At 40.9% G+C, this 144,179-nt stretch overlaps 1 protein-coding gene across 5 annotated transcripts; it reads left to right on the top strand.

Annotated features, from left to right (window-relative positions):
• The first annotated feature begins 52,018 nt into the window (after positions 1-52,018).
• SLC1A3 (solute carrier family 1 member 3) lies at positions 52,019-110,433 on the top strand. Of its 5 annotated transcripts, XM_070736393.1 has the most exons (9): positions 52,019-52,199; positions 77,799-77,936; positions 88,732-88,936; positions 91,101-91,143; positions 95,676-95,971; positions 98,096-98,329; positions 103,476-103,670; positions 105,102-105,236; positions 110,229-110,433. In XM_070736393.1, the coding sequence occupies exons 1-9, from the start codon at positions 52,019-52,021 to the stop codon at positions 110,431-110,433; spliced, it is 1,632 nt and encodes a 543-aa protein (XP_070592494.1). The 5 variants fall into 5 exon arrangements, with proteins under 5 accessions (XP_070592494.1, XP_070592498.1, XP_070592496.1 ...); XM_070736397.1 differs by lacking the exon at positions 77,799-77,936 and having other exon boundaries at positions 52,019-52,145; positions 88,870-88,936; XM_070736395.1 differs by lacking the exon at positions 77,799-77,936.
• Positions 110,434-144,179: the final 33,746 nt, after the last annotated feature.

Genomic DNA, 144,179 nt, shown 5'->3' with positions numbered 1-144,179 from the left:
TCTAACCGATTTACAGAATCAGCATATTGCCCCCAACAATCTAGGTCCTCATTAACCCTTCCCCCGACTTCTGTTTTTGCTGGTGGAGGGCTGCAGGATGCCACCGCAACCAAAAATGGAGTCTGGGAGGGTTGTGTGTAGCCATCCGGAGCTCCATTTACGCTGGCAAAGGCATTATGGGCCAGATACCTGTATAAGCTCCCTGCAGGCTAAATCTGGCCCGTGGGCCTTAAATTTGACATCCCTGGTCTAGAAAGTTGAAGATTTTCTGGAGCAGTTTCAATTGGGTGAAAGAGGATACGCAAGGTTTGTGGAAAGTTCCACCTGGAGAATGGAAATTTTGATCATGCAAACCAGTTTCTTGTCATTTTCTATTCCTTATGATAACTTGGTTTATCATTCTGTAAATATGGCTTTCTTTTGGGATCTTTCATATTATTAAGGTGACCAATTTTTTTACAATGAAAAGGAGGACAAAAAAAAATTAAGAAAAAAGTACAAGGTAAATAAATGAAACATTTATGTCATTATGAATAAATAAAATTAATAATTAAAACTAAAACTTTAGCAACAAAAGCGATAAAACTTTACTAAACCTATATTTAAATTATTTTATGCTTGTGTTGAAAATAGGATTGTAAAAAATTGAATTAATGAATTAATAAAAATGACAATTGTACTTACCTGAGTATAATATTCACAGAGAAAGAAATAATTTCATATTTCCATTAGAAGTAAACATGAAGTATAATATAGAGGCAATGGTGGGAGACAAGTGTGAGACATGTGGAGTTCTCCTGTGCCCTATGCATGCATTTTAGAATAGCGTCTTTCCGAACTGTACCGTCACATGATGTGTAACAGTTCAATGCGGTATCTCTGAATATAGAGATTAACAGATTAATTTTAAAATATCGAAAAGAAGGCCAGGTAGGAGGATACTTTTCAAGGAAGGACAGAACCTATAAAAGAAGGACTTTCCCCCCTAAAGGAGTCTTTGGAGAGGGGCGGCATACAAATCTAATAAATTATTATTATTATTATTATTATTATTATTATTATTATTGTTGTTGTTGTTGTTATTATTATTATTATTATTATTATTATTATTATTATTATTATTTGGGAATGTCCGGTAGCGCAGAACTAGTGCAAGAGGACACCAATAGGATGTTAAACATGCTTTGGACAATTACAAAGGAAATGGCGGTACTGGTCAAAAGGAACAAGATGGGACAATTTAGAGAAACAAAAGAAGCAGTGATAGAAATTGCTCAGGCGGTAATAGTCCTAGGTTAGAAGGATGCGACAAAATTGACAATACAAAATTGGCATCAGTACATGGTGGATCATATTCAGTTTGAGATCATGGATGAGAAGATGAATTCGGCCAATGAAACTGAGTTGCGTGAACTGATGGGACAATGGGACAAAGTAAGAGGATATGTGGTCAGTACAATTTGAGACCCAGCTATAAAGAATAAATTAGAATTACTTTATAATATGTAAAAAGATACATTGCTCTTGAGTTAAAGTAGTACAGTGGTACGTCTACTTAAGAATGCCTCGACTTACGAACTTTTCTAGATAAGAACCGGGTGTTCAAGATTTTTTTTGCCTCTACTTAAGAACCATTTTCTACTTAAGAACCCGAGCCCAGAAAAAAATCCCAGGAAATTTGAGAGCGGCACAAATCCCAGTTTCCTGCCATTCTCCCTTTAATCCTGGCCATCTCGGGCTTTTCTGGGCTGCCAGAGGAGCCTTTTGGTGGCACTTAAGGAGGCTTTGACAGTCCAGAGAGAATGAAGCATTTTCCTTTCTCTGGGCGCTTGGACAGGGAATAAAGCTCTGCCAGGGCCCAGAGAAAAGAAACATTCCCTTCTCTCTGGGCAGCTGAGGAGTCACCACAGCAAAGGAAAGGCGCCGGCAACAAAGTGAGCGAGCAAGAGGAAAGGGGAGCCCTTCAGCATGGGAAGGAAGAGGCAGCAGGTAGCAGCAGCAGCAGCCAGTGTATGGGAGGCAGTGTATGGGAGGCGTATGATCCTCCTCGCCGCCTCAGAGTCCCTCTTTTTTTTTTTAAGCCTTAAAGTTTTGGATTTTTTTGATTCCCCTCACCTCACCTTCTTCCTTCAGCAGCCGACTGTCCTCCTCCTCTTCTTCCTCCTCCTCCCACCCAAATTCCAAACTTTTATTTCTTTCCTAATGGGTTTGCATGCATTGTTTGCTTTTACATTAATTCCTTGCTTCTACTTAAGAATGTTTCTACTTAAGAACTTGGTCACGGAACGAATTAAGTTGCTGATCGGTTTCCGGTCACAATTCAAAGTGTTTGTAATGACCTTTAAAGCCCTACATGGCATTGGGCCAGAATACATCCTGAACCGCCTTCTACCGCACGAATCCCAGCGGCCGATATGGTCCCACAGAGTTGGCCTTCTCCAGGTCCCGTCAACCAAACAATGTCGTTTGGCAGGCCCCAGGGGAAGAGCCTTCTCTGTGGTGGCCCCGGCCCTCTGGAACCAACTTCCCCCAGAGATTAGAATGGCCCCCACCCTCCTTGTCTTTCACAAATTACTTAAGACCCACCTTTGTCGCCAGGCATGGGGGAGTTAAGTTATCCTTTCCCCCTAGGCTATTACAAGTTATGCATGGTATGTTTGTGTGTATGTTTGGTTTTTTATAATAAGGGTTTTTTAGTTGTTTTTATTAATTGGATTGTTCATGTTGTTTTACCACTGTTGTTGGTCTGCGGAGAGGGGCAGCATACAAATCCAATAAATAATAATAATAATAAGTTCTTAAGTAGAAGTACCACGGTTTATAGAAAATAGGCCCCATTTTGGTGGAAGGTTATGAATGCTGTCTGGTGGTGGGCCCATTGAACACTGAGCACTTTGTTTTATGTTGTGTGAATATTTTCTTCTTATAAAAATCAATTAAAAATAATAAAGGAGGACATTTGCTCACCTTAATATCATGCATTTTTACAATGGTGTTTTGCTTTTTTCAAAGGGATTTGTTTTATTTCTCTTCTCCCCATCACACTTCATCCCCTTGCCCAAACAGCCCTTTCTGCGAGTGGTCTTCTCCACTAGGTAGGAATTGGAACCGAATGTTTCCCTTCCACAATGAGCAGCCCAACCGATTCAGCTGAACCTCTTTGATCTTCAAATGGGTGTGGTTATAATCTGTGTTCTCCAAAACGTTTTTCTCATCTGTCTTATTTTCCCCTTCTCTTTTCCTTCCAGCAAACGAAGAGTCAAAAACAGTAAGAAAAAGTAATGTGGGCATTTTTTCCCCATTTAATTCTTCCTGTTTCTTAAATATATTTTTTTAAAAAAACAAAAATCCTTTATTTCTGGGTTATAGAGGCTATTTTTATCATTTGCTCCATTCCCAGCGATGGTAAAAAAAAACCCCACTGCATTTGATCCTAAATTCTCAGCCAAGGCTTTTTTTTTTTTTTTGGGTGTTTCCTTTCCTACCCACCTACTATTTTGTATGTTACAATTTCATGCTCTATTTGTACCTAAATTAGATTTTCATTCTTTCTTTTTTAGGTATTTATTATAAGCTGTATTTATATGACAGAATAGCACAAGAAAGTGCTTGTGTCAAATGCATATAAAGAAATACAAATACTCATTTTAATTATTAGTAATACTCTTCGGTCTCTATTATGCTTAATAGGTTAAACTGTTAAAAATTTCTAGTGCTTGAGCTACAGAAAGAGACGGGTATGAAAATGTAGTACACACACACAAACACACATACACAAAACTGGTTAAATACTTGCCAGGATGGTGAATTGCCAAGTTGAATTTGGGGGACAAAATGAGAGAGAGGGAGAGAGAGAGAGAGAGGGTGGGAGGGGAATGCAGTGTTTTTACTCAAAAGACATGATTAAATTTTTAATGAAGCAAAATCTGTTTGTTTATTGTATAGCAATTCTGTGCTACCAATTAAGACTTAGGAGTGTTTTAACAAATCTTATAGACTCTGAAGGAAACTGCTGACCTCTTCTGGCTACTGAGAGTTGCAAAAGCTTTGAGTAAAATGCCTGTTGCAAGCATTTCTATAAAATGTGGCAAATGTATACAACCGGTAATGGGCTGCTGCCCCCCCCGGGGGGGGGGACAACGACACAGTGGTGGTAGTAAGTTTATGCACTATTTATTGAACACTTAATAGTTTTTTTAAATTGTCCTTCTGTTGTATCCTGTAATGGCTACCTTGTATCTCTGTAAATAGTTTGTTCCTTGTTAAAGCGCTGTCTGAGCCAGAATCAGGAAGTCGCTCCTGATTGGCTCAGACGCGGCTGCTCTTGCTTTGGCGGGAACCACAAATGTATAAAAGGAGCGGTTTCTCCCAGGTAGAGCAGACGGTACTAGCTGAAAGTCACTTACCTATTCTGAGCTGAATAAAGGTACCGTTCTCACCTAACCCTGTCTCTGGGTTTACTTCACCTTCCTTCTCTAGTACCTTAGTATGATTCTTAATTACTTTTCAAATAGAAAATAATTAAATAGTATGTTTTTACCTATATACACTTAGAGACGTTTACTTTAAGGACATTGTAGCAGATGATTTTATGGGCTATGTTTAGATCATGTTTAAGGTGACGTAATTCTAAACCTAGGATTGTAAATCCAGTTACATAGGATATACTGTTGCTGTATATACTTGTTTTACTATATTTTACTATATATTGGCGGGAGTGTGTGTGTGTGCATGGCTCAGCAGTTAAAGACACTGAGTTCGTCAGCTGCAAAGCTAATAGTTTGGGTGTTTAACAGATTAACAGTGTTGGAAGGGACCTTGCAGGTCAAGCAGAAGATCCTACATCTGCCTTTACCTAGGATCCAACTCACAACCTCCTGATTATGAGACAAGAGCTCCACCTCTAGGCCACAGCAGCTGCATAGGTTCCAGACCTGAGCACCATGCAACTTGATGAGCTCCTGTTACTTGCCGTATTTCCTAGTATAAGATGCACTTTTTTGCTCCCTAAAAGAGGCTGATAATTCAGGTGTGTCTTATACTCTGAATGCAGGGGTTTTTTGAAGCTTTTTTCCCCAGCTCTAACTAGGTGCTAATGATCTTCCCAGCTCTTATCTTGCACATTCTTTCATTATTACTGTCTGCAAAGAATGTTTTCCAAGCTCTAAGCCTTTGCAGGGTTTTTTTCATTACTCTAACTTGCTCCAAGTAAGTTTCTTTCCAGTCCTAACCAGGTACTAACAATGTTCCCAGCTCTTACTACTTGCAAGCTCTCATTGTTACGCTCTGCTAAGAATGTATTCCAAGCCCTTTCTTTGCAGGGTTTTTTCATTGCTCTAACTTGCTCCAATTTTTTCTTTCAAGCCCTAACCAGGTGCTAATGTTGTTCCCAGCTCTAAATTGCTTATAAGCTCTTTCACTGTTACTCTCTGTGAATATTGTTTTCCAAACCCTGTCTTTGTAGGGTTTTTTTTAATTGTTCTACTTGCTCCAAATGTTTCTTTCCAGCCCTAACCAGGTTCTAACAATGTACCCAGCTCTTACTGGCTTGCAAGCTCTTTCATTGTTACTCTCTTCAAATAAGGTTTTTTAAAAGCCCTAACCAGGGGAGAAAATAGTGTGCTGAAACTGACCAGACTAAAGATGCTAACCAGATGAATATCGGGTAAGCAGATTCTTTTCCCTATTTTCCTCCCCAAAAACTAAGGTGCATCTTATACTCCAACATATATGGTATATATTCAACAGGCTACCCAATCTTACTAATAATAATAAAAAAGAATGGTATTTTGTTTTTCTTAACTCAGTCTGGAAATCTTGCTTATTTTCTTCCACCTGCAAAAGCATGAATAACAAAAGGGGAGCCCTGCTGATTTGAAGCAGCTGCTCTTTGAGAGGCAAAAAGTATGGAACGAAAAGAAACATTTCTCATAAAAAAATATCACATCGGCTCTTGGGGTGGTTTTGGATGGAGGTGACCTAGTTGCCTGCTTCATTAATGGCTGTTGTTTTTCAGACTCTGCACCCTGTTGTGTGTCTGTTCGCCAAAATATGTAAAGTCTCTTTTGTTTTGCCAAGTGTACTTCACTTGTTCACAGTTCAAAGACATTGCGCAGCAAGACACAGTATTTGGTAAGTAATTATAATGGCGTACTATTTCGTATTCCCAGGTCAGAGAAAAATCTACTGAAAATACATCTTTGAAATATGGAGTGTTTGCTTTAGTAGAGTTGACCCCTCCCCCTTCCCTCCGAGTCTCAGCATGGTCAGAATTGTAGGCTCACATCCTTGCCAGGGAGATGAAATTGCAGAATTTTCCCTGAAAGTTTTCTAAAAAACAGAAAATAATAAGCCACCCGCTGCTGAACTTTATCAGAAATAACGAAACCTTTCGTGTTTGCACTGAAAAATATGAAGCATGCTGGGAGTTCAGACATATCAATGGGTCCATCACTGAACCATTAGGCCAACATTTCTCAACCTCAGTAACTTAAAGATATGCGGACTTCAACTCCTAAAATTCCCCAGCCAGCAAGCTACCTAGGGAATTCTGGGAGTTGAAGTCCATCCATCTTCAAGTTATCAAGGTTAGAAATACAGTGATACCTCGTCTTACGAACTTAATTGGTTCTGGGACGAGATTTGTAAGGTGAAAAGTTTGTAAGATGAAACAATGTTTCCCATAGGAATCAATGGAAAAGCGATTAATGCGTGCAAGCCCAAAGCTCACCCCTTTTGCCAGCCGAAGTGCCCGTTTTTGCGCTGCTGGGATTCTCCTGAGGCTCCCCTCCATGGGAAACCCCACCTCCGGACTTCCGTGTTTTTGTGATGCTGCAGGGGAATCCCAGCAGGGGAATCCCAGCAGCGCAAAAACGGGTGCTTCACTGGCAACAGAAGTCCAGAGGTGGGGTTTCCCAGCGAGGGGAGCCTCAGCGAAATTGCAGCATCGCAAAAACATGGAAGTCCTCGAAACCCCACCTCCAGACATCTGTGTTTTTGTGATGCTGCGATTTCGCTGAGGCTCCCCTCGTTGAGAAATCCCACCTCCGGACTTCCGTTGCCAGCAAAGTGCCCATTTTTTCCCTACAGCATTGCAAAAACAAGGAAGTCCAGAGGTGGTGTTTCCCATGGAGGGGAGCCTCAGGGGAATCACAGCAGTGCAAAAATGGGCGCTTCGCTGGCAACAGAAGTCTGGAGGGGGGGCATCCCAGTGGCGGCGGCTTGGGTTTGTAAGGTGAAAATAGTTTGGAAGAAGAGGCAAAAAAATCTTAAACCCCGGGTTTGTATCTCAAAAAGTTTGTATGACGAGGGGTTTGTAAGATGAGGTATCACTGTACTGGCCTTGGCATGGCATAGTTCTGGCTCTTTTATAAGAGCATTGAATAACAGGACTGCTTCACAATAGTTTCCCAAGTACTTCCTGTCAGAATTAGCAATCCTAGGTGATATTTCATCGTGTTACCATATAAGGTAAAAAGCAGAATGTAAGCTGAGTCATAGGGTAGTGAACTGCATCCTGATTGGGCCAGAGCATTATAAGATGCAAATCAACTTCACCATGATTGTCTTTCTGTTGTCTGCTGTTTTTTGCTGCTATTGTGGTGGTTGTTAGTTGGCTGTCTGGAGCAGTTTGAGCGTAACTTAGATATTGAGTAGAGTAGTAATAGTGATATGAAGAAACCTGGATTGATTTAGTATCTACTAGAAACCTAGATTGGTTTAGTATCTACTTGTAAGTAAGCTGAATAAAGCTAATGTAAAGTTCTTGTATATAGAAGATTGAAGCAGAAGATATTTTACACTGAAGAGTAAAAATATTGTTTTCTACAAACGTGTCTTCATCATTCATCTGATTCCTTAATTGCCACATTATATTCTGGTATCTTATCTAGTCCTCCTGCGCAGCTCTGCAAATATCCGGACACATCCAGGGTAAATGCCTGGACAAAATGAGAACTGAAATATAGTTTCCATTTCCCGAATTTTGCCCATAAAATCCTTGGGTCTTAAAATTATATTTAAACTTAATATCTTCTACCTAAAGGTGGCACTAATGTGCTGCAAAACCAATCCTGTTTACCACGCTGCTGGACAAAAATAAAATTATTATTAGGCTGAAGAGCCCTTAAAAAAAAATAATAACCACCTGCTATAATTATAATTCTGGCCGCTTTCTTAAGGAAGAGAGCCTTTGACGCCTGGGCAATAAAAGAAGTGAATGATGTGTTTCCTACATAAAGAGAAAGTGAGATGCTTGGTCACTAGGATTGAGTTTTGAAAATGGAAGCCAGCCAAATTTGCCTGAAGATCCATAGCAAAATAAAATTCCTGGTAGGATGCTGCCAACATGCATACGTGTGAATAAGCACAGATTAGTACTTCATGCACCAAAGATGAGAACTATTGAAAACTAAGTGATGAGGCACAGAATGAGCTGAACTGCAATTGGAACTGTACATTTTTAATACTTAAAGATGAGGTACAGTTTTATTAACTGGCTCTGGAGAATGGGATTTAGAAAAGCAAGACATTTGGTTCTTTAACTACACGAGAAGCAGAGGTGGATTCCTACCGTTAGTATAGAACCATTAGTATAGAACTGTTAGTAACTTGGCGGCCTGGGTTGCTGAAACTGGCAGTGACCCAGGCCTGCCATGCCCCTAAGCCAGTTCTTTCAATGGCGCCGTAGATGCCGCCATCTTGTTTTTTGCTTCTGTACGTGCACAGAAGCTTTTCTTGGTACTGTGCATGTGCGCGGACGTGGGCAGAACGTCCCTGAGCAAATCAATAGTAGCAGAATCCAGAACCCACTTCTGACGATAAGGCTTTAACTTGGAGGTACCTTTACACACAAAACTCAGAAGGAGAAAGCAAACCTCATTTCTTTTTTTAAGACATTAAACATTATTCTTACAATTCTTAGACATTATTATTATCTTCGAAGAGGGGCGGCATACAAATCTAAAAAATTATTATTAATTGTTATTATAAGATGCACCTTAGTTTGGGGGGAGGAAAATGGGGGGGAAATTTGCTTACCAGATATTCATTTCTCTAGCATCCTTAGTCTGGTCAGCTTCAGCACATTATTTTATCCCCTGGTTAGGGCTTTAAAAAACCTTATTTGGACAGAGCAACAATGAAAGAGATTGCAAGCCAGTAAGAGCTAGGAACATTGCTAGAATCTGGTTAGGACTGGAAAGAAACATTTGGAGCAAGTAGAGCAAAGGGGGGGAAAGCCTGCAAAGACAGGCTTTGCAAGCGGGTAAGAGCTGGGAACATTGTTAGCATCTGGTAACTTCATGAACATTTTAAAATTGGGGACTAAAAGAGAAACACAATTGAAATATATGTATATATTTATACACACACACACACATATTACACTGCTCAAAAAATGAAGGGAACACTTAAACAACACAATATAACTCCAAGTAAATCAAACTTCTGTGAAACCAAACTGTCCACTTAGGAAGCAACACCGATTGACAATCATTTTCACATGCTGTTGCACACATTCAACTTTATACAGAACAAAGTATTCAATGAGAATATTTCATTCATTCAGATCTAGGATATCTTCTTTGAGTGTTCCCTTTATTATTTTTTTGAGCAGTATATGTAATTTTAAAACCATTTCTAAACCAAGATTTAGAAATGGATTTAGGAAACTAATACCAAAAAGCCAGTAGGCAGTAAGATATAAAAAGTCTCATGCTGCAACATACAGGACTGATTATATACACTGCTAAAAAACACCCAGAATATAACTTCACGTAAATCAAACTTCTGTGAAATCAAACTGTCCACTTAGGAAACAAAACTGATTGACAGTCAATTTCACATGCTGTTCTCCAAATGGAATAGTTGTGCAAATGAAATATTCAATGAGAATATTTCATTCATTCAGATCTAGGATGTGTTATTTGAGTGTTCCCTTTATTTTTTTGAGCAGTATTATTCTTTTGAGGTTCATGCCTAAATCCAAGGATCGGTTCCCACTATTGGAGTTCCCATGTTATTCCAGGATGCTATGTCAATCTTTCATTTACTTTACCTGGTTTAAAACTCTCCTCTCTGCCTTTTTCCTGAATCCCAGATATTATTTTCTCTTCTTCTACCTCTAACTTTATTCCTTTTATGTTAGACCTGGCATTTGGATTCTTCCTGTACACACAATCCATGCTGAAGTGCTTTCCACATGCATGTTTTTTGATCATTCTGTTTTTGCTGAGCACGGATGACAAGCAAACCACACAAACAAACCCACCGTGTATTGATGTCACCAAAGATGTTGAAGCCAATGAAAATAAATATTGGCCCCCAGAAATAAAGCCAATCTCAAGGAAACTGCATACAAATACTATTTTTAAAGGCAAGCATTGATATTTTCTAGCTATCGTAGAGCAGAAATAAGGAACAATCCTGAAAAGAAAACAGATCTTGTACAGTTTTTATTTGTACATTCCAATGTTTCCTAGTTTTGTAACAAAATATGGCAACTTGCACAATTGGCAGATTTTCAGAGAAATCCTGATCCCAGAGGAAAAACTGAAGTTATTATTTATTTTTTTGCTTATCAGATTATCTTAATAAGTAGCAATTTACTTGACACTTCATTACCTTCAAACACTGAAGGTAAAATTACACAGTAAATCTCCTTTAATCCTTCTAATTAATCATTTATGTATTCACTGTGGGATTATTGTAAAGATGCAATAATATTAGTGGATAATACTTTGAAGAGATAATATCTAGGCAAAGATACTATTGTGCATACTTCTAAATTGTGTCCCTGATATCTTAAACATGTTGCTATTCATCTGTTTCTTGTTCGGTCCTATTTCTAGATGCCACTCGTTCTTATTTTTTCCATCTTTTGTAATTTTATTTATTTATCATTCATTCATTCATTTCTCCGAGTCTACGGAGAGGGGCGGCATACAAGTCTAATAAATTATTATTATTATTATTATTATTATTATTATTATTATTATTATTATTATTATTTCTCTAGCTGCTTCTCCTCAATTCTGCTGTCCCCTGAGATTGCGATGTCGATGATCCATACTTTCTTTTTCTCCACACCAGACATTCTGATTGTGGAGAAAAAGAAAGTATGGATCATTGACATCGCAATCCCAGGGAACAGCAGAATTGAGGAGAAGCAGCTAGAGAAATTAGTGAAATACGAAGATCTAAAAATCGAGCTGCAACGACTCTGGCATAAGCCAGTGAAAGTGGTCCCAGTGGTACTTGGCACGCTGGGCGCAGCGCCAAAGGATCTCAGCAGACATTTGAAAACCATCGGGATTGACAAAATCTCCATCTGTCAATTGCAAAAGGCCCCTTTACTGGGATCGGCAAACATAATTTGCCGCTACATCACGCAGTCCTAGGTGTTTGGGAAGCGCCCGACTGGTGATGAAATACGAAATCCAGCATAGTGATCTCATTTGCTGTGTTGTATTGACATAATAATAATAATAATAATAATAATAATAATAATAATAATTTATTAGATTTGTATGCCGCCCCTCTCCGAGGACTCGGAGCAGCTCACAACAAATGAAGCATCATATACAAATCCAATGTTAAAACAGTCTTTAAGAAAAACCCTATTAAAAACAGTCATACAATCCAAATACACCGTCCATAAAGTCAAAGGCAGCTAAGGATATATCAGTTCCTCCATGCCTGGCAACATAGATGAGTTTTCAAAAGTTTGCGAAAGGCAAGGAGGGTGGGGGCAGTTCTAATCTCAGGGGGGAGCTGGTTCCAGAGGGTCGGGGCCGCCACAGGGAAGGCTCTTCCCCTGGGACCCACCAAACGACATTGTTTAGTCGATGGGACCCGGAGAAGGACAACTCTGTGGGACCTAATCGGTCGCTGGGATTCGTGCGGCAGAAGGCGGTCCCGGAGATATTCTGGTCCAATGCCATGAAGGGCTTTATAGGTCATAACCAACACTTTGAATTGTGACCAAAAACTGATCGGCAGCCAGTGCAATACCAAATATATTCTCCAGCCCACCCAAAAATGTTTAAAATTATAATAATGCACATTTTTGTGGACTAGGTATGCGGAGAACAAGAAAGATAATCTCAAGACAGTGTATGTCCTGATCTGGATGGTCCCCAAAAGTGATCTCTTGTTCTCCACTGTAAGAACAAACTGAAGTCATTTTCCATTCAACAATAATTGAGGAGGCTTGGCTCATTTGAAGTTTAATCCATGAGAATCATCCAGCCCCATTGTGCCGGCATTGTTGTTTGTCCTCACAGTGACCTCACATGGTTCCAATTCTCCATCTCAGTATCAATGCAACTCTGTCCCAAGGGGATGGAAACTCCCTAACCTATCTTCGGGAAGCCAGCAAGATTAAATAAAAGATGCAAGATTTATTTACAGGGCATGTGGGATTCTGCAGGTTTATGTTTCTGCATCGCATGGGTTCAAAAATGGTCTTGCCAAACATCAGGTTCTACGACAGCAGTTAGAATGATGTAATTTAAACCATCCGTTTCAGAAAACGATGGCATTGGTCTGAAGCAGGAGGCAGGAGATTGGAGGAGAAACCTTTCCAGGCTAAATCATGCATCGGCTTAAATCAGAACATGCAACTTGGCAGGACCACCTTAAGTGATCAAGGAAATGGAGCACCTCCCTTATGAAACCAGGTTGCAACACCTTGGTCTCTTCAGCCTTGAAAGACGGCGTTTAAGGGGTGACTTGATCGAAGTGTAATAAAATCATGCATGGGATAGAAAAGGTGGATAGAGAAAAATTCTTTTCTCTATCGCACAATACTAGGACGAGGGGGCACTCCCTAAAGCTCATAGATAAGAAAGTGAGGACAAATAAAGGGAAATATTTCTTCACCCAGAGGGTCGTTGGTTTATGGAATTCACTTCCAGAAGAGGTTGTGACAGCTGTCAGCCTTGATAGCTTCAAGGCAGGATTAGAAAGATTCATGGATGCCAAGTGTATCGGTGTTATTGAAACGGATGTCCATGTGCTGTCTCTATGTTGGTTGAGGCAGGCAGGATTCCCTTGAGTACCATTTGTTGGGGGTCAAGAGAAAGGGAGGGTCTTGCCTTCTCTTTCTGCTCAAGATCCCCATGGACAATTGGTGAGCCACTGTGTGACACAGAATGCTGGACTCGATGGGCTTTGGCCTGATTCAGCATGGCTCTTGTTATATTCTTAAGTGCTGGAACAAGACTAATACAGGCCCCCACTGCTTTTTTCCCCCTCTCCTCTTCCTCCACGTTATCGGCGTCAGCTTTTCCTTGCAAGCTGGGCCTCCTATCCCTCAGGTAACTCCAGCACCAGCAGCAGCCATTTGGCCTCAGAAGGATGAAAGGCTGAGCCAACCTTGAGCCGTTCAGGATCAAACTGCTGTCAGTCGGCAGAGTTAGCCTGCAATACTGCATTTTAACCACAGCGCCACGACAGTTCATAGTCATTTGATAACTGTAGTTCTCAACATATGATCACAAATGGGACCAGAATTTCCATGGCTTAGCAAAGCGATTGCTCAGTCATACCTAAGTTTACAACTTTATTGTCATCATTGTTAAGTGAATCACTGCAGTTGTTAAGTATGTATGGGTTGTATGGTTTTAAATTGTTGGGGGTTTAGATATGTTTTATTTTAATATTAGATTTGTCTCACTGTTATATTGTTTTTGTATTACTGTTGTGAGTCGACCCGAGTCTTCGGAGAGGGGCGGCATACAAATCTAATTAATAATAATAATAATAATAATAATAATAATAATAATAATAATAATATCACAAGGTTGGGCATGCTGCATTAGGCATAAGGGCAAGGGCCAGTTGTAAGTCACCTTTTCAGTGCTGGGGTAAACTTCACTCACTAAGCAGATCTTCCGGCCAGATGGACTTGTTAGCCTACCAAACTTTTTGCCAGGACTGCCAGCATTCCTGATAAAGGAATCTTTTGAGTTCACGCCAGAAAGTTTGTGGGGTTTGGGCAGCTGTATATGTACAGAGCAGTGATGGGCTACCAAAATTTTTACTACCACACTGTGGCCGTGGCTTATGCATTTTGTTTCAATGTGGGGTGGAGCTCTATTTTCACTACCCCACTACGTTCCTCCCCGTCCGGGCAGTAGCCCACCCCAATTATCTAGAAACATAGAAACATAGAAGTCTGACGGCAGAAAAAGACCTCATGGTCCATCTAGTCTGCCCTTATACTATTTTCTGTATTTTATCTTAGGATGGATATATGTTTATCCCAGGCATGTTTAAATTCAGTTACTGTGGATTTATCTACCACGTCTACTGGAAGTTTGTTCCAAGGATCTACTACTCTTTCAGTCAAATAATATTTTCTCATGTTACTTTTGATCTTTCCCCCAACTAACTTCAGATTGTGTCCCCTTGTTCTTGTGTTCACTTTCCTATTAAAAACACTTCCCTCCTGAACCTTATTTAACCCTTTAACATATTTAAATGTTTCGATCATGTCCCCCCTTTTCCTTCTGTCCTCCAGACTATACAGATTGAGTTCATTAAGTCTTTCCTGATACGTTTTATGCTTAAGACCTTCCACCATCTACTATGTAAAGTGTATGTACACACACGCACGCACAGCTCTTCTAAAACTATACACATTCAACCTCATTTACTGCTATAGGAAAAACATACCCAGAGCCCAGAAGGGAAAAAAAGAAAAAAAATGAAAATTTTGCTACTGGCACTGTGTACCTGACCAAAAGTTTGCTTCCGGTACTGCATACCTGACCGTACCCCTAGGAGCCCATCAGTAATGCAGAGTGAGGTTGAGACTGTTTAATGTTTTTAAAAAGTGATTTTATATAGGTTTATTTCTTTAATAAAGAAATTACACTTTGGAATCTCTTTTCACTCAAATAGCAATAGCATTTAGACTTATAAACCGCTTTTACAACCCTCTCTAAGCGGTTTACAGAATTAGCATATTGTCCCCAACAATCTGGGTCCTCATTTTACCCATCCAGTAGGATGGAAGGCTGAGTCAACCTTGAGTCGGTGGTAAGATTTGAACTGCTGAACTACAGCTCCGTAGCAGTTAGCTGAAATAGCCTACAGTGTTGCACCCTAACCATTACTTTAATAAAGCAATTACTTTATTAATTATCCTATTAATTTTATGATGATGGAAGGTGGAAGGTCTTAAGCATAAAACATATCAGGAAAGACTTAATGAACTCAATCTGTATAGTCTGGAGGACAGAAGGAAAAGGGGGGACATGATCGAAACATTTAAATATGTTAAAGGGTTAAATAAGGTTCAGGAGGGAAGTGCTTTTAATAGGAAAGTGAACACAAGAACAAGGGGACACAATCTGAAGTTAGTTGGGGGAAAGATCAAAAGCAACATGAGAAAATATTATTTTACTGAAAGAGTAGTAGATCCTTGGAACAAACTTCCAGCAGACATGGTAGATAAATCCACAGTAACTGAATTTAAACATGCCTGGGATAAACATATATCCATCCTAAGATAAAATACAGAAAATAGTATAAGGGCAGACTAGATGGACCATGAGGTCTTTTTCTGCCGTCAATCTTCTATGTTTCTATGAGTAAACAAAGCATATGTTCAAACCTTCTGTGGAAGAATATTTGACTTAAAACTGTTTTAATTTTAATGAAACATGTCAACTTGGGAGGTTTAAAATGTTCACGGCCATTTGCGGTCATTTTCACAAATTCGGAAACTTATCACCAAAACTAAATAAATAAAAAGAAAAACGCTAAAGACCTAAATTCAAAGACAAGCTCTTTACTTCCTGTCTTTTTTGATTTTTTTTCCCTAACATGCAAATCGACTTACAAAAAGGATTAACTACCAGAATTGAGGAACTGGACTTCAAACATTGAGCCCTATTCTCTATTCACAGCCAAGCAAGACTAGGTGTCCGGAATCCTAATGCTGTTTTGGGGAGTTTGAGTTCATCTGATCTGCATACTAAGCACAAATGGTGAATTGTTTTAAAACTTTACTTCAATGGTGACAGTAAGAATAGAGCGCTTTATTGCTAATTGAACTTTAAACAGCTAGAATGGAATCTGAGAGCAAGGGGAGCTCTTGCGATTTTTGAAATATAGTTTCGGCAAAATAATTTTCTTTCAGTGGATTTGTGCAACTGTATTTATCAATGAAGTCAGAAAATTATGAAATTCTTCTACAGTAAGCTGGCAGCCTTAACCTGTTTTATTTGAGAATCTGTGGGTTAAACCATTGTTCTGTCATGCTTTTTACAATGGAATCCACTTAAATAGGGAGGGAAAACAATGTATGTGTCAATTTGGATTTGTTACTAAGCAGATGATTAGAACTGAATCACTTAAGCTTTTTTTTTAAAAAAAAGTTTTCTACTATTCTAAACACACCCCAAATTTCATCTTTTTGTGGTATTAACAGCCATTACTATTAATAATATTTATTTATTTATTTATTTATTTTATTGGATTTGTATGCCGCCCCTCTCCGTAGACTCGGGGCGGCTAACAACAGTAATAAAAACAGCATATAACAATCCAATATTAAAACAGTCAAAACCCTTATTATAAAACCAAACATACATACAGACATACCATGCATAAAATTGTAAAGGCCTAGGGGGAAAGAGTATCTCAGTTCCCCGATGCCTGGCGGCAGAGGTGGGTTTTAAGAAGCTTACGAAAGGCAAGGAGGGTGGGGGCAGTTCTAATCTCTGGGGGGAGTTGCTTCCAGAGGGCTGGGGCCACCACAGAGAAGGCTCTTCCCCTGGATCCCACCAAGCGACATTGTTTAGTTGACAGGACCCGGAGAAGACCCACTCTGTGGGACCTAACTGTATATTACAAATACTATGTCTCCTTAGCATATAAGGAAGAAAATGATGTAACCTAAAATCTAAAATAGTTTTGTTCTTAAATCAAACTATTAGTCAACAGTTTTCTGCAAATGCTCAGTGTAAGTCTGACTATTAAATACAACATGATTTATTTCTGCATATCATTGCAGATGTGCCATTGTCGGTCATTAAATAATATCAAACTTCAGCGCAATACAAATAGTTTCTTTTCATTTATCTGGTGGTAGATATTTACAAGATTCCTTTTGAACTTCCTTTTGAGTCACTGTCATAAGGAAGAGATACGATCAAAAATTCTCCGGCATATTAATATTCAGACTCACAGTTGTGAATTGTGCTGGCGCGAAATATTAGAGTGTAAAAGATTATAGACTGCAAAACAGAAGAGACGCATCCAATGATCAGGTAGCACACAGTAACCACTCATTCACTCTTATTATCAACCTTCAGAAATCTGACACTGTCATGTGCTAAAGCCCTGGCACTGCCACTGAATGGCACACAGTAGTGCTATTGTTGTTATCACAGCCTGGAATCCATCACATTACAGCCACAGCTCTTCTGCGTTTAAAGCTCATTGTGTGCAAACACGAATAGATATAAATATGCAGGACGGAAATGCCCAGATTCATCTAGGTGGATAAAACAGCCCATTTAACAGTTCCTGTAAACACTCAAACGCTCTGACCATGAGTTTTAAGAGTGTAGCTGAGGATAACATAGAAACATAGAAGACTGGTGGCAGAAAAAGACCTCATGGTCCATCTAGTCTGCCCTTATACTATTTTCTGTATTTTATCTTAGGATGGATATATGTTTATCCCAGGCATGTTTAAATTCAGTTACTGTGGATTTACCAACCACGTCTGCTGGAAGTTTGTTCCAAGGATCTACTACTCTTTCAGTAAAATAATATTTTCTCATGTTGCCTTTGATCTTTCCCCCAACTAACTTCAGATTGTGTCCCCTTGTTCTTGTGTTCACTTTCCTATTAAAAACACTTCCCTCCTGAACCTTATTTAACCCTTTAACATATTTGAATGTTTTGATCATGTGCCCCCTTTATCTTCTGTCCTCCAGACTATACCGATTGAGTTCATTAAGTCTTTCCTGATACGTTTTATGCTTAAGACCTTCCATCATTCTTGTAGCCCGTCTTTGGACCCGTTCAATTTTGTCAATATCTTTTTGTAGGTGAGGTCTCCAGAACTGAACACAGTATTCCAAATGTGGTCTCACCAGCACTCTATATAGTGGGATCATAATCTCCCTCTTCCTTCTTGTTATACCTCTAGCTATGCAGCCAAGCATCCTACTTGCTTTCCCTACCCTATATATCCTACCCTTTCCCTATAACTTTGGTCCACTTTTGTTCAGACAATTGCCAAATGACAATAATAGTAATAGTATTAGTAGTAGTAGTAGTAATAATAATAATAATAATAATAATAATAATAATAATAATAGCAATATCCATTGTATTTGGTTAACATCCAACATTCTTGCAACCTGAAAAGGCTTCTCAAAAGTATTCTTTTATCTGTCTTTTTTGGATGGAGTGGCATAGTTCTTTAAATAAATAAATAAATCTTTCGCTCTTTTGTCATTAGTGTCTTTTAGCAAACGGGAGACTTCAATCACAAAAGTAATTTGTTTACAATTGCTATGGCAACAATGGGACCATGGTAACTATTAATATTCTCTCACTCTTACACACAGAAACCCACCACCCAAGGCAACCCTCCCTGTGCCTTTTCTTATAGCTTGTTCCAAGGAAAATGAAATATTCAGATTTCCACTGCCAGAAAGGTGGACCTGGTTTTTATCTAATTTTTCTGCTTAGAGTAAAATTCTCATTTTATAAATCTATTTGTATAACTTTTCAAACATTTGAATGATGTCTACGTATATACATTATGTGACAAATTCACAAGTTTGTTTCTCTTCTGAAATTTCATCATGCTGGCTTCGGCACTTGTACACCAACTCCAAGTAGCCTAGCTGTTTTGGCTTCTTGTTGAAAGGCATCATTCTGCAGCCAAAAGTAGAAGAGACTTTGGACTGCCCAGAAAGGAAGACAGGTTAAAGCACAGGATCCAACTGCTAAGACAAATACTCTCTCCCCCACAAAAGCCAAGGTAAACCTGTCCTTGGAAAAGAGGGAAGATGAACCAGACAGGAGACTGAGTTACTGTAGGACAGTGATGCCCTAGCTCAGCTCCAATACATAATACACATTGAAGAGAATAGATATGTAATAATATAAATAAAGAAAAGAATAGAAGAAAAGATATAAAAGTATAGGTGAACATATTTAAAAGGAAGAAAAGATAAATGAGATAAGGAGAGACAATTGGACAGGGGACGGAAGGCACACTGGTGCACTTATGCACGCCTTTTACTGACCTCTAAGGAACCTGGAGAGGTCAATCGTGGATAGTCTAAGGGACAACTCGGTTGCTGAAGTCATATTTTTTACAATCAAGTTTGTGTGCTGACCAGCTGATTTTTGGCTCACACATAAGCTTGGGGAGGGCATTTTTTGCTTCCAGGGAGCCTCTGGGGGGATAGGGGAGGGCTTTTTTACCCTTAAATCAAAATCAGTTATTCCTGAAGATAGATAGATAGATAGATAGATAGATAGATAGATAGATAGATAGATAGATAGATAGATAGATAGATAGATAGATAGATAGATAGATAGATAGATAGACAGACAGATGAAATAAATATTTAATGGCCAAGTGTGACTGGACACACAAGGAATTTGTCTTTGGTACAACTAGACACAAGAACAGTTTTTTCCAGAACGCCATCACTCTACTAAACAAATAATTCCCTCAACACTGTCAGACTTTTACTACATCTGCACTTCTATTCCTACTAGTTTTCCTCATCATTCCTATCATCTTTTTCCTCCCACTTAGGACTGTATGACTGTAACTTGTTGCTTGTATCCTAAGATTTTTATTAATATTGATTGTTTCTTCATTGCTTATTTGACCCCTATGACAATCATTAAGTGTTGTACCACATGATTCTTGACAAATGTATCTTTTTCTTTTATGTACGCTGAGAGCATATGCACCAAGACAAATTCCTTGTGTGTCCAATCACACTTGGCCAATAAAATTCTATTCTATTCTATACATGCTCAGTGTACACAAAAGAAAAGATACATTTGTCAAGAATCATGAGGTACAATAGTTAATGATTGTCCTAGGGGTCAAATAAGCAAATGAAGAAACAATCAATATTAATAAAAAATCTTAAGGATACAAGCAACAAGTTACAGTCATACAATCACAAGTGGGAGGAGATGGGTGATAGGAATGATGAGAAAAATAAGCAGACTTAATAAATAGTTTGACAGTGTTTTGGGAATTATTTGTTTAGTAGAGTGATGGTGTTTGAGAAAAACTGTTCTTGTGTCTAGTTGTCTTGGTATGTGGTGCTCTATAGCGATGTTTTGAGGATAGGAGTCGAAACAGTTTATGATGATAGGAATGAGAGAAAACTAGTAGTAATAGTAGTGCAGACTTAGTAAATAGTTTGACAGTGTTGAGTGAATTATTTGTTTAGAAATATTCATTTCACCATTTTTTAGTAATGCCGGAATGGGTATCACCTATTGAAGCTATTACACACCCGAACCTTAAAGAAAAAAGTAAGATGTTGAAATATAGGGATTTGTTAGACAATCAATTTAAATTAAGAACAAAACAAGAACTATATGATTTAGGTATTGACTTAGATTGGTGGCAATATATGCAGATTAGTTCCAGATATCAAACAGATGTAAAGACTTATATTTTTTTAAAAAGAAAATAATGTATTGAGTAAATTATTATTTCAAAATCATTCAAAAACAATTGGAAATGTGTATAAATACTTAATAAATTACAGAACGATAGGTTGGATATTGAAAGACAATATGACCAGTTGGTGCAAAAATTTAGGCAAAGAGATAGATTTAGATACATGGGAAAAAATATGGATGTATAATTGGAAAATAACAAAATCAATTTCCTTTAAAGAAAACCAAATTAAGATGTTCTACAGATGGCACCTTCCACCATATAGAATTTCTAAAATGTCTCCGTCTGTTGGAAATGTAAAAAAGAAATTGGTACATATTACCATGCGTGGTGGACATGTTCTGAGACAAAAATATTTTGGAACAAAGTAGAGAATTGGATAAATGAAATAACAAAGGAGAAGATAAAAAAATCTCCCGAACTCTTTTTATTGGGTATTTCAAATACAAAGTATAAAAAAGAAACTTATTATTTAATAATACATATATTGGCTGCGGCCCGAATTGTATTTGCACAGAAATGGAAAGAAAAAACAATACCAAAAGATACTGAAGTATTTAAAAAAATTATAGAATGTGCAGAACTAGATATGATGACTAAACATTTAAATAATGAAACTGAAACAGAATATTATAAAATATGGGACAAAGTATAGGATTGGTGGAATTTTAAAAATGGTATTAATAATTAATTATAATATGTAGAATGAAATGGTAAATAGTATTACTAATAAACTTTTTTTTCTCTTTTTCTTCTCTTTTTGTATAAGCATCGAATATTTTAAAATATAAAGAAATTTAATTAATAATTTTAATATTAAAAATATAGAGTTGAATTTAACAAGAATGTAACTTACATGTGTGGTATTTCTGTTTAGATCTGATTACAGTTAGGATTTTTTATATTTCTGTATTAGATAGACTTCTACGACAAGCGGAGCAATGGTAGCTCCTTAAATGTTTAGTGTTGTATGTCTTTGTTTGTCTTTTTAAAAATTCAATAAAAATATTTTTAAAAAATATATATTCATTTCTGATTAAGGTATTTTAACCTGTTGACTACTATAATAGCTTTCATAGGTTTAATAAACACAACCGCAACTAAAAATATGCAGGGCCTCCTTTATGGATGCTACTGAGTTTCTGCAGCTTTCCAGTAAATGAACTGAGTAATTTCCAGCTCAGCTGTGGCTCAGGAGGGGATGTGAGAAACACAGCCCTTTAGTATTTAACAATGAATCCACAAAAGTAGGTTATTTCCCATTAGTGAGAATTCCCCTCTCAGCCATCCTCCCATTTTTTCACTCTCTCACATCCATCTTCTTTAGCTTCTCTCACACCCCACAGTTCGGTGGTGTCTTGCCAACTATTTCCTAGCATTTTTTTTTGAATGAACAAGTAGTTGTTTTTCTTATTTTAAAAGTAAACACAGCAATGCCATAATGAGGCGGAGGGGTTGCAAGCTGCATTTTACACTTTCGGTGAGACGGCAAGGGTGAGGACATTTGCAGGTGGAGTGAAAAAAAGTACTTCTGAAAGTTCAGCAGTCCACAAAGGTGGAAGTAGGGAGGAAGTGCTGCAAAGCACACGTTAATGACTACTTCACCTTCAACTGCAACAACACATGAGTATGTAATAGATTCAAACTAAATTTAAACCGCTCCAAACTAGACTGCAAAAAATATGACTTTAGCAATAGAGTGATCAATGCCTGGAATGCACTACCTCACTCTGTTGCTTCTTCCCCAAACCCCCAAATCTTTAACCTTAGATTGTTGACCTCTCACCATTTCTAGGAGGTCTGTAAGGGGCGTGCATAAGCGCACCATTGCGCCTACCATCCCTGTCCTACTGTCCTATTGTCCTTTTATCATTACTTTATATGTTATGTTTACATAAACTACTATTCTATACTCAGGGGTGGGATGTAGGCAGGACGGGGTGGAAATTATTATTATTATTATTATTATTATTATTATTATTATTATTATTATTACCATATTATTATTTATTAGATTTGTATGCCGCCCCTCTCTGCAGACTCATCTCACAGCAATAATAAAAACAATGTACAATAACAAATCTAATATTTAAAAATATGTAAAAAACCCTTATTTAAAAACAAGACATACACACAAACATACCATACATAAATTATATAGGTCTGGGGGAGATATCTCAATTCCCCCATGCCTTGTGGGTTTTAAGGAGTTTACGAAAGGCAAGGAGGGTGGGGGCAATAATAATCTCTAGGGGGAGCTGGTTCCAGAGGGTCGGGGCCGCCACAGAGAAGGCTCTTCCCCTGGGTCCCGCCAGACGACGTTGTTTAGTCAACAGGACCCAGAGAAGGTCAACTCTGTGGGACCTAACTGGTCGCTGGGATTCGTGCAACAGAAGGTGGTCCCGGAGTTATTCTGGTTCAATGCCATGAAGGGCTTTATAGGTCATAACCAACACTTTGAATTGTGACCGGAAACTGATTGGCAACCAATGCATGAAAATGCATGTGCAGCTCCAGCTGATCGGCGGCTGTCACTTCCTGGATTACTGGTCTCGGATCGGCTCTCCTTTTCTTCCCTGCTGCTGCTGCTGTGTCTCCTTGCTTTTTTCCTCTTTCCTCCTTCCTGGCCTCGGACGAGCTTCCCTCTCTCCTTCCTGGCTCCTCTCCAGCCTCACGCGGCCACCTCCACCTGAGCTGCAAGCAGAAGGCGTGGGCGGAAGCGAGGCTGGCAGCATTTATGCTTCTGGCAGCACCCGTTCGCCTAGCTACCCAACCTGAGGCAGGGGGGAACACAGGAAGGAAAGCGCAGGAAACACGAAGCAAATTGTCACCCCAGCAAGCGACACTGGTAACCACTTGAACGATGATGATTTGTGGTAACATTTTCTGTTTATACTCTTCCCAAAGTTGATTCACTAGCTTCTGAAAAGACAGGATGGACCCAACCTCAGGCAGAGAAGGAACATCATGCAGAAATGGTAATGAGAGTAATTCCAGAGAAGTCGCATATTATGTGATGCATATATTCACACAATATCAAAAGCCAGTTGTTCAGGTTTTTCAAAGATTTTCTCTTTGAGTCATAAAGTGTATAATGGCTGACATAGGATTCAGGACTTACAAAGTGACAATACTTACGTCAGGCATCTTTGCAACAACATGTCTAGACTTAATGGCTCCATCTCCAAATTCCTAAATTCAGGATTCCTAGATTTCTATCATGTGTATGGTTCTCTAAGCCAGTTGTAAATTATGTTAGCCACAAATCCAGCTGAATTATAAAATGGTATACTGTAATGTAAAATGTGAGAATATTTTTCTTTGGAGATTGGCAGATTGTGATATATTGTGAATGTTTTTAATAATAGTAATAGTGGTAGTAGTAGTGGTGGTGGTGGTGGTAGTGGTAGTAGTAGTAGCAATAATAATAATAATAATAATAATAATAATAATAATAATAATAATAGCAGCAGCAACAAAACAACAACAACAACAACAACAATAATAATAATATGCTGGCAGCAACCCATATCAATCATCAGCACTGGTCATTGATATTAGTGATACATTTTAAAATGTTCAGTTGACTGAGTTTCATGTTTAATGGATAAAATACATGTAGATCATCATCATCAAAAGGCAAGAGGTTATGAAAAATGCAACGTTTATTTGAGGAATATCTTGGCAAGTTATAAGAAAGGCAGCTCCATTCATTGCTTACTTTATTGAAAAAATTATGTGTCTAAAATACCTGTATTGTAATAAAATATTAATCAGTATTCAAGTGGGGGAGTAATAGATATATAGCTAGCAGGAGCCAGCAGATAGGTGACATGAGGCTGGCTTCAGGCTTTAGTTAACGCGTCCTTGTATGAGGGGTCCTTCCTGCAACCTTTAAAGGAGGTGGTGAGACCCTTTCTCAAGAAGCCTTCCCTGGATCCAGCAGAATTAAACAACATCCATCCAGACTCTAATCTTCCCTTTGTGGGAAAGGTTTAACTCCTACGGTCATTGGATGAAGTGGTTTGTTTGTTTGTTTGTTTTTTGTTTATTCGTTCATGTATTCGTTCATTCGTTCATGTATTCGTTCATTCGTTCATGTATTCGTTCATTCGTTCATGTATTCATTCATTCGTTCATGTATTCGTTCATTTGTTCATTTGTTCATTTGTTCATTTGTTCATTCGTTCATTCGTTCATTCGTTCATTCGTTCATTCGTTCATTCGTTCATTCGTTCATTGTTTGCAAGCTCTGAACATTTGCAAAGGCTTTGGTTCATGCATAAAGGGTTATTTCTGGGAAGTGACATATGTGTGAGAAACAAGCACATGCATGCAAAACATGTGCTTCCATCGTGATGCAAACCGGTGAGGAAGGTAAGTAGAACTTATTCTATCTGGGTGGGTCAACAATCAGAAATAAAGGCCACACACACTTTTCAAACATTGATCATGGCAAAAGTATTATTTGTTAACATAAATTCAGGCAAAAACTGGTTAACTCTAAAACATTTCATGCTGGAAGCATTCCCTGCTTAAATGAGCAGAGATAAGAAAGCCTGGGCTGAGAACCAAAGAGTCATCAATCTCAGTCTTTGATGTGTTTCTGGCAGTTTGACCAATTCAGTGAAACTGTGTAGAACATGAAACTGGCATGGATCAAAAGTCTCTGGAAGCAGAAATTCTCTCATCTTTGATTCACCAACTGCCATGATTACAAACGTTGTTCACCACACCCACTTCCCCTCAGAACGTCCCTTATATAGTGACAAGGTATGGCCAAGTTTCCTATAGATCTACTAACACCAAGAATCCCTTCTTTTCAGATACTCATGTCTAGACCTAGTTCTCCTAACCTTTACGTCTAACAGGGAGTCTGCCTCTTTTAATTCCCCATCATCCTCTGAATACTCAATCCCATAACTGGAGGTGCTACAGTCTCTGGTGATTCCTCAGTCAGTCCCTAACTCCCCTTCACTTGGACTCAGATGGCAAGAAAACTGCCCGCAATGCCAGTACTCATCTGCCTCTTGATCCTCAAGCTGAGCCGGATGTGGACCACTCACAACAGAACCACCCATGATTTCCTGTAAATAAATCTCCTCTATAAAATAGTCGTAAATCCTTGTCCACTACTCGTTGCTCAAGGTGCATTTCCATTCTTAGGAACATTTACATATTCATCTGTCCACCTAATCACATACCACAGGGTTTTTCAGTTTGGCAACAGACTTCTGGGAGTTGAAGTCCAAACATCTTCAAGTTGCCAAGTTTGAAAAATATTGACAAAGACAATTCTTTACGGTCCAATATAAATACCATCAGAGCAAGAACTTGAAATACATTTAATAAAGGGAGCCACACACCCCTCTCTGCTCCCACCCTTAGCTTACTTCATTTTGAAATAAACAAAGTAAGCACACTACCATCTGCAAAGTAGGGGTCCATAAGTTGACCTATTGAGATTCCTAAGAGGTCAGTAAGGGGCGAGTACAAGTGCACTAGAGTGCCTTCCGTCCCCTGTCCTATTGCTCTCCTATATCTCCTATTCCTTTCTTTTATTCCTATATCTCTTCTTCTATTCTTTCATTGATATGTTCTATTACTATACCTTCTTTTCTATTCTTTCATAGATATATTTTACTATGAGTATCTCCTCTATAACCTTCATCGTGTATTTTACTATGTGTGTGTATATATATATATTTGTTTTTGTAGATTTTCACGGGTATATGTATGTAGATTGTTCTGAGTTCGGGTTTTGCCCCGTGTAATATTTTGAGTGTCTATGCGACGTTTCGGTGAAATCACATTCACCATCATCAGGCTGAAGTTATAAGCTTCGTGCTGCTGTAAATATAGAATATATACATATATGTCAAATGTTTTTTTTAGCTGGAATTTTTAAAATTAAGGGAGACTAGGATGGTCCCATTTTGGCCTTGTTCTGGCCTCATCAGCTAGCCACACCCTTCCTTACTGGGATTCGATCCGGTGGACTCTGCCTTGTAAGGAAGGGTGTGGCTAGCTGATGAGGCCAGAACAAGGCCGAAATGGGACCATCCTAGTCTCCCTTAATTTTAAAAATTCCAGCTAAAAAAAACATTTGACACATACAGAATATAGTTGTTGGCTATAAATAAATTAACTGCCTTGAAATGGTCCTGGGTTGGGCCTAGAGGCAAAAAGGAGCTGTGACGTTCCTTCAATATACCAGGGTGATCCGACATAAACACACACACACACACACACACACACACACACACACACACACATATATATATACCCACTAAAACTCTCATTGTGTATTGGACAAAATAAACAAAATAAAAAAAGAATGTTCAGTCCAGACACCAACTTTATTTGATTGTATTGGGTAAGTATGTATGGCATACATACACATGCAAATTCAAATATGTCAAATGTGCTCATTATTCATCCTGTCTGCATATTAATGCAGAATATACACAGCATGCATAGCAGAAAAGCCTACAGATGATGTGAAGTGCCCATAAGCAATGACCTATTTACACAGCTGTCCTTCTGCTGAATGAGAATAGGGTTGTTTTACTAAAAGATAAATCATAGTGGAATTTCTCATGCTGTTTTAAAACACCATTGTGCATCCTGCCCAGAGGGATCTCGGTGGGAACAAATTCATGAAGATTCTCAAAGGGGTGGGGGGGAGCCCTTTCATTGTCTCATGGAAAATGTGCTAGGACAGTGATGGCGAATCTTTTTTCCCCTCGTGTGCCAAATGAGTGTGCGTGCGCGCTAATGCGCATGCACGGGTGCCCATACCCATAAGTCAATGCCTGGGGAGGGCGAAAACAGCTTCCCCCCCTCCTTTTTTTGCTGACCTTTATTATGTTGATGTTCAGTCAGGCTGAGTGTGTATGATTGTGTAGCACATAAGTTTTTATAACAATGTATTTTTAAATTAGTTTTTTAAATTTTTTAACATTAGATTTGTATTTATATTGTATTGCTGTTATTTTGTGAGCTGCCCCGAATCTTCGGAGAGGGGTGGCATACAAATCTAATAAAAAGCACTGCAAGTTATTTTCTGCAGTTCAATTCCCCCTGGCTCAGTGTTGACTCAGCCTTCCACCCTTCCAAGGTGGGTAAAAAGAGGACCCAGGCTGTTGGGGGCAATAGGCTGACTCTGTAAACTGGTTAGAGAGGGCTGTAAAAGCATGGGGAAGCAGTATATAATTCTAAGTGCGATCGCTATTGCTACAATTTGGAACCCATACCGCATCTCAGACATTAACACCCTCGAAAATGTCCAGAGATACTTCACCAGAAGAGCCCTGCATTCCTCCTCCTGTAACAGAATACAGTGATCCCTCGAGTTTCGCGATCTCGATCTTCGCGAAACGCTATATCGCGATTTTAAAAAATATATTAATTTAAAAAACCCCACTTCCGCGTTTGGCTTCGGGAGTCAGCTGGGAAGCGGCGCAGCTGTTTTAAAAGGTCGCAGCCGGCCTGGGGGGCTTCCCAGCACCCCCCCGAACTGCCAACCTGGGTTCGGGGGGGTGCTGGGAAGCCCCCCAGGCCGGCTGCGACCTTTTAAAACAGCCGTGCCGCTTCCCAGCTGAGTCCTGAAGCCAAACGCCAAAGGCGAACTTCCGCGTTTGGCTTCAGGACTCAGCTGGGAAGCGGCGCGGCTGTTTTAAAAGGTCGCAGCCGGCCTGGGGGGCTTCCCAGCACCCCCCCGAACCCCCAACCTGGGTCTTCCTGGCCGCCCACGCAAAGGGGAAACCCCGGCTCCTCGCTGATGCCCGCCGTTCGCCCGCCCGCCAGCAAGAGGGGGAAGACCCAGGGAAGGTTCCTTTGGCCGCCCAGCAGCTGATCTGCTCGGTAGCGCAGCAGCAGCGAGGAGCCGAATCAGGGTTTCCCCTTTGCGTGGGCGGCGGGGAACGCAAACTCCACCATCTACGCATGCGCGGCCATAGAAAAAAAGGGTGCGCATGCGCATATGGTGTTTTTACTTCCACAACCCTACATTGCGAAAAATCGATTATCGCGAGGGGTCTTGGAACGGAACCCTCGCGATAATAGAGGGATCACTGTACTGTACAAAACTAGACTTACAATCCTGGGCCTATAAAGCTTAGAACTAAGACACCTTAAACATGATCTAAGTATTGCCCACAAGATTATATGCTGCAACATCCTGCCTGTCAACGACTACTTCATCTTCAACCACAACAACACAAGAGCACATAACAGATTCAAGCTCAATATTAATACGACTTTAGTAATAGAGGTGTTGAAGCATGGAACTCATTACCGGACTCTGTAGTATCATCACCTAACCCCCAACATTTTACCCTTAGACTGTCCACGGTTGACCTCTCCAGATTCCTAAGAGGTCAGAAAGGGGCGTGCATAAGTGCACTAGAGTGCCTTCTGACCCCTGTCCTATTGTCTCTCCTATATCCCATATATCTTCTCTTCTATCACTATATGTTCCTTCTATTCTCTCATTGATTTATTTTAACCTATACTCTCTCTTCTATTATTTCTCTAACTCTATTTCCTCAAAGGTGCCCTCCATTACCTTCTCTGTGTATTATTGTGTATTGGACTAACTAACTAACTAACTAACTAACTAACTAACTAACTAACTAAATAAATAAATAAATAAATAAATAAATAAATAAATAAATAAATAAATAAATATTAATTGTTATTATTATTCTCCCACCACCCGGAGGCCCTCTGGGGGCTGGAAATGGTCTGATTCCCAACTTCTGGTGGGCCCAGTAGGCTTGTGTTTCACCCTCCTCAGACTCCAAAGGCTTACCTGGAGCCGAGGGACAGTAAAAACACCCTCCCCCATCCCTCCCAGAGGCTCTCTGAAGCCAAAAATCATCTGGCACATTGGAGCTATGCTAGGGCAACAGCTCGCGTGCCAGCTGATATGGCTCCACCTGCCCCCTGTGGCACCCATGCCATAGGTTCACCATCACTGTGCTATGATGAGCAAATAGCTTTAAGAACTGCAGCACTTTGAAAAAGTTATTAGGTGTAACAACATCCATTTTGGGCAGGTTGGATTGCTCCTACTGCCGCTAGGGTGCGCCACGCGCATAGCTTCAGGTGTCATCTGTGCACATGTATCCCAGCATGTTTGTGCTTCTGCGCATGCGTAGGAAGCAAAATCTCACAAGGAGACGCACACATGTATGAGATTTTAGGGGGGGGGGTTTTGCTTCTGCGCATGTGCTTGAGGGATGCACACACCCAAAAACATTTAAATATGTTAAAGGGTTAAATAAGGTTCAGGAGGGAAGTGTTTTTAATAGGAAAGTGAATACAAGAACAAGGGGACACAATCTGAAGTTAGTTGGGGGAAAGATCAAAAGCAACGTGAGAAAATATTATTTTACTGAAAGAGTAGTAGATCCTTGGAACAAACTTCCAGCAGACGTGGTTGGTAAATCCACAGTAACTGAATTTAAACATGCCTGGGATAAACATATATCCATTGTAAGATAAAATACAGGAAATAGTATAAGGGCAGACTAGATGGACCATGAGGTCTTTTTCTGCCGTCAGTCTCTTATGTTTCTATGTTTCTAAATTTGCGTGCACAGCTCAACTTTTGATAATGGTGTGTAATCCTTTACCGTCCCGGTAGCAACCCACTACGGATTTAGGGGTAACAAATGCTTTGCTGGAATGTTTATCTTGAACCTTTCAAGGAAAGAGCATAGAAAACAGCTCAGAAAACTGAGTTATTTTGCTTCGTCTGTTTTTAAAAAATGGTTCGGAAATATGCTAAAAAATATATCAGAGTTTCTTCAGAAAGAATTCTCAACAGGATGAAGAAGGACTGGGGATAATTAATAATAATAATTTATTAGACTTGTATGCCGCCCTTCTCTGAAGACTCGGGGCGGCTCACAGGATAAATACAAAACAATATGTATACAAATCTAATTTGTTGAAACTATCAGCTAAGTCTCACTACATTAAAAAGCAGTCAATTAACTCAGTCACATGCACACGTAACATTTAATGGTCAGAGGGTGGGTGGGGGGCTATGATGACATGAGAGCAGTCTTCCAGTACTTGAGAGATTGTTACAAAGAAGAGGATATTGACCTGTTCTCTTTTTAAAAAAAAATTTAAATTTATTTTTATTAATTTTTATAATACCAATATAACAATGAAACATGCACACAACATATAAACAATGTGCTCACTGCTCAAAGTGCCCGCCACCAGACAACATTCATACCCCTCCACCAAAATGGGGGCATATTTTCTATATACCATTTTAACTCAAGAGCAATATATCTATTTACATATTATAAAGTAACTCGGTCTTCTACAGCGCTTGGGATCAATGGTACAAATTGGTCAAATGATTCAAATAAAGTAAAGGAAACGAAATAAACCAATCCAAAAACACAAAGAACTCACCCCAAATAGGAGAAATATTATATTTCAGACAAGAGATATAGCAAAAAAGATTTTTTTTCCTTGATTGATAATTATCTGATAAATTGTGAAATGTAAAAATAATTAAGATATTCAAATACATACAACAAATTTTGAAAGGTTGCAGTTTTAACAGTCAACAGTACAGTTGACAACTCGTTGTGTATGTGTGTGTAATGTATTGTTTTTGTTGTTTGTTTTTTCTTTACTGTATTAAACTAATAAATATTTTTTTTAAAAAGAAAGGAAAGTACTGTAACTCTAATTTATTCTTTATACAGTACCTTGGTCTTGAATTCTACTGACCACATATCCTCTTACCTTGCCCCATCGTCCCATCAGTTCCCGCAGATTAGTTTCATTGGCTGAATTTATCCTCTTATCCATAATCTCAAATTGAATATGATCCACCATGCACCAGTACCAGTTTTGTATTGGATATTGACCTATTCTTCAAAGCACAAGAGAACAAGAAGTATTGGATGGAAACTTATCGAAGTCATCCCAAAGATGCTTTTTCCATAGTCCAAAGGATTTTCTGGTTTTTTATTTCTTTGAAGACGTTTAGCTTCTCATCCACAAAGCTACTTCAATTCTGAAGCAGCTTCTTGACTGCTTCTTGACTATGGAAAAAACTTATTTTGATAACCGTGACTTGGATGACTGAGAATCTCCATTGACATTAAGCTTATCGAAGAGATATTCAACCTAGAGTTAAGGAGAAATTCTTTATGAGTGAGAACAATTCATCAGTGGAATGGCTTACCTTCAGAAGGCTGTGGACACTCCATCACTAGAGGTTTTTAAGAGGAGGTCGGACAGTCATTTGTCTAGAATGGCATAAGGCAGCGGTAGGCAAAGTTGGCTCTTCTATGACTTATGGACTTCAACTCCCAGAATTCCTGACAGCATCATGCTAGCTCAGGAATCCTGGGAGTTGAAGTCCACATGTCTTAGAAGAGCCAATGTTGCTTACCCCTGGTATAAGGCAAGTGTGTCAAGGGCTGGATTAGCATTGCAGTTCTCCTCTTTGGGCCAGTAGCGGGGAGATGATTCCTGACCACTATCTTCCAATCTGTCACTTCCCTCAAGTGCTTGACCCATTGCACAACTTTTCTGCCAGTGTCAAGGCCAAGACAAATGTCCCTTGGAAATGGAAGTAGGCGCATGAGTGATATGCAATCCAATACAATTGTACAAAGTCTTTCCTTAAGTAGCAGGACTTCTGAAGCCAACAGACAAAATAAATAGAACATAAATTCGATACTGGTCTATATGAAGGGAATTAATGAGCCTGTGGCTGTTATCTTCCCTATACGAGGCATGGGGCCAGGTGGAACAAAAGAGAGAAAGAGAAAGAGAGAGATGGATTGGGATAGAGTGGGTGGTGTAGAACCCTTGTTCACAATCAGCCGGCTGACTCACTCAAGAACTGGTCTAGTGGGGAGGAAATGCTTGGATCTCCCCCTAGCAACTGCTCATTCCTCCCCTATAGAATCCCACCGCAAAGTTAATGAAAACTGAACTGCTGTTGAAAAGAAAGAAAGAGAAACCCATGTGAGAAGAATGGCTGCTTTCAACGAAGGATTTCCCAGTGTACGGAGTGGAGTGAGCCCGGAATACAGTTGAATGGGATGCACTCCCAGAACATTTGACAATAGATTACAAGTTTTCAGCAAACACTGGGTGGTAGGCAGAACTCGACAGAGATGCTGGTATTTTCTGGAGGCAGGTTTTATTTAAAAAAAAACCTATTAATGAGCTTACTACCTCTCTTTTCCCATTACACTGCCTATTAGAGTCTATCTTAGGGCGTCTCTCTCATTATTCATAGAGACAGAGGTGTAGTACATTAAATTAAACTAAGAATAATTTAGTGCTTCACTCCTTAAAGCTGGATATTACCACATCAAGAAGATCTGACCTCCGTTCTCTTGATTAAGAATCTTCATTCCGATGTAAATTATCTAGAGTAACAGCATCTTCTTCTCCTCCTCCTCCTCCTCCATCATCATCATCATCATCATCTCCATCATCAACATCATCATCATTTTACCAATTATCTATTCACTGCAGGATGAGGGCTTTTCGATATGTTTCCAATCAATACAGTCCTAAGCTTTCTTTTGCCAATTGCTGATGTCATCAATCCATCATTGGAACCCACACCGAATTTCGGACATCAACACCTTAGAAAAGGTCCAACGATACTTCACCAGAAGAGCCCTTCACTCCACCACTCGAAACAGAATACCCTATGAAAATAGACTTACAATCCTGGCTCTAGAAAGCGTAGAACTACGATGCCTTAAACATGATCTAAGTATTGCCCACAAGATCATATGCTGCAACATCCTGCCTGTCAACAACTACTTCAGCTTCAACCGCAATAACACAAGAGCACGCAACAGGTTCAAACTTAATATCAACCGCTCCAAACTTGACTGTAAAAATATGACTTTAGCAATCCAGTTGTTGAAGCATGGAACTCAGTACCAGACTCCGTGTTGTCAACCCCCAACCCCCAACCTTTTTCCCTTAGACTATCCACGGTTGACTTCTCCAGATTCCTTAGAGGTCAGTAAGGGGCGAACAAAAATGCACTATTGTGCCTTCCGTCCCCTGTCCAATTGTCTCTCCTATATTTTATATATCTTTTCTCCCATCCATATATCCTTCCTCTACTCTTCATTGATGTATTCTATTCTCATATTTCTTTTTCTATCCCTTCCCTGATATTTACTACTACACATTTTTATTCTCCTTAACTTTCAATTTGTATTGGACAAAATAAATAAATAAAATAAATAAATAAATAAATCATCATCATCATCACAACAACAACAGAGTTGGAAGGGACCTTAGAGATCTTCTAGTCCAACCCTCCTGCTTAGGCAGGAAACCCTACACTTTTTCAGACAAAAAACTTCCAGTGTTGGAGCATTCACAACTTCTGGAGGCAAGCTGTTCCACAGATTACTCATTCTGTCAGGAATTTTCTCCTTAGTTATAAGTTGCTTCTCTCCTTGATTAGTTTCCACCCATTGCTTCTTGTTCTACCCTCAGGACCTTTGGAGAATAGCCTGACTCCTTTGTTGTCTCAACCCCTGAGATATTGGAACACTGCTATTTTGAATATTGGAACACTACTATTTTGTTTTAGGTGTCTTTCGTAAATTACTCAAGACCCACCTATACCGCCAGGCATGGGGGAGTTGAGACACCTTTCCCCCAGGCTCTTTATATTTTATGTTTGGTATGTATGTGTTGTTTGGTTTTTAAATATGATAGGGTTTTATATGCTTCTTTTTTAATATTAGATCCGTTTCACTATAATATTGTTTTTATTATTGTTGTGAGCCGCCCCGAGTCTTCGGAGGGGGCGGCATACAAATCTAATAAATTATTATTATTATTATTATTATTATTATTATTATTATTCAATTCAATTCAATTCAATTCAATTTATTGGATTTATATGCCGCCCCTCTCCGAAAACTCGGGGCGGCGAACAACAGTCATGAACAATATACATGAACAATATACAGTAAAAAATCCAATACTAAAAACTAACTTAAAACCCCTAAATGTATAAAACCAATGTGGATACTTTTTATAAAGTGGCATCCATTCTATGACTACCTTAGTCCTACCATCAGTTCTTCTTGACCAGCCCATTTCCAGTTCAATTGTTTTCCTCTCTTGATGACATTGTATGCTTTTGTTTGTTCTTTCATTCACATGTTTGTCTTTCTATCTTGTCTTGTAATGCCGAGCATGCATCTGCCCATGGTTCTTTGTACCACTTGTAGGTTTTGTATTGATTATGAGGTTAGTGCCCACTTTTCACAGTTGGCCAAGCTATGTGTAGTGCCCTACCGTGCTTCCCCAAAATAAGACCTGTCATATTTTTCGGAACCATAAACCACTTGGTCTTATTGTCATGCACTCAAAAACCCGATTGGGCTTCTTCTTAGGGAATGTCTTATTTGGGGGAAAAACAGGGCACTACATCTAATTCTCCTCCAGATAATATTTTTTTTCTTTTTGATGAATTTATTAACCATAGCTGGCTCTTTCTTAAGTTTATTTTTAAGCCAAATGACCTCTCTTTCAAACCAGCAGTTCTCTCTCTCCAAAATGTGGGCTTTGCTATCTTCAAATGAGTAGCCTTTTGAAGACAGAGAGGACCACTGGTTTGAGAGAAGGGTCCTTTCAATAGTTCCATGAAGGCTCCACACCCATTTTCCCTACTCGGGTGACACTGATGATAATAATAATAATAATTAATAATAATTTATTAGATTTGTATGCCGCCCCTCTCCGAAGACTCGGGGCGGCTCACAACAAGCGATAAAACAATATTGTACAGGCACAAATCTAATATTAAGAAAAAACTAAAAACCCTATCAATTTAAAAAACCAAACAGCACATACATACCAAACATAAATTATAATAAGCCTGGGGGAAAGGTGTCTCAAATCCCCCATGCCTGGCGGTATAGATGGGTCTTAAGTAGTTTACAGAAGACAAGGAGGGTGGGAGCAGTTCTAATCTCCGGGGGGAGTTGATTCCAGAGGGCCGGGGCCACCACAGAGAAGGCTCTTCCCCTGGGGCCCGCCAGACGACATTGTTTAGTCGACGGGACCCGGAGAAGGCCAACTCTGTGGGACCTTATCGGCCGATGGGATTCATGCGGTAGTAGCCGGTTCCGGAGGTATTCTGGCCCAATGCCATGTAGGGCTTTAAAGGTCATGACCAACACTTTGAATTGTGACCGGAAACTGATCGGCAGCCAATGCCGGAGTGTTGTAGAAACGTGGGCGAATCTGGGAAGCCCCACGATGGCTCTCGCGGCTGCGTTCTGCACGATCTGAAGTTTCCGAACACTTTTCAGAGGTAGCCCCATGTAGAGAGCATTGCAGTAATCGAACCTCGAGGTGATAAGGGCATGAGTGACTGTGAGCAATGACTCCCTGTCCAAATAGGGCCGCAACTGGTGCACCAGGCGAACCTGGGCAAACGCCCTCCTCGCCACAGCCGAAAGATGATGTTCCAATGTCAGCTGTGGGTCGAGGAGGACGCCCAAGTTGCGCACCCTCTCTGAGGGGGTCAATAATTCCCCCCCCAGGGTAATGGACGGACAGATGGAATTGTCCTTGGGAGGCAACACCCACAGCCACTCCGTCTTGTCTGGATTGAGTTTGAGTTTGTTGACACCCATCCAGTCCCCAACAGCCTCCAGGCACCGGCACATCACTTCCACTGCTTCGCTGACTGGACATGGGGTGGAGATGTACAACTGGGTATCATCCGCATATTGATGATACCTCACCCCATGCCCTTGGATGATCTCACCCAGCGGTTTCATGTAGATATTAAATAGCAGGGGGGAGAGGACCGACCCCTGAGGTACCCCACAAGGGAGAAACCTAGAGGTCGACCTCTGACCCCCCACTAACACCGACTGCGACCGACTGGAGAGGTAGGAGGAGAACCACTGGAAAACAGTGCCTCCCACTCCCAACCCCTCCAGTCGGCGCAGAAGGATACCATGGTCGATGGTATGGAAAGCTGCTGAAAGGTCAAGAAGCACCCGCCAGAGATCATCCATCAACGCGACCAAAGCAGTTTCCGTGCTGTAACCGGGCCTGAAACCCGACTGTTGAGGCCCTAGATAATCGGCTTCTTCCAAGGACCGCTGGAGTTGGAGCGCCACCACCTTCTCAACAACCTTCCCCATAAAGGGAAGGTTGGAGACTGGACGGTAGTTATTAAGCACGGCTGGGTCCAGGGAAGGCTTCTTGAGGAGGGGGTGCACAAGTGCCTCCTTATAAGGAGCCAGGAAGGACCCCCTCTCCAAGGAGGCGGTGACAATCTCCTGGACCCAGCTCCGTGTCACCTCTCGACTGGCCGAAACCAACCAAGAGGGACACGGATCCAGTAAGCAGGTGGCAGAACTCACAGCTCCAATGGCCTTGTCCACTTCATCAGGTGTCACCAAGTCAAACTCCTCCCAGACAGATGGACAAAGACGTTTAGCCCCAGTCACCTCAACTGACTCATTGTCAGCCGATACTGCTATGCAATTGGAGTCGAGTTCCGCTCGGATCCGAGCGACTTTATCAGCGAAAAACGAGTTAAATTCCTCAGCACTGCCCTGCAAGGGTTCCTCAACTCCCCCCTGATTTAGAAGGGAGCGGGTCACCCTAAACAGGGCAGCCGGGCGGGATTCCGCTGATGCAATCAAGGCGGAATGGTACGCGCATCTTGCCGCCTTGAGCGCCACTTTGTAAGTCTTAATAAAAGCTCTTACAAGTGTTCGGTTGGATTCGGACTTACTCTTCCTCCATCGCTTCTCTAGACGTCTCTTCTGGCGTTTCAACTCCCGGAGCTCCTCGTTGAACCATGGAGCTCTACGGGGTCTAGTGCCACAGAGAGGTCGCAGTGGCGCAATTCGGTCAAGAGCCTCCACTGCAGCCTTGTTCCAGGCCTCAGCAAGAGACTCTGCCGAGCTGTGGACGAGCGAATCTGGTAAAACCCCAAGCGCCTTCTGAAAGCCCTCAGGGTCCATCAGGCGTCTGGGGCGGAACCTCCTAATCGGTTCCGCCTCTCTGCGGGGGAGGATTGGAGCCAGGAAGTTGAGCCGCAGTAGAAAATGGTCTGACCATGACAAAGGCAATGCTTCTAAGCCCCTTAGTCTCAGACCACTATTCAATTGCTCGTGAGTCGGACCCTGAACTACTTGAGTCAGGTCCATGGCTGTCATGGTGGCCATGAACTCCTGTGCTAATCCTGAGGAACCGCCGAGCGACGGCAGATTGAAGTCCCCCAGGACAATGAGTCCGGGGAACTCCACTGCCAGCCCGGCCACCTCTTTGAGCAGCACAGGCAGGGCTGTTGACACGCAGCTGGGAGGCAGGTACGTGAGTAACAAGCCCACCTGAACCCCTAAGTCCAACTTCACAAGGAGTGACTCACAACCCGCGATCTCAGGAGCAACGAGTCTACGCAGATGGAGGCTCTCCCTGGCTACAATAGCCACTCCTTCCCCCCTTCCCTGGGCTCGAGGCTGGTGCCATATCTGAAACCCGGCTGGACATATTTCCGAGAGAGGCACCCCTCCCTCTGGGCCCAGCCAGGTTTCAGTAACACATGCCAGATCGGCCTCCTCATCCAGGATCAGATCCCGGATGAGGAGAGCTTTATTCACGACCGATCTGGCATTGAGTAGCAGCAGCTTGAGCCCAGGGCCCGCATTACACTCGTCACCAGGGCTCCGGTTTGAGCTCACGGGACCGGAACAAGGGATCGCTATTAAGCAGCGATCTCTTTTTCCTCCAGTACGGCTAGCCCCGTGACTCCCGCCATATCTACCTCTCCCCAGCAGGACCGGGATATTCTGGCCCTCTGTCACCCCAGAGAAAGATACCCCCATCTCTCCTGTCTCTCTACCGCCAGGTAGGCTAAATTCTGCATTCATACTGACCCTATTGTTCCCATACATACCGTCCCACTCACCCCACCCGTTCATATTATAAAAATTGCAATTACCATTTACCTCATCCATACCCCACCCATCCTGCAAGTTAGTCCCACCATTCATTCGATTCATTTCATATATACCTTCCATCTGATCCCAAATATCCATCACTAAAATTACCCCCCAATAAATTAGTTAAAAAATGTATAAAAATTAAAAATAGTTAATTAATTAAAAGGTTAACCAGTCAGTTATAAAATTAATCTGAGACAATTATATAAATAAAATCAATGATTATGATACAACATAATCTTCCAAGTGGCCTCAACTCCTCTGTAAAAAAATGCAAATAACTAGCTGTCTGCAAGGAGTATAAATCCTTCCATTCCCCACCATCCAGCCAGAGCTGAAGAAGCTTTTTGGATGGGAAGGGAAATGACTTCAAAGAAAAACGAGAAAGTCCATTTGTCTCTTGAAAAAGCACCTTTGGGACAACCATGACCTGGATGACTGAGAATCTCCATAGACAGATGGTTGAAAGTCTCTCGTTGTATATAGAAACATAGAAGACTGACGGCAGAAAAAGACCTCATGGTCCATCTAGTCTGCCCTTATACTATTTCCCGTATTTTATCTTACAATGGATATATGTTTATCCCAGGCATGTTTAAATTCAGTTACTGTGGATTTACCAACCACGTCTGCTGGAAGTTTGTTCCAAGGATCTACTACTCTTTCAGTAAAATAATATTTTCTCACGTTGCTTTTGATATTTCCCCCAACTAACTTCAGATTGTGTCCCCTTGTTCTTGTGTTCACTTTCCTATTAAAAACACTTCCCTCCTGAACCTTATTTAACCCTTTAACATATTTAAATGTTTCAATCATGTCCCCCCTTTTCCTATAACTATCTAGTTCTCAATATACCTAACACAAATGGCTGCAATTAAGAGCTACTCACATGAATCAAATCGAATGCATTTAATTTATTTATTAGTTAAATTTGATTTAGATAAAAAGTTAATTTAAATGAAATACCTTTATTAATCTTTGACCAGCATAGTTAAACAAAATAGGTAGAAAAGTAGGGCTACCTAGCAATGAGGAAAGCAGTATTTTATTTTTATTTTATGTAACTGCCCTTAAGAATCTTTGTGAAATCTCATCTTGAAAACTCTTGAATATTTTCTATAGTCTCCTAGTAACTCAGCCATGAAAACGTTTTCCACACATCTTTCTCCTCTCCCCCTCCTTCTTATCAAGCCATCAGATTTAGGACAGAAAATTAATTCTCACCATTATGCGATCATTCCATACCAATGTGCCTCATTCATATTTGCCAAGAACCAATCTAATATACTGTTGAATTTTGCATAAGATCCCCGTCAAAAATGGAATGGTTTAAAACCATCCTTAGCATTCTAAACTTGAAGTTGCATTTTCCCTCGCTAAAAATTTACATAGTTTTTCAGAGCCTGTTTCTTTCCCACAATAGACAATACAGTATCCGAATCGCCTGCCAAGGATATGTCCAAAGGCTAATCAGTGGCTACAACAGTCATTACTACAAGAACAATTTTGAATTATGAACCTTCTTCAATTGCAACTACAGAGAATTTTATGTTTCTTAACGGCTGTGATTAAGCATTATACAATTATAAATATGATTGTTTTATAAATCATGCTACCATTAACTCCTCAATTGAACATTATTACTTGTGTTTAGTTTTGGTTCTGGGTCCTATTCTTTTTAATATGTTTGTGAGTGACATAGGGGAAGGTTTGGTAGGGAAGGTTTGCCTATTTGCCGATGACTCTAAAGTGTGCAATAGGTTTGATATTCCTGGAGGCGTCTGTAATATGATAAATGATTTAGCTTTACTAGATAAATGGTCAAAGCAATGGAAACTGCAGTTTAATGTTTCCAAATGTAAAATAATGCACTTGGGGGAAAGGAATCCTCAATCTGAGTATTGTATTGGCAGTTCTGTGTTAGCAAAAACTTCAGAAGAGAAGGATTTAGGGGTAGTGGTTTCTGACAGTCTTAAAATGGGTGAACAGTGCAGTCAGGTGGTAGGGAAAGCAAGTAGGATGCTTGGCTGCATAGCTAGAGGTACAACAAGCAGGAAGAGGGAGATTATGATCCCGCTATATAGAGTGCTGGTGAGACCACATTTGGAATACTGTGTTCAGTTCTGGAGACCTCACCTACAAAAAGATATTGACAAAATTGAACGGGTCCAAAGATGGGCTACAAGAATGGTGGAAGGTCTTAAGCATAAAACGTATCAGGAAAGACTTCATGAACTCAATCTGTATAGTCTGGAGGACAGAAGGAAAAGGGGGGGCATGATTGAAACATTTAAATATGTTAAAGGGTTAAATAAGGTCCAGGAGGGAAGTGTTTTTAATAGGAAAGTGAACACAAGAACAAGGGGACACAATCTGAAGTTAGTTGGGGGAAAGATCAAAAGTAACGTGAGAAAATATTATTTTACTGAAAGAGTAGTAGATCTTTGGAACAAACTTCCAGCAATGGTTGGTAAATCCACAGTAACTGAATTTAAACATGCCTGGGATAAACATATATCCATCCTAAGATAAAATACAGGAAATAGTATAAGGGCAGACTAGATGGATCATGAGGTCTTCTTCTGCCGTCAGTCTTCTATGTTTCTATGTTATTTGTCTCCTTTGCATTTGCAACACTGTATATTTGCTGATGGGTGGCATGGTGGCTCAGTGGTTAAGACACCGGCTTGTTAGCTGGAAAGCCAGCAGCCCAGGTTCAAGGCCAAAGGGCAGGGACATGAGATGAGTGAGCTTTTGTTCTCATCCTAACTCCGGCCAACCTAGCTGTTCGAAAGCAGGCAAATGTGAGTAGATAAACAGGTATTACTATGGCGGGAAGGTAACAGCACTCTATGATGTCATGCTGATCACATGGTCATTGGACAGCACCAGCTCAGTAGTCTTGAAATTTCCCCCTATAGTCGACAAGGACTAGTGGAGTACAATCTGCAGGCACTTCCTTTTATATTTGCTTATGAAAAAACCAACAGAATTAGTTTAAATTTCTTAAACCAAATTCACAGCTGGAAAAATAAAAATAATCAATGGAAATGTTTAACCCTTTCATCTAGAACCTGGTAGATTCTCTGCTAATTTCAGACTGTTGACGACGTTATCTGGATTTGAAAATATGTAAATATACTGCTCAAAAAAATAAAGGGAACTCAAAGAACACATGCTAGATCTGAGTGAATGAAATATTCTCATTGAATACTTTGTTCTGTACAAAGTTGAAAGTGCACAACAGCATGTGAAATGGATTGTCAACCAGTGTTGCTTCCTAAGTGGATAGTTTGATTTCACAGAAGTTTGATTTACTTGGAGTTATATTGTGTTGTTTAAGTGTTCCCTTTATTTATTTATTTATTTTTGAGCAGTGTATTTAAAATCTGCAGGATTTGTTTTGATATGAACATAGGTAGTCCTTGACTTATGACCACAATTGAGCCCCAAATTCCTTCTGATGAACAAGACACTTGTTAAGTGGGTTTCATGATCATCCCATTTTACAACCTTTCTTGCCACAATTGTTAAGTGAACCGCTACTATTGTTAAGAAACAAAGAAACATAGAAGAGTAACCCGGTTCTTAAGTGAATCTGGCTTCCCCATTGACTCCGCTTGTCAGAAGGCTGCAAAAATAATGATCACACGACTCCAGGACACTGCAATTGTCATAAATATGAACCAGTTGCTAAGCATCTTAAGACCATGTGGATGCTCTAAGTGTGAAAAACAGCCATAAGTTACTTTTTCCAGTCCCTTTGTAATTTCATACAGTTATACATATTGTAAATTGAGGACTATCTGTATATATCTGTAAATATATACATAGTTGTGGAAGAATTATATTCCTTATCGTGGAAGGTTAAATGGTTTTGAGCTAGTTGAACATTTTTTGTGCCTTCAAGTTAATTTTAAATAAATAATTTAAATAAAATTAGAGTGGTACCTCTACTTAAGAACTTAATTCTTTCCATGACCAGGTTCTTAAGTTAAAAAGTTTGAAAGGATGAAGCAATTTTTCTCATAGGAATCAATATAAAAGCAAATAATGTGTGCAAACCTATTAGGAAAGAAATAAAAGCTCAGAATTTGGGTGGGAAGAGGAGGGGGAAGAAGAGGACGACAGTCGCTGCCCAGAGCGAAGGGAGCAGTCACTAAATCAACTAAATAAGTTGAGGACTAACTGTAATTTTGTCCTTGCTGTTTACACAGCATATGTCATGCAGAATAGATGCAAAAATATACAGTGCTTGTTTGTGATGATGTTAGAAGTGGTTTTGACAGGTTTGTGAATGTATGATATATGTACTTTTTGACTTAGAAAATGCCACGTTTTGGCTGAGAATCCCAATTATTTCCAGTTGCTAGGAACAATACCATTATGAAGAATCTGGACCTGAAAATCAAGGTACAGTATATCCCTTCAGTTCAGGGGTGGGTTCACTAACCAAACTAGTAGTGACCTGCTAGTGATGTCACAATGACATCACAGACCCCTTTTGGTTGGTATTGGTCCATGGGTGCTGCCATCTTTTTTTAAAAAAAACTTTTTTGAATTTATTAAATTTATTTTTTCTTCTTTTTTTAAAAATAAGTTTTTATTCACAAATAGAAAAACAATTCAAAAAGAATAGTGAACGACTATTGCAAACATATAATTAAGAGGAAGAAAAGAAAGGGTAGGGAGAAGAAAAAGAAGGAAAAACCTAGCAAAAGAGAAGAAAGAGAAACAAGAAAGATGGACAGAGAGAAAAAAGAGAGAAAAGAAAATAGAATAAAAAGAAAATAGAAAAAGAAAGGAAAATGGTTACATGGTACATCACTTCCATTTTATTTGCATTCCTGATGAATCAAAAAGCAAACTCTATATATCTCCTTGTTGCTTTATCTAATCCATATATCAATTGTTTACATTTTATTGTGTTATTTATAGTTATCAATTATATCCATATACTGTATATGGGCTTTATGAAGGTTCATGCATTTCTGATAAAAATAAATCCACGAAACCTATGATTTGCTACTTTATAAAGATCTAGAGAAATTATACTGCTACACTGCATGCAGGTTGTATTGTATTAGTTACCATTTTTGTTTTTCACCATATGTGAGAAGAAATTCATATAACCAAAGTATGACTGTCTTCGCACCAAAGAAAAATAAATAATTGTTCACATTCTAAATATTTTAGCGGCTTCTAACCTTTTCTGCTTAAGTCAGTTAAGGGACTTTCATTGTGCCCAATTTCCAGCATTATTTTACTAATCTCCATTATAAGCATCGTAAGTGAACTTATCTTTTATTGTATGTACACTGAGAGCATATGCACCAAGACAAATTCCTTGTGTGTCCACTCACACTTGGCCAATAACATTCTATTCTACTCTATTTTGTTCTGTTGTTCTCTCCTGTTCTGTTCTATTCTGTGCCCTGCTGATGATGACAGAAAAGGAACAGTGGGTCTCCAATAGCCCAAATGGTGATATGGTATATGTCGGGAGAACCCTGAGGAATAGGTCAGTGATGTCCATTAGTTCTTTGTAAAATAAAGCTTTGTAAAATAAAACACAGAGAGTTCTCTTTCTGCTCCACCTCACATTGTGACTCCAGTCTCCCCTGGTGCTGTCTTCCCAACTGCCACTTCCTAAATGTGTTCCCTATAGCAATAGCATTTAGACTTATATACTGCTTTCACAGTGCTTTACAGCCCTCTCTAAGCGGTTTACAGAGAGTAAGCATATTGCCCCCAACAATCTGGGTCCTCATTTTACCAACATTGGAAGGATGGAAGTCTGAGTCAACCTTGAGCCTTCTGAGATTCGATCTGCCAAACTGCCGGCAGCCGGTGATCAGCAGAAGTAGCTTGCAGTACTGCACTCTAACCACTGCACCACTGAGGCTCTCTTATTCCTAGGAGAATCGGTCACTGGCCAAAGTTGAATTTCACTCTCAGAAATAATTGTCTAATAGGTTTCAGCTTCTTAGCGGCATCGGACCAGAATATCTCTGGGACCGCCTTCTGCCGCATGAATCCCAGCAACCGGTTAGGTCCCACAGAGTTGGCCTTCTCCGGGTCCTGTCGACAAAACAATGTCATTTGGAGGGACCCAGGGGAAGAGCCTTCGCTGTGGTGGCCCCGACCCTATGGAATCAACTCCCCCCAGAGATTAGGATTGCTCCCACCCTCCTTGCCTTTCGCAAACTCTTTAAAACCCTCCTCTGTCACTAGGCATTGAGAAATTGATTCCCCTGGGCCGTTTCCACTTTACGTATGGTTTGTATGAGATGTATGATTGTTTTATACATTAAGGGTTTTAAATTGTTTTAACCATTGGATTTGTACTGTTTTGTTGTTGTGAGACGCTCCGAGTCTCCAGAGAGGGGCGGCATACAAATCTGATAAACAATAACAATAGCAATAACAATAGCAATAGCAATAGCAATAGCAATAACAATAACAATAACAATAATAATACATGTGGAACACTCAAAAAGGAGACAGAAGGACTAATACTGGCAGCACAAGAACAGGCCATTAGAACAAATGCTGTCAAAGCCAGAATTGAAAAATCAACAGACGATCCAAAGTGCAGACTCTGTAAAGAAACAGATGAAACAATCGATCACATACTCAGCTGCTGCAAAAAGATCGCACAGACTGACTACAAGCATAGACATGATGCTGTGGCACAGATGATCCACTGGAACCTGTGCCGGAACTACCATTTACCAGTGGCAAAGAACTGGTGGGATCATAAGCCCAAAAAAGTGGTCGAAAATGAACAAGCAAAACTACTGTGGGACTTCAGACTGACCGAATTCTGAAGCATAACACACCAGACATCCTGATTGTGGAGAAAAAGAAAGTATGGATCATTGACATCGCAATCCCAGGGGACAGCAGAATTGAGGAGAAGCAGCTAGAGAAATTAGTGAAATACGAAGATCTAAAAATCGAGCTGCAACGACTCTGGCATAAGCCAGTGAAAGTGGTCCCAGTGGTACTTGGCACACTGGGCGCAGTACCAAAGGATCTCAGCGGACATTTGAAAACCATCGGAATTGACAAAATCTCCATCTGTCAATTGCAAAATGCCGCTTTACTGGGATCGGCAAACATAATTCTCCGCTACATCACAGTTCTAGGTGCTTGGGAAGTGCCCGACTGGTGATGAAATATGAAATCCAGCATAGTGATCTCATTTGCTGAGTTGTACTGACATAATAATAATAATAATAATAATAATAATAATAATAATAATAATAATAATAATGTGAATGTGGATATGAATATGTGAATTATTGTGTCTGTGCCTTTCTGTTCTGCTATCACAATTAGTTATCAAAGATATTGCTTATTTTCAAAATATGCAATGCTTACTCAGGACATCCCACCATTCTAAAAAGAGGGTCCCAAAAAGGAAACTTGGGAGTTCTCTTTGCAAAATCCAGTTTATCTAAACTGTTAGCCCCCCCCCCCCAAAAAAAAATCAAAACCAACAAAAAACAATCATACATCACAAGCTGGAGGAAAGGCCCCCACAATAGGTTCACGGTTATTACGTCCTTTGTAATCCTCATCTCAACATTACTCAGCATGCAGCCTGAACCAGCCTGTAGGTGGGCTAAGTTATTGGCAGGATGAATGTCTTATGCCAAGTCAAATTTGAAGCTGTAACTCAAAACATTATTGCCATTTTTAACATTCTAGTTGCATGAGATTTCACTCTGTCCCTCCCAGTTCCTGGTCAATTCCTTGCTCCCCAAAAGGGCTTTGGCTCGGTTAATTTAGGTCAGTTAATACAAACAGGCAATGCATGAGTTTCACAGTTCTCCAGGTATAGAAGCAAAAGTTTCATGCCAGGGCCAGCAAGAACTTTCCTCCGCTTTTCAGTTTTAAGGGTGCGAAACCTGAATCAGAAAACATGAACACCCAAAGAAAAAAAAAGGTGGAATAACAAAAATATTTTTTTAAATGCACCTTTGGGACTCTAGTACATCGATATTATAATGGGAGAAGTTCAGGTATCTATTTTCTCTAATTATCAACCAGTCGCTCATGCCCTCATCACCTCGAGGTTCGATTACTGCAACGCTCTCTACATGGGGCTACCTTTGAAAAGTGTTTGGAAACTTCAGATCGTGCAGAACGCAGCCGCGAGAGCCATCGTGGGGCTTCCAAGATTCGCCCACGTTTCCACAACACCCCGTGGCTTGCATTGGCTGCCGATCAGTTTCCGGTCACAATTCAAAGTGTTGGTTATGACCTTTAAAGCCCTACATGGCATTGGACCAGAGTACCTCCAGAACCGCCTGCTACCACACAAATCCCAGCGACCGATAAGGTCCCACAGAGTTGGCCTTCTCTGGGTCCCGTCGACTAAACAATGTCGTTTGACGGGCCCCAGGGGAAGCGCCTTCTCTGTGGCGGCCCCCGTCCTCTGGAATCAACTCCCCTCGGAGATTAGAATTGCCCCCACCCTCCCTGTCTTTCATAAACTACTCAAGACTCACTTATACCGCCAGGCATGGGGGAGTTGAGACACCTTTCTCCCAGGCTCTTTTATACTTTGTTTTATGTTTGGTATGAATGTGTTGTTTGGTTTTTTAAATAATGATAGGGTTTTATATGTTTTTTAATATTAGATTTGTTCCACTATAATATTGTTTTTATTATTGTTGTGAGCCGCCCCAAGTCTTCGGAGAGGGGCGGCATACAAATCTAATAAATTATTATTATTATTATTAACTTTAACAGTAAACGTTTAACAGGATTTCAAGTTTTCCCAAAAGTGCTTCCCCCCCCCTTTTTTTTTCCCATGAAAGGAAACTGGACTTTCTGTTTTTTCTTTGAAGGCATTTTGCTTCTTGCATGAGAAGCTAAACACCTTGAAAGAAAAACCAGAAAGTTTCAGAGCGGAAGATGTTTCTTGGATGAGAAGCAAAATGACTTCAAAGAAAAGCCAGAAAGTCCAGTTGCCTCTTGAAAAAAGCACCTTTGAGACAACCATGACCTGGATGACTGAGAATCTCCACAGAGAGGATTTAAAGTTATTTTTGAAAGATGATGGAATGGAATGGAATAGAATAGAATTCTTTATTGGCCAAGTGTGATTGGACACACAAAGAATTTGTCTTTGGTGCATATGCTCTCATTGTACATAAAAGAAAAGATACATTTGTCAAGAATCATGTGGTACAACACTTAATTATTGTCATAGGGATCAAATAAGCAATCGGGAGACAATCAACATTAATAAAAATCTTAAGTTACAGTCATACAGTCATAAGTGGGAGGAGATGGATGATAGGAATGATGAGGGAAAAAACTATTAGTAATACTAGTGCAGACTTAGTAAATAGTTTGAGTGCTGAGGGAATTATTTGTTTAGCAGAATGATGGCATTTGGGGGGGGGGAACGTCCTTGTGTCTAGTTGTCTTGGTGCCCAGTGCTCTATAGCAACATTTTGATAGATAGATAGATAGATAGATAGATAGATAGATAGATAGATGGATGGATGGATGGATGGATGGATGGATGGATGGATGGATGGATGGATGGATGGTTGGTGGATGATGGGTGGGTGGGTGGATGATGGGTGGGTGGGTGGATGAGTGGGCGGGCGGATGGATGGATAGGTAGGTAGGTAAGTAGATAGATAGATAGATAGATAGATAGATAGATAGATAGATAGATAGATAGATAGATAGATAGATAGATAGATAGATAGACAGATGCCTCTTGAAAAAAGCACCTTTGGGACAACCATCACCTGAATGACTGAAAATCTCCACAGACAGGATGTCAAGTTATTTCTGAAAACTTTAAGATAGATAGAGATAGAAAGAGAGAGAGATAAGAGAGAGAATAAGTTTTGTCTTGCCTCCAAAGAAAAAAGAAAGAATTATCCCAGGTCAAGTTCATTCTTTTCTAGCTAGTGTTTCTCCTCGAGTATTGAGGAGCTGAAGAGCTGAAGAAGCTCCCAAACCATTTGTCAGTGGGGGAAAGAAGAGGCCAATCTCAAGACCCGTCCAGAGAGCTTGGGAGTCTAAAAGAAGGAAGCAGGCTCGCTTCTGTTTCCTATGTTGGATGAGAGAAGCCAGCTACTCAGATGAACGGCGTTCTCGCCCGCCACGTCCAGCCACGGATGCTGCGTGCCTGCCTTGGCCATCCTCGCCGCATCGGAGGAATCGACCAAGCGTGAAAGTGGGCTAAAATGGGGGGGCGGGGATGAAGAGAGAGAGAGAGAAAGAAAGAAAGCTGCCTGCTTCCAGGGTACCAACGCGCATCAATATTCCCAAAGCTCAACTTTGCGCCGCAGCCGCCCCCCCTCTTTCTGAACACACGTTTTACTGTTCCCCGTGCGCCTCCCCAAACTTGGCTCGGTTAGGCTCCTCCCCCTTTTCCTTCGCTCGCTGCGATTTGCCAGCGGAGCGCACGCTTTTTTTGCCCCCCCCCCCCCCAACTTCGTCTCCCTCACACACCGAACCCCCCCTTTTTATCTCATTGGTATCTTCTGGAGAAACCTTACCTTTTGCCCCGTTTGCCCCTCGGAGGACTCCAAGTTTGAAAAGGTGGGTGCGTCTCGTTTATTAATTTCCAATTCTGCGCGTTCCTTTCTTCGTTTTTCTTCCTTTTTTTTTGTCCCCCCCCCTTCCCCTCCCTGCCCGGTTGGATGCGAGCGCACCTTGGCGTTGACTTCGCTTGCTTCCCTTTGTCGGAGTTGAAAAGAATATGAGATGGAGGGTGGGAAGAGAACTTTGAATGCTCCGGACTTGGGACGTGGGGAAAAGATTGAATTGTCTGATTTGGGTTTGGTTTGCGTTGTTGTTGTTTTTTTTAAGTGAATGTTTAAGGCGCTTTCTGCGAAAATTGTATTTTTGTACCATGATGGATGGACGGTCTGTCACCTGGTTGGTACCAGGATGGTTTCCCTGCCTGCTATCTGAAGTGGGTAGAAAGGAATATTTGATCCCACAGGCGGAACAAAAGAATTTGATTTGGGAGTGAGTTCGCTTTATTAAAAAATTCTGTCCTTTTCAGGAGTTTAAGTGGAAAAAGGAAAGAACGGGATTGTTGAGTAAGGAGTGAAATTCCCAAATGCATAACTCAAGGTGTAGATGCTATCATTCCTGACCTGTTAGAATATTTTATTACATTACATCTTAAACCTTTCCAGATATCTCTGTTAGAATATTACATTTTTCCTCATTTTTTCTTCACCTTACACAAATTCACATGTACACACTATCCAATATTACAAAAATCAAATATAAATACACATTTTTATCATTTATTCAGAAGTTCCTTTCTTCTTTTACTTCCCCCAGTCTTCCACCCTTCTCTCTCAAACTCCCCTTTCTTCAACTCCTCCTACCTACTAACACCTTCACTCCTCCTATACCTCTCTCTCCTTCTCTTCCTTCCTTCCTACTTCCCTTTCCACCCTCTTAAACTTTTCCAGAATATCGCTGTTAGAATATTACATTTTTTCTCATTATTTTTCTCCACCTTACATAAATTCACATGGACATACCATCCAATATTACAAAAATCAAATATAAATACACATTTTAATCATTTATTCAGACATTCCCTTCTTCTTTTACTTCCCCAGTCTATTTCTTTCATCCTTCTCTCTCAAACTTCCCTCTTTCTTTCTTCAACTCCTCCTACCTACTAACACCTTCACTCCTTCTCTACCTTTTTCCTTCTCTTCCTCCCCTTTCCACCCTCTTAAACCTTTCCAGAGTATCTGTTAGAATATTACATTTTTCTCATTTTTTTCCTCCACCTTACATAAATTCACATGTACTCACCATCCAATATTACAAAAATCAAATATAAATACACATTTCTTATCATATATTCAGAAGTTCCCTTCTTCTTTTGCCTCCTCCAGTCTATTTCTTTCATCCTTCTCTCTCAAACTCCCCCTTTCTTTCTTCAACTCCTCCTCCTACCTACTAACACTTTCACTCCTCCTCTACCTCTCTCTCCTTCTCTTCCTCCATTTCTACTTCCCATCTTAAACCTTTCCAGAGTATCTCTGTTAGAATATTACTGAAGGAGGCTTAAAGTGGTGATTAGCAGTAGTTTTCAACTGTTTTGAATCCGCTGCACAATATTGAACATAGCAATGGTTCTATATTTACAACTTTATTGTCTTGAAGAGAAATTCTACATTTTTAAAATTGTTATACACTTAAGGGTTAGGAAATAAGACAAAAATCTCATGGTATGTTAGAAACAAATCTGTAGCACACCTGCCATTGAGCCCTATTAAGGAGAAATCTTTTAACTGTGGAAATGAATTTGATTTAAATCAACGAGTTTTTTTAAAAAAATCTGTAGACGCTGCATTGGGTGTTTGATGTGTGAGATTTGGTTTATTGTGCTTTACAATAAAGATGTAGCTTCCCTTATAAATACTTGTAATTTAATTGCAACTTAAAATTTTTAGTTGCCCTGTTGAATTAGTAAAATAATTTACAAGGTATGTCTGAGACAGGAATGCATTTTGGAACATTCTTCTGAAGTAACTGGATATGTCAGGTGTGATATATGCCAAATAATTTCAGTGGCTCATTAGAAACAACATTAAAAACCTAGCATACCTACTGAAATATTGGTCTTTTCTAAGATTGTATGGCATCAAATTACATTTCATTGACCTTTCAGAGGATGAGATGCCTAAATTTCACGCACATGAGGCCTTGAGGATATAGTGTTTTTGAAACTATTGAAGCAAAACACAATATTGGGATGAAAAGGGCCAGGATCTTTTAACTTTTCTTTTTGCCCACATCTTATGTATTATTGAGAATTATCCCTTTCTTCTATGATTCAACGTAAAATGGGCACATATTGTCAATAACATTTTTCCAGATTCATCATGATAAGCTCACTGTTGATTTCAATTTCCATCCATACTAAGTTAATGTCATAATAATTCTGGACTTTTTAAAATGTTGAAGCTAAATTTGCAAGTCAATATTATGTAACTTTTGGCTTTTTTGATGGCTAGTTATTAAAAAGGTAACCGCTAATAAGTATGAGCTTGCTTACTAATATCTCTATGTTTTAAATAGTCTATTTTCAAGAATGTTATTATAGAATATGATTTTTCTTTTTAAAATGTAGCTTATTATAGATTACATTCTTTCTTTCTTTTTTCTCTGTAGGTCTTATCTCTGGTCAACAATATTTTTTTAATTTAAATTTTTTTTGGCCCTTGTTATTCCTGGGAAGATTTTTAAGAACACAGAAAAGGGAGATTTTAAAAAAAATCGTGAGACAGAAATGACTAAAGTTAATGGTGAAGACACAAGATCGGGGAATAGGATGGAGCGCTTCCAGCAAGGAGTCCGAAAACGAACTCTTATGGCAAAAAAGAAGGTTCAAAACATCAAAAAGGAAGATGTTAAAAGTTACTTACTGAGAAATTTTTTTGTGCTTTTCACTATCATTGCAGTCATTATGGGTGAGTAATTTGATCAAGGCCAGAATCCTGAAAATACTGTTTGGACAATGTTATTGCTGTTCATTTCCCCTCCCTGTTGAGAATACATTGTTGCTCCAAAATTTTTCAGTTTAGACCTGAATAGAATAGAATAGATAGAATAGAATTTTTATTGGCCAAGTGTGATTGGACACACAAGGAATTTGTCTTGGTGCATATGCTCTCAACGTACATAAAATAAAATATACATTTCAAGTTTCAAGTTCACGTTTTATTGGATTTATATGCCGCCCCTCTCCGAAAACTCGGGGCGGCTAACAACAATCATGAAAATATACAATAAAATCCAATACTAAAAGCAAATTAAAACCCCTTAATATATAAAAACCAAACGTACATACAAACATACCATGTATACAGTTGTAACGGCCTAGGGGGAGAAAAAAAGTCTTAATTCCCCCATGCCTGGCGGCAGAGGTGGGTTTTAAGTAGCTTACGAAAGGCAAGGAGGGTGGGGGCAATTCTAATCTCTGGGGGGAGTTGGTAGAATCATGTGGTACAACACTTAAGGGGACCCAATTGGAAAGAAATTACTTAAGCTTTTTAAAGCATCCTATTTTTTAAAATAATTCCTAAATTAGAATGTTCATGGCATTATCTCCTACTTATTGGAAATCAAAGAAAATCATCTACCGTCTTAGTCCACTGCCTATTTATTTTCCAACATTTACAGGCTATTAAAAGATCGGACATGTCAAAGATCATAATGTCATTTCATTCTGATCAATGTCAAGCTATAGGAATAAGAATGTTAACTAAAACATTTAGTTCACTTTCTTTTTTTTAATCAGAGTTGAACTCCATGCCTTCAGGGTTTATATCTCACATATTCTACTCCTGTCATTCAATTACTGATGGGGGATTTACCTGGCAAAAATAAAATGAGGGGATTTAGTACAGTATTGTTTGCAAAGTGGATTACTATAGAGCACTGCTGGCAAAGGTTTAATATTTTGAATATTTCTTAGCTCAAAGGGAAAAAAGTTAGTTTGGGAAGAATCCTTGTTCTTTATAGCAACTGAATCCAAAGACTTGTGTAACTTGTTCTGTGTGTCAAGAACATAGGTTTGTGTTTTCGGTGCATTGGGTTTGCCAATGCTTTGATTTTTCAAAAAAAAATATTCTGACAAGGGTAAGATAGCCCTTGAGATGAGGAGGAGGAGGAGGAAAAGGAAGAAGAAGACGAGTTTTCCCTTCAACAGATGAATCTTTTTTTTTTCATTCAAGATTGCATGCATTCAACTCGCGTTGGGCACAGCTAAAGAGCTTCTTGAACTTTAGTCATTGGGCTTTGCTTTGCAAAAGAAAGTATTTTTGTAAGAAGAAAAAAATAAACCAAGAGAAGGAAAGTATTTGAATCAACAAAAATAATTTCTCTATGTATAGTCATAATCTTTATTTTATTTAAAGGGAGTATCAGGTACTTAGATAACATTAAAAACAAGGAAAGAATGTTTGCTTATTGTAATCACAGGAACTAAATTAGTTTGCTTCATAATCTCCTGTATGAAAAGTACTTTAGAACTATTTCCATAGAGACTTACAGGAAGAGAAACCATTTTGGGGAGAGGGTAGTCAAAACATAATGGTACGGGTCCCAAAGATGTTTTTTCAAGAGGCAACTGAACTTTCTGGTTTTTCTTTGAAGAGGTTTTGCTTCTCATAGAAGAAGCTTCATCCAACAAGCTTCATCCAACAAGGTCATCCAAGAAGCTGAAGAGGCTTCTTGGATGAGAAGTGAAACATCTTCCAAAAAAACCCCCCACCCCAGTTGCCTCTTTGAAAAAAAACATCTTTGGGATAACCATGACCTAAATGACTGAGGACCTGCATAGACACAATTTGGTACATTTCAAAATCATTTTCCAGCTTCTAGCACTTGTATTTTTGGCTTAACTTTACATCGTTGCAGATTTTTATAGTTTGTTGGGATCTGAATGCCCTCTCTATAAGCCACACTGAAAAAAATGGGAACATGCAAGAGAATGGTCATAGAATAGAATGGTAATAGAAGAGAATGGTCATAGAATGGAATGGAATGGAATGGAATGGAATAGAACAGAACAGAATAGAATAGAATAGAATAGAATAGAATGATTTATTGGCCAAGTGTGATTGGACACACAAGGAATTTGTCGTTGGTGCATATTCTCTCGGAAGAAAATACACATTTGTCAAGAATCATGAGGTACAACACTCAATGATTGATTTAGGGGTCAAATAAGCAATCAGGAAACAATCAATATTAATAAAAATCTTAAGGATACAAGCAAGAAGTTACAGTCATATAGTCATAAGTGAGAGGAGGTGGGTGATAGGAATGATGAGAAAAATAAGCAGACTTAATAATAGTTTGACAGTGTTTTGGGAATTATTTATTTAGTAGAGTGATGGCGTTTGGGGAAAAACTGTTCTTGTCTCTAGTTGTCTTGGTATGTGGTGCTCTATAGCGATGTTTTGAGGATAGGAATTGAAACAGTTTATGTCCAGGATGCGAGGGGTCAGTAAATATTTTCACAGCCCTCTTTTTGACTTGTGTATATTATATTCCTCTCATTTGGATGTATAGTCTAGCTGTACTACAGCAGAAACTGGAAAGTTCACTTAACCACATCACTTCTAATTGCAGGCAGTGGAAATGGATCTAACAAGAAAAGAGGCATCCAATTATTAGTAGTAATGATTAGTAAGCAAGCAAACACAGTCTTAAGTAAAAGCTCTTTTTTTTTGGTATCTTTATCATTTTAACAATATGAATCCCAAGAGGAGACTTATTTCATGGAGTCACAATCTGCTGTTTCTAAAAAGCAATCCAGGAATAAATCACACGCTCTCAATGGCATTTATTTCCAAGTGGACATACATATTACTCCATGCATGAGAAATATATTCAGTTCTAGAAATGATCAGAAAGCCTCTGTTTTGTTCTTTCACTCAATATTTTAGTAAGCACTCAGTACATTTAAGTTTTAAGAGCGGATTTCTTATGGCAAGGGATCAGAGGTCAGTTCCTACCGTTTTGGACTTGTTCTATAGAACCGTTAGTAACTTTGGTGGCCTGAGTTTATTTATTTATTTAGGGACCATGCAGGTCATCAAGTCCAACCCCCTGCCTGAGCAGGAATCCTAAAGCACCCCAGCCAAATGGCAGTCCAATCTCCTCTTGAAAGTGTCCAGAGTTGGGAGTTCACACTGGTTGATCGCTCTGACCATCAGGAAGTTCTTCCTTACTTCTAGGTTGAATCTCTCCTTGGTCAGCTTCCAGCCATTGTTCCTCGTCCGGCCCTCTGGTACTCTGGAGAATAGAGTGGCCCCCTCCTCTCTGTGGCAACCCCTCATATACCAGTATACAGCTATCATGTCCCCTCTGCCCCTCCTTTTCTCTAGGCTATCCATGCCCAGTTCCCAAAATCTGTCTTCGTAAGTCTTGGTTTCAAGTCCCCTAATCATTTTGGTTGCTCTTTTCTGCACCTTCTCCAGAGTTTGAAGTGTGGTGGCCAGAACTGGATGCAGTACTCCAGATGTGGTCTGACCAGGGCGTAGTAGAGTGGTATTAATACTTCCCTGGTCTTGCAGTGTATCCCCCTGTTGATGCAGCTTAGGATAGTGTTGGCTTTTTTGGCCGCTGCTGCACATTGCTGGCTCATGTTTAGTTGATGATCCACCAAGACTCCAAGATCTCTTTCGCAGTCACTACTGCTAAGTGGGGTTTCTCCCAGGCTGTATGTGTGTCTAGGTTTTTTTTTTACCAAGGTGAAGGACTTTGCTCTTGTTGACGTTGAACTTCATGTTGTTAGTGTGGGCTCATAGAGTTGCTAGAATCGGCAGCGACCAATGCCTGCCACGCCCCTGAGCTTGTTCCGTTGGCAGCGGCGTAGGTGCCACCATCTTGATTTTTGCTTCTGCGCATGCACAGAAGCTTTTGTTTAGCACTGAGCAAACCGTTACTAGCAGAATCCAGAACCCACCCCTGCAAGGGATTGATTAGGCTTAGAACTATGCTGAGTGTAATGCCTTTAGATCCTTCTCTAAACATAATTAATGGGCAATGATTCCTGGATTATATTGAAAAATAATTCCAAGGATCCATTGTTATGAAACAATTATGGAAATAATTCCAAGGAACTATTTTGCTGTGTAACTTGAATTGATTGCAGAACCCTATCTGGATCAGATATGAGAGATTTAGATTCACAAGCTTTGAAGCAGCAGCAAAAATTATGGGTATAACTTCAGTGAAAAAAACCTGACGGCCTTCATAGCATTAGAAAAAGGAACTGGATAATAGCAGAACATGTGCATTTGTTTAGAGTTTTACTAGGATGTAAATAATATACGGTATTTGAGGTGTCAATCAAACTTGATACTGTGATAGTGTTGCCTCAGTTAAATAAAACCGAAAGACTTTCCCATTTAAGATAGTAAAGAGGAGGGTTTTTTTCATTTGAATATTATGCCAACAAAACTAATTAATGAAGAAATGAAGTTGTAGCAAAGACCATGATAAGAAAACAAAGTTTACATGTATTTATATATATATATATAGCACATGGGTAGGTAGAAAACATTTCAGAGGAGTTGTTCCCTACATTTTTGGGTCAGTTCTATCTGGCAAAATATGAAATTTATAGTCTGAAAATGTAAACAAAAAATTCCAACCTCCAACAAACTAATGTATTTTGAAATGGCAATTAGAAGAGATGAATTTTAGGAAGTTTAGTAAACGTAAAGTGTTTGTTTGCTGAAATGAAATTATGCTGATAGAATCGTAGGTTTTAGAATATATTTTCAGAGGCATCTTTTCAAATAGTTTATAGGAATAAGGAATTTGTGTAACATAAGTTTTATGAGTAACCAAATAGCAGCGTAGCATGCATGTGTATGTGTTTGCGTAAAATGACAGATATTGGCATGACAATATGCACAAACACAGAGAGAGAGAGAGAGAGAGTTTGGGGAATAGTAGATGTGTTCATTTTACAGAGGGACACATTTAAATAGCTGAACTTGGGGAAAAGAGCAGATCTAATGGCTATACCCTAAATGTAAGGGGCCCTTAAAGAGAAGGATTGCAGTGGTTTATAGAATTGATAATGAAAGTTCCAGTCTATAATGTTAGTGATGAAGGCAAGTGGCCTAAAAAGTAAATATTCATTAGGGCAATCCTCATTGCAATTGCTTGGGGTGCAACTATTGTGTCCTTACTGAACTAACTTCCATGTTAACCTTCACTCTGGACAAAAATGGTAAAGCAGAAATTAAGAACATATAGAATACCTGTCAATTCCTTTGGATACTGTACAGGCCGAATATCTGACATTGCAAATACAGTGATACCTCATCTTACAAACCCCTCATCATACAAACTTTTCGAGATACAAACCCGGGGTTTAAGATTTTTTTGCCTCTTCTTACAAACTATTTTCACCTTACAAACCCACCGCCGCCGCTGGGATGCCCCGCCTCCGGACTTCCGTTGTCAGTGAAGCACCCGTTTTTGCGCTGCTGGGGTTCCCTGAGGCTCCCCTCCATGGGAAACCCCACCTCCGGACTTCTGTGTTTTTGTGATGCTGCAGGGGAATCCCAGCAGCGCAAAAATGGGCGCTTCACTGGCAACGGATGTCCGGAGGTGGGGTTTCCCAGTGAGGGGAGCCTCAGTGAAATCGCAGCATCACAAAAACACAGAGGTCTGGAGGTGGGTTTCGAAGACTTCAGTGTTTTTGCAATGCTGCGATTTCACTGATGCTCCCTTCACTGGGAAACCTGACTTCTGGACTTCCGTTGCCAGCGAAGCGCTCGTTTTTGCGATGCTGGGATTCCCCTGCAGCATCGCAAAAACACAGAAGTCCTGAGGTGGGGTTTACCATGGAGGGGAGCCTCAGGGGAATCCCAGCAGTGCAAAAACGGGCGCTTTGGCTGGCAAAATGGGTGAATTTTGGGCTTGCACGCATTAATCACTTTTCCATTGATTCCTATGGGAAACATTGTTTCATCTTACAAACTTTTCACCTTAAGAACCTCATCCCGGAACCAATTAAGTTTGTAAGACAAGGTATCACTGTACTATGGATGGCACTGAATATCAATTCTAAGCCAACTCACTCTCTTATAACCTTAGAAATAGACTAGGCACAGGTTTCTGGCAACCTGCGAGCGTGCCTTTTCTTCCTCTAGTTTAGTTTAAAGAAAGGATTATAACACAACCAGCTATAACATCCTTCCATTAGTTGTACTAACTGGCAGGTAAGCCAATATGCCCCTGTCTCAGTGAACTTGCCCTTTTGGTTCAGGGGTAAATTGACACAATTTAACATTTCCTTTTTTTATTGTAACTTTTATAAGGATCTCCTAAAAGCAGTGGTATCAAACCGGATTCCTTTGAGGGCCAGATCAGCATTGTAGTCTCTCCTCCGCAGGCCAGCTGGGGAGGCAGGAGATGGGACAGACACCTCCTGCACCACTTTGCTGGCCGAAACGTGGCACGGGGGGACTGCACGGGGGGACTGCACGGGCACTGCCCTGCACCCTATTTTTTACCTGGATGGCCTCTTGCACCACATTGCTGGCCAAAATAGGGCATGAGGGAGACTGCGTCTGACCTGTCCTGCACCTCATTTTTTGCAGAACTTGGCCAGCCAAAATGGGGCGGAGGGACTGCATGTGCTTCCCCCCCCCCCCCGTGCCTCATACAATAGGAACAGGAAGTGCCTCACAGGAGCAAAGAGAGGTAAATCTTATGAGAGGCAGGAAATGCATCATAAATCAATGGAGATGAATGCTAAAGATGAATCTACTTACTTACTTACTTACTTACTTACTTACTTACTTACTTACTTACTTACTTACTTACTTACTTATTTTTAATTGAACTTATATGCTGCCCAACTCCCAAAGGACTCTGGGCAGCTTCCAACATTAAACAACATTAAAAACAATTGAAAATAATTGAAAACCCTAATAAAAGCCATACATATATTTCAATATATTACACCAATATTACTTATTGGTGGATCTATACAATATCACATTCGATCAACAAGGCAGACGTAACACTTTTAACAGTAGGGAGGCCTAGTAACCCCAGCATGGGACATGGGGGTGCAGCGACTTCCCCCACATCCCATTTTTTGTCCCGGAGTCTGTAGAGAGGCATGCTATACCCAAAATGGGGCACGGGAACGGTCGCAAGTGCATGCACGCAACATGAAACAGGTTCGCCATCACTGTCCTTGAGTGAGCAATGGGTTAGCCTGCAGTAATAACCACTGCGCCACCACCGCTCAGATAGTCTTGGGTAGAGCAGCCATGAAGGTATCTAGGAAGATATTCAAGCCGTTGTATTCCCTGTGGCACTCCATGGAAGCAAAAGTTGGCAAGATAGGAACTGTATGGGCCCTTTTGAACTTGGGAATTGAAGGAGAATTCCTGAAAATTCCATGGGCAGCCAGGAAATCAAACCAGTGGAGCACTGAAGAACAAATCAATTCAGAGTTCTCATTCAAAGTCCAAATGAACAGGTCAATTTATCCAATTTCATGCACACTATGTGGATGGATGGATGGATGGATGGATGGATGGATCGATCAATCAATCAATCAATCAATAAAACAGTTGCAGCTTCAAGGACCAGTCATTTTTCAGCACCAGTTTAACTTCAAATGATCACTGAATGAGTGATCAGTCAGAAAGGATTACTTGTATTTAGTTTATATTTAATGTAATCTTCACTATTTTCTGATTGCTCCATACTTTCCATCTTCTACTCTTTAAGGCAGCGTTTTCATTATGCCCATTGATAAGATTGGTCTGCTTCATTATAGATTCTGCCTTAAGCCTATATTGTGTCTCAGCTGCTCTGAACCACTTTTACACCTATATTTATCTTATCTATTTGGTGTAATTTTCTATTCTCTGTCTTATGTTTTTTTATTTCTTAATTTCTTTAGAGACCTAACTTCATTTTATTTTTTATAGATTTAATTTTATTTTGATTCTATTCTTTTCATTTTTAATTTTTTAGATACAGCAATTAGTAATTAGGTTCGTAATTTGATTAATTAGGCAATATTTGGTGATAGTATTGGGTTTATTTTTCCCCTTTGACTACACTACTGTAAGAATTTTTCAAATGTTTTTTTTAAGGGTATTTTATTAATAGGCGTTAACTATTTGTAAAGGGTATTGATTATATATGAAAATTGATATGGAAGCGATTAGGAGAGATTTGAAACATTTCAGCCTATTCAATGTGAAATACTAGAATTTGGAACAGCTTAAATGGGGCCTTAGCTAATAGTATATTTCTATAGCATTAAAAAATCGGGCAGCTATTTGTAAACTACTCAAGACTCATTTATACTGCCAGGCATGGGGGAGTTGAGATATTCCTTCCCCCTAGGCCATTACAAGTTATGCATGGTATGTCTGTGTGTATGTTTGGTTTTATAATAAGGGTTTTTAGTTGTTTTATCATTGGATTGTCACATGCTGTTTTTATCATTGTTGTTAGCCGCCCTGAGTCTACGGAGAGGGTTGGCATACAAATCCAATAAATAATTATAATATTATTATTATTATTCTGATGTCAAAAGTGAAGGCGGTAGCATTGTATTCTATAACTTCCTGAAACTGATTTATTGTAAAGCAATTTGATGTTGTTGTTATATTTTTTATTGTACTGTGATTAGAGAGAGAAAAATAAAAAAATTCTTTGCCAACAACCACTTTTTCCATTCAAATACAAAGTACTACATACCATATTTTTCGGAGTATAAGACGCACCGCCGTATAAGATATACCTTAGTTTTGGGGGAGGATAATAGAGGGGGGAAATCTGCCTACCAGATATTCATCTGGCTAGTGTTTTTAGTCTGGTCAGCTTCAGCATATTATTTTATCCCCTGGTTAGGGCTTTAAAAAAACTTTATTTGGAGAGAGTAACAGTGAAAGAGCTTGCAAGCCAGGAAGAACTGGGAACATCGTTAGCACCTGGTTAGGGCTGGAAAGAAACATTCACAGCAAGTAGAGCAATGAAAAAAAAACCTGTAAAGATTTAGGGCTTGGAAAACAATCTTTGCAGAGAGTAACAATGAAAGATCTTGCATGGTAAGAGCTAGAAAGATCGTTAGCAGTTAGTTAGGGCTGGGGGAAAAAAGCTACATTCAGAGCATAAGAGGCACCCAAATATTTAGCCTCTTTTAGGGAGGAAAAAAGTGCGTCGTTTACTCTGGGAAATATGATAGTTGTAATATCTGGAGTCTCAGAAATTGAATCAAATGAAGAGACTGTAGACATGCAGACATTTTTAATGCCGACTTCAATTCTCAATTGGCTAAAAAGCGTGTGGTGTGGCACAGATTGCGCAGTTGCCCTTCCTTTTAAAATCTTTTTAAGAGGAAAATTTAGAAGACCAACTTGGATTGGAAACGCCAAATCTAAGTGGATGTGGCCTGTACTTTTATTCTCTCCGCCCTCGAAGCATTTGTTTAGAAAAATTGACCTCCTTCTGGTCTAGTAAATGGCTGCAGCCCAAGTCTTCTTTTGGAAATGGGCCACTTTCCCAAGAAAAACAAAGGCAAAGTAGTGTAACCAGTGTATCCTGAGGAGTTGGGAACCAGAGAAATTGAAGGGAATCAACATCATTAGTTGGCTTCTAGTAAACAGAACTTTTGTGAGTGAGATTATCAATCGTGGCAAACATTTATGGAAGTTCCCATTGTATTATATCTCAAAAAATTGTTCCTGCTTACATTTATCCGTTAGAAGGTTCTTCAGATAATGAGTTCGTTCTTAATTTCTAATATTATACCTATCCTGGAAACGAGTCTTCGGAGAGGGGTGGCATACAAATCTAATAAATTATTATTATTATTATTATTATTATTATTATTATTATTATTATTTGTTTGTTTGTTTATTTGTTTATTTGTTTATTTGTTTATTTGTTTATTTATCAAGGGATGTATATTATCCTCCGTGAGTCCAGTTCCTATCTGTTCCTTCCCTGTTTAGAATCTTTCTGTGCTCCCAACCTAACTTCCAGCATTGTCTTGCCCGATCAATAGGGGTAAACGTCTATGCATTGGAGCATAGTGTTTCATTGACTTTCACGGAGGACACGTTCCAAGACCGCCCGTGAAAGTCAAATTTTGCATGAATCCCAGCGACCAATTAGATCCCACAGTTAGCCCAGGGGGACAGCCTTTTCTGTGGTGGCCCCGGCCCTTTGGAATCAACTCCCCCCAGAGATTAGAACCACCCCCACCCTCCTTGCCTTTCATAAATTGCTAAAGACCCACCTATGTCGCCAGGCATGGGGGAATTAAGATACCTCCAGGCACATATAGTTTATGCATGGAATGATTATGTTGCATGGTTTTAATGTTGGGGTTTTAAATGTTTTTTAATATTAGATTTGTCATACTGTGTGATTTTGTTGTGAACCGCTCCGAGTACACGGAGAGGGGCGACATACAAATCTAATAAATAATAATTATTATTGTTATTGTTGTTGTTATTATTATTATTATTATTATTATTATTAAGGGAGGGAGGGCGGAAGGAAGGAAGGGAGTGTCTCTACTTCACGGAAATAATAATAATAATTATTATTATTATTATTTCCGTGAAGTATAGACACCCCCTCCCTCCCTTCCTTCCTTCCTCCCCCTCCCTCCTCCATTCCTGGTTTTACTTACCCCCAGAACCCGCAGGGGCAATGGGGCGGCAAGCTGGGGGCTTTGCTGCGCTTGCTGCTGGTGTCTCCCATGGGGGCAGCGGCAGCACCGGTGCTCAGGGGAAGGGGAAGTGCAAGGCAAGAGGGATCCAGGCCAGGACTTGAAGCCGGGATTCCAGGCCGGTCAGCTGAGAGGTCGGACGCTACCACTAAGGGAGATGGCTTAGGTGGGTGGGGGAAGAAGAGGCAGTGATGGCGGGCGGCAGTAAGGCTCATGTTCAAGTGGAGTGTACCAATGCTCCAAGAATTAAAGGGCAGGGCTGGGGCGGAAGCGGAGCTTTTATTTAAAGAAGCCGGACGGCTGGGGGAGGAGAGTTAAAGCACACAGTATTGTACATTGGGCGGCTGCAGGAAAATGTTCAAATGTTTAAAAAAACCACAGAGTATTTTTTTTATTAGTATTTTTTGAAAACCTGGGCCCGCGAAAGTCAAGGGACCACTTGTATGGTCATTTTAGCCCTGTGACGTCAGATTAAGTGCTTTCCCTTTAAGAACGCTAAAAACTCAAAAAAAATAAAGCAAAATCAGATGTAATTGGGATGGGAAACCAAAGGAAAATCAGTGTTATAAGCTGACTGTAAAGTACTTAAAGAACTCATATATTAAGTTTCACCTGTTAAGTCGCATTACTGAAACAAATGAACATTTGCACAATATTCTAATTTTTTGAGTTTCGCCTGTATATAGATATGCAACTAGAGCAGTGGTGTCAAACTCTTGAGGATAACCTCACAGTTGTGTTTGACCTTGGGGAGCCAAGGTGGGTGTGGCCAGGGTGGGTGTCCAGGGTGGGTATGGTCACTTGTGTCGGGGGCACCTGTCAGCAAAAATGGACTTATGAGCCACATTTTTGGCTTCCTACAACCCTCTACCAAAGAAAATGCCCTCCCAAGCTCCATTTTCTCTGGCAGAGGAAGCCGTCGGAGCTGAAAACAGAGCTCAAGAGCCTATTTTCACCGGCAGAAGCTCAGCGAGTTGGCCCTTTGCTGTTTCCAAGGCAGCCCTGGGAGCCAGATTTAAGCACCCCCCAGGCCAGATCCAACCCCCGGCATAGTTCCCTCTAAGCTGAGCAGTGAGCAATCGCTCACTTAAAAATCATCATCAACTCAGAGTTTTCCAAACCTGCCCAGAAGCCGAGAGGGAAAGAGTGAGAGGGAAGGAGAGAGAGAGGAAGAGAGGAAGAGAGAGAAACGGATAGAAAAAAGAGAGGAAGGAAAAGAGAAAGAAAAAGAATGGGAGTAAGGAAGAGAGAAAGAAAATCAAAATCTACTTTGAAACTAGCTCAACTATTTAAGTGGCATTTTGATATTGATAGAGTTGCCCTATTATGAGCTCACTGTTATAGACACACAGTACAGTATTTTATTTTGAAATTCTCTGAGGCAAAACAGGGTGGGTTTTTTGTTTGTTTGTTTGTTTATTTATTTATTTATTTATTTATTTATTTATTAATTATTTCTGTGCCGCCCAGTCCCGAAGGGACTGCCGCTCAGACACTATACTTTTCCGCCCACCCCGCCAAAAAATTAGAGGGAACACTGACCCCCGGACCTTGAGCTTGACACCCCTAATATAGAGTTTCCCTTGAATTGAAAGCATCTGCACTTTTTGAGAACTAAGCATTGGAACCTCATTGGGAGGAACAATTACAGCATCCTTTATCTATTCTTGTATTTGCTTTGCTGAGGGTAATGGGAATTACTGTCGTCTGATAATATGACGAGCATAATGAACCACTGAGAATTCAAGTAAGGTTGAAAATTATTTCACATGTGTGGAATCCATGATGTAATGGATGTGTCACACCATGGGTTCTCGGATAAGTGAAATAATGTAACTTCACGTTACCATGTTTACTTTCATGTTTGCTAAGTTTCAGGTGATTTGTGAACTTAGACATTTCTTTGTAGATATTTCTTTCATTCGCTCGGTAACCTCATCAGAGGAAAAGTAAATATTTATGCCATTGTTCCACAAACATGTTACTGAAATATGTATTTCGTTGTTGTTTGCATTTATAACTTGAGGGCCGAGTTACAAGATAGACTTTGGCCATCAACAAAATAATTAGTAATTTAATAATAATTTTAAAAAATAACACACTGAAAGTAGTTGGTTATAACCAACCGTGAGGGAGGGAAGCAGGCCTTGGAAGGAAAGGAAAGAATCCCAAATGCTTTTTTATTGGTATCTGGATTTTCTCCCTCTCTCTTTTGTTTGTGTTGTAACCAAAGAGGAAAAGATTGCATGGCATATGTCCCTATAAACTAAAAATTCTGGCTTAATGAAATCAGGATGCAAACAATTCATTTACAGCCAAATTGCCTTCTTGTTTTGTAACCAGCCATCCAGCTAAGATTTGGTAATAGGACAACTAGAATTTTACATTGGAACTGTGATGAAATAGTAACAAAGCCACATTGCCAAACTGATTGTTTGCAAGTGCTTGCCTGAGTTCTGGGCTCACCACAGCATAATAAACTAAGTGATATACCTTAGTGTAATAACTACCTTTGCAGAATGTGGAGTAGAGTGACTACATACCAATTGTTTATATAGATCAGGGGTGTCAAAGTCAAGGCGCAGGGCTGGACCCAGCCTGTGGGGTACTTACAGAATGGGGGGGGGAGCTGGTTTTTCAAATACTGCTGTCTATGAATATTTAGTGTCTGTCTGTCTGTCTGTCTGTCTGTCTGTCTGTCTCTTTCTCTCTCTCTCTCTCTCTCTCTCTCTCTCTCTCTCTCTCTCTCTCTCTGCGTGTGTGTGTGCGTGTGTATGTGTATGTGTGTGGGAGATGTGGAGAGAGAGAGAGAGATCCAAAGCAACTGTTCAAAATTGAATCCAAAGTTCTGCACAGCTCTATGTTTTTAATTCATGTGTAATGTATTTCTCAGTATCGAATAATGTGCTCCTGACCCATTCCCCAACTGCAATTGAAATTTAAATGGAATTCAATATGTTTTAGCTGTTTGACAAAGTTAAACTTTTGAATTTGTTAAGTGAGATTAAGTTTTGGAAGGATTTGTTGGGTTGTATATGTGTGTGCTTCATTTGTTTGTTTCAAAAAGAGTGGTCTTGGCATGCCCTATAAAGATCTAGTGTGGCTGGTGGTCCAAAAATGTTTTCCCTTTACTCCAACAGCGGAAAACAATGTGCTTGCATGTGTTGTTGTTCAAGAACTTCTTGCTAGTTTTTAGATGAGATTATCCTTTGGCATAATTAGTTGTCTCTATATTCTTACTTTCTTGCTTTTTTTGTTGGTCCATGAAAGGTTCCGGGATGACCTCAGTGGAAGTTCACTGATGTTATCTCATCTCGTTTTTATTTGTGTGGTTCTAGTATTTAAAAAATATGTTTTCCATGGTAACATTGTAAGGAGAATTAAACTGATTGTAAAAAGGTGGCTTCCACATGCTGATACCCCCTTACTTTCTAGTTCACAATTTGCCATGAAATCTGCATCAGGAAAGCAGTGTATTAGAACACAGTAGAGTAGAAAAGACGGGCTACAAGACGGGCTCCAAAGACGGGCTACAAGAATGGTGGAAGGTCTTAAGCATAAAACGTATCAGGAAAGACTTAATGAACTCAATCTGTATAGTCTGGAGGACAGAAGGAAAAGGGGGGACATGATCGAAACATTTAAATATGTTAAAGGATTAAATAAGGTTCAGGAGGGAGGTGTTTTTAATAGGAAAGTGAACACAAGAACAAGGGGACACAATCTGAAGTTAGTTGGGGGAAAGATCAAAAGCAATGTGAGGAAATATTATTTCACTGAAAGAGTAGTAGATCCTTGGAACAAACTTCCAGCAGACGTGGTTGGTAAATCCACAGTAACTGAATTTAAACATGCCTGGGATAAACATATATCCATCCTAAGATAAAACACAGGAAATAGTATAAGGGCAGACTAGATGGACCATGAGGTCTTTTTCTGCCGTCAGTCTTCTATGTTTCTATGAATTAGAATTAGAACAGAATAAAACAGAGTAGAGTAGAATTAGAATGGAATGGAATAGAGCAGAGCAGAGTAGAGTAGAGTAGAATTGGATTGGAGCAGAACAGAATAGAATAGAGTAGAGTTAGAATGGAACAGAATAGAGTAGAGTAGAATTAGAATGGAACAGAATAGAATAGAACAGAAAAAGTATTGTCACTTTAAACAGACACTAGTCAGCATACTTTAAAATTAAATTTTGTTGCATTGACAGCTCATCAGTGTAGTGCAATGTTTTTCAACTTTGACAACTTTAAAATATCTGGACTTCAGCTCCCAGAATTCCCCCGGCAGCATGCTTTTCATACAGAACCAGCTACATGACTTTGGACCAGTCACTCTTTCTCAGCTCTAAACTTGTAAGTTTAAAAAAATCTATTAACTCTAGAAAGTTTATTTATTTATTTGTTGGTTGGTTGGTTGGATGGATGGTTGGTTGGTTGGTTGGTTGGTTTTGTCAAGTACATATTGGTGGTATACAAAATATAACAATGTTTATGTACAGTAAGAGAGATCCTGTATGTAGGAGAGAGACATTAGGTCAGGGGATGGAAGGCATGCTGGTGCACTTGTGCACGCCCCTTTGAGAAAGAAAGTGAGTGAATAAAGAATTTATATTGATTGCCCTGACAATGGGAGAGTATCTTAACTTTTATAGCAAGAGTTTCACTGGACTCTCAAGTTGTGGAGGTCCTTGGTGCTCTGTGAGCTTGGTTGTTTTCTTGTAGGCTTTTCATTACCAAACTAGGTAACAGCATCAGCACTGTGCAGGGCCCCAATATCTGAAGTCATATAGTCTTGCTTGGCTTGAGTTAAAACCTGTTGTTCCCCATCTAAATCATCACAGTCTCCAGACATAACCTTCACATCACTTAGTTGGTCTAGAGCAGAGGTCTTCAAACTTGGCAACTTTAAGACTTGTGGACTTCAACTCCCAGAATTCTCCAGCCCGCATAGTTCCAGCATAGCTGGCTGGAGAATTCTGGGAGTTGAAATCCACAAGTCTTAAAGTTGCCAAGTTTGCAGACCCCTGGTCTAGAGCGTATGTATAAAAGAAAGTACCATCAACATGCACACTACTCTCATCCTACTCCTAGCAGAGGTCATCCAAAAGTGCAACCAATGCAATTTTATGTCTTACTTTGCAGATAACTTAATGCTGGTTTATCAGCTAGACAAGACCAGATATCTGCAAATACCACTGATTACAAAGGGAATTGTAAGTAATAGACCTCATACTTCTTTTTAAAAGTTCATTAAATCTTTAATTTTGTCTTGCAAACATGTGAATAGTTGTGAAATAGAAAAAAAGATTGCCGGGTAGTCAATTTCTGAGATATAGAATGGATGTATAGTCAACCATTCATATTTGTAGAAATGTGGATCAATATATCAGGTGGTCTATAAGCAATATGAATAATTGACCTCTAGAATGTGTGAATTGACATAGCAGTCAATATATTTACAAGAGTTTCTCACTTAACCAAGTTACACGTCCAGCAAACAGTATTGTCTCGTAGACTTCAGATATAATTAAGGTTTGATGTATTTGAAAATAATGTTAAGTTTGACGACTGTTCTTTAATTTTGTGGCTTTAGCTTTTGGTCAGAGGGAAATGTTCAGGGAAATGGAGGAAGAAGTAAACATTTCACGTCCCCCACTACTCTCCGTCACGACTGTATTGCGGCCCGGCCTAGCCCGCCTGACTTGCCACCCCAAATTGTGCCCCACCGTGAGATGCGCGTCCTACCTGACACTTGTAGGAGTATCTCCATCGCATTCCTCATCGTTGCGTCCAGCCCGTTCTAAAAGAAAAAAATCTCATGAGTTTGAGAAGTTTGATTGAACTCATGAGACATTTTCTTTTACAACAGGCTGCCCTGGACACAACACTGAGGAATGCGACTGAGATACCAATACAAGTGTTAGGTAGTGTCCTACTCCCTATGGCAAAAAACCCCCATATTTCCCAGGGTCACGTGACCCCCTGGCATCACTCTGTACAGTGATGGGCTCCTACGTGTATGGTCAGGTATGCAGAAGTGACAGAAGCAATTCCTTTCTGGGCTCTGGGTATGTTTTTCCTATCGCAATAAATGAGGTTGAATGTGTATAATTTTAGAAGAGATGTGTGTGTATGTGTGTACATACACATACAGTTTATATTGTAGATAATGTATATTTTTGTGTGTCTTTGTGTAATATGTATGTATACATATGGTATGTATACATAGAATTAAATGGTATATTTTGGATGTTCAGTAATATAAATAGGGAAATTGTATCTCTTTGAGGCAAGGAGAGGCCAGGTACCCTAACTGAACCCTTGACATGAGTGACATCAGGTTGACCACCTTTAAGCCAGTCACATGACCTTAAGCCACTCCCAGTCACATGACTGTTGAGCCACTCCCACCTGGTCACATGGCCAGCAAGCCACACCTACAAATTAAGCCACAGCCACAATGTGGTAGTAAAAATTTGAGAAGCACTAGATTAGAGTCAGGTATCTCCTCTTGTCTAGTTTAAGAGAAACAAAGTTCTTGTTCAGTTTCTTGATTTGATTTACCTTCCAGGTGTTCTCTGAAAGACAAGGACATTAACCAAAACTTCCCAGCTTTTTTCTTTCATGCTCAAAATTGCTATTAAAGAAAAAAAGGGGGAGTAAGAAAAAAAACGAGTGATAAGAAAAGAAAATAACAAAGAGAACGCTTTAGATTTAAGAAGTAAGAGATCTAATAATTAGCAGAGGAAGTAAGCAATAGCATTAAACCTATTTGGAAGATGGTGTAATTCAGGTGACAATAGATAAGGGAGATATCATGAGATAAATAACATATACCGAAAGTAAAAAGGTAAATAGAATGGATGTGATTATAAAGGGTAAGACTTAAAGAAGCTTTTCAGTCTGTCAGGTAATAGAAGTGGAAATATCCACTTAGAAAAGGATTCTGAGAGCATAAAGGGAAGTAGGAAAGAAGGAGAGAGTGTGGAGAAGGAATTGGAGATGTAAGAAGGAAGGAGCGGGAAATAGTAGTGAAAGGGGGAAAAGAAGGTGTGAGGAAGTAGGACAGAGGCGGAACAGCCACCTGGGATAGAAAGAAAGAAGTGGTGAAAGGAAAGATCAAGACAGACTGAATAAAGGAAAGCAAATTGGAATATAACCTAACTTATTATATTTAGGAGACGATATATTACTGCTAAGTTGCATTGAAGGTATATGATATTGTATGTATCTTTTTTGTGGAGAGAAATTTAAAAAATGCTATTTAAAAAGTGCTATTTACCCAGTGTGTGCAAAACACTTTAAGTCAATTTCAATGTCCTTATTGTGATTAGTAATAGTTAATTGCCCAATCCTATGGGATTGGGCAGCATATAAATCAATTAAATTAAATTAAATTATTAAATTAAGGTTTCATTACCAAAAGAAAAAAATCATTAAAAATTAAATTATTAAATTAAGGTTTCATTACCAAAAGAAAAAAAAAACTTTTACCCAATCCAGTTTGGGAAGCACTACTTTATAATACTAAGGCGGGATTGTTTTTTAATAACCCAATTTATGAAGCAAGAAATAATAGTTTCATAATGCCAAATCATCCTAGGTAAATTCCAAATTTTAACACTGTGGGAATACACAATAATAATGAATGAGCAATATTGATTGAGTGCTTTGGGCAAGAAACAATTATTTAAGAATACAATTGTGAAATTTGTTTCTATGGAATCATTGTAATTTTATTCCTTTTTCCTTTATTATGGCTTGCGAACAATAGTAAGAATGCAATTTTTGACATTTGTGCTTTGGATAGCAATATTATTTTGTTCCAAATTTAAATGCCATAGATTGGCGTTTTTCCAAAACTTCATGACTTCCCCAACCAACCTCCACTTAAGCTGGAGTTTATATATCTTAAAATTGCTAAGTTCAAAAAATACTGCTATTGTGTAACCTATCTTACTTAAGATTGGTATTGACATCTATGGGTTTATCATGCAATAACAGTATATTCCATATATTGTTATTTTGCATGTCTCCTAATCAAAAGATTTAAATTTTTTAATTCCATTTAGCAACAAAGCAGAGTTGCATTTCAGAATTCTGGGTTTATATTTCCCTTTCAACGTGAAAATGTACAATTAGTGTTTGGTTTGGTGTTTATATAGAGCTACATCTTGCAAGCTTTTTTCATTTTTATCTTTATTTAGCCTGCATACTTGGACAGTTTCTGAAAAAAAATCAGGGCATGAGAATTTCTTTGTCTTTTTGAAATATGTGCTCCCCCTGTCTTCATTTTGAATGTTCACTTCCTCTCTTCCCTCCACCTCCTGTAAAAAGTACGGAGCAAACCTGCACAACAACTTTGGGAGATTTCTTAGTGAGCTTTGTTCCACAGATAGGCTCACAAATTGTCAGGAAACTTAAACCTTCATAGAGGAGGGGGCTGTTCTGCATCTACATAGAATCTATAATGGAGCCCCTTTGGTTTCCAGCCTTGCTTGTTTGTTTTTTTTAACCTGCAGTCATAGCTCTGTTGTCAAGGCATAGTATCCATGGTGCCTTTAATGAAATGAAAGACAATACAAATTCATTGTTGAATTGGTATTTTAATTGCAAGAACCCAGAGAGGAATTGGTAAAGCTCCAAAACTTTGCATGGAGATTTTTGTGGGTTTGTTTGTGGGTGCCTTTATTTATTTATAAAATTTATATGCTGTTCATCTTGTGGTTTGATGTCTTAGAGCAGTGTTTTTCAACCAGGGTTCCGCAAGGGCCAGGCAGGGCTTACATGACTTAATAAGAAAAAAAAATATTTTTAAAAAATAGCGTGGTTATTAGTTGTTGCACTTGTTTACCTTCATACTATTTCCATTTCTGTTGTTAGACCGTACGGTGTCATATGCATTAATTTTCAATATAGTTTACTGTAAATCTAAACGTATTTTTATTGCTAACATGGACGTTACTGAGCAATTGCCTGATTTTACATCCAAATTCACACAGCCAACAGTGCAAAAAATTGATGCTGTCGATGCTCGTTGTAAGATTCGTCAGTATAGTAACAATTATTCAGCTATGGGATTCACTTGGACAGGAAATTGGGAGCTTGCCTTGAAGGGACATAAATGGTGCTGGTACATGGTACATGTTCTACCAGAAATATGACGATATCAAAGGGATCCCCTGAAGAAAAACGCTGTCTTAGAGTAAGTTTTTGGGTGTTTTTAAAAAAAAAACTCCTGAAAATTGCATAGAGTAGTCCCTGAAGTTTTATTGGCAAAGTTTTTCAAAAAGGGTTTGCCATTGCCATTGTTTTCCTTGGGCTGGCCCAAAGTCACCCAACTGGGTTCATGCCTAAGGCAAGACTTCATTTATTTGTTTTGTCAATTAAGTGTTGGTGGTATACAAAGATATAACAGTGTTTATATAGAATAGAATAGAATAGAATAGAATAGAATAGAATAGAATTTTATTGGCCAAGTGTGATTGGACACACAAGGAATTTGTCTTGGTGCATATGCTCCCAGCGTACATAAAATAAAATATACATTTGTCAAGAATCATGTGGTACAACACTTAAAGATTGTCATAGGGGTCAAATAAGCAATGAAGAAGCAATATTAATAAAAAATCTTAGGATATAAGCAACAACATGGGAGGAAATGGGTGATAGGAATGATAAGAAAAACTAGTAGAATAAAAGTGCAGATTTAGTAGAAAGTCTGACAGTGTTGAGGAAATTATTTGCTTAGTAGAGTGATGGCGTTCGGGGGAAAACTGTTCTTGTGTCTACATGATACTAGTAGAGATACTAGAGAAACATTAGGACAGGGGACGGGAGGCACGCTGGTGCACTTATGCACGCCCCTTACTGGCTTTTAGGAATCATAAGAACATAAGAAGAGCCATGCTGAATCAAGCCAAAGCCCATCGAGTCCAACATTCTGTGTCACACAGTGGTCCACCAATTGTACATGGGAATCTTGAGCAGAAAGAGAAGGCAAAACCCTCCCTTTCCCTTGACCCCCAACAAATGGACCAAGGAAATCCTGCCTGCCTCAACCAACATAGAGGTGGCACTTGGACATCTGTTTCAATAATCACTGATACACAGGAGGGGTCGATAATGGATAGTCTAAGGGAAAAGTTTTGGGGGTTAGCTGATGATACTACAGAGTCAGGTAGTGTTCCATGAATCAACTGCACTGTTACTAAAGTTGTATTTCATGCAGTTGAATTTAGAGTGGTTTACTTTAAGTTTGTATCTGTTGTATGCTTGTGTGTTGTTGTAGTTGCTGACAGGAAGGACGTTGTAGCAGATGATTTTATGGGCTATGCTTAAGTTGTGCTTAAGGCGAAGTAGGTCTAAGCTTTCTAAACCTAGGATTGTAAGTCTGGTTGCATAGAGTATACTGTTGCGAGTGGAGGAGTGGAAGGCTGTTCTAGTAAAGTATGTCTGGACATTTTCTAGAGTGTTTATGTCCAAAATGCGGTGTTTGTTCCAGACACATGAGCTATATTTGAGGATTGGTCTGGCAAAAGTTTTGTGTGCTCTGGTTAGTAGTGAGAGATTACCAAAGCAGAAGCTACCGAGGATTAGGTTAACAACTCTTGAAGCCTTTTTGGCGATGTTGTTGCAGTGGGCTTTGACACTTAGGTCATATTTCATGCCTAGGGAGATCTCATGGTCTCCCAGTTGGTAGCCTGCAGTGATGGGCAACCAAAACTTTTACTACCACACTGTGGGCGTGGCTTATGCATTTTGTTTCAACATCTTTCAGTGCAAAGTGGGTGCTCTGGGGTGGAGCTCCAAATTTTGCTACCGGAACTGCGTTCCTGACCGTTCCCGTAGGAGCCCATTACTGGTAGCCTGATACCTCATCCACTTCACTCAACTAGTCCTCATTTTTGTGTTGGTTATTCCTGGTACACACAGTGAAAAGAATGGTACTGTAATTTCAGAATAAGCATGAGTTCACATGTGCTCTTTTAAGTTCTCTTTTTGTTTAAGGCTGGCTCAGCTGCTAAAGAGTATTAAATAAAATGGTTGTACGTTCATTCAGGACTGAACAGCTGAACACCAATTGCTCCTGTGGTCAATGGAAAGGAAGCAGGGACAACCATGAATGGCCTAAAAAGGCCCTTCCCACACTTCCCATCAAAAGAAAGGATGGAGAGAACTGTTTTTCTTCCTAAGACACAAACAGAACTGAATAACATGCAGAATTTGCAATTCTCTCCAAATTAGAAGGGGAAAAAACTTCACTGCCCTTTATAAGACTTCTGAATAGCATAGGGGACGGCACCGTTAGTATGGGTTGTTTTACTTTCTGATTGAAAAGTAGATTACTGAAAAGAGTATGTATATACAGTGTCCCGTTGATTTTTGCGGATTCGAACTTCGCGAAAAGTCTATACCACGGTTTTTCAAAAATATTAATTAAAAAATACTTTGCGGTTTTTTCCCTATACCCCGGTTTTTCCCACCCGATGATGTTATCGCCAAACTTTCGTCCGCCTTTAATAAATATTTTTAAAATAAACTTTAATAAATAAACATGGTGAGTAATAATCTAAATGGTTGCTAAGGGAATGGGAAATTGTAATTTAGGGGTTTAAAGTGTTAAGGGAAGGCTTGTGATACTGTTCATAGCCAGAAATAATGTACAGTAATACCTCATGATACGAACTTAATTGGTGCAAGGAGGAGGTTCGTAAGACGAAACATTGTTTCCCACAGGAAACAATGTAAAGTCAATTAATCCATGCAACCCAAAAAACCCCCGCAAAAAAACGGCTTTCGGCGACTGCTGGAAAGCTGCGTGGCTGTTTTAAAAGGTGACAGCCGGCCTGGGGGGCTTACCAGCACCCCCCCGAACCCGGGTTCAGGGTTCGGGGGGTGCTGGCAAGCCCCCCAGGCCGGCTGCGACCTTTTAAAACACCCGCGCTGCTTCCCAGCTGTCTCCTGAAGCTGAACGCTAAAGCCGAACTTCCGCGTTCGGCTTCGGGAGACAGCTGGGAAGCGGCGCGGGTGTTTTAAAACGTCGCAGCCAGCCTGGGGGGCTTCCCAGCACCCCCCCGAACCCCGAACCCAGAAGTTCGGCAAAAGTTTGGGGTTTGGGGGGGTGCTGGGAAGCCCCCCAGGCCGGCTGCGACCTTTTAAAACACCTGCGCCGCTTCCCAGCTGTCTCCTGAAGCCGAACGCTAAAGCCGAACTTCCGCGTTCGGCTTCGGGAGACAGCTGCGAAGCGGCGCGGGTGTTTTAAAAGGTCGCAGCCGGCCTGGGGGGCTTCCCAGCAACCTCCCGAACCGAACCCGGGGTTCAGCAAAATTTTGCCTCTTCTTACGAACTTTGTTCGAGTTACCAACCGGCGTTCGGGAGGCTTCTGGGAAGCCCCGCCGCCCAGTTGTTACCTTTTAAAACAGCCGCGCGGCTTCCCAGCAGTCTCCGAACGCCGGTTCGTAACTCGAAAAAAGTTCGTAAGAAGAGGCAAAATTTTTCTGAACCCCGGGTTCATATCACGAGTTGTTCGTAAGACGAGGGGTTCGTATCTTGAGGTACCACTGTATTTACTTCTGCATTTCTGCTTCGCGGAAATTCAACTTTTGCGGGCGGTCTCAGAATGCATCCCCCACAAAAATTGAGGGAGCGCTGTAACAATAACATTGGGGAACAATTTGTAACACAATTTCTGTTGAGTTTGATTTTTGAGCTTTTTTATAGTTAATTAGGCATGCTGGTTTCAAAACTGTAGTTAGTTTTCTTCTACCACGTCATGTTTTTTTCTCTACACTTTATGAGAATGTGGATGTGAATGGGGATACCATCACGGTCACAAGTTATTAAAAATGGCCACAAGAGTCACTTTTGAATTTTGTGTATATGACCATGGAGTCACAAGTTGTTAAAAATGGCCATGTCATGATTTTAAGTGCTGTTATAACATAATAATAAGGAGACAGCAGAATTGAGGAGGAGACAGCAGAATTGAGGAGAAGCAGCTAGAGAAATTAGTGAAATATGAAGATCTAAAAATCGAGCTGCAACGACTCTGGCATAAGCCAGTGAAAGTGGTCCCAGTGGTACTTGGCACGCTGGGCGCAGTACCAAAGGATCTCAGCGGACATTTGAAAACAATTGGAATTGACAAAATCTCCATCTGTCAATTGCAAAAGGCCGCTTTACTGGGATCGGTAAACATAATTCGCCGCTACATCATGCAGTCCTAGGTGCTTGGGAAGTGCCCGACTGGTGATCAAATACGAAATCCAGCATAGTGATCTCGTTTGCTGTGTTGTACTGACATAATAATAATAATAATAATAATAATAATAATAATTATTATTATTATTATTATTATTATTATCATTATTATTATTATTATTATTATTATTTATTAGATTTGTATGCCGCCCCTCTCCGAAGACTCAGGGCGACTCACAACAATAATAAACAGTCTACAAATCCCAATATTTAAAAAACAATTTAAAAACCCTTATAGTGAAATAATCCAATCAAACCATGCACAAACCAAGATAGTTGGGGAATATGTCAATTTCCTCATGTCTGGCTACAAAGGTGAGTTTTCAATAACTTTCGAAAGGCAAGGAAGGTGGGGGCAGTTCTAATCTCCGGGGGGAGTTGATTCCAGAGAGCCGGGGCCGCCACAGAGAAGGCTCTTCCCCTGGGTCCCGCCAGACAACATTGTTTAGTCAGCGGGACCGGAGAAGGCCGACTCTGTGGGACCTAATCGGCTGCTGGCATTCGTGCGGCAGAAGGCGGTCCCGGAGGTATTCTATAACTTCGAACGGTGACTAAGCCAACTGCTGTAACTCAAGGACTACCATTTGCACAATTTCTATGAGTTTTGAGGGTATCCTGTAGCTTAAAAAGTTGACGTGATAGACAAAAACTGTGGTTATTTTTGGATCCAGCGGCCAAAAGTTAGTTGAAAACAAATCACAGATTTAAGAAAACAAAATTGCTGTTCCCCAGCGACAATGATCAATAGCTTTTTTGTACATCAGGTTTTCAGAATAAAATAAAAGTTTACGTGAGGATTTCTCTTCAAAGCAAGCCCTAAGTGTGCAAAGTTCAAGCACATTCATACCTTGGGAAAATCAATTTTAGATTATTACTTCCTTTTCTGGAAGTTGTGAGAGCTAGATAATTCAGCAGAGAATTTTTTTTTGCGTCACAAACCTCATAGTCTACAACAGTGTTTTTCAACCAGTGTGCCGCAGCACACTAGTGTGCCGCGAGAAATGGTCAGGTGTGCCGCGAGCTCAGCAAGAGAGAGAAAGAGAGAAAGAGAAAGAAAGCAAGCAAGAGAGAGAGAGAAAGGAAGCAAGAGAGAAAGAGAGAGAGAGAGAAAGAGAGAGAGAGAAAAAGAGAGCAAGAGAGAGAGAGAGGCAGGGAAGGAGGGAGAGATAGAAAGAAAGCAAAAAACAGAAGAAGGAAGGAAGAGAGAAAGAAAGAAAGAAAGAGGGATGGAGAGAGAGGAAGGAAGAGAGAGAAAGAGGGAGAGAAATAGAGCGAAAGGGAGGAAGAGAGAGAGAGAGAGAGAGAAATTTTTTGTCCAAACTTTTTTTTTAGCCCCCGCACCCCCCACCCCCCCGCTCAATGTGCCCCATGATTTTGTATATGTAAAAAGTGTGCTGGTCTACAAGCTCAGTTGCGGCCAACATGAAACTGATGAGAATTTGTAGTTCTGCCCTCAATGTATCTGTAAATGTCCTTGTCAGTTATAGCTGTACCAAATCTATGTGTTTAAATAATGCTTGCAGAAGAATAAATCACCATGGTTTTCTTTTTCCTAGGTATCATTCTTGGCTTTTCTCTCCGATCCTATCACTTCAGCTACCGAGAAGTGAAATATTTTTCCTTCCCTGGCGAACTGTTAATGAGAATGCTGCAAATGTTGGTTTTGCCTCTCATTGTATCCAGCTTAGTAACAGGTATGGGTGTGAATTATCTTGTAATTTCTTTTTCTGTTTTACTACTGTCATTCAAATTTAATATTCTTCTTTGGGTGTATATGTGTATTGCAGTGTAGGGCTGCAAAAAGTTTTACTACCACACTGTGGGCTTGGCTTATTGTGTGGATGTGGCTTGATGGTCATGAGACCGGGTAGGAGTGGCCTGCCAGTCATGTGACCAGGTGGGAATGGCTTGATAATCATATGAGTGGGGGGGTGGCTTAAAGGTCATGTGACTGGGTGGGAGTGTCTTACCGACCAAGATAAGTTTTCAAATAGGTGCTTGGACACTTTTCAGTTGATTAAGTCACATTATTTGAATAGCCACAAAAAGGACAAATGATAGGCAGCATTATTTGTTGAAGAGCACAGTAACATTTTAAGATTTTATACTGAACCTACAAGGTTGAGGATGATAATAGATTAGGCAAGTAGCAAACTTTCCTTTAATTGCTATAAAAGTTCAGTTCTAGATGATGATTATAATGATTAAAGCGTTTATGGGTAAAAACATACTATTTAATTATGTCCTATTTTAAAACTTATTAAGGATCATGCTATGATCTTTAAGTAAGGACAATAAAAACACTATATAAGTAAGGAAAATAAAAACACTATTAAGTATTCAATAAATAGTGCATAAACTTACTACCCCCACTGTGCCCACCCCACAGTGGGGGCAGCAGCCCATTACTGGTGTATTGTTTAAAAAACAGCATATACTGTAGGCCCGGCAAAGAATTTAGAATATGATGCGGTAACATATCAATTCATGATAGTGATTCTTAGGTCAAAAATAAGCTCTTTTAATGAAAGGACGAGAACTCTCTGGGAGAATATTTGCTTGTATAAAGAAGCTGAAAGATTCAATCTCCAACAACTTCAGTTGAAAACTGAAATAAAATATTCATTAATTGATAATGATCATTAATTGATTACAGTTGTGAGGTGAATGACTACAGGTAGTCCTTTTTGTGGTAAGTCATAGGTTATTGCGGTTGACAAGCAAGTTAATCACCTTGTTCAATGATTACAATCCTGACTCTCCCAGTTACAGTCATTAAGCGACTGTGCAGGTCATTAAGCAGAGAATGGAGGACCTCAGAGAGAGGCCTGGCACAGGGCAATACAGTGTTCCCTCGATTTTCGCGGGTTCGAACTTCGCGAAAAGTCTATACCACGGTTTTTCAAAAATATTAATTAAAAAATGCTTTGCAGTTTTTTTCCCTATACCATGGTTTTTCCCGCCCGATGATGTCATATGTCACCGCCAAATTTTCGTCCGCCTTTAATAAATAATTTTTAAAATAAACTTTAATAAATAAACATGGTGAGTAATAATCTAAATGGTTGCTAAGGGAATGGGAAATTGTAATTTAGGGTTTTAAAGGGTTAAGGGATGGCTTGTGATACTGTTCATAGCCAATAATAGTGTATTTACTTCCGCATCTCTACTTCGCAGAAATTCGACTTTCGCGGGCGGTCTCGGAACGCATCCCCCGCAAAAATCGAGGGAACACTGTACTCTTAAAATAAAGCCCAAGCTTACACTGCAGCACACATCCAGCTTGCGTGCTCGCTCAGTAGCGTGCTCGCTCACTATTCTCCCTCCCTCACTCCCTTACTTACTTGACCTATATGCAGTATTGGGATCCTACCTGGACTGGGAGAGGTATGGCGTTCCAGTAGATAAAATGGAGCTGCGCGGGCAGCCCTGGGTGATTGGTGGGTGGACGGGCGCATCGGAGCAAGATTTGGCTACTGTGCATGTGAAGGAAGCAAAATCTTGCGAGAGACCATGAAAGATTTTGATGATTTTCAGCTATTTTTTTGCTTCTGCACATGCAGAGAAGAAAAAAAATCACTGAAATCTCACCTGCCCACATGTCTTCTCGCGAGATTTGCTTCTTGTGCATGCACAGAAGCCAAATCTTGCTCTGGTGCGCACGTGTGCCTATCAGTCATCGGGAGCTGTGTGCGCATCAGCAACGGTAGCGGAGGTGAGTTGCAACCCCCACTTATTTATGTGCCACCCATCTCACCAGAGACAGCTCTATGCAGCTTATAGACATTCGATTAAAATTCACTACAAAACAATAAAACTATCAGTATCATAAATTTTAATACAGGATTTCTTCTGGGTCTCCCAGGACCTCCCTGTGTAGCCGTCCTCTTCCCACCCTGCCAGATCATGACATTGGGCCTGTTTTTTGACCTGTGGGGTCCCACAGCCTTGCAGCCTTCTTCCTGCCCCACTAGTCTCATACAGGCTGCGGCATTCTCCTACTTGCCCTGTCATGCTTTGTTCCTCTTTCCTCTTCCAAATATCATCTTTGTGAAAAATTGCCCAACCGATGTGACACACACACTCCAGCATTCCTCCAGAGGCCACTTTGCACCATTCTAGAAGTAGCCGCCGTTTGTCTGTTTGTTTGTTTGTTTGTTTGTTTGTTTGTTTGTTTGTTTGTTTGTTTGATTGATTGATTGATTGATTGATTGATATGCCGCCCCTCTCTGAGGATGTGGGGCAGCTTAAAACATATAATAAAAAACAATAAAATACAACGGCTAAATCCAATTAATTAAAACTAGATAACTAACCTAAAATCCCCAATACATTAAAAATCAATCATACTCATTCAGACATCAACCATACATAGCATTCGTCGGCCAGGGGGGCAAGATATAATCGCCCCAAGCCTGGAGACATAAGTGAGTCTTAAGAGTCTTGTGGAAAGCGAGGAGGGTGGGGGCAGTGCGTATCTCTGGGGGGAGCTGATTCCAGAGGGCCGGGGCCCCCACAGAGAAGGCTCTTCCCATTGGCCCCTCCAAGCGACATTGTCTGGTTGGTGGGACCTGGAGAAGGCTGACTTTGTGGGACCTAACCAGACGCTGGGACTCATAGGGCAGGAGGCCATTCTCTGAATGTCCTCAGGTAAACATGATTTCCCCAACATCGCATAAAGAGCTTCCTTCTCCAACAATTGTTCTAACTAGGATAATTATTTATCTCCTGCATATTCCTCTGAATTACAACTTTTTTTTCAACAAAGGATTTCTTTATAATATTGCAACCACAATGCCTATAAAACTAAAGCTGTAGCAGGTACCCTGGGAGAATACTTGCAGAAAACCGTAGGAAACTTGAAGTTGGCCTCAGGGTGCTGTTTTACAGACAAAGATGTTTATTAATATTATTGGTCACCTCTATCAAGGGACCCCCAAAGTAACTTGGAATTATTTGAAAGCAGCTGGTAATGTATGCATTTCCCACTGTCCCATTCCACAAACACAGATGGGTAATCTATGCCAGTGTTTCCCAACCTTGGCAACTTGAAGGTATCTGGACTTCAACTCCCAGAATTCCCCAGCCAGCATTCGCTCGCTGGGGAATTCTGGGAGTTGAAGTCCAAATATCTTCAAGTTGTCAAGGCTGGGAAACACTGATCTATGCACATTTCATTTCCAAAAAACATTGCCATGCAAGCTAAGAAGGAGAGAATATAACCGACAGTAAAACACTGGAGATTTTTAGAGTAGGCGGGAAAAAAACAAATGAAAGGGAAGATTACTTTTAAAGCAATAATAATAATATTGTTGGATTTTACAAGCCCATTACATGAAAATATTCTAATGCTGTTTTAAGACTGTTCGTGTTTTCTGTACAAGCCATAATGTTCAGGTAGCCTCTTTTTTTTAACCACTTTTAATTCTTAGGAAGGGTGGGTACAATCCTCATGTCCATGCTTTATTATTTAAGAGGAGAAAGAGATACAGTACATGGCTGTATCATACATGGCTAAAATGGTCACTGGCAAAATTTTAAAATAATTTATATTTTTTTAAAAAATGTTAAAATCGCACATATAAAATAAAGTAGAGTGGTAAAAGCTGAATCTGTTTTGTGTAACTTATAATTACTCTCGTTAAAGCAACTGCTGGAGAAAGAAGGAAGTTCTTTATCAGATATTGGAAAAATAGTCTTTACCCTATGTGAAACAGAGATTGTTTTCAATCACATTCTGAATCTGCTTCTTTGAATTATTAAGCATTAGATGGTTCATGCAATACAGCTGATACTCAACTTATGACCATTTCTTTAAAAACAGGTCAGTTTATGACCTCCCCATTGTACAGTGATACCTCGTCTTACAAACGCCTCGTCATACAAACTTTTCGAGATACAAACCCGGGGTTTAAGATTTTTTTGCCTCTTCTTACAAACTATTTTCACCTTACAAACCCACTGCCGCCACTGGGATGGCCCACCTCCGGACTTCCGTTGCCAGCGAAGCACCCGTTTTTGTGCTGCTGGGATTCCCCTGAGGCTCCCCTCCATGGGAAACCCCACCTCCGGATTTCCATTGCCAGTGACGCACTCATTTTTGCGATGCTGGGATTCCCCTGCTGGATTCCCCTGCAGTATCATAAAAACACAGAAGTCCGGAGGTGGCATTTCCCATGGAGGGGAGCCCCAGGGAAATCCCAGCAGCGCAAAAACGGGCACTTCGGCTGGCAAAAGGGGTGAATTTTGGGCTTGCACGCATTAATCGCTTTTCCATTGATTCCAATGGGAAACACTGTTTCGTCTTACAAACTTTTCACCTTAAGAACCTCGTCCCGGAACCAATTAAGTTTGTAAGACAAGGTATCACTGTACTTACAAATGTCACATCACACACACACAACTCACATGATCACAACTGGGCAGTTGGCAGTCAGTTCACATTCAGAAACAGGTGCACGATCCTGCAATCGTGTGATAATAATTTGCAACCTTCCCACCCAGTTTTCAACAAAAAACATAAATTGCGGAAGTTAACAACTGAGGTGACTTGCTTAACAGCAGTAAAAATAATTATAGAATTAGGCCTTGTTACATGAAAACTCATCTTACAAATATACCAACCAATGATGGAAATTTCCATCCCAATTGTGGTCATAAGTTGAAGTTGTAAATTGAATTATAAACTTACCCAACAGCTAACAAACTTGGCCAAAAAGAACTACCCAAGGTTAACACCAAGCTTAGCATATTATGTGAATGTAACTGCTACATCTTTGATGGTTACATAGATTTAACTGTATAAACATAGCCAGCGTCAGCTTTGGAACCTCAGAAGTCTGTTAGAAGAGCAGAATTGAGCAGAATTAGAACTAAATCATAGGCTGGCCTCACACAACACACTAAGGCAGACACACAAAAATCTTACACATAGCATCTGCTATATGGCAATATTTTCTACTTGTAGAGGTAATTCCTTTTTCACCAAATAGATTTCCCACTGTAAACTTTATTGCACCTGCTTCTTCATAAATTCTAGCTACAGTGACCCCTCGTTTTTCGCTGGGGATGCATTCCAAGACCACCCATGAAAAATGAATTTCCGTGAAGTAGAGGAAAGATATTTGTTTATGTATTTAACAAGTACAGTAGTACCTCATGATACGAACCCCTCATCATACAAACTTTTCAAGATATGAACTCGGGGTTCGGAATTTTTTTGCCTCTTCTTACGAACTTTTTTCACCTTACGAACCCGCCACGCCGCCGGGATGCCCCACCTCCGGACTTCCATTGCCTGTTTTTGTGATCCTGGGATTCCCCGGAGGCTCCCCTCCATGGGAAACCCCACGTCCCAGGATCGCAAAAACGGGCACTCCGCTGGGCGCCGGCGCCCGTCTGTCACATTCCGAAACAGCCGGGATGCTTCTCAGCATTCTCCCAAACACTGAACCCGGAGGTTCGGCAAAAGTTCGGGTTCGGGTTTGGGTTCGGAAGAATGCCGAGAAGCGCCGCCACCTGTCTGTCACCTTCCGAAACAGCCAGGGGGGGCTTCTCAGCATTCTCCCGAATGCTAACCCGGAGGTTCGGCAAAAGTTTGGGTTCGGCGTTGAGGTTCGGAAGGCTGTCACCTTCCCAGAAGAGCCGGGGAGCTGTTGGCCGGTCGGGAGACTCAAACAGAGATGGGGAATCCCAATAGGGAATTCCAGGGTCAGAGCTTTGATGTCACAGAGATGTCCTTCCTGGCCGGCCAAAACGTGGCCGGCCAAAACATTGAGGGATGTATCAGGGTTGTGTTTGACCTCAGAGAGTTGGGATGGGCATGGCCAGCTCAACATCACTCCTGTGATGTAGCCCGAGCACTCTTCCAGCAAAAATGGGCTTCTGAGCTCCACTTTCGGCTGCCAGGACCTCCTGCAATCCTCTGCCAGGGGGCAAGGAGCTCAGGGGGCAAGCTTTGTTTTCACTGGCAGCGGATTGCAGGAGGCCCTGGCAGCTGAAAACAGAGCTTGGAAGCCCGTTTTCCCTGGCAGAAGCACCGTGGGTCAGTCCTTTACTGTTTCCAGGGCAGCCCCACAGGCCAGATCTAAGTACCCTGTGGGCCAGATCCGGCCCCCAAACCTTGAGTTTGACCCCCCTGTTCTATGCAGTCTAACTGTCTCGTCTGACTTTTCTTCTGCTGCCTTAAGCCAGGAATTCCGCCATGGCTATAAAGGCTGACCTATGTTTCCAGAGGTCAAAACATATTGCTGACTGTGAACCTGGAGATCTGTTTTGCATTTGACCTTGTAACCCTTTGCCTTTTTACAGAGGAAAAGCTTCATGGCTCATGTTTCTTTGGAATGCATCTCAATGCTTGCCTTACATTCTAGTTTCCAACATCCTTATGCCATTAGCATCACTGTTGATTGTTTGGTCCCCAAATTTGAAAGGGATAATAAATAACGTCTGAATAGATTCTCCTTGGCCTCTAAACTAAAATAAGCTCTCCGTTTTGCTACCACATTCAAATGTTGCAAATATGGAAAATCGGTAATAAACTTATTCTCAATGTTTAGAATGTTCCCAAAGTTGTAGGAGCATGTGATCATCTCACCAAACTATATAAACTGAGGGACAGGAAGTTAGCATTTATGTAGCCAATCAGAGAGAGCATAATATTTCTTAAAATGTTTGTTCTTATCCTAATTCTAATAAGAAGTGCCTACTAGCCACTGGGCTATTATTTCCCTCTTATCAGAATTTCACACTGGGCAAAATCAGATATGAGTTGGTGAGATATTTGTAAATATTTTTAAAACTTGAGTTCTGGAGAAAGGGATTTTAAAAAAATAATACGAACATTGTAGCCCTTTCCTAACTCTGATGAATTTGGAAGTTCTTGATACTTATTTCTTATCAACCTGGAACAATATTTTATTTAGATTAGCTTAGTATAGTGTAAGAACATAAGAACATAATGGAGGACAGAAGGAAAAGGGGGGACATGATCGAAACATTTAAATATGTCAAAGGCTTAAATAAGGTTCAGGAGGGAAATATTTTTAATAGGAAAGTGAACACAAGAACAAGGGGACACAATCTGAATTTAGTTGGGGGAAAGATCAAAAGCAACATGAGAAAATATTATTTTACTGAAAAAATAGTAGTTCCTTGGAACAAACTTCCAGTAGACGTGGTAGATAAATCCACAGTAACTGAATTTAAACATGCCTGGGATAAACATATATCCATCCTAAGATAAAATACAAAAAATAGTATAAGGGCAGACTAGATGGACCATGAGGTCTTTTTCTGCTGTCAGTCTAATATGTTTCTATAAGAAGAGCCATGCTGAATCAGGCCAAAGCCCATCGAGTCCAGCATTCTGTGTCACACAGTGGCCCACCAATTGTCCATGAGGATCTTGAGCAGAAAGAGAAGGCAAGACCCTCCCTTTCCCCTGACCCCCAACAAATGGGACTCAAGGGAATCCTGCCTGCCTCAACCAACATAGAGGCAGCACATGGACATCCGTTTCAATAACCAGTGGAAATTCCTCAATCTGAAGTCCATACATCACACAGTTACCAAATTTTGAGAAACTGGCCTAGAACAATATGTGAATTCAGCTAGTTATGGCATAGTTACAAAGCATTAATAAACCATGGTTAAGCACTGCATATGAAACCACTGCAGGCCTAATATGTATGGAGCTATTACGAAAAACGTTGTTTAAAATAAAAGACTCTCTATAACGTCTGAGTTGGATAAAGTAGGAGGAAACAAATGGTGTTTCCTTGCCAACTTAATGTGCTAATCTTTTAAGTGGATTTAAATCTATTATTATTGTAACAGATTGGGAAAATGTTGCAGATGTATTACTGCAGACCAAAAAAAAAAAATTAGTTTTCCTGCTAATTTAGCTATGCTTCAAGAAATTTGGTTGGCTTGGGAAGTTACTTTGATGGACTTCCCTCTAATTAAATCACTGTGTTTTCACTGTGTTACTTCAACATTAGGGAATCCAGCGAAATCATCAAGTGCAAGTCCTTTTTTCAGAAGCTAATAGGCTTTGATTATACATCATTTACGTTCATATCCTCACCCGACTCATATCCCAGCTACCAGGAAAGGCCATTTTAAGCCTTTTAACGATATGGGGAAATGCTTTTATAGGAGAGCAGGTTAATTTAAGTGTCACATCCATCAAAGGTTGGCCTCTTCAGGTCTCTAGCAAGCAGGTATTGGCTGCCTTTAGTTACTGAAAAATTTTGGGCTGCTATTTCTCTGAGCCTTCATTTCAGATTCTTGGCATTGGGACAGTTAGTTCTTTGTGCTCTGGTATTACAATGAGGCAACCCAAGAGAAAGAGACTCGGTTCAAGGCTGTCAGCTGTTACTAATCACCGTTCTATGGCTTGCTGTGAATCCCTGCTAGTCCTTACCTCCTGCTCTGCTTAGCACACATAAAGAAGATAAATTACTCCCTTAGTTTCTCTTCAAAAAGCATATTGTGTTGTGCATTCCAATATCATGAGCAAAATATGGAATAATGCAAAGAGTTACAGTGGTATCTAAACAGCCCACACAGTAGGGTCGTCCTCGAGCAGATGTGAAGAACAGGAAATGTGCCACTGACTTGGATATCTAGAAAATATCGTGTTACTTTGCGCTTGCAAAGTTGAGAGTAGAAATTGTGTTCTCTTTGCTGATGATGTTAAACTATTTAATACGACTGACAATACTTCTACCCTTCAAAAGGACCTTGACCATGTAGCTGAATGGTCTAACAACTGGTAACTTCAAATTTCTACCAACAAATGCTCCGTCCTACACATTGGTAAAAAGAATCTGAATACTAAATACAGTGATACCTTGTCTTACAAACTTAATTGGTTCCGGGACGAGGTTCTTAAGGTGAAAAGTTTGTAAGACAAAACAACATTTCCCATAGGAATCAATGGAAAAGCAATTAATGCATGCAAGCCCAAAATTCACCCCTTTTGCCAGCTGAAGCGCCCGTTTTTGCGCTGCTGGGATTCCCCTGAGGCTCCCCTCCGGACTTCTGTGTTTTTGCAATGCTGCAGGGGAATACCAGCAGGAGAATACCAGCATCGCAAAAATGAGCGCTTCGCTGGCAACGGAAGTCCAGAGGTGGGGTTTCCCAGCGAAGAGAGCATCAGTGAAATCGCACCATTGCGAAAACACCAAAGTCCTCGAAACCCCACCTTCGGACCTCTGTGTTTTTGCGATGCTGCGATTTCACTGAGACTCCCCTCGCTGGGAAACACCACCTCTGGACTTCCGTTGCCAACGAAGTGCCCGTTTTTGCAATGCTGGGATTCCCCTGCAGCGTCATAAAAACACGGAAGTCCGGAGGTGGGGTTTCCCATGGAGGGGAGCCTCAGGGGAATCCCAGCAGTGCAAAAACAGGTGCTTCGCTGGCAATGGAAGTCCAGAGGCGGGGCATCCCAGCAGTGGCGGTGGGTTTGTAAGGTGAAAATAGTTTGTAAGAAGAGGCAAAAAAATCTTAAACCCCGGGTTTGTATCTCGAAAAGTTTGTATGACGAGGCGTTTGTAAGACGAGGTATCACTGTACATACTTGGTAAAACTGAACTAACAGAGGACCCTCACTCAGTCAAAGACCTTGGAGTACTCATTTCCAATGACCTAAGTGCTGGAGCCCACTGTAACAGCATTGCCAAAAAAGCATTAAGAATTGTAAACCTAATCTTACGTAGCTTCTTCTCTAGAAACACTGATTTATTAACCAGAGCATACAAAACATTTGTAAAGCCTATTCTAGAATATAGCTCACCTGTGTGGAATCCATACTGCATATCAGATATTAATACAATCGAAGGAGTCCAGAAATACTTCACAAGAAGAGTCCTTCACTCCTCCTCACGTAACAAATTACCCTACTCCTCCAGACTTCAAATACCAAATCTAGAAAATTTACAACTACGTCGTCTCCGAACTGTTTTAACTGTTGTTCAGAAAATCATACATCATAATGTACTCCCTGTCAGTGACTACTTCACCTTTAACAACAACAACAACACAAGAGCACATAATAGATATAAACTGAATGTAAATCGCTCCAAACTTGACTGCAGAAAATACGATTTCAGCAATAGAGTGGTCACCGCCTGGAACTCATTACCTGACTGTTGTTGCTTCCCCCAACCCCAAAATCTTCAACCTTACATTATCTACAATTGACCTCTCCCCTTTTCTAAGAGGTCTGTAAGGGGACGTACATAAGTGCACTTTTGTGCCTAATGGCCCTGTCCTACTGTCTTATTATCCTTTCTATTACTACGTTCTACTTATGTTATGTTATGTTATGTTAGTATGTACTATAATACTATACATGTTTGACAAACAAACAAGTAAACAAACAAACAAATAAATAAATAAATAAAAATTAAATTTTTCTGCAAAGAAGATTGAAGTCCTGAGATGTATGACTCTAACTTTACCCTTGTGCATCCTTTGTGTTAGGAGTGGCTGCCTTGGACAGTAAAGCATCGGGGAAAATGGGTCTCCGAGCCGTGGTGTATTACATGAGCACCACAATTATAGCTGTCCTGATTGGGATAATCATGGTAGTCATCATCCATCCTGGGAAAGGGTCAAAAGAAAAAATGCACAGAGAAGGCAAGATTGTCCGGGTAACAGCTGCAGATGCCTTTCTGGACTTAATCAGGTAGGCAGCATTTTTCTGCATTTTAATTGTGTTAGATTATAACCCTCTTATTGCAACGTGGTTAGTGTGAATTGTAGGAGGGTATTCCTAGAATAAAGCTATTCACTAAAAAAAAAAAATCAATGCTTCATGTGTGATAATGTAAAGCTAGGGAAATAAGTGAAGCAATGGAACACCAAGCTGGCATCCTCAGCTTGGAAATATAGTGGTTCCTCTACTTAGGAACTTAATTCGTTCTGTGACCAGGTTCTTAAGTAGAAAAGTTTGTAAGTAGAAGCAATTTTTCCCATAGGAATCAATGTAAAAGCAAATAATGTGTGCAAACCCATTAGGAAAGAAATAAAAGCTTGGAATTTGGGTGGGAGGAGGAAGAAGAGGAGGAGGAGGACAGTTGCTGCCGAAAGAAGAAGGTGAGGTGAGAGGAATCAAAAAAATCTAAAACTTTAAGTCTTAAAAAAAAAAAAGAGGGACTCTGAGGCGGCGAGGAGAAGCACGTGCCTCCCACACACCCAGCGCGAGGCTGCCTCCCATACACTGCGCCAGAGAGAGAAACCCAGATGGGCGAGAGGGGGGAACCTCCCGCTCCTTTGACCGAAAGGCGGCTGCTGCTGCTGCTGCTACCTGCTTCCTCTTCTTTCCCATGCTGAAGGGCTCCCCTCTCCTTTCACTCACTCGCTTTGCAGCCGATGCCTTTCCTTCGCCGTGGTGACTCCTCGGTTTGGCTGAAGCCGAGTTGATCCGGCTTAGGTGAAGTGCCCCCTTTTGCCTTTCCAGGCCCAGACATTCAGGGAGGCAAACTCACACCGTGTGTATGGGAGGCAGCGCGAGGGAGTCACCACAGCGAAGTGGTTTATACCCTTTCGCCCAAGTATAGCTCACCATCAAGCTGAGCAAGACTGGGTGGATGTATTAGACATTATCCGCCCTGAGTCTAAGGAGAAAGGCGGCATAGAAATCTAATAAATAAATAAGTTTTCTTGTTAATCTCTCATTCTGCTGCCAATGAGAGCCGTTACCGATTCCTGTATCTTAAGTGTCATTCCAATTTTATTGGGGATGGTTGACATTGGGAATACCAGTCATCATTCAGAGAGAGGGTATCTTAAAAATCAGAACGTTGGTGTAATTATTTATTATGCCATTTATTATATTCTGAATGAAGAAAAATGTCACTGAATATGTATGTTGGTGGGAGATTTAACTAGTGAGAGAAATTTCAATTACAGTGATCCCTCGATTTGCGCGTTCTCGATTAGCGCGAAACGCTGCAACGCGGTTTTTCAAAAAATATTAATTAAAAAATAAGTCCGCGTTTTTTTTCCTACACCACGGTTTTTCCCGCCCGATGACGTCATACTGATTGCTGATTGGCCAAAATCTCGGAGGAGGGAAGGAGGGAGGGAGAGAAGGGAAGGAGGGAAGGAAGGAGGGAGGGAGAGAAGGGAAGGAGGGAGGGTTGCCATTGCCATTGCCGCCAGCGCTGCCCCAAGAAAGCCGGTGAGAGGAAGGAAGGAGGGAAGGAGGGAGGGAGAGAAAGGAAGGAGGGAAGGAGGGAGGGTTGCCATTGCCATTGCCGCCAGTGCTGCCCTGTGGGTAGCGGCGAGGAGCCCGGAAAAATCACCATTGCATTGCCAGCCTCCGAACTTGCGTCGCTCCACCTTCTGCGCATGTGCGGCCATGGAACAAAGGGCGCGCGTGCGCAGATGGTGTTTTTACTTCCGCATCCAGTATAACGCGGAAATCGGTTAGCGCGGGAGGTCTTGGAACGTAACCCCCGCGCTAACTGAGGGATCACTGTACATGAGGATAACATAATTTGATTCAGGGTATGCGAATTATTTGAGGAGCCACTTTGCTTGCAAAGAAGCAAATCTGATTTTGAAGCAGTGAAGCAGCTCAGACCATTAGCTGGCAAGTGACTCAAAACTCTTCCATTGTATTCTGGGCCTGCCTACACATGGCCAGAAAACACTTCTACTGACCAACCTCCTGCTACCAGCAACCAAATTATCCAGTCCACAAAATGTAGATTTGGATTGTACGTTGTATATAAAGGAATATTGGTGGAAAAAATAAATTGATCGTTCCTTAGCGTGAGCCTGATAGGATGACAAATTATGGCTAATAGGTAAATGTGTTTTTTTTCTTCTTCTTCTTCTTACAGGAACATGTTTCCTCCAAATCTTGTAGAAGCTTGCTTCAAACAGGTAAAAAAGAAAAAAATTAATCCCTTCTTATGTATATGTGGGTATAGTACATGTCCAGGTTTAATTGGGATTACACAAAGACCAGGCTTATAATGCAGGGGATTTTTATTATTATTATTATTATTATTATTATTATTATTATTATTATTAATTAGACTTGTATGATGCCCTTTTCTGAAGACTTGAATTGTTATTCATTGTCTCCCAGGGGGAAGCACTTACAGCAGTGGTTCTTAACCTGGGGGTCAGAACCCCTTTAGAAGTCAGACATTTCAAAGAGGTCAACTAAGACCATGGAAAAGACAAATTTCCCCTGGTCTTAGGAACTAAAGCTTCTATTCTGGCCTTGGAACATATTTTTACAATCCGACCAATCAGGCGTTTAAAATGGGGCTGTCCCTTTGACCTTCCTGCCAATCAGCTTAAAGCTCTGTTGGGAGAATTGGTGCTAGACTTATGGTTGGGGGTCACCACAACATGGGGAACTGTATTAAGGGGTTGCGGCATTAGAAAGGTTGAGAACCACTGACTTACAGCTTCTATAACAGTGGCGGCGAACCTTTTAGACACCGAGTGCTCAAACTGTGCACACACATTCCCAAACTGAAAGGTGCGTGTGAATGTGTGCATGCACGGACATGCGTGAATGTGCACACATTCTAACATGTGTTGATGTGCTCCCTCCAGAGATTAGAACTGCCCCCACCCTCCTTGACATTCGTAAATTCCTTAAAACCCACCTCTGTCGTCAAGCGTGGGGAAACTGAGACATCTCCCCCGGCCTATGTAGTTTTTGTGCATGATATGACTGTATGTATGTTTTTTATATTGGGGTTCCTTGCTTTTTAGACTTTTTAAATGTACTATTGTTATAATTATTACATTTGTCATTATGTATTGTTTTTATCACTGTTGTGAGCCGCCCCGAGTCTACGGAGAGGGGTGGCATACAAATCTAAATAATAATAATAATAATAATAATAATAATAATAATAATAATAATAATAATAATAATACACGTATGCGCAGCAGAGACCAGGTGACCAACTGGCCAATTGGAGGCAGGGCATCCCAACACCAACAGCACAGTAAGAAATAAAATATTTTTCTTTCTTGAACTTCTGTTTCATCGTTTTCAGGGAAACAGAAGCTCACAAAAGAAATGCCACAGAGATCTGACCTGGGACAATGTTGCATGTGCCAGGAGAGAGCTCTGTATGCAACCTATGGCATCACCATAGGTTGCATTCACCATCAGAGTTCTATAAAATAAGATCCCAAAAGATTGTATTATCTAGACTCATGACCTAACCAGGATTAGGTTTTTCAGTTTCTCTTCTGCACAGATCTCTGACTTATCAAAAGTATTTTTTAAAAATCCTGTAGTTATTGCTAATATTCCAGCCACCAAAGATGCAGAGAAAACAGGTGCTTCATTATTATTAAAAGTATAGCATAATATTAGAAGCCAGCAATGTTTTTTATTATTATTATTATTATTATTATTATTATTATTATTATTATTATTATTATTTATTAGATTTGTATGCCGCCCCTCTCCGTAGAGTCGGGGCGGCTCACAACAATAACAAAGACAATGTAAAAACAAATCTAATAATTTAAAAAACACTAAAAACCCCATTATTAAAAGCAAACATACACACAAACATACCATGTATAAACTGTAGGCCCGGGGGAGATGTCTCAGTTCCCCCATGCCTGACGGCAAAGATGGGTCTTCACGACTTTACAAAAGGCAAGGAGGGTGGGGGCAGTTCTAATCTCTGGGAGGAGCTGGTTCCAGATGGTTGGGGCCACCACAGAGAAGGCTCTTCCCCTGGGTCCCGCCAAACAACATTGTTTAGTTGACGGGACCCGGAGACGGCCAACTCTGTGAGCTTTCATGAAACCTGGGAAAGGCAAAAATGACTTCCTTCAGCCCTCCAGAAGGTATGAAATTAGCTGGCCACCATGCACATGTGTGCTGGAATTGAAATAATAATAATAATAATAATAATAATAATAATAATAATAATAATAATAACAACAACAACAACAACAATATTATTATTATTATTATTATTATTATTATTATTATTATTTATTATTCTGGAGACTTGGGGGGGCTCACAACAATAATAAAACAGTGTACAATGAACAAATCTAATATTTAAAAGAAAATACCGTATCTAAAACCCATTATTTAAAAAACATACAACACAAGCACACCATACATAAAACTATATAAGCCTGGGGAGATGTCCCAATTCCCCCATGCCTGGCGATATAGCGGGGTCTTAAGCAATTTACGAAATAGGACAACGCCTCTGATGCCTCAGATATGGTTCCATGTGCCACCTATGGCACACATGCCATAGGTTCACCATCACTAGTCAAAACCACACAGACACAAGCAAACAAAACCTGAGGCCCTTTCTCTGAGAGCTGCATCCCATTTCTACTCGCAACTTTGCAAGCGGCAGAAGGCGGTCCCAGAGATAATCTGGTCCGATGCCATGAAGGGCTTTATAGGTCATAACCAACACTTTGAATTGTGACCGGAAATTGATCGTCAACCAATGCAGACTGCGGAGTGTTGGTGTAACATGGGCATACCTGGGGAAGCCCATGATTGCTCTCGCAGCTACATTCTGCACGATCTGAAGTTTCCGAACACTTTTCAAAGGTAGCCCCATGTAGAGAGCAGATTAGAGATTAACATGATGAAAATTCTTTGATTTGACAACATATAGACAGATTTATCCATAGTTTCATTTGGGAAAATGTGACCTTCCTAGACCAAGCCAAGTCCAAAAATATGATGGAATTTATAGAAGCCTGTCACTCTGACAAATTATCCATAAATAAACAAGTAGACATTAACAACATGCTCTCAGTGTACATAAGGGAAAATGATACATTCATCAAGAATAAAATGATACAACACTTAGTGATAGTCAAGGTTACTAATAAGCTTTTAATCATACTAGGAAATTAAAAAAAACAGACACAAGCAACATAGTTATAGTAATAAGTGGGAAGACATAGATATTAGTAAGAAAGATAATAATAATCATCATCATCTTAGTTATTAGTAAATTATTTGACAGTGTTGTGGGAATTAGTTGTTAAGCAGAGTGATGGCATTCGGGGGGGGAGGAACTGTCCTTGCGTCTAGTTCAGTGTTTCCCAACCTTGGCAACTTAAAGATATCTGGACTTCAACTCCCAGAATTCCCCAGCCAGCATTCGCTGGCTGGGGAATTCTGGGAGTTGAAGTCCAAATACAGTGGTACCTCAAGATACGAACCCCTCGTCTTACGAACAACTCAAGATACGAACCCGGGGTTCAGAAAAAATTTGCCTCTTCTTACGAACTTTTTTCGTGTTACAAACGCCAAACCCAAACTTCCGGGTTCGGCGTTCGGGAGGCTGCTGGGGGAAGCCCCCCGGCTGTTTTAAAAGGTGACAGCCAGGCTGCGGGGCTTCCCAGCAGCCTCCGAACGCCAAACCCGGAAGTTCGGGTTTGGCGTTCGTAACACAAAAAAAGTTCGTAAGAAGAGGCAAATTTTTTCTGAACCGTTCAGAGGCTGCTGGGAAGCCGCACAGCTGTTTTAAAAGGTGACAGCCGGGCTGGGGGGCTTCCCAGCAGCCTCCGAACGCCGAACACGGAAGTTCGGGTTTGGCGTTCCGCTTCGGGAGGCTGCTGGGAAGCCCCCCAGCCCGGCTGTCACCTTTTAAAACAGCACGCGGCTTCCCAGCAGCCTCCAAACGCCGCACGCGGAAGTTCGGGTTTGGCGTTTGGCTTCGGGAGGCTGCTGGGAAGCCCCCCAGCCCGGCTGTCACCTTTTAAAACAGCACGCGGCTTCCCAGCAGCCTCCGAATGCCGAACGCGGAAGTTCGGGTTTGGCGTTCGGCTTCGGGAGGCTGCTGGGAAGCCCCCCAGCCCAGCTGTCACCTTTTAAAACAGCACGCAGCTTCCCAGCAGCCTCCGAATGCCGAACGCGGAAGTTCGGGTTTGGCGTTCGGCTTCGGGAGGCTGCTGGGAAGCCCCCCAGCCCGGCTGTCACCTTTTAAAACAGCACGCGGCTTCCCAGCAGCCTCCGAATGCCGAACGCGGAAGTTCGGGTTTGGCGTTCGGCTTCGGGAGGCTGCTGGGAAGCCGCGCGCTGTTTTAAAAGGTGACAGCCGGGCGGCAGCGTTTTTTTGCGGGGGGGGGGGTTCTGGTTGCATGGATTAATTGACTTTACATTGTTTCCTATGGGAAACAATGTTTCGTCTTACGAACCTTTCGTCTTACGAACCTCCCCCTGGAACCAATTAGGTTCGTAAGACGAGGCATGGCTGTATCTTCAAGTTGCCAAGGTTGGGAAACACTGGTCTGGTTGTTCTGGCGTGCAGTGACCAATATCGAGTCTATTCTATTATCCAATCAAACCTTTTGATAATTGCATTTGAGCAGTTAGAAATAAGGGGCTTCCAGGATACTTCACCCATGGATGTAATATTTGTCCTTCTCACCATCATTAACAGTTCAAAACGAACTATGAAGAGCGTGAGTTTCATGCACATGTTCATTCCAACGAAACGTCGGTCCTCGCTGCCATTATGAATAACGTAACGGAAGCTGTGGAAAACCTAACCCAGATGAAGAAGGAGATGATCCCTGTGCCTGGGGCTGTAAATGGAGTGAATGCACTTGGACTGGTGGTCTTCTCCATTAGTTTTGGATTGGTGATTGGCAATATGAAGGAACAAGGTCGAGCATTGAGAGAATTCTTCGACAGCCTGAATGAGGCTATCATGCGACTGGTAGCTCTAATAATGTGGTAAGTCACTACCCCTAAAAAGGATTTAGCTCTAATAATGTGGTAAAATCACTACCCCTAAAAAGGATTTAGGGGTAGTGATTTCTGACAGTCTCAAAATGGGTGAGCAGTGCAGTCAGGCGGTAGGGAAAGCAAGTAGGATGCTTGGCTGCATAGCTAGAGGTATAACAAGCAGGAAGAGGGAGATTGTGATCCCCTTATATAGAGCGCTGGTGAGACCCCATTTGGAATACTGTGTTCAGTTCTGGAGACCTCACCTACAAAAAGATATGGACAAAATTGAACGGGTCCAAAGACGGGCTACAAGAAGGGTGGAAGGTCTTAAGCATAAAAAGTATCAGGAAAGACTTAATGAACTCAATCTGTACAGTCTGGAGGACAGAAGGAAAAGGGGGGACATGATCGAAACATTTAAATATGTTAAAGGGTTAAATAAGGTCCAGGAGGGAAGTGTTTTTAATAGGAAAGTGAACACAAGAACAAGGGGACACAATTTGAAGTTAGTTGGGGGAAAGATCAAAAGCAACATGAGAAAATATTATTTTACTGAAAGAGTAGTAGATCCTTGGAACAAACTTCCAGCAGATGTGGTAGATAAATCCACAGTAACTGAATTTAAACATGCCTGGGATAAACATATATCCATCCTAAGATAAAATACAGAAAATAGTATAAGGGCAGACTAGATGGACCATGAGGTCTTTTTCTGCCGTCAGACTTCTATGTTTCTATGTTTCTAAGTATTAAATCCACTGTGCTACTATTACCTGTTTTTGATCCCTCGCACCTCTTTACGTTGAGGTCTAAGCTGTACTTCCTTCTTGGTTGTTCTAACAGTTTCTGGGATGAAAATTCAAGGAGGTGGGTACAGATCAGACACTAGGAAGCACCTTTAAAGCCTTTCATGGCATTGGACCAGAATACCTCTGGAACTGCCTTCTACCGCACGAATCCCAGTGGCCGATAAGGTCCCACATAGTTGGCCTTCTCTGGGTCCCGTCCACCAAACAATGTCGTTTGGCGGGCCCCAGGAGAAGAGCCTTCTCTGTGGTGGCCCCAGCTCTCTGGAATCAACTCCCCCCGGAGATTAGAACGGCCCCCACCCTCCTTGTCTTTCGCAAGTTACTCAAGACCCACCTATATCGCCAGGCATGGGGGAATTAAGACATCTCCCCCAGGCTTTCTTATATTTTATGTTTGGTTTGTTTGTGTTGTATGGTTTTTAAATTGTTGGGTTTTTAAATGTAATTTTATTATTAGATTTGTTCCATTGTTATACTGTTTTTATTGTTGTTGTGAGCCGCCCCGAGTCTTCGGAGAGGGGCAGCATACAAATCTAATAAATTGAATTGAATTGAATTGAAATTCTTGACAATAACAACCATCAATCAGCAGAATAAGTTAATGAGTGGAGTGGTTTCTTCCTTCACTGGAGGTTTTTAAACAAAGCTTCTAGACATTTGCGGTGATGTGATGAATCTTGAGAGGCAGTTTGGTGTAGTGTTTGAGGTACCAGGCTAGAAACTGGGAGATCATGAATTGTAGTCCTGCTTTGAGCATAAAGTCAATTGGGTGATATTGGGGCAGTCAGTCCTAAGAAGGAGGCGATGGCAGATCACCTCTAAAGCACCTTGCCGAAAAAATTTGCAGGGACTTGTCCAGGCAGTCTCCAAGAATGGGGCACAATTGAAGGAAGAAAAAGAAGTATCTTCCAATGGGCAAGGAAATGGACTTGATTGCCTCTTACCGTTCTGTGATCTTATATGTGAAATGAAAGGATGATCCAGGAATCAACTCAGACTCCCTTTTCCAGGAATTACTGGATTCCCATCTGGTGCATTATCTAGTGAAATAGATATTCTCATTCCTCACCCATAACCTCTGACATCTTCCTCCAGATTTTGAACAAATAGAACCTGAGTCACTAATTTAGCTAATGAGTTGCAACAGTTTGTTTGTTTATTTATTTATTTGTTTGATTTTTATGCCGCCCTTCTCCTTAGACTCAGATACATTACACAAAAGAAGACTTATAGGACAGTTACAAAGCAATGCATTCATATCTCTCTATCTCCCTCTCCCTCCCTCCCCCTCCCTCTCTCTCTCTCTTTTTTTTTTTTTCAGGTATGCACCACTTGGCATTTTGTTTTTAATTGCTGGGAAAATCGTTGAGATGGAAGATATGGGTGTGATTGGAGGCCAGCTTGCCATGTATACAGTGACCGTTATCATTGGTTTGCTCATCCATGCAATTATTGTTCTCCCACTTCTCTACTTCTTCATTACTCGGAAGAATCCTTGGGTCTTTATTGGAGGATTGTTGCAAGCTCTCATCACAGCTTTGGGAACTTCCTCGAGGTAGGTTTTCACAATCAAATAGCTTGGGATACAGGAGATTTTACTCGATATATATACTACCTGTACATATGCATAAACCAAGAATAACAGGTCCTAATTGGGTTCAGCTCATCTACAGATCTCTATGGAGATTCTCAGTTATCCAGGTCCATGAAGGTGCATTTTCAAGAGGCAATTGGACTTCCTAATTTTTCTTTGAAGACATAGAAACATAGAAGACTGACGGCAGAAAAAGACCTCATGGTCCATCTAGTCTGCCCTTATACTATTTCCTGAATTTTATCTTACAATGGATATATGTTTATCCCAGGCATATTTAAATTCAGTTACTGTGGATTTACCAACTACGTCTGCTGGAAGTTTGTTCCAAGGATCTACTACTCTTTCAGTAAAATAATATTTTCTCATGTTGCCTTTGATCATTCCCCCAACTAACTTCAGATTGTGTTCCCTTGTTCTTGTGTTCACTTTCCTATTAAAAACACTTCCCTCCTGGACTTTATTTAACCCTTTAACATATTTAAATGTTTCGATCATGTCCCCCCTTTTCCTTCTGTCCTCCAGACTATACAGATTGAGTTCATTAAGTCTTTCCTGATACGTTTTATGCTTAAGACCTTCCACCATTCTTGTAGCCCGTCTTTGGACCCGTTCAATTTTGCTTCTCATCTAAAAGGCTTATTCAGCTCTTTGAGAAGCTAAATGGTACTGGAGGGAAATAAATAAGTGGATGCAGGAAATAACAGAAACAATGCTGCAACATCCTGCCTGTCGGCGACTACTTCAGCTTCAACCACAGCAACACAAGAGCACACAACAGATTTAAACTTAATATTAACCGCTCCAAACTTGACTGTAAAAAATATGACTTCAGTAACCGAGTTGTCGAAGCGTGGAACTCATTACCGGACTCCATAGTGTCATCCCCAAACCCCCAACACTTTACCTTTAGATTATCTACGGTTGATCTATCCAGATTCCTAAGAGGTCAGCAAGGGGCGAGTACAAGTGCACTAGAGTGCCTTCCGTCCCCTGTCCTATTGCTCTCCTATATCTCCTATACCTTTCTTCTATTTCTATATCTCTTCTTCTATTCTTTCATTGATATGTTCTATTACTATATCTTCTTTTCTATTCTTTCATAGATATATTTTACTATGAGTATGTCCTATATATATGACGGTCTTGGTATATTCGGGTTTCTTCCCGTGTAGGATTTGGAAATTTCTGGCGACGTTTCGATGAGGTCCCACTCATCATCTTCAGGCTGGTGTTTCTGTCCTTGTTCTAAGGCGAAAACTGCCCACTAAAACTCTCATTGTGTATTGGACAAACTAACTAACTAACTAACTAACTAACTAACTAACTAACTAAATAAATAAATAAATAAATAAATAAATAAATTGAAAAAATAAATAAATAAATAAAATGAAATAAATAAAATAAAATAAAATAAAATAAAAATAAATGATAGAGTATACATCTGAATTCTTCTTACTAGGAATCACTAGGGGACAATATCCTAAAAACGTTAAATATCTAATATTACATATTGGGAGAGCAACAAGGATTACATATATGCAATGATGGGAAAGACCCTCAAACACCTCTGGAAAAGGAATTTTTAAAAAATATATATGACTGTACTAAGGTGGACAAACTAACAATGGAGTTAAATGGACAAAAGGACTGTCAATATTATAATACACGGATTAAATGGTATGAATGGATAAAGAAAAGAAAGACCACAAGACAATGTGCAATGGGAACGTAAGATTTGACAATAAGAAAAAGCAATGTACAAATTATATAAATGTTCATGTGAATGATGAGGCAGCAGCCATCTCGATCACCGGAACATAGAAACTTTAATAAAACCACTTAGCTTTCGTTAGCGTGCTGCTAACTTTGTCAGAGTATTAAAAATGCCATGGGAGACAATCACCTTTATAAAGCATTATTCAGTCTGCTCATTGCCCGCGTCATAGGGCCACACCCTTCCCTCCCCTCCCCTCTGCGGCAAGCCTAAATGTTCATGTATATATATAGAGGTGGATCTGTTTAGAAATATTAAGATGTGGAAAACATAAAAATCAATAAAAATAATTAAAAAGAAAAGAAAAAGCGCCTTTGGGACTTATCTTCTCTGTTTAACCAATCCTTGTTAACAGGAGATGTTCCTGAGGATTGGAGAATGGCCAGTGTTGTGCCTATCCACAAGAAGGGCAGTAGAGAAGAAGTTGGTAACTACAGGCCAGTTAGCTTGACATCAGTTGTAGTTAAAATGATGGAGACTCTACTCAAAAAGAGGATAAAGCAGCACCTAAAAAACAATAACTTATTGGACCCAAATCAGCATGGCTTTACTGAAGGCAAATCATGTCAGACTAATCTCATTGATTTCTTTGACTATGTCACAAAGGTGTTGGATGAAGGTGGTGCCGTGGATATTGCCTACCTGGACTTCAGCAAAGCCTTTGATACTGTTCCACATAAAGAGCTGATAGATAAATTAGTGAAGATTGGACTTAATCCCTGGATAGTTCAATGGATTTGCAGCTGGCTGAAGCGTAGACATCAGAGAGTTATTGTTAATGGCGAGTATTCTGAGCAGAGACATGTTACAAGTGGTGTGCCACAAGGGTCTGTTCTGGGTCCTATTCTTTTTAATATGTTTGTGAGTGACATAGGGGAAGGTTTGGTAGGGAAGGTTTGCCTATTTGCCGATGACTCTAAAGTGTGCAATAGGGTTGATATTCCTGGAGGCGTCTGTAATATGGTAAATGATTTAGCTTTACTAGATAAATGGTCAAAGAAATAGAAACTGCAGTTTAATGTTTCCAAATGTAAAATAATGCACTTGGGGAAAAGGAATCCTCAATCTGAGTATTGTATTGGCAGTTCTGTGTTAGCAAATACTTCAAAGGAAAAGGATTTAGGGGTAGTGATTTCTGACAGTCTCAAAATGGGTGAACAGTGCAGTCAGGCGGTAGGGAAAGCAAGTAGGATGCTTGGCTGCATAGCTAGAGGTATAACAAGCAGGAAGAGGGAGATTATGATCCCGCTATATAGAATGCTGGTGAGACCACATTTGGAATACTGTGTTCAGTTCTGGAGACCTCACCTACAAAAAGATATTGACAAAATTGAACGGGTCCAAAGACGGGCTACAAGAATGGTGGAAGGTCTTAAGCATAAAACATATCAGGAAAGACTTAATGAACTCAATCTGTATAGTCTGGAGGACAGAAGGAAAAGGGGGGACATGATCGAAACATTTAAATATATTAAAGGGTTAAATAAGGTTCAGGAGGGAAGTGTTTTTAATAGGAACATGAACACAAGAACAAGGGGACACAATCTGAAGTTAGTTCGGGGAAAGATCAAAAGCAACATGAGAAAATATTATTTTACTGAAAGAGTAGTAGATCCTTGGAACAAACTTCCAGCAGACGTGGTAGATAAATCCACAGTAACTGAACTGAAACATGCCTGGGATAAACATATATCCATCCTAAGATAAAATACAGAAAATAGTATAAGGGCAGACTAGATGGACCATGAGGTCTTTTTCTGCCATCAGACTTCTATGTTTCTAACCTATGTGCTTCAGTCTGAGAATGTAACAATCCAGATTTTGATGCACTTCATATTATTTTTCCATATACAGTGAACCCTCGATCATCGCGAGGGTTCCGTTCCAGGACCCCAAGCGATGATCGATTTTTCGCGAAGTAGCGGTGCGGAAGTAAAAACACCATCTGCGCATGCGCAGATGGTGTTTTTACTTCCACCGCCGCCCGCCCTTCGCCCGCCCACCCCGTTGCTCGCGCCTGGGGTTTCCTGGGGAGCGGAGCCGGGGTGTCCCCAAGCGCGCGCGCATTGCTGGGGCCGCTTCCCAGCTAGGGAGCGGAGCCGGGGTTTCCCCAAGCATGCGCGCGTTGCTGGGGCCGCTCCCCAGCTGGGGAGCGGAGCCGGGGTTTCTCCAAGCGCGCGCGCGCGTTGCTGGGGCCGCTCCCCAGCTGGGGAGCGGAGCTGGGGTTTCTCCAAGCGCGCGCGTGTTGCTGGGGCCGTTCCCCAGCTGGGGAGCGGAGCCGGGGTTTCCCCAAGCGCGCGCGCGTTGCTGGGGCCGCTCCCCAGCTGGGGAGCGGACCTGGGGTTTCCCCAAGCCCGCGCGCGTTGCTGGGGCCGCTTCCCAGCTGGGGAGCGGAGCCGGGGTTTCCCCAAGCGCGCGCGCGTTGCTGGGGCCGCTCCCCAGCTGGGGAGCGGCCCCAGCAACGCGCGCGCGCTTGGAGAAACCCCGGCTCCGCTCCCCAGCTGGGGAGCGGCCCCAGCAACGCGCGCGCGCTTGGAGAAACCCCGGCTCCGCTCCCCAGCTGGGGAGCGGCCCCAGCAAAGCGCGCGCGCTTGGGGAAACCCCAGATCCGCTCCCCAGCTGGGCAGCGGAGCTGGGGTGTCCCCGCGCGTGCCGCCCGCCCGCCCACGCCGTTGCTCGCGCCGCCGCTGGGGTCTTACCGGGGCAAGAGGGGGAAGACCCAGGGAAGCCGCCCAGCTTCCCAGCTGGGGAACTCCACCATCTACGCATGCGTGGCCATAGAAAAAAAGGCACACATGCGCAGATGGTGGAGTTTACTTCCGGGTTGAAAACTCGGGAAATAGCCCTTTCGCGATGCTTGAGGACGCGAAACTCGAGGGTTCACTGTATTCCAATAAATATTTTAATTGGGCATCTCTTTTACATTAATTATTCTTAATTCTGAAAATTAATATCTGAAACTGCTTTGTATTGAGATATATCTTTTAGTCTGTACTGTCTCCCAAGTTAGACAGACATCAATGAAATGAAAGGTGTTGAAAATGTATAGGCACCACACATTATCTACCCGTACTGTATGGTCTTTCTATAATATACACTCAGGAATCCAAATTCTGGATGCAGATTTTAAAATTTGGAGCATTGTCTGAAGGTTAACTATATGAACACAAACTATTTTTCTGTACGTTCTCTGTACCATGTATGTATGTATGTGTATGTATGTATGTATGTAGGTATGAACGTATGTACCTACGTATGTACGTACGTACTTACATACATACATACATGGTAATGGTATCTTCTTTTCTTTTTCTCCCCATCTGATTTCAGTTCTGCCACTTTGCCTATCACTTTTAAGTGTTTGGAAGAGAACAATGGAGTAGACAAACGCATTACGAGATTTGTACTGCCTGTGGGTGCAACTATTAACATGGATGGGACAGCTTTGTATGAAGCCCTGGCTGCAATTTTCATTGCACAGGTTAACAATATGGATCTCAACTTTGGGCAAATTATCACAATCAGGTTTGTAAACGCTGCAAAAGTACACATCCTTGAATACCTCCGCAAGACAGCAAAGCTAGAAAAGTCAGAATGAGGGGCATTTCTGAGTGGAATGTATGGTAACACAGGTGGACAGGATAAAGTAGAAGGTCATGAACAATTCAGAAATCACAGAATATTTCATTGTTTGCAATGCAAATTATAATATCTAGACCTAATCCAGATTGAGACAGCTACATAGACCGCAGGTCTTCTTCCTATTGTGCTACTTATTGTTTTTAGTGTTATATAGTGATGGAGGTAGAAATTAGATGAAGGAAGAATATTGTTTTGTTTAAGTAAAATATGAATGTTGTTTATAATTATATGTATGCCAATATATTTTATAGGAACATAAATAAGTAATTATAATTATAAGTAAGGTTAAAATTATTATTATTATTATTAATATTATTATTATCATCATCATCATCATCATCATCATTTCCTTTTTGTAAAATGGCATATCCGGACAATATACAGTGGTACCTCTACCTAAGAATGCCTCTACTTACAAACTTTTCTCGATAAGAACCGGGTGTTCAAGATTTTTCTTGCCTCTTCTCAAGAACTATTTTCTACTTACAAAACCAAGCATCCAAAACTGTAACTGGAAAAGGCAGGGAGAAGCCTCTGTGGGGCCTCTCTAGGAATCTCCTGGGAGGAAACAGGGCCAGAAAAGGCAGGGAGAAGCTTCCATGGGGCCTCTCTAGGAATCTCCTGAGAGGAAACAGGGCCTCCACCCTCCCTGTGTTTTCCCCAATTGCACACATTATTTGCTTTTACATTGATTCCTATGGGAAAAATGGCATCTTCTTACAAACTTTTCTATTTAAGAACCTGGTCACAGAACGAATTAAGTTTGTAAGTAGAGGTACCACTGTTCTGTATTCAAAATACTTATATATACATTTTTTAAACTTGACATAAAAAGGAAGGGAAGGAGGAAGGAAGGAAGGAAGGAAGGAAGGAAGGAAGGAAGGAAGGAAGGAAGGAAGGAAGGAAGGATGGATCACAATCTGAATATCTAAGACAGGATAGGCAAAGTTGGCTCTTCTATGACTTGTGGACTTCAACTCCCAGAATTCCTGAGCCAATCATGCGAGTTCAGGAATTCTGTGAGTTGAAGTGTACTTGTCATGGAAAATGCCATCTTGGGGAAGACTGGTCTAACTCATGAAACTGAGTACATATTTGAACATGGCTTATCTAGCTTAAGCATCAAATTTTCTTGTAAGAGAAATGAAAGGGGAAAGACTTTTGATCATGCAAGCTAGTAACTGATTCCAACCAGACTCATGAACTTCTAGCCAACAATTTCATCAAGGCTGAAAGAATTTTATAACATAAGGACATGTTTTTAAATATGAAAATGATAATAGGATTGGTTTGATATCTCTTTCCTTGTAACAGTATTACTGCAACAGCTGCCAGCATTGGTGCAGCAGGAATTCCTCAAGCTGGCCTGGTCACAATGGTGATTGTATTAACCTCCGTTGGTTTGCCTACAGATGACATAACGCTTATCATTGCTGTGGATTGGTTTCTGTGAGTATTTTTCTATATTATTATTATTATTATTATTATTATTATTATTATTTATTAGACTTCTATGCCGCCCTTCTCCGAAGACTCGGGGCGGCTCACAGAATACAATACAGAAACAATATGTGTACAAATCTAATAGTTAAAAACTATAAGCTAAAATCCTATTACATTAAAAAGCAGTCAATTAACTCAATCACATCCACACATAACATTTAATGGTCAGAGAGGGGGGGGACATGACCATACCTGGTGACATAGATGGGTCTTAAGGGTCTTGCGAAAGGCAAGGAGGGTGGGGGCAGTGTGAATCTCTGGAGGGAGCTGATTCCAGAGGGCCAGGGCTACCACAGAGAAGGCTCTTCCCCTAGGTCCCGCCAGATGACATTGAAGTAAACCAAATGCCCCAGTGTAAATCAAATTTATGTCCTTGTAGTTCCTTTTCTGAAGAAATGTATACAGTGATCCCCCGCTCGTTGCGAGGGTTCCGTTCCAGGAGCCCCCGCAACGAGCGGGTTTTCGCGAAGTAGCGATGCGGAAGTAAAAACACCGTCTGCGCATGTGCAGACGGTGTTTTTACTCCCACAGCGCTAGCGAGGAGCCGAAGATTGGGGGCGGCGCGGCTGTTTGCCGCCGGCATGGGGGGCTTCCTAGCAGCCCCCCAAACCCGGGTTGGGGGTCCGGGGGGCGCTGTCTCTCGGCGCTTTCGAGCCGATTCCGGGAGCGAACTCGCTCACGGACTCGGCTCGAAAGCGCCGAGAGAGAGCGTTGACAGGCCCGTTCCTGGCGCTGTCTCTCGCCGCCTTCGAGCCGATTCCGGGAGCGAACTCGCTCACGGACTCGACTCGAAAGCGCCGAGAGAGAGCGTTGACAGGCCCGTTCCTGGCGCTCTCTCTCGCCGCCTTCGAGCCGAGTCCGGGAGCGAACTCGCTCACGGACTCGGCTCGAAAGCGGCGAGAGAGAGCGTTGACAGGCCCGTTCCTGGCGCTCTCTCTCGCCGCCTTCGAGCCGAGTCCGGGAGCGAACTCGCTCACGGACTCGGCTCGAAAGCGGCGAGAGAGAGCGTTGACAGGCCCGTTCCTGGCGCTCTCTCTCGCCGCCTTCGAGCCGAGTCCGGGAGCGAACTCGCTCACGGACTCGGCTCGAAAGCGGCGAGAGAGAGCGTTGACAGGCCCGTTCCTGGCGCTCTCTCTCGCCGCCTTCGAGCCGAGTCCGGGAGCGAACTCGCTCACGGACTCGGCTCGAAAGCGGCGAGAGAGAGCGTGGACAGGCCCGTTCCTGGCGCTGTCTCTCGCCGCCTTCGAGCCGAGTCCGGGAGCGAACTCGCTCACGGACTCGGCTCGAAAGCGGCGAGAGAGAGCGTTGACAGGCCCGTTCCTGGCGCTCTCTCTCGCCGCCTTCGAGCCGAGTCCGGGAGCGAACTCGCTCACGGACTCGGCTCGAAAGCGGCGAGAGAGAGCGTGGACAGGCCCGTTCCTGGCGCTGTCTCTCGCCGCCTTCGAGCCGAGTCCGGGAGCGAACTCGCTCACGGACTCGGCTCCAAAGCGGCGAGAGAGAGCGTGGACAGGCCCGTTCCTGGCGCTGTCTCTCGCCGCCTTCGAGCCGAGTCCGGGAGCGAACTCGCTCACGGACTCGGCTCCAAAGCGGCGAGAGAGAGCGTGGACAGGCCCGTTCCTGGCGCTGTCTCTCGCCGCCTTCGAGCCGAGTCCGGGAGCGAACTCGCTCACGGACTCGGCTCCAAAGCGGCGAGAGAGAGCGTGGACAGGCCCGTTCCTGGCGCTGTCTCTCGCCGCCTTCGAGCCGAGTCTGGGAGCGAACTCGCTCACGGACTCGGCTCGAAAGCGCCGAGAGAGAGCGTGGACATCGCCCGTATCTAGAAGAAGTTGCCACCCGAGCGCTCTTGCCCGGCGGGAGGCGAAGCATATGGGTGGGGGGGCTGTCAGGACACCCTCCCACCCCAGCACTTTGCATCCCGCCGGCAAAGAGCAATAAGGCAGCAGCTTCTGCCGGACACGGGCAATGGGCGGGACAGAGAAGCGGGAAGAATCAGGAGGTTCCTTTGGCGGCTGGAGGCTGCCTGGCACCCGCTGCAGCCAAAACAACAAAGCCAGGCAGCCCCCAGCTGCCAAAGGAGCCTCCTGATTCTCCCCGCTTCTCTGTCCCGCCCATTGCCCATGTCCGGCAGAAGCTGCCTCCCGTGCCGATGTTCCCCGCCAAGCCCAGTTCGGCTTCCCTGGCTGCTTGGCCGGAGGGGGGGGGGGTCGGCCAAAAGGGGCTGGAGACGCAGCGATTTGCCTCCCGCCCCTCGCCCCTGTGCCACCGGCACGTCATCTTCCCTCCCAGACAAAAAGGCCGGCCTTTGGGGATGAAGGGGTGTGTTCAGCTCTGCGTCTCCAGCTCCTTTCGGCCGAGCCCCCCCCCCCGACCAAGCAGCCAGGGAATCCGAGCCAGGCTTGGCAGGGAACATCGGCACGGGAGGCAGGAGACGGATCGGGCGACCGGAGCAGCAGCCAGGGAAGCCGAGCCGCGTATGGCGGTGACGGCGGCCGTCTCCTGCCTCCCGCGCCGATGTTCCCAGCCACGCCCGGCTCGGCTTTCCTGGCTGCTTGGCCGGGAGCTGGATGCTGGTGGTGGCGGAGGAAGGCGAATGCGGCTTGGAAGCTGGGAGGGGGGCAGAATATGGGAGGAGAGAGGCTTGCAATAGAGGGTGGAGGAAGCGGCCATGGGAGGGCGAGCTGCCTCAGGGAGGAGGATCGGGCGGGACCAGGTGGGGGCTGGAATTTCTCCGCCAGGGCGAAGGGCGGGCGAGCGGGTGCTGGGGAGGGCTTCTCGCCCTCCCGACAGCAAGAGGGGGGAGCGAACGGCGTGGGCAGGCGAAGGGCGGGCGAGCGGCAGCGAGGAGTTTGCGTGGGCGGTGGGGAAACTCCTCGCTGACGCCAGCAAGAGGGGGAAGACCCAGGGAAGCCGCTGCCATCTACGCATGCGTGCCCGGCACGCATGCGTAGATGGTATTTTTGACTTCCGGGTTGAAAAATAGCGAAGTACCCTGTTCGCAATGGTTGGGGACGCAATAAACGGGGGATCACTGTAGTACCTTGTTACATTGCATACAAATGTCAACCTGTTATCTTATTTAAAAAGAAGACTAGAATAGGGTACTGATGAGGATTTGGGGGGCAGAGATATGAAAGTGATTCAATTTCCATTCACCTTCCAAGCTGTAGTTTTTTTAAAAATACATTATTCAGTCTCGCCACCAACCATCTTTTCGACATGCAAATCTTAATTTTCCTGTTCTTTGTTTCTTAAAGCGGCAGCTTGTAGCCAGTTAGTTTGAATCTACTTGTGTGAGAAGGAAGAGGTCCAAAGGAAAATATAAATGTTACAAAACACCTACCTGCTGTTCAGTAGTGGGTTCCTACCGGTACGGTCGACGCCATCGAACTGGTAGTGAAAAATGAGCTGTGTGCAGCTCTGCGTCTCCGGCGTGTGTGCATATCCGAGCGAGATTTTGCTTCTGCGCATGAGCAGGAAGCAAAATTTCCTGAGGAGACGCACGTTTGGGTGACATTTCGGAAATTTTTTGCTTCTGCACCTGCGCGGAAGCAAAATATGACCAAAATCTCATACACGCATAGCACGATCCCTGACAAAATTTTGCTTCCTGCGCATGCACAGAAGCAGAATCTCATTCAGACATATGTGTGCGCACTCCAGTGACGCGAAGCACCGGTCGCAGCGGAAGCAACAATCCCCGCCTGATGCTCTTCCTTCTTGGAACTCATATTTAATTTTGAGATACAGTGGTACCTCTACTTAACAACACCTCTACTTAAGAACTTTTCTAGATAAGAACCAGGTGTTCAAGATTTGTTTGTCTCTTCTTAAGAACCATTTTCTACTTAAGAACCCGAGCCAGGAAAAATTTCCCAGGATATTTGAGAGCGGCACAAAGGCCCGGCCAGTTTCCTGCCATACCCCCTGGGTTTCTCTCCCTCGCGCAGTGTATGGGAGGCGTGTGCTCCTCCTAGCTGCCTCAAAGTCCCTTTTTTTTTTTAAGCCTTAAAGGTTTGGATTTTTTTTTGATTCCCCTCACCTCACCTTCTTCCTTCAGCAGCGACTGTCCTCCTCCTCTTCTTCCTCCTCCTCCTCCCACCCTAATTCCAAGCTTTTATTTCTTTCCTAATGGGATTGCACGCATTATTTGCTTTTACATTGATTCCTATGGGAAAAATTGCTTCTACTTACAAACTTTTCTACTTAAGTACCTGGTCATGGAACGAATTAAGTTCCTAAGTAGAGATTTATTTATTTCTTTATTTATTTATTTATTTAATTGGATTTGTATGCCGCCCCTCTCCGAGGACTCGGGGCGGCTCACAGCATATACAAAAACAAAACAATAATATGAATGCAATTAATTAATTAATTAATTAATTAATTAATTAATTAATATTACATTAAAACAACCATTACATTTAATTTAAAAAAGGAAAACCAATCAAACCAGTCATTCAGCACTCGTACTTAAAACTATCATTGGTCAGGGGAAGATTTAAAAGTTCCAAGCCTGGCGGCAAAGGTGAGTTTTTAAGCTCTTTTGGAAGGCAAGAAGTGTGAGGGCAGTGCAAATCTCTGGGGAGAGCTGATTCCAGAGAGTCGGGGCTCCCACAGAGAAGGCTCTTCCTCTAGATACCACCAGCCAACATTGTTTGGTCGACGGGACCCTAAAGAGGCCAACTCTGTGGGACTTCACCGGTCGCTGGGATAACACTGTATGGCCATTACTTCATTTCACTATTTATTTATTTTTTTCTTATCAGTCCAGTAACATTTTCTCTTTATTACTGTGCAAATCTTGAAGCACATGTTATTGTATGGCTGATGTGATTTTTTTAAGGAAAGGATGTGGATTTGATTTCTATCTTCTAGTGAAAACTTTCACCGTGTTGGTAAACAATGACTGGTTTACTTAAATTGCACCGTGTTCCCTAGGGATCGTTTGCGTACTACTACCAACGTCTTGGGAGACTCCATCGGTGCCGGAATCGTCGAACACTTATCCCGCCATGAGTTACGGAACAAGGATGCGGAAATGGGCAACTCGGTGATTGAGGAGAATGAAATGAAGAAGCCTTACCAGCTGATTTCACAAGAGAATGAGAATGAAAAGCCCTTAGACAGTGAAACCAATATGTAAGGTAGAGGAAAGTTGACAAAAAAGCACTAGAGAGATGGAAAATATACACTTTCTTTGGTCCTTCTGCTTGTTCCTCATTTCCTCTTGTACTCTCAAAGCACTGAAAAGGTTTAAGGATGAACTAGAGACATAGTGTGTGACCTGCCTCCTCTGTCTTGTGATAGCTAGGTTAGAGCAATGAACAACAGCAGGCTGTTGTCTCATACGCCTCGCCTTGTTCCTTCCAGTAAGGAAAGCCAGAGGAGGGCGAAGCAAAGCACAGTATTTCAATGTCTCATATTGTGTTTACCTAGACATACTTTCTCTGGCCTGACACCTTCCTGGTGTGAGGCTACAACTCCCAGAATTCTTAGGAAACATGCAGCAGACATGCTGGTTAGAATTCTGGAAGTCCTAGTCTACGACATCTGCGAAACATCTGGCTGGAGAAGGCTGCACAATTTGTGCAAGGGGAAATAGTGATTAGATGAGCTGCACGTTTTTCAAAATTGGTGAAAAGTGTTCCAAATTCATGGCTACATGCCATTAAAACAAAGGCATTACACAAAGTCTAAGTTTAATTGGATTTGTATGCCGCCCCTCTCCCAAGACTTTGTCCGAGGACAAAGTGATATGCAACATTTTAATGGGTGGTAAATATTTTATCAAATTAGCAATCCTATTCAAGAAAATATCTTTTTTCTTTATCCTGTTAATGTGATCTCATTTAATATAACAGCAAAACAGAAGAAATCCTGAAAGAGGCTCCATTTTGTTCAAATGCTACATGTTCTTAGCACCATTAAGTCAACCTTTGACATTTCATACTATTCCTAGAGAAATTAATAGAAATTTTGATTTCTTTTTTTTTTAAAAAAGATAGTGTTACCTTATTTCATTGCTGTTAGAACAGCACAAATACAAATACAGTTTTTCCCCTAAAGGATGAAATAAGTGAATAGTTTTTTTCCCCATAGGTCATTATATTTTTGAATTAAGCAGAAACTACTAATCATGTGTTCATTTCTAACCAATGGGATATTTTAGTATCAGAAAGAGCCTCTTGCTCCTTGGTACTGTGCACCTTCAAATCCCATTGATTTTGTATATCACAAACCTGCAAATACCTCTGTGTATGTATAACATTATGATTCTCTTTTAGATGTTAGTATTTAGCACAAACACTGCTATTCATACACACTTTTTTTTCCAGGATCAGAGATCAAATGCACACAAATTAAAAACATATGCACTTTGGAACAGGAAATTTATCTTAGTTGCTTCATTGTTATGGACATATTGAAATATTGCTATCACAGCAATTGTGATGTCATTATTTGATCAAACAACTGTAAATATTATACTGATTTAATCTAGTGAGGCTTAGATAAATTATAACCCACCAATCATATATAGTTTTCAGAAAGTAACTTCTTTCGCTTCCTATATGGTAGGATTATAAACAGTTAGGCTCCAGGAAGATTACCATGGTTCATAAATTGTCCTGGCTTAAATATCAGTTTACCACTGAATTTTCAATGGGAATTGAGATCCTATCCATATGGATATAAATCTGTGATTTATATCCATATGGCATTTCCAATTAATCATGGGAATTATAGTTTAGGCTGATGTTAAGAATCTTGTTCAAGATCCCTAGCCTACACACACACAAATACACACACTTTAAATTTACATGAAAGAGAAACCAATTAGAATTTTTGACAAAGATTTAATCTAACAGTTCATCGTCACCAGTGCAACTCACCTGAAACATCCATTGAATTTAGCAACCTAAAGACCAAGATATGAATTCTAAAACACCCATATTTTAAAAAAACAACGCAAATGAAATAAAAATCCCTTGTTTCCAGGCAGACTATGCTGGGCGTTATGCACAATGCTAAGCCATCATCCTACAGATGAGCAAAAAGATCTCAAAACAAAGAGGTAGAAGATTTGCTAGGATCAAACTAAGAAATAAATTGAGATTCTGTTTCTCTTAGCAGTTTGCTTGCTTCCTGGCTTGTTATATAGGAACTAGAGATTGCAACTGAAAATAAACTTACTATAACCTAGCAAAAAACCCTGAGGGTTTCTTATGATGTAGTTTATTTAATAATAGATTGCAGGTTATTTTAAACCACAATTCTTGATTGCACATAAAGGTAAGGTGCCAGTAATCTACTATTGAAAGAAAATAGGGCTTTGTTTATCCTTCCTTTTTGTGTAGGAATGGCTTTCCCCAAAGTTCTTTCTACTATTGATCTAGTCCTTGACTTACAATCAAAATTAAGCCCAAAATTTATGTTGATAAGTGAGAATTTGTTAGATTGAGTTTAGCCCCATTTTATAACTTTTCCGGGCACGGTGGTTAGATTGAGTCAGTGCAGTTGTCAATTTAGCAACATGGTTATGTGAATCTAACTTTCCCATTGAGTTTGCTTATCAAAAGATTGCAAAAGGTGATCACATGACCCTGGGACACTGGAACCACCATAAATATGAACTTGTTGCCAAGCATCCAAATTTTGATCACTTGACCATGGAGATGCTGTGACGATTGTGTGAAAAATGGTCACATGTCACTTTTTTTCAGTGCCATTATAACTTTGAACGAGGAGTGAGTTCCTCCCAGTTCATACTGGTTTTCCCAAACTGGTAGCGACCCATTGGTGATGTCATAATGACATCACTGAACCGGATCAGTAGTGCCGGGCCATGGGTGCCACCATCTTTTTTTAAAATGTTGATTCTTTTTTTAATTCTGTGCATGCGTAGAAGCTGAATCACTTGACACTGTTTGTCAAGTATGAACCTACAAATGGAACTCTAGACAGCAGTGCCTACAAATCATGTGTCAAGATTTGGCTACATTTGTGCTTTCATGATTAAACTAGAGAGCCAAAAATGCTTTCAGGAAGGGGAATCTTCCAAAATTTGAATTAAATGCATTTTTTTTAAAAAAAATACTGGTTTAAAGACTAAATTTTCTACCACTTTCTCTATGTTAGCAGCATCCATCCGATAGACCCTGCTAACACAGAGAGAAGATGACTTTGTATAAAAATAATACTAACATGGTGCTTGATTATTTTTTTATTAAGAAAAAGAGTATATAAAGAGAATAATGAAAACATTTAATAAATATCGAAAATATAAAATACTTTTTTTTAAAAAAAAAGAGGTCTTTGGGACTAAGAAAGGACAGTTGTTTTTTTAATTTAAAAAAAATCGGGATGAAGTTGTGATTTTTTTGTCCATTTGAAGCTTGCTGTTTCACAGAGCCCATTTATTTTAAATAAATAAAATAAATAAAAAATAAGATTTTTAAATTATATTTTACATGCATGGTCACAGGAGACAGGAAGGAAAGCTTTTCGCAAGCAGAATAATTTCTGCAGTAGGATGCTTGAAGGAAGAAATTAGCCTTTGTGACCTGTTATATTCCATATGGGTGGCACTCCTAAACCATTATTCTCTTTTTTGCTAGTCAGGAATAATAGGAGAGTCCCATGCTTGAAAGAGTCTGACTTCATGATAGTGTAAATATAAACATACATTTGTTGTATAGTTGTTGGAACAGTATTTTAATAGCATTTTTGTAAAATAGGGCTGAGTTATTCCTTATAACTGCCAATCTGATATTTCAAAGTTCATTCCTTTGTTTCCAAGATTATAAGACTACCGAAAACTACAATATATATTTCATCCTGGCTAATTCCCAGAATTCAGCACTTATGCCCTGATTTTTTAATTTTAGTTTTACAAATGCTTTTTTCACATAAAACGTGACATTATCCAGTTTAAGCTAAGATAGCTGGCATTGTCTGATGAAACAAAAAAACATTTTCAAGATTCAATCTCACAATTAGATTCAGAGCCACCAAGTATTACAGACAAATCTAGGCAGATTAAAAGAGAGATGATTTGCAATAGAATTCTCGGATTCAGTGTTGAAATCTTAAGTAAACTGCTGGTCTGGAGAGGGAAATTTAGATTTCTGAGTTTTGATGATCAAATGGGGGAATGATATTTCTATTTAATCCAGGCTTATAGCAGACCAACTCATTTTCCATCAGCTGCTGCTCAGAGTTTACAATAGGTCTTTACTATCTATCCCCTCTCCCCTTTATAAACCAGTATAATATAATAAACACTATACTGTATTGGTTTATAAAGGGGAATAGGCTCTTCCTGCTGTTCTAATGACTCAGTTTCTATTCATTTTGCCTACTCGTGGAATAATTCCCAACAGAAGTAGTTTACAAATGGACATCTATTCATTGTGACTGGTGAAGAGTCTTTCCCCACCACTAAGTTGGTTTAACATAAGGAAGCCTGCCTATCTGTGAAAATCTAGACAATCACAAGACAACAGGAAAGAGTTGATATTTTATATACGACTTTATTTTCTTTGTGGATTTTTCATAACCCAGATCTAGTCCTAACATGAACCACAAATCACTCACAAGCCTATAGTTCAGTGATGGTGAACCTATGGTATGGGTGCCACAGGTGGCATGCTGAGCCATATCTGCTGGCACACGAGCTGTTGCCCTAGCTCAGCTCCAATGTGCATGGGTGTGCTGGCCAGATGATTTTTAGCTTGCACAGAGGCTCTGGGAGGGCGTTTTTGGCTTCCAGAGAGTCTCCGGAGGGGATACCGGAGGGCATTTTTACCCTCCACTGTCTCCAGGGAAGCCTTTGGAGCCTTGGGTGGGCGAAACATGAACCTAATAGGCCCACCAGAAGTTGGGAAAGAGGCCTTTTCCAGCCTCCAGAGGGCCTCTGGGGACCAGGGGAAATTGTTTTTGCCCTCCCCAGGCATTGAATTATGGGTGAGGGCACTTGCACATGCACAATAGTGCACGCCCACACTCTTTTGGCATCTGAGGAAAAAAAGGTTCGCCATTACTGCTATAGTTCCATTAGATGCCTCCTGTCATGTTCCAAGCCAGGATTGGCAGTTAATTTTCCCCAGGACATACCCAAAAGCCTGTGAAAGCACGTAGGCGTGAATGCATGCACATACATAAACCGAGTGGGCACGGGTTGCTGCTATTGCTGCTACCAGTGTGATACGCATGCAACTTCACTTCCACATGCGCCTGCACACATCCCAGCGATATTTTGCTTCTGCGCATGCACAGGAAGCAAAATCTTGTGAGAGGATGCGCGCATGAAAGAGATTTTGGTGATATTTTTTTTTGCTTCCGTGCATGCGCAAAAGCAAAAAATTACTGAAGTCTCTCTCGCTCACACGTCCCCTCATAAAATTTTGCTATCTTCATGTGCACAGAAGCAAAATCTCGCTGGGACATGCGGTCGCACATGCAGGAGAAGCAAAGCTGTATCCACAGCTCAACTTTTGCTACTGGTGCGGCCTACATATCCGAACCGGTAGCAACCTGCTACTGGTGAGTGGGAATAGCAGCCGCCCTCAAAATAAAAGCAATGCAGTTGTATTGTGTACTTGGCATATACTTATTTACATTTGATTTCTAATTTTCCATTTTATTTCATTTGAGCTGGATAAGGACAGCCGAAAGGCCAGATAAGGTAAAAATGTCCATAAAATGGCAAGATTTATTCTAGGCCATACAGTAATCCCTCGCTACTTCGCGGTTCACCTTTCGCAGATTTGCTACTTCACGGGTTTGCAAAGGGGGCTTAATTCCATTAAATCCATTAAAAATTTTAAATCCATTAAAAATTCATAAAATTCTTCTACAGTACTACTGTGCTCTATTAAAGAAACTGGTAGGATATCACATGGAGTTCCAGCTGAGAAACATTATAGAAGGACTGTTTAATGCAAAGGGTGGGTTTTAAAAGTCCAAATACTTGTTAAATACATAAAATATATCTTTCCTCTACTTCAACGAAATTCGTTTTTCATGGGTGGTCTTGGAACGCATCCCCCGCGAAAAACGAGGGATCACTGTATTACAAATGCAGAATGATAGACTCTTCCACATGATCGCAATAATGCCCTTGCTAGGGGTACACGCCCCAGCCTAAATTCTTGCTGTTGCTCAATGGCGGGAGACATTGAAGGACATTTTCAAACATTCACACACACAAAAAACTGGCTTGAAGTGTCTGAAACACATTGAGGATTATCTTAAAAGTGTGACAAGTGAATAAAACCCTGAGAAGATTTAACATTTCAGATTGTTAAACCGGATTGTTAAGGTTGTAGTGGCAGTCTCTGAATGGTGGAAGTAGGTAGGCCGGAGACTCGCTTAGCTTCCCCTTTGAAAAAGAATAGGAATTAACTCAGTATGTCTGATGGTGTTTAAAATAATGCAAAGCTCTTATGTAATCTCCGACTGTATGCAGTAAACAGATGTGCCTTTTTTAATTATTTGTCTCTTCTTTGCGCTAACAAAAAGAAATCCTAGATTAGAGGATTCAGGTGTTTTCTGAAATGTAACTAGAGATATTTTTATAGCGGTACTGTAATGTGTACAAAGTTAATATTAAATTGTATGGAATAACTTTTACTGTGGTTTGCCTTTGAACGGATATTATTTTTGGAAAGGGGCTGAAAAGATTTTTATGCAAAGGGTTATCATTCCGTGCTGTCACTTTAGGAGAAAAATGGTATTACAAAGTGTGACAGTTCCTTAACTTTATACTAACTCTGTTTCTTACAGAAATCATGAGCCATAGAATATTCTCTCTTTTATGCCTGTTCTGAGTTGGCAACTGATGCACCCAGGGTGTGGCTTGAGAAATATTACTTTGTAGGTGTATTTTCAATTAAAAAGCAAATAGTTTTACATTATTCTTTTTGAACAGTGTGGTCTTTTTCTCCTCGGTGAATAATGAGTCTTGAGGTGTGCTTGAGAGATTCATATGTCATGACTCCAGCTTGATTGAGTTGATCATTCCCATGGATACGGGGGTGGAAATATCACTGTCACCAACCTTGAAGATTCTGGAATGGCCAAATTTGTATGCCGCCCCTCTCCGGAAACTCGGGGCGGCTAACAGCAACAATAAAGCAGTGTACAATAGTAGTCTGATGTTAGAAATAATTAAAAGCCAATTAATATTTTAAAAAAAAACCTACGATACATACCATGCATAGAATTGTAAAGGCCTAGGGGGAAGAGGGTCTCAATTCCCCCATGCCTGACGGCAGAGGTGGGTTTTAAGCAGCTTACGAAAGGCAAGGAGGGTGGGGGCAATTCTAATCTCTGGGGGGAGTTGGTTCCAGAGGGCCGGGGCCGCCACAGAGAAGGCTCTTTCCCTGGGTCCCGCCAAGTGACATTCTTTAGTTGACGGGACCCGGAGAAGATCCACTCTGTGGGACCTAACTGGTTGCTGGGATTCGTGCAGCAGAAGGCGGTCCCTGAGATAATCTGGTCCGGTGCCATGAAGGTCTTTATAGGTCATAACCAACACTTTGAATTGTAATTGGAAACTAATTGGCAACCAATGCAGACTGCAGAGTGTTGGTTGTTGTGTCATCTGGCATGGAGCCAAGAATAAATTCCTTAACTATGATTTATACTAAGCTCGACATGTCAATATCCTTGAATGCCTTTACTGTGTTATCCTGAGAAAATTCATCCCATGTATATATTATTGAAATGAACATCTTTCCTTTTATTAGCACAAAATCACATTTCTCACCATAGTCCAGAATAAAAAGAGACCGCACAAGAAATGATCTAGATTTTGTAGATGCGCTACAACAATCCTGATGACCACTAGGTGGAACAATAATGCAGAAAGTTTAGCTCTTTGCTGTCATCTAATGGTCATTTGAATATCTGCAGGCTGGGTGTGGCAACCTTACCATAAGAACTTCAGTCAGTCCATAGAACAAGCCTTTCCACCCAAGGTGGGTTCTACATACCTTCCCCACCGGTTTGTATCGCAACAGAAGTGCACATTTTGCATGTCTCCACACATACCTCCACATACAATTTTGCTCCTGCGCATGCTCCGAAGGTTAAAATCAGCCCAAAACATAGCAGAGCTGATCAGCTGGGCTTCGGAAGAAGGAATAAAGGTCAGTATAAACGTGGGGGTGGGAGATCGGCACAGTACAGTGATGTCAGTAGTGGGTCGCTACATGTTCGGCTGAACCGGGAGGAACCTGTTGTGAGTGGTCCACATCCGGCTGTGCTGGTCACAGATTTCTTTTTTATTATTATTAATTTTTTTGATTGATTTTAAAATATAGAATATAAAATACACACAGCATACTACAAGTGCTCAGTGATTGGTGCCCACCACTAGACAAACATTCACACCCCACCACCAAATTGGGGGTGTTTCTTATATATACCATTTTAACTTGAGCAAAATATTATAAAGTGATTCAAATTTATTCCTTGTAGCTTGGTCTCAGATTCTACTAACGATATATAGTCTTACCTTGTCCATGCTGGTCACAGATTTCAAGGACCAGGAGATGGACAAGTACTGGCATCGCAGGCCAGTGTTCTTGCCATCCGAGAGTGAGAGTAAAGAAGCGTTCAGGACTAAATGCTAAATTCAAATGCCGGGGTGGCGCAGCAGGTAGAGTGCTGTACTGCAGGCCACTGAAGCTGACTGTAGATCTGCAGGTCAGCGGTTCAAATCTCATCACCGGCTCAAGGTTGACTCAGCCTTCCATCCTTCCAAGGTGGGTAAAATGAGGACCTGGGTTGTGGGGGCAATATGCTGGCTCTGTTTTTTTTTTTTTTAAAGTGCTATTGCTAACATGTTGTAAGCCGCCCTGAGTCTAAGGAGAAGGACGGCATAAAAATCAAATAAATAAATAAATAAATAAATAGAGAAAGAAAGAAAGAAAGAAAGAAAGGTCAACCAGAGACTGGAACCCCCAGTTATGGAACTGAGTGAGTCAGGATAATGGGGACTTCGAGGATCAGAGCCCACTGTTAGATGTTTATGTTTATTTAGATTTGTATGCCGCCCCTCTCCGCAAGGATAGAGGATGAGATCGAGGCACGAATATCACTCTAGAAGTGGTTCTTGGCATTAAATAGATCTATGGGACATTTGGCCACACCTTGGCAGTATATAAGGACAGCTGATGGGAAAGGGGGTGTGGTAGACAACGTTCTTCATTGAGGATGATGGTGCTCCCAAAGCTGAAAGACTTTCCTGCTTTTATAGACATTTATTCCTGCCCATTTCATGAACAATGGAGTTCCTGGGACAGTAAGTTTTGTTAAACTATAATAAAACACGTCAGGAGCAGAGATTTATGACTCTAGCTGGCTGGCATCCCGGACTATCCTTATCTCTTGCTGATTGAAGAAAGATGACCAGCATGAAATTCCTTGCGTTAACTCTTGTATTGCAGAAATTGTGTTACTAATAGACTTTTGCCTATGGGTGCTTTTGCTTTTGTGTGTGGGTCTTTATTTCTGGTAACTGATCCAGCCGAGCAGAACAGAACTCACCCCTGCTTTCCATCCAGAGTTCTTTGAAAAACAACATCCTCCCAAGTTATATATCAGCAAGCATAATGCAAATATTCTAACTATATGCAGTCAATGAAGTGTCTGAGTTGAATCTGATCTTGGTGATAATAACCTTACTGTTTTTTTCAATGTATGTTGCTACTTTCTTCCACCAGGTTGATTTTTACATCTAGCTAGATGGCGATGAAGTATAAACTTAGTTTCTGGCTTTTACAGAATATTAATATCTCAAACTTTATTAGGTGTTAATAATAATAATAATAATAATAATTTATTAGATTTGTATGCCGCCCCTCTATGAAGACTCGGGGTGGCTCACAACAACAATAAAAACAATATTATAATGGCACAAATCTAATATTAAAAAACTAAAAACCCTATCATAATTAAAAACCAAACAGCACATACATACCAAACATAAATTATAATAAGCCTGGGGAAAAATATGCCTCAAATCCCCCATGCCTGGCGGTATAGGTGGGTCTTAAGTAGTTTACGGAAGACAAGGAGGGTGGGAGCAGTTCTAATCTCCGGGGGGAGTTGATTCCAGAGGGCTGGGGCCACCATAGAGAAGGCTCTTCCCCTAGGGCCCGCCAGACGACATGGTTTAGTCAACGGGACCCGGAGAAGGCCAACATAGGAAATATTAAATTAGTTAAGCACTGACAATATTATTATCTACAGTAATAAAGTATTTGCAGTATTGTATTCTAGTAAAGCAGATAGGTGTGTCCAGTTATGTTGGATTACAACAAATGTCATTTTTTCTAGCTGGAACTCTCTATCGTTATATCACATTTGAAAGAAATAATAAAGCAAAAGACAACTTACAAGATCATCTGCTATTTGCATATAGTGAATAATAAAGGACCCCTCTTAGAATTCTGGAAAGACTAGAATGACTCCTGGAATCCACAAATTATAACATTCTGGGGGGGTTTTCAACTTTCTTGCAAAATAACATATATTTACTGTGTTTTCAGAATCACTGAATCCTGTTCATCTTGCATTGTAAGAACTTGTATTCTTACAAAATAGCAATAGCCCTTAGATTTATATACTGCTTCAGAGTGCTTTGCAGCCCTTTCTAAGTTGTTTACAGAGTCAGCATATTGCCCCCAATAATTTTACTGACCTTGGAAGGATAGCAATAGCAATAGCATTTTTATTTCTATACCACTTCATAGTGCTTTTACAGCCCTCTCTAAGCAGTTTTCAGAATCAGCATATTCGCACCGACAATCTACGTCCTCATTTTAACCCACCTTGGAAGGATGGAAGGCTGAGTCAACCTTGAGCCGGTGGTGAGATTTGAACAGTTGAACTACAGCTAGCAGTTAGCTGAAGTGGCCTGCAGTGCTGCGTTCTAAGTACTGCGCCACCTCGGCTCTGAATGCAGCTCAAGGATGAATCAACCTTGAGCCATTCAGAATCGAACTCCTAGTGGTGGGCAAATGTACAACATAGCCAAAAAGGCTTCAAGAGTTGTAAACCTAATCCTACATAGCTTCTGCTCTGGCAATCACACACTACTTACCAGAGCTTACAAAACGTTTGCCAGACCCATCCTCGAATACAGTTCATCTGTTTGGAACCCATATCGCATCTCAGATATCAACACCCTTGAAAATGTCCAAAGATACTTCACCAGAAGAGCCCTTCACTCCTCCACTTGAAACAGAATATCCTACGAGACTAGACTTTCAATCCTGGGCCTAGAAAGCCTAGAACTAAGATGCCTTAAACAAGATCTAAGTATGTCCCACAAGATCATATGCTGCAACGTCCTGCCTGTCGGCGAATACTTCAGCTTCAATCACAACAACACAAGAGCACACAACAGATTTAAACTTAATATTAACCGCCCCAAACTTGACTGTAAAAAATATGAGTTCAGTAACCGAGTTGTCGAAGCGTGGAACTCATTACCGGACTCCATAGTGTCATCCCCAAACCCCCAACACTTTACCCTTAGATTATCTACAGTTGACCTATCCAGATTCCTAAGAGGTCAGTAAGGGCCGAGTACAAGTGCACTAGAGTGCCTTCCGTCCCCTGTCCTATTGCTCTCCTATATCTCCTATTCCTTTCTTCTATTCCTATATCTCTTCTTCTATTCTTTCATTGGTATGTTCTATTACTATATCTTCTTTTCTATTCTTTCTTAGATATATTTTACTTTGAGCATCTCCTCTATAACCTTAATCGTGTATTTTACTATGTGTGTGTGTGTGTGTCTATATATATATATATATATATATATATATATATATATATATATATATATATATATATATATATATATATGTAGATTGTTCTGAGTTCGGGTTTTGCCCCGTGTAATATTTTGAGTGTCTATGCGACGTTTCGGTGAAATCACATTCACCATCATCAGGCTGAAGTTTTAAGCTTCGTGCTGCTGTAAATATGGAATTCGGGCAAAATATGGAGTTCGGGCCAAACCCGAACTCAGAACAATCTACATACATATACCCGTGAAAATCTACGAAAACAAATATATATATATATATATACCCACTAAAACCCTCATTGTGTATTGTACAAAATAAATAAATAAATAAATGTTTGTTTGTTTGTTTGAATTTTTTTTATGCCACCTTTCTCCTTAGACTCTGTACGGCTTACAACACGATAGCAATAGCACTTTTTAACAGAACCAGCCTATTGCCCCCACAATCCGGGTCCTCATTTTACACACCTCGGAAGGATGGAAGACTGAGTCAACCTTAAGCCGGTGATGAGATTTGAACCGCTGACCTGCAGATCTAGCAGGCAGTTTTAGTGGCCTGCAGTACTGGACTCTACCCACTGCGCCACCTTGGCTCATATAAATGAATTAACCTGCAGTATTTTTTATTATTTTTATTATTATTATTATTATTATTATTATTATTATTATTATTATTATTATTAATTAGATTTGTCTGCCGCCCTTCTCCAAAGACTCGGAGCAGCTCACAGGATACAAAAACAACACAGCAAAAATCTAATTAATTAAAAATTACTACTAAAATCCCATATATAATAAAATCAGTCAGCCAATTCATTCACAACCACACATTACATCTCATAAACAGAGGAAGGGGGCTTGATCTAATTGTCCCATGGCTGGTGACATAAATGAGTTTTGAGGCTCTTGCGAAAGGCGAGGAGGGTGGGGGCAGTGCGAATCTCTGGAGGGAACTATTCATTGATTGATTGGATTGATTGGATTTATATGCCACCCTTCTCCGAGGACTCGGGGCGGTATTGCATTCTAACCACCGCAATACCTCACCACTTTTTATGGCATGCTGCCTTTAGAAACATAGAAGACCAACGGCAGAAAAAGACCTCATGATCCATCTAGTGTGCCCTTATACTATTTTCTGTATTTTATCTTAGGATGGATATAGGTTTATCTCAGGCATGTTTAAATTCAGTTACTGTGGATTTACCAACCACGTCTGCTGGAAGTGTGTTCCAAGGATCTACTACTCTTTCAGTAAAATAATATTTTCTCATGTTGCTTTTCATCTTTCCCCCAACTAACTTCAGATTGTGTCCCCTTGTTCTTGTGTTCACTTTCCTATTAAAAACACTTTCCTCCTGGACCTTATTTAACCCTTTGACATATTTAAATATTTCGATCATGTCCCCCCTTTTCCTTCTGTCCTCCAGACTATCCAGATTGAGTTCATTAAGTCTTTCCTGATACGTTTTATGCTTAAGACCTTCCACCATTCTTGTAGCCCGTCTTTGGACCCGTTCAAATTGTCAATATCTTTTTGTAGGTGAGGTCTCCAGAACTAAACACAGTATTCCAAATGTGGTCTCACCAGCACTCTATATAGCGGAATCACAATCTCCCTCTTCCTGCTTGTTATACCTCTAGCTATGCAGCCAAGCATCCTACTTGCTTTTCGTACCGCCTGACCACACTGTTCACCCATTTTGAGACTGTCAGAAATCACTACCCCTAAATCCTTCTCTTCTGAAGTTTTTGCTAACACAGAACTGCCAATACAATACAATACTCAGATACAGATTGAGGATTCCTTTTCCCCAAGTGCATTATTTTACATTTGGAAACATTAAACTTTAAACAAGGATACCGCGAATTCAAAGGAAGTGATTTCAGTGGGACCTAACCTGAAATAGATTTTCATTCATTCAAGGAAACAATATAAATGAATTGATGGTAAGCCATTGCAGTACAGACAAGTTCATACCAGCTTAAATCACAACTGCGCCAACAATTCAGCGTTCTCAATGAAGAACATCATAAACCCTTTGTTATTCTACACCCTCCCAATAAGTGCTAATTTTATTCATATTGAAGGCATTCACTCAACACATTGAACTCTGTTGTTGAAACAACCCATTTTCTGGATTCATAAAGTACACTTAAACGTAAAGGCAGAACTTGCACCAAATCCCGAGGCGCAAAAATCAAGGTTAGCATTAATCAAATATATTGTGCAAATCCAATTGCTGGGTCTTCCCTAAGTGTGTTGCTTCTCTTAAACCCCACACCACCATCTGGTTTTTATTCTAATTTATATGTCACTCTGTTGTGATTCAGCCTGAGGCTGCTCAGGGACCAGCTGTGTCTCTGCTGGCTCCATGCCCGGAGGAGGATAACAGCGCAGAGGAGGGGGCTGAACAGTCGGACGGGGGAGAGGAAAATCAGGAATGGTATGAAGGAGAACAGCATGAGAGCCCCGGGGGGGGGGGCTCTCCCCAGCCAGTAGCTTGGAGTCATTAGGTGATGACGCACAAGCTGTCATTGACATGAGACAGCGACGTTCAGAGCAACGAAAGGAGCAGTTAAAGAGATATTTTCACCATTGAAGTAGAAACAGCTGGGTCTGGGTGTGGTCCTCATAAGCAGGGTTTAAAAGGCAGGCAAGCCCTTGAAGCCATGTGGAGTGTTATCAGGTTGGAGTGGCGTTATCCTGTCTTGTTTCTCGGCGTCTCTGTTCCTGGCTTGTGGCCCAGCAGCTTTGGAAGATCTGTGGGAGGTGTAGGTCTGCTATCTACAGCTTTGGCTTGGCAGCAAGAATTCTGTATTGTTGCATGGACTTTTGGCCTTCGTGAATATATCTGAAGATACAGCATTTTCCTGTTTGTAAGGACATTTTCTGTTACCTGTGTTTTTCTTGACTTTGATAAAACTGCCTTTGCCTTTTACCAGTGTGCCTGGATTCTCTTTTTGGGTTGGTATTGGCTTCTGGAGTGACCCAGACAGAACACACTCCAATCTTGAATGTCTGATGATTCCTGATAATGATTCCTGATAATGATTCCTGATAATAATAATAATAATAATAATAATAATAATAACAACAACAACAATAATAATAATAATAATAATAATAATAATAATAATAATAATTTATTAGATTTGTATGCCGCCCCTCTCCGAAGACTCGGGGCGGCTCACAACAATAATCAAGACAATATAACATTGCAACAAATCTAATATTAAAAGAGAACAATATATAAAACCCCAACAATTAAAAAACCATGCAACACATACATACCAAAAACATAAAATATAAAACCTAGGGGAGGTGTCTCAGTTCCCCCATGCCTGGCGATATAGGTGGGTCTTGAGTAATTTACGAAAGACAAGGAGGGTGGGAGCCGTTCTAATCTCCAGGGGGAGTTGATTCCAAAGTGCCGGGGCCGCCATAGAGAAGGCTCTTCCCCTGGGGCCCGCCAAACAACATTGTTTGGTCAACGAGACCCGGAGAAGGCCAACTCTGTGGGATCTTATCGGCCGCTGGGATTCGTGGGGTAGAAGGCGGTTCCGGAGGTATTCTGGTCCACTGCAATGTAGGGCTTTAAAGATCATTACCAACACTTTGAATTGTGACCGGAAACTGATTGGCAGCCAGTGCAGGCCACGGAGTGTTGTAGAATTATACAATAAGTATTAAGTTCATTTACTTTCTTCAAGCTCATTTCATTTTATTCACTTTATATGAGAACGGTGTTGTGTGTGATTCCACCATTTCACTTCCTAGTGCTATGCCCAGAAAATCTGAAGGAAAAATAGAGGGAGCTTAAACTAGGAGGAGAATGAAACTTATGCATTGGGCTGTATCTCATCCCCAAGCTGCTTTCTTGCATCCAGAGAACAAAATCAACATTGATTCTTCCTATCACTTGCAAGAAACTCCTTCTGTTTTCGGCTGCCAAGGAAACTGTAGAAAAAACTAGAATTCCAGGGCTTGAATGCCTCTCGGCCCCCACCAAGGCAGATTGGTTTTTTGGATAGTCAACAACTATAATCTATAAGTTTAACCTATTTTGCTGATAATGAATATATATACATACGTGTGTGTGTGTGTGTGTGTGTGTGTGTATCAAAAAAATAAAGGGAACATTCTAACACACCCCAGATCTGAACGAATGAAATATTCTCATTGAATACTGTTCTGTCTGGGTCACTCCGGAAGCTATGACCAACCCAAAAAGATAAGCCAGACACACCGGTAGAATCCAAACACAGTTTTATAATGGTAAAGAGAAAAGAAGCCAACAGAAAATGTCCTTACAAATCAGGGAAACACTGGAACTCCAAATGGATACATGAAGGCAATTGTTCATACAAAAACACAGGATTCTTCATGCCAAGACGAGGCTGTAGATAACAGACATACACCTCCCACGGGTCTTCAAGACTGCTGGGCCACGAGCCAGGAACAGAAACGCTGAGAGACAATGCAGATTACAGCAACTCCACTCTGATAACACTCCACACTGTCGAAAGAGTTTGCCTGCCTTATAAACCCTTCCCTGCTAATGAGGACCACACCCAAGCCCTGGTGTTCCTCATTCAACGCTGATAATATCTATTCAGTTGCTGCCTCCTTTGATCTATGCGTCTCTGTCGCATATTAATGATAGCTTGTGCCTCATCATCCAATGACTCTAGAGACTCCAAGCTACTTGCTGGAGAGAGCCCCTCCCCAGGGCTCCCAGGCCCCTCTTCCTCGTCACTTTCCTCTTCGCTCTCATCCTCCCCCGGGCATGGAGCCAGCAGAGACGCAGCTGGTCTTTCATCTGACTCAGGCTGAACCACAACAAATGCTTTGTTCTGTACAAAGTTGAATGTGCTGACAACAAAATGAAATTGATTGTAAATCAGTGTTGCTTCCTAAATGGACAGTTTGATTTCACAGAAGTTTGATTTACTTGGAGTTATATTCTGTTGTTTAAGTGTTCCCTTTATTTTTTTGAGATATATACAGTAATGGGCTGCTGCCCCAATGGGGGGGGGAGACACAGTGGGGGTAGTAAGTTTATGCACTATTTATTGAATACTTAATAGTTTTTTTAATTGTCCTTCCTCCTCTAGTACCTTAGTATGATCCTTAATTACTTTTTAAAATAGGAAATAATTAAATAGTATGTTTTTACCCATTAACACTTTAATCAATTTAATCATAATCTAGAACTGAATTTTTATAGCGATTAAAGAAAATTGACCTACTTGCCTAATCTGTTATCATACTGAACCTTGTGGGTTCAGTACAAAACTTAAAATGTTACTGTGCTCCTCAACAAATAATGCTGTCTATCATTTGTCCTTTTTGTGGCTATTCAAATAATGTGACTTAATCAACTGAAAGAGAGTCCAAGCACCTATATGAAAACTTATCTTCATCGATAAGTCACTCCCACCCAGTCACATGACCTTTAAGCCATCCTGATCACATGATTGTCAAGCCACTCCCACCTGGTCACATGGCTGGCAAGCCACTCCTACCCAGTCATATGACCATCAAGCCACACCCGCAAAATAAGCCGTGCCCACAGTATGGCAGTAAAAATTTTGGCATCCCATCACTGGATATGTGTGTGTGTGTGTGTGTGTGTGTGTGTGTGTGTGTGTATACTCTGTGTGTGTGTGTATGTACAGTATATGTATATATGTATATCTCACACACACACACACAGGCATACACATACACATATGAATCTTCAAAACATCCCAGAAAACTGAAGAAATAACAAGGAGTGGACCATTGTACTAATCAATAGAATAGAATAGAATGGAATAGAATTTATTGGCCAACTATTTAGATTAGACACACAAGGAATTCGACTTCTATTAAGTGAACAATACAAGGGACTGAACTTTATACAACAAATCTAATAAAATCTAATAATTTTGCCAACACTGGGTGTCATGGAACATGTTTCAACGTAGTTCCATTAAAGAACATGATGAATTTTTGATGAATCCGAGCAGTGCATCTTTTGACAAGGAACATTATGGTTGCCTAAATTATCCTTTAAATGTATTATAAAAAATTAGATTAGTTGTAATATACACCTTTTTAATTGCCTCGCTGCAGGAGAGGCACATCCTCATTAAACGGATTAATATTTTTAAATTATTTGTGGCAAGTGGAAACCCCCTAATTGTTTTGTAGTCAAAATTCCAGATTTGTTTTCTAGAGTGTTAACTATAGATGCAAACAAGTGAAAACATAGCTATAAAATATTCAATTAACCTTTGTGTAATTACATATGTACACATTTTTAAACGCCTGGTCTAAGAAAGACCAGAGGGAATTTAAATCTTCATTTCAAATTACACAAACCTTCAGGAAACTTTTCAAAAGTGTTTGATTTTACACGATTAAGGTTACTTTTTATTTATAAAATTTATAGCTCACTTTTCACCTTGGGCAGATTTTTAAAATGATTAAAGATTATGAATATTGTATACATAGTTGGCAAGATCATTTTCATGTAAATAACCATGGAGATTTGCCAGATTACAGTAGGATAAAAATAAAATCAAGACAGCCATTGGCCTAAAATGGTATAAGGTCGTGATGGCAAACTTAATGGCACGTATGCCGCAAGTGTAATGCAGAGCCATATTAGTTGGCATGCAAGCTCAGGTCACTCAAAGAAGTTGGGAAATGGGTCATTTCTGGCCTCCAGAGGGGTGGAGAGGCCATTTTCACCCTTCCCAGGCTCCTAGAAAGGCTTTGAAGCTTGGGGAGAGCAAAAAAAAATGTTTTTTTAAAAAAACATTCATTCATCTATCTATGAACTTTTATAGCAATTAAAGAAAATCGAGCTACTTGCCTAATCTGTTATCATACTGAACCTAACCTTGTGGGTTCAGTACAAAACCTTAAAATGTTCCTGTGCTCCTCAACAAATAAGGCTGATTATCATTTGTCCTTTTGGTGGCTATTCAAATGATGTGACTTAATCAACTGAAAAAGAGTCCAACCACCTATTTGAAAACTTAGCTTGGTCGGTAAGCCACTCCCACCCCATCACATGACCTTTAAGCCACCACCACCCGGTCACATGATTGTCAAATCACTCCCACCTGGTCACATTGCCAGCAATCCACTCCTACCCAGTCACATGACCATCAAGCTACACCCACAAAATAAGCCACGCCCACAGCATGGCAGTAAAAATTTTGGCAGCCCATCACTGAGTGAAAGGTACAGTGGTACCTCGTCTTACGAACTTAATTAGTTCCGTGACGAGGTTCGTAAGCTGAAAAGTTCATAAGATGAAACAATGTTTCCCATAGGAATCAATGTAAAAGCGAATAATACATGCAATCCCAAAACTCACCTCTTTTGCCTTTCGCCACTGAGAATCCCTGCCTCCGGTCTTATGTTGCCAGCCAAAGCACCCATTTCTGTGCTGCTGGGATTCCCCTGAGGCTCCCCTCCCTGGGAAACCCCACCTGCAGACTTCTGTTGCCAGCGAAGCGCCTGTTTTTGCATTGCTGGGATTTCCCTGAGGCTCCCCTCCCTGGAAAACCCCACCTCCGGACTTCTGTGTTTTTGCGATGCTGCGGTTTCCCTGAGGCTCCCCTCCCTGGGAAACCCCACCACCGGACTTCTGTGTTTTTGTGATGCTGTGGTGTCCCTGAGGCTCCCCTCGCTGGGATTCAAAGCAGCGCCGGCAAAAATGAAGGAAATCCCAGCGAGGGGAGCCTCAGGGAAATCACAGCATCGCAAAAACATAGAAGTCCAAAGGTGGGGTTTTCTAGGGAGGGGAGCCTCAGGGGAATCCCAGCAGCATAAAAGCGGGCACGTCGCTGGCAACGTAAGTCCGGAGGTGGGGTTTCCCAGCGAGGGGAGCCTTGGGGAAATCACAGCATCACAAAAACACGGAAGTCCGGAGGTGGGGTTTCCCAACGTCGGCGGCTTGGGTTCGTAAGGTGAAAATAGTTCGGAAGAAGAGGCAAAAAAATCTTAAACACCGGGTTCGTATCTCAAAAAGTTTGTTAGAAGAGGCGTTCGTAAGACGAGGTAGCACTGTACTAGATTGTGCATGGGAGCAGGGACATAGTTTTCCAGGGGTGTGTTTCCTGTGGTTTGGCAGAGAGCCTGGGGTTGCTTTAAGCCTATTTTAGAAAGTATGCTGCAGTTGATGGGTTTTTCGTAATTCAGTGGTTGAAATTTGCTGCCAATTAATGCAACTGTTCTCTGAAGATCTGAGGGACTCAAAATGGATTAGGGCACTTTTTTCCCCTCCCTGGGGCCTCTGTTTGACTATCTTTTTGCTAGAAACAAGAACTCAGTTATAGAAGAACCGTGCGTGTGTGTATGGAAACAGCAATGATGCTAGTATAATATAAGCAGATTAAAACATGTCATCATAATAATAAAATAATAATAATAGTCGCAGAGAGGTATGTGGCAGGAGACGGTCCCATAAATAGTCTGGTCCTGAGGCATGTAGGGCTTTATAAATAATAACATTATGAAATCATTTAGAAGGCACTTATCATAATTGGCAGTAAATGAAATGTCCCAATTCTATAATGTTCAGTTTAGACCAGTGATGGTGAACCTATGGCATGGGTGCTGCAGGTGGCATGCGGAGCCATATCTGCTGGCACGCAAGTCGTTGCCCTAGCTCAGCTCCAACATCCATGTGTGTGCAGGCCAGCTGATTTTTGGCTCGCACAGAGGCTCTGGGAGGGCGTTTTTGGCTTCCAGAGAGCCTCCAGGGGGGTAGAGAAGGGCATTTTTTTACCCTCCTCTGGTTCCAGGGAAGCCTTTGAAGCCTGGGGAGGGCGAAACACAAGCCCAGTGGGCCCACCAGAAGTTGGGTAACAGTCTGTTTCCGGCCTCCAGAGGGCCTCCGGGGGGAGTAGGGGGAAATGTTTTCGCCCTCCCCAGGCATTGAATTATGGGTGTGGGCAGTGAAGGGCTACCAATTTTTTTACTGCCACACTGTGGGTGTGGCTATGCATTTTTTTTCAACATCTTTCAGTGCAAATTGGGTGCTCTGGGGTGGAGCTCCATTTTTGCTACCCCCATCTGCGTTTTGCTGCGTTCCACCCCATCTGGGAAGCAGCCCACCTCTGGGTGTAGGCACTTGCGCATGTGCGATAGCGCACACACATGCTCTTTCAGCCCCAGAGGGAAAAAAGGTTCGTCATCACTGGTTTAGACAATTGATTTGTCTTGTGTATTTTTGACATCCCTCGGTTATTTATTTATTTATTTATTTATTTATTTGTTTGTTTGTTTATTTATTTATTTATTTATCAAACAATTATAGGGTGATAATTTGTACATATAAAACATTAGATAAGTAATGATAAAAAGTAGACACTAGGACAGGGACGGTAGGTACAATGGTGCGCATATGCACGCCCCTTACAGACCTCTTAGAAAGGAGGAGAGATCAATTGTAGATAGTCTAAGGTTAAAGGTTTTGAGGTTAGGAGTAGAAACCACAGAATCAGGTAGTGCATTCCAGGCGTTGATTACTCTGTTGCTGAAGTCGTATTTTTTGCAGTCAAGTTTGGAGCGGTTGACATTTAGTTTAAATCGATTTCGTGCTCATGTGTTGTTGCAGTTGAAGGTAAAGTAGTCGTTAACAGGGTGGACATTCATACGATTTTATGAACTATAATTAAGTCGGGACGGAGACGATGGAGTTGTAAGTTGTCTAAACCAAGAATTTCAAGTCTGGTGGACAGTGTTCCCTCTAATTTATTTTTGGGGTGGGCGGAAAAGTATAGTGTCTGAGCGGCAGTCCCTTCGGGACTGGGCGGCACAGAAATATTAAATAAATGAATGAATGAATGAATGAATGAATGAATAAACAAACAAACAAACAAACAAACAAACAAACAAACAAATAAAAAACCCACCCTGTATTGCCTCAGAGAATTTCAAAATAAAATACTGTACTGTGTGTCTATAACAGTGAGCTCATAATAGGGCAACTCTATCAATATCAAAATGCCACTTAAATAGTTGAGCTAGTTTCAAACTAGATTTTGATTTTGTTTCTCTCTTCCTTACTCCCATTCTTTTTCTTTCTCTTTTCCTTCCTCTCTTTTTTCTATCTGTTTCTCTCTCTTCCTCTCTTCCTCTCTTCCTCTCTCTCTCCTTCCCTCTCACTCCTTCCCTCTCGGCTTCTGGGCAGGTTTGGAAAACTCTGAGTTGATGATGATTTTTAAGTGACCGATTGCTCACTGCTCAGCTTAGAGGGAACTATGCTGGTGGAGTAAGGTATTTTGTTGTGAGAAGAGGAGTGAAGGACTCTTCTTGTGAAATATTTCTGGACTCTCTCAATTGTGTTGATGTCAGATATGCAATGGCAATTCTGCATGGATTTAAAATGGCACCCAAGATGGAAATTCACCCAAAACTCCTTGCACAAGAAACCTGGGAGCTGATGGGAACAAATCCCCCCCCAGCATGGTGAGAACAGGTGCTGTGCGTGTTCCCATTGGACTTTTGCTGCCTATTTATCGTCGGCTTTGGCCTCTGCATGTTTTCTAACCACGTCTGTGCCAAGCTGCACAGTCATTCTGTGAGTTGCATGAATGAATGAACCAAATAAAAAGAGACCACCCATTAAGCCTTCATTTAGCAGCTAAAGCAGGATGTTAAAAAAACACACACACACACACCACCACATTCCCGGAAGAACAAATGCCACTGTAGTTCCTGTAAAGAGATCAGGGAGACTTTGCCAAAGTTTTGTGCTTCTCCCCATCTGTGAGTTTTGAAGCCTTAGTTGCTAGAAGCTTAACAAATCAGAGATTTTTCCTAAAACTGCTGGCTTCTACTGCCACCTTGTGGAAAACCATATTTTCTTTCATGGATGGACAACCTGAGCATTAAAGATGCATAATAACATGCATTAAGGATTCCAAAATCCAGGACTAACCAAGATCTTTAAAGAGTGTCGCTGACATATTTATACATCGCTGTCATCCAATTTAGTTATGGTTTGTTTAAAACAATTTAGTGAGAAAATACAACTGACTGATTCACGCAATATACTAAGCCAGGATCAAACCACTGTGCTGCTATACCCTTTCTGTGACTCCTATAATAAAAATAGTACTTATTTGTGTTGATCCTTCATTCTGAATATTGTGGTGTTTATTGTATTTTATTAAGTTTTTATTTGTGCTTGGCCAAAATAAGTGAGTTATTAATGTTCACAAGAAATAACATCTTGGCAATGTATTGCTTTATTTAAAATCTCTGAATTTTGATGTGATTTAATAATAATGATGGTGGTGGTGGTGGTGGTGATATAGAAGTAGAAGGGCCTTGGAGGTCTTCTAGTCCAATCCCCTGCTTAGGCAGGAAACCCTACATTACTTCAGACAAATTGTTATCTAACATCTTCTTAAAAACTTCTAGTGTTGGGGCCTGTACAACTTCTGGAGACAAGCTGTTCCACTGATCAACCGTTCTGACTGTCAGGAAATTTCTCCTTAGTTCCAAGTTACTTCTCTCCTTGTTTAGTTTCCACCCATTGCTTCTTTTTTCTACCCTCAGGTGCTTTGGAGAATAGGTTGACTCCTTCTTCTTTGTGGCAATCTCTGAGATATTGTAACACTGCTATCATGTCTCCCCTGGTCCTTCTTTTCATTGAACAGAGGTAATATTTTGATAAAATGGACTTTTGAAGGGCATATGGGGTGGATTCCACTTACCTTTGCCACTGGTTTACAGTGTGCGCATCCCCCTATATAATTTTGCATCCACACATGCTCAGCAGCCTGATACAGCCTGAAATATAGCTGAGGAGCTGATCAGCGGTGCTTCAGGTGAAGAAATAAAGGTCAGGATTAATCCGGGGGTGGGTGGGAGGACTTTTTTTCAAGTAGAAGAAGAGAAGCCATCCAAAGACGGAAAAATTCACCAATAATTCTGAAAAAAAGATGGTAGCACCCACAGACCAGCACCAATCGAACTGCGATGCCATTATCACAATATCAGCGGGTCAATAAAGGTTCGGGGGATCTGGTCATCTGGTGACCTACCAGGATCTCAGAATAAAAGTATTTTCTGGAATCATTCTTACTATAGAGCAGGGGTCTCAAACTCGTGGCCCATGGGACAACTGCGGCTCAATATCAAAGTTTAATGTTTGATACAAATGGCACTTTTCAATGTTGTGTGCGGAGCTGAATGAACCTACCAATCACGATGGGGTATATTGCTCTCGGAGGAGGGACATCAGCTGGGCTTACTACGAACTTGCACCATTACCCTGGGCTCAGAAGAGGAGGCGGCCACGGAAATTGTATGTGGGATTTTTGTCCTGTGTTGATACGCCTCTGTTGAATTTGCCAGGTCTTATTTATTTTATTTCATTTCATATTTTATTTATTTTATTATTTTATTTACTTTGCCAAATAAGTATGAGATAACAGGTATAAGTATAAACATGGCCAGAAGCACATGAACTGAGAACAAATATACGTGAACAGTAGGACAAAGACAATAGACATGCTATTGTGCTTATGCATGCCCCCTTGCAGACCTCTTAGGAATAGGGTGAGGTCCATAGTAGACATAATAATAATAATAATAATAATAATAATAATAATAATAATAATAATAATAATAATAATTTATTAGACTTGTATCAAGGTTAGAGCTATGGAGGTTTGAGAAAGTGACAGCGGAATCAGGTAGTGAATTCCAGGTATTGACCACTCTATTGCTGAAGTTGTATTTTCTGCAATTGAGTTTGTAGTGGTTTACCTATTCTTTGCCCATGTATTATTGCAGTTGAAGCTGAAGTAGTCATTGACAGGGTAGGACGTTGCAATACAATTTTGTGTACTATGCTTAGGTCAGACCATAGGTGGCGTAGATATAATCTTTTTTTTAAAAAAAATGATAAAAAATATGTCTATTTAATGAATCGCCCGCCAATAACTTCTCCAAAAAAAATTAAGGGAACACTTAAACAATATAACTCCAAGTAAATCAAACTTCTGTGAAATCAAATTGACCACTTAGGAAGCAACACTGATCGACAATCAATTTCACCTGCTGTTGTGCACATTCAACTTTGTACAGAACAAAGTCTTCAATGAGAATATTTCATTCATTCAGATCTAGGGTGTGTTCTTTGAGTGTTCCCTATATTTTTTTGAGCAGTATATTTTATTAGATAAATCAATGTGTTTCTAATAAAACATCCATGCTCTCTACATGGGGCTACCTTTGAAGAATGTTCGGAAACTTTAGATAGTGCAGAATGCAGCTGCGAGAGCAATCATGGGATTTCCCAGATATGCCCATGTCACACCAACACTCCGCAGTCTGCATTGGTTGCCGATCAGTTTCCGGTCACAATTCAAAGTGTTGGTTATGACCTATAAAGCCCTTCATGGCATCGGACCAGAATATCTCCAGGACCGCCTTCTGCCGCACGAATCCCAGTGACCGATTAGGTCCCACAGAATTGGCCTTCTCCGGGACCTGTCGATGAAACAATGTTGTCTGGCGAATCCCAGAGGAAGAGACTTCTCTGTGGTGGCCCCGACCCTCTGGAACCAACTCCCTCCAGAGATCAGAACTGCCCCCACCTTCCTTGCCTTTCACAAACTCCTAAAAACCCATCTCTGCCTTCATTTCATTTTATGTATGGTTTGTTTGGGATGCATGACTGTTTTTATAATGAGGGTTTTAAACTGTCCTTTTTTAACCATTAAATTTATACTATGTATTGTTGTTGTAAGCCGCTCCGAGTCTCCGGAGAGGGGCAGCATACAAATCTAATTAATAATAATAATAATAATAATAATAATAATAATAATAATAATAATAATAATAATCCAGTAACCTAACTTTTGCAGTGCCAAAGGGGGATTTCATTTTTGTTTTAAAAACCCACCATGAACAATGTTCCCTCTAAGGCACACAGCCACATGGCTGCGCACACAAAAACAACCCCCCGCACAGCCTTTTCTAAGGCCGTGCACAAAGGAGCCGGGCGTTGGAGTTGGAGGCAGGGAGTGACGAAAGTGCAGAGGCCGGCAAAGATTTTCCTTGTTTTGAATGTCGCATGTGCACGCGCTTCCCATCCCCATGCCAGCCCGCCAGGGGGCGCGTGGATCCACTCCCCACATGCTGCTGGCGCCGGCCCGATGGTTGTCTGGGGTGGGCACAGATCCACGCCCTGCGTGCTGCTTGCGCTGGCCTGATGACTGTCTGGGGGAGGCATGGATCCACGCCCCGCATGCTGCTGATGCGGGCCCAATGACCATCTGGGAGGGGTGGATCCATGCCCCATGTGCTACCGGCGCCAGTCCTATGATCATCTAGGGGGGAGAGAGAGAGAAAGAGAGAGAGAAAGAAATGGGGAGAGATAGAGGGAGAGAGAGAGAAAGAGAAAGAGGGGGAGAAAAAGAAAGAGAGAGAGAGAGAAAGCAAGAGAGAGAGAGAGAGCAACAGGCAGAGCAACAGACAGAGAGTGAGACAGAAAGAAAGAGAGGGAGAGAGAAATAATGAGAAAGAGAGAGAGAGAGAAATGAGAGAGAGAGAGAGAGAGCAACAGGCAGAGCAACAGGCAGAGAGTGAGACAGAAAGAAAAAGAGGGAGAGAGAAAGAATGAGAAAGAGAGAGAGAGAGAAAGAGAGAGAGAAAGAAAGGGGGAGAGATAGAGGGAGAGAGAGAGAAAGAGAAAGAGGGGGAGAAAAAGAAAGAGAGAGAGAGAAAGCAAGAGAGAGAGAGAGAGAGCAACAGGCAGAGCAACAGACAGAGAGTGAGACAGAAAGAAAGAGAGGGAGAGAGAAATAATGAGAAAGAGAGAGAGAGAGCAGAGAGAGAAAGAGAGTGAGAGAGAGAGAAAGAAAGAGAGAGAGAAAGAGAAAAGGAGAGGAAGGTAGGAGGGAGAGAAGGAAGGAAGGCGAAATGGTGGGAAAAGGAAGGAAGGAAGGAAAAAAGGAAGGAAGGAAAAAGAAATGGAGAGAAAAAGGAAGGAAGGTAGGAAGAATGAAATGAATGGAGGGACGGAGGAATGAAGGACTTTTGGGGGGGATAACATACATTCCAATAATACAGTGTAACATCTAATTTTCCATGAATAAAATGTGGTATTTTGTTAGTAACTAATATAAATCATCGAAAAAGTTGCAAATGTTTTTTTTCTAATGCTGTCATCCATGTACATACTTTTCCTTTAATTAAATTCCATCCTTAATGTTCCTTCAAAAAGTACACCACCAATTATATTTCTGACTTATTAACCATTATGCCAAAGTGCTTCCTTCTTTATACATTTTTCTATAAACCAAGAAAACCTTGTATAGCCAATCAGATGTTAACAAAAGAAAATTAAAAGCAAAACATAAACATACAAATTTCAGACTCCCCCCCTCTCTAAATAGTACATTTACCTAATCCAAAATTTAAAAATTATTTCAGCCCATCTAACATTTAGCCAATTTATATTTATCTACATTTCTTACTTATCTTAAATTTCAATTTGAGAAAAGAAAAAAAGGGAAAAAAATTAAATATTCTCTATTTTCAATCAACTAAAAATCATTAATATCATTAATCTCCCCAACAATTCTAAATTCAATTCCATTTATGCATTAATCCAAATCAGTATCACCTACTACATATCTTATTATAATCAATACTTCTAAATTTATTAAAGCAGATCAGCAATTCCTAAATTCATATATCTAAATAGAAAAAATTATTTAAAAAGAGCAAACAAAACAATACTCCAAGCTTAATCAACCCTTCTCATTTTTTTTAAATTTTTAAAATAATTTTTATTTATAAATATACAATGAATACATAAAATACATATAATTACAATTGGCAATAAAAACATGGCAAATTGCATAAGAAATATTTACATATATTAACAATAAACCAAGACAAATAAACAAAAAGGACAAACTCTAATTTCTTTAATCTGAGCAGAACTTTGAACCAAACCCTTTTCTTTTTAATTTTTTTGTATTCCCTTTTAATCCTCTTTTCCATTTTATTCTTTCTATTCTTCCTTCTAGGAAGGAAGGACTTTGTTAGAAAAATAAAGGGGTTATTGGATCAAACTTTGGACACTTGACAACGTAGCTATGATGGTGGCAATGTCCCAGGGTTCTGTGAACATCTTTTGGGATCTTCTGACAAGCAACTGCAGGGATTCACTTAACAACTGTCTTACTCAGGAGATAGAAACGTGGGCCTCCATTGCGGTCAGAACAGAAGTCGAGGATTACCTGTCTGACCAGTGCACTCTTTTAGAAGCAGATCAGCAGATCAGGGGTCCCATTTTGAAGCTCCACAGAAAACATCTAGGGGGGAAGGCAGGTTGTCCTTGAATTACAATGGTTCATTTGCTGACCATTCAAAGTCGCAACAGCCCTGAAAAAAGTGACTTATGCCCCTTTTTCACACTTAAGACCTTTACAGCAGCCTGATGATCGCAGGATCAAAACTTTGCTGCCGTTTCATATTTATGACAGTTGCTGTGTGTCCTGAGGTCACATGACCCCCTTTTGTTTCTAACCGATCCATGCCCAGGCATGAAAATATACTTTTCCGCCCACACCAAAAAACATAGAAACATAGAAGACTGACGGCAGAAAAAGACCTCATGATCCATCTAGTCTGCCCTTATACTATTTTCTGTATTTTATCTTAGGATGGATGGATGTTTATCCCAGGCATGTTTAAATTCTGTTACTGTGGATTTATCAACCACGTCTGCTGGAAGTTTGTTCCAAGCATCTACTACTCTTTCAGTAAAATAATATTTTCTCATGTTGCTTTTGATCTTTCCCCCAACTAACTTCAGATTGTGTCCCCTTGTTCTTGTGTTCACTTTCCTATTAAAAACACTTCCTTCCTGGACCTTATTCAACCCTTTAACTTATTTAAATGTTTTGATCATGTCCCCCCTTTTCCTTCTGTCCTCCAGACTATACAGATTGAGTTCATGAAGTCTTTCCTGATACGTTTTATGCTTAAGACCTTCCACCATTCTTGTAGCCCATCTTTGGACCCGTTCAATTTTGTCAATATCTTTTTGTAGGTGAGGTCTCCAGAACTGAACACAGTATTCCAAATGAGGTCTCACCAGCACTCTATATAGCGGGATTACAATCTCCCTCTTCCTGCTTGTTATACCTCTAGCTATGCTGCCAAGCATCCTACTTGCTTTCCCTACCGCCCGACCACACTGCTCACCCATTTTGAGACTGTCAAAAATCACTACCCCTAAATCCTTCTCTTCTGAAGTTTTTGCTAACACAGAACTGCCAATACAATACTCAGATTAATACTTAGAGGGATCATTGACCGTGAACTGCTTTACAAAGTGGCCAACTTGGTGCGCTCATTTATTACACCACCGACTGTGTTGCTTGTGGTGACGAACCACAGGAGAACTCCAAGCACCGAATTATGCTACAGACTTAGAAAACTGTGTACGATCAGAGGTGTTTTGTCAGCCTGAGTTCTAGTGTTACGAATTCATGATTATCAGTCATGGGAATTCATCTTTCTCCCTACAACCTCCGAGATTTAGCTGAAGGTTTTTCTTCTCTTAAGGTCGTGTTACTTGATCAAAGTTAAGTCACAAGTCTACCGGCTATTTAGAAAAATGCAATTACGGGACGGGTCGTCTCTTTTATCGCAGTCCTTTTGTTTCCTCGCCTCTCATATTATGCCAGTTTTAGCTTTGGAAATCGGTCCTCCCATCTCTTTTACCCCAGAAGAGCCGAAAGACTATTTTGTTTATAAACCTTCCTTTTCTATCCTTCTTTCCCAGAGGAATGGGCAATTCCCCTGCTATCTCCTTATAACGGCTCTTACATCAGTCTTCGTCTGTAGTTCTATTGACAGAATGGAGTGATGAAATGGACCGTGCGTCTGATGCAAGATTTTAAGCCCTTGGTGGATCATTTGATTAGAAGCTCTGCTATTAGAGCTTGCCAGACTGGAAATAGCCCTTCCTGGACCTGGGGTTATTGTTTCCTTCTCATTAACAAAATTTGCAGTGCTTTTAAAACACTGCCTTTAGCAATTGGCTGACACTTAGAGATGCAATTTCCCCTATTTTTTATTTTAATCCTTGCCAGAAAAAAAAAGCTATATGCTTCTTTTGGCAGCTGAATGCAGGGCACACTTAGTATAATAATATGCATGGTTTCATATTTATTTATTTATTTTGTCCAATACACAGTGAGGGTTTTAGTGGGTATATATCAATATACACATAGTAAAATACATGATGAAGGTTATAGAGGAGATACTCATAGTAAAATATATCTAAGAAATAATAGAAAAGAAGGTATAGTAATAGAACATATCCTTGAAAGAATAGAAGAAGAGATATAGGAATAGAAGAAAGGTATAGGAGATATAGGAGAGCAATAGGACAGGGGACGGAAGGCACTCTAGTGCACTTGTACTCGCCCCTTACTGACCTCTTAGGAATCTGGATAGGTCAACCGTAGATAATCTAAGGGTAAAGTGTTGGGGGTTTGGGGATGACACTATGGAATCCGGTAATGAGTTCCACGCTTCGACAACTCGGTTACTGAAGTCATATTTTTTACAGTCAAGTTTGGAGCGGTTAATATTAAGTTTAAATCTGTTGTGTGCTCTTGTGTTAGCAAAGGAATCACAGTTCATTCAGCTCAATAGAGCTAATATCCAAAGAGATAACTGATTTAGAGTTCTGTTTGGGGGTTTTTTTCCAGTGCTAAGTTGTGTGATGGTAAAAGTTTCAAATACTGAGATTTCTGAAAATATAACGAAGAACCGTTTTCTCATTTTTGATTGTCAGAGTGGAAAGAAATGCTGAATGCATCAATTCTATGATCATTTTTTTTCATTATTAAGCCTTCTAAGCTTTGAGATAACTCAGAAGACTAATAACAGCAGGACTTCAATTTACACCTGAAAAATTAAACAGAGTGAAAATGTTACTTTAAGAAAAAGGCATTGTACTTTAATTTAATTTAAAAACACGTTTCATGGATTTGAGTGATTAACAACAATGATATTACATGTCCTTTAAATCAATTAAAGCTGAAGTTACAAGGCACCAGAATTAACATTTTCAAAGTTCTTGAAACATTTTAAGCAACAATTGAAAAATCTTCATTTATGGGTAGAAAAATTCTATTTTTGTTTGCATTTAATTGAATTACAGGAGCAATAAGATGATAAAACTATTATCCCATAATTTCGGCAACAACGTTTTTAAAAAAGACTGAACTACATGAAGCTTAAATTAATATTTCCATCCAGTTAAACATCAGGAAATATTTCCATCCAGTTAAAAATCAGGAAAATTGGGACTGGACAGCATAGAAGTTGAAATAAATAAAATGTGAGTTAAAATTCCATTTACTGCTGACACCAAAAGAGAAAAAAACAGTTAAATGCCTCAGAAACAGATTCACAATTTTCTTCTGATTCCTTCTTAAAATTTTAATGAACTCTTCTTGATTATTGTAAAAATTGATATTTTGTCTGAAAAAGCAATATAGCTTTGCATGTAACATGTTGCCAAAAGTGATGAACTGGTTTCCCATCTTCACTACCCCCCCACTCACCCCCCCCACCCGATAAAGTTGTCACATGGTGCGAAACATCTTCCGCCTCATAGTTCTGTTCTTAGTTACTGCAAAGTATGTACACTTAAAATAGCTTAAATACCAAAAATAAATTCATTGGTTTGTGCATGTGATTTCCTTTTAAAAACTACGTACTTTGGTATCGCAAAAAGGTGCTAAAAAAAGTAGCCTCGAGCTATATAACATTTGACAAACAGTCCTATAGAAACATAGAAGATTGACGGCAGGAAAAGACCTCATGGTCCATCTAGTTTGCCCTTATACTATTTCCTGTATTTTATCTTAGGATGGATATATGTTTAAATTCAGTTACTGTGGATTTACCAACCATGTCTGCTGGAAGTTGGTTCCAAGCATTTACTGCTCTTTCAGGAAAATAATATTTTCTCACGTTGCTTCTAATCTTTCCCCCAACTAACCTCAGATTGTGCCCCTTTGTTCTTGTGTTCACTTTTCTATTAAAAACACTTCCTTCCTGAACCTTATTTAACCCTTTAACATATTTAAATGTTTTGATCATGTTCCCCTTTTCCCTTCTGTCCTCCAGACTATACAGATTGAGTTCATTAAGACTTTCCTGATACGTTTTATGCTTAAGACCTTCCACCATTTTTGTAGCCCGTCTCTAAGTATTCAAACTATGAGAACAGTGAAAAAATGGTAAGGTTTTAGGTGTGATTAATGTAACCTGAGAAATGTTGAAATCAAAGTATGACGTGCTTGTAGTGTGGCTCTGTGTCATGTTTAATCGGTGTGTGAAAATTACACCTATGCCTGACAATTTGGAAGAGTGACTGTGCAAAGGTAATAGTAGCAAGAATGCAAAAAACTATGGAGGAATTAATCAATTAGATGTGCCTGGGTTAAGAAGGGACAATAAAAAAGCTTGAGCAGTTTTAAGGCAGAATATGAGCAGAGCAGGTTTTTGCTCTTAGGCAGTGAGAGGCCACACTTACCTTTTCCTATCGGATTGGTCCCAGAGGCCGGCGCGGGTGTGCACGCGGATGGAAGGGGACATGTGCAGCCCCGCACAATATTTTCTGCAGAAGCAAATAAATGGGCCAAAATCGCCAAAATCTCACATGAGATTAGATTAGATTAGATTTATTGGATTTATATGCCGCCACTCTCCGCAGACTCGGGGCGTGTTGTGATTCAGCCTGAGGCTCCTCAGGGACCGGCTGCATCTCTGCTGGATCCAGGCCCGGAGGAGGAGGACAGTGAACAGGAGGGGGAGGACCAGGCAGATGGGGGAGAGGAATGTCAGGAAGAGGATGAGGGGGAGCAGCATGAGAGCCCCCGGGGGGGGCCTCTCCCCAGCCAGTAGCCTGTCTTCATTGGATGAGGAAGCACAGGCTATAATTGACATGAGACAGAGACGTGCAGCTCAGAGACGGCACCAATTAGAAAGGTATTGGCATCACTGAATTGGCAACAGCTGGGTTTGGGTGTGGTTCTCCTCAGCAGGGTTTAAAAGGCAGGGAAGCCCTTTTAGTCATGTGGAGCGTTATCAACTTGAAAGTCCTGTGACCCTGCTTTGCTTCTCGGCGTCTCTGATCTTGGCTTGTGGCCTAGAAGACTGGAAGACTTGGGGCAGGCGTATGTTTGTTATCTCCAGTGTTGTTTTTGACAGCAAGAATCCTGTTTTATTTCATGGCCTTCGTGAAACATCTTTGTTTGCTTTGAATTCTATAAACTGCCTTTGATTTTTACCAGTGTGTCTGGCTTCTCTTTTTGGGTTGGTGTTTGCTGGAGGGACCCAGACAGAACAGGGCGGCTCACAACAATGGCAAAACAGTACATAGTGACAAATCCAATACCCACCAATCCAATTACAATTTTAAGCTAAAAAATTCATAAAAACAACCCTAGAATATATAAAAACAAGCACACAATCAATCAAACACCAGAACAACATGGACAAGGGGGAGATGTTTCAGTTCCCCCATGCCTGACGGCAGAGGTGGGTTTTAAGGAGTTTGCAAAAGGCAAGGAGGGTGGGGGCAATCCTAATCTCAGGGGGGAGCTGGTTCCAGAGGGTCAGAGCCACCACAGAGAAGGCTCTTCCCCTGGGTCCCGCCAGACGACATTGTTTAGTCGACGGGACCCGAAGAAGGCCAACTCTGTGGGAACGAACCGGTCGCTGGGGTTCGTGCGGCAGAAGGCGGTCCCGAAGGTATTCTGGTCCGGTGCCATGAAGGGCTTCATAGGTCATAACCAACACTTTGAATTGTGACCGGAAACTGATCGGCAACCAATGCAGACTGCGGAGTGTTGGAGTAATATGGGCATACTTAGAGAAGCCCATAAGTGCTCTCGCAGCTGCATTCTGCATGCTTTCACATACAAGATTTTGCCAATTTTGCCGATTTCTTTGCTTCCACATATGCACAGAAGCAAAGGCGGAAAATCGCCAAAAT

Source organism: Erythrolamprus reginae, chromosome 2, assembly GCF_031021105.1.
Source record: "Erythrolamprus reginae isolate rEryReg1 chromosome 2, rEryReg1.hap1, whole genome shotgun sequence".
NCBI lineage: Eukaryota > Metazoa > Chordata > Lepidosauria > Squamata > Dipsadidae > Erythrolamprus > Erythrolamprus reginae.
Note: the sequence above shows the minus strand (reverse complement) of the source record. Positions and strands in the feature narration are given on the sequence as shown.

Excerpts from the sequence above, each read along its gene's own strand:
- SLC1A3 (XM_070736393.1), top strand. The coding sequence starts at position 52,019 with ATGACTAAAGTTAATGGTGAAGACACAAGATCGGGGAATAGGATGGAG. Across the intron at positions 77,937-88,731 it reads TGTATCCAGCTTAGTAACAG|GAGTGGCTGCCTTGGACAGT; the intron begins GTATGGGTGTGA and ends CCTTTGTGTTAG. Across the intron at positions 105,237-110,228 it reads ATTGCTGTGGATTGGTTTCT|GGATCGTTTGCGTACTACTA; the intron begins GTGAGTATTTTT and ends CGTGTTCCCTAG.